General features: G+C 39.0%; 1 protein-coding gene across 1 annotated transcript; it reads left to right on the forward strand.

Annotated features, from left to right (window-relative positions):
• The first annotated feature begins 38,368 nt into the window (after positions 1 to 38,368).
• Positions 38,369 to 111,253, forward strand: mpped2a (metallophosphoesterase domain containing 2a). The gene is made up of 7 exons (XM_088333841.1): positions 38,369 to 38,776; positions 43,481 to 43,731; positions 63,125 to 63,306; positions 67,408 to 67,633; positions 104,634 to 104,749; positions 106,217 to 106,330; positions 107,975 to 111,253. The coding sequence occupies exons 2-7, from the start codon at positions 43,619 to 43,621 to the stop codon at positions 108,091 to 108,093; spliced, it is 870 nt and encodes a 289-aa protein (XP_088189967.1). The 5' UTR covers positions 38,369 to 38,776; positions 43,481 to 43,618; the 3' UTR covers positions 108,094 to 111,253.
• The last annotated feature ends 856 nt before the right edge of the window (positions 111,254 to 112,109 follow it).

Consider the following 112,109-nt stretch of genomic DNA (forward strand, 5'->3'; position numbering starts at 1 on the left):
CAGAACTGTGCCGCAGACGTGCTAACAACTCAAGCTGTTGTGCCGTGTGGTACATATCATATACTATATTGTATCACATAGACCATTGTTTTCCAACCAGTATCATGTAATAGCCCACTGTTCCCCTTAAACTCACGACAAAATATACCAATGATCAGGATGAATATCAATCTACCAACAACCAACAATGATTATGAAAAGTGGGCGTGTTTATATTTACCTACAAAGTACAATTTAATGCAGTTACGGAGGCGCCGTCTCAAACAAAGAGTGCAAGAACGCTGAATTTCTCCTCAGTGCTATTCTCCTTACTATGTATATTTACATCCAAGCAGAGTTAAAACAACAAAATACTTAAATCAAGGGGTCAGTTTATATGCACATATTTGATTGTGTGTCCAGGGTTGGGTAGGGTTACTTTAACTTGATTACTTTCCATTACTTTCGGATTGTTCCAATACCAAATATGCTAATAAAAGACAAAAGAAACTAAATATGAATACAATTACTAAATTTTGTGCAGGCTTGGGGAGTAACGGAATACATGGAACGGCAAAAATGATGTTGGCAAGCTCATCTAATCTCATTAGCTGCACCGCTTATCCTCAGTAGGGTCGCGGGGGTGCTGGAGCCAATCCCAGCAAACATCGGGCAGTGGGCAGGGGACACCCTGAACTGGTTGCCAGCCAATCGCAGGGCACACGGGGACAGACAACTTACTCGCTCATTCGCACCTAGTGACAATTTGGACCTGCCAATTCACCTGAAATGCATGTTTTTGGAATGTGGGAGGAAACCGGAGTGCCCGGAGGTAACCCACGAAAGCACGGGGAGAACATACAAACTCCGCACAGGAAGTCTGGAGCTAGATTTGAACCCACGCATGAGGTTCCCAAGACATGAACTGTGCCGCACATGCGCTAACCACTGCGCCGCCGTGCTGCCCTATGTTGGCAAGCTGTTTGGATGTATTTTTATTTTGTTTCTGTCGCATTCTATGTTAGTTTTGCCGGATATCAAAGAGATCAAAGCCAGGAGAGAAAGCTTACCACGTGTTGTGAGTCATAATTTTATTCATATTTAGTTTCTTTTGTCTTTTATCAGCATATTTGGTATTGGAGTAATCCAAAAGTAATTGAAAGTAATCAAGTTAAAGTAACCCTACCCAACCCTGTGTGTGTCACATGTAGCGAATGGTAGGCAGCAAATGGGGGGAAGGGGGTGTGGCTTATACAAAAGCAATTAAATCAATGGAGCAATGTGAGCAGAGAATGTATGGTAAACGTGCTGAATTTTGGTCGTTTTATTTGCATATTTTTGCCATACACAATTCCTGGAGGAAAAAAAGGAAACATTCTTTGACAGTACCCAGAAATGGAAAAGGAAATCTTTGAGTGGTTGGAACCCCAGGGACAAAAAATGGATATGGTTTGTCTCGGCTGAGTGTTCGTTTGCAAGTTCTCAAGATTGCACAAGCCAAGAGGTTTAAAGGGTTCACCAAAGGTTGATGTACACATTTTCTTCAATTTTGTTAATAATGGGTCTTGCTTAAAGAAGTTTTAGGGTGTTGGCTTCACTGCAAGCATATACGGGAGTTAGTGACTAGAGTAACACGCTACTTTTGGTGGTAAACGAAATTAGCTTTTTTCAACTAGTAATTGTAACTAATTTCTGTTGCTCAGTAACAGTCCCAGCACTGATCTCGGGTCTACTGTATCAGCATTTGTGTCACTCCAATATCCATAAAATTGCCCTTAATGCACAATAAAATGACGCTTAGGTCATAAAACCAGGCATATTTTTTTTCACTTGATGAACACTGGTTGCGCTTTATTGTGTGAAATTCACCTGCGGTTAGGGGGTTCAATAACTAGAATGGAGCCACTGATGTATGCATGATTCTTTAGAGTTCTTACATAATACTGTATCTTTGTCGTATTTATAACATCACGTGAGAGCGCTTCTATCGTAAAATGGAAAGCGGGGTTTGCCTGGATAAACATGCTCTAAATAGCAGTACTGACCTTGAGGCTGCACATGAGACATTACGTGTGCATGTGTTGAAATATTTTCCGTATACAGTGTTCCACATAATAAACAATATATATACAGTACTGATTTGTGTATCGGTGCATTCATTCCCACAGAAAACCAATAGAAAGTTAGACAGAGAAAAACATACTGGCATTTTTGCACACACTTGTCTGGAGTCAACTGGACCAAAGAGACCCGAACGTAATCAGGCAATTATTATTGTTTCTCTCTCTTGCCTGCCATCCAAGAGACTGTGGGAATAATTGAATTAATGCGAATCAGACCAAAGATGGGGTCCTCATTACCCGGGGGAGTCCAGCTATTGTACAAAGGCCAAATCCTACACTGATCTGCTTTGTTAAAAAGTCCCGCTGCTCATATACTATTAAATGCTTTAGTAATCATTAGAGCTCCTGGTGTGTGTGCTTGTGTGATATGAGATCCTTGGGGGATCCACTCTACTTGAAAGCGTTTGTAATTCAATATTTTCCATCAGAATTCAGTATTTGCATCAAGTTCAAAAGGTGCATTACAGGCATTTAAGATGTATTTTCTCATTAAGCCAGAGGCGGCAGTCATGAGTTAAGATGTGACAAATAGAGGGTCCATTTAAAAGTAGGGAATAAACTGATAGAAAACAGAACAACTGTGTTGTTTTCAAAAACAAAAATGAAATTCTGATTCCACAAAAAAAAGAAAAAAGTTTAATTATATATATGTATATATTAGATATATAATCTTGTGAAATGTATTATTGTTATTATATTTTTTTAATTGCTGCTGCTAAATGTTACTGCAATTATTTTCATTGCAGTCTTGTTACAATGTACTATTCTTCATTAAATGATAATTATTATTTTGACTAAAGACAGTTTTTCTAAAGTACTATGCTGTAATTATTTTGGAGGGACCTATTCACCCTGATGGTCTTTTGCTTCTTTTCTCTTCAAAGTCTTTACGTTACATGTGTAACCGCGTTGTACGTGTCCCACCAAAGATCCACATTCACGCTGGACTGGATGATGAGGTTTTTATTATTACAGTTCTGCAAATGGATGAGTCACAACATTAGCTTTTTCTGCTGGGTCTGATCTCTTTGATCTCTTTGTAGTACTCTGGTAAAACTGACAACAAAGCATATCAAAGAGCTGTCTTTTCACTTTACAGAAAATACATTTTAGAATATCACAATACATTTATAAATCTTTGCATTTTAACAAGATACTTTTAACAAGAGATCGTATAGTGGATTTTTAACGTTTACAATGAATTCAACATGTTTTTCTTTACTCTGAAGTTTAACCAACATCATCCTTTTTTTTAATGTATATGAAAAATAGGAATAAAAACAATAATGAGTATAGAAATGGGTACAATTTACCTGCAAATGGATGAGTCACAACATTAGCTTTTTCTGCTGGGTCTGATCTCTTTGATCTCTACAAGGGGAATTAAGATTTAGTAAAACAGAAACAAAACGAAAATAAACCTAAACAGCTTGACAATATCAATCACATTACTATGCATGGTGAGAGATTTGTCAGCTGGGGTTATAAAGTTTAAAATTAACTTATTTTGTGGAGCACCAAAAGATATGTCTTACCTTTGTAGTACTCTGGTAAAACTGACAAAACCCCGCCTCCTGGTCACATGTTAGAAGCCAAAACCAAACCCCACCCCATACCAGCAGATGGCACTGTTGGACTCAGCATTGCAGGACATTTACCAAAAACTATACACATATTTTAGCAGGAATTTCAATAAAATAAAAGTTATTATTACACCCGTTACACATGTTTTACCCTGGAGTACCATATCTAATCTCCTTGCATACTATGTTTCACAACGTTGATATCAATGACAATAAAGACAATTCTAATTCAAATGTAAATGTAGTGTGTTAACTTTAGGAGGTCCAGAAATCCATCCCCTAGCAAAGATCTAAATGATAGAATTGCCGCTGTCCAGCGTGATCCCGACTCTGCTGACTTGGCTGCCAGCAGCTCAGCAGCTGGCTCGTGCCACTGTACAATTTATCTCTGTGGCTTCCATTACACCATTTTTTTACCTGCGATTCGATGGTGTTACAGTCTTATGATATAGGTATCCCACGACAGGCGACGAAAAAGTCTTACAGGTAGCAGAGAACGTCCTAACGTGTACATGGTTGTATTTGGTAATGAGCTTCATATGTATTTTTTTCGGTCGTAAGGTTTAAGTAGGTGGCAAATTTTGAAGAAGCAAAAAACAATAAAAACGTACACAAACAAAATCATGAATATCAAAAGTACTTTTAAAAATATGCAATTTATTTTCTGTTGGTAAAAAGAATTATGCTTATCTAGTCGTTAGTGAACTGATAAAAACCAATGACAACGTCATGGTAAAAAAAAAAAATTGATAGTTACATGTTGCCATGATATAAAAATCAGCACTACTTGCCAGAAAAATGATCAACATGTATGTTCTTTATTATAATATAATTAATATAATGAAAAGTATTTTGATTTTCATCCTGCTGCCCCGATCAACTTTGAGATCCCTGCTATAAGCAGTCGAGGGTAGAATAAGCGTCTCCAAATGTCACAGGATAAACATTAACTAATCACTTTTTGTCTTGGCCCCGGGTCAAAGGTTGGCAGTATAGTGAAGTCCACTTAAAATAGTTTCCTCTTTACAATATATCGATGTGATGTCATCTGACCTATCGCTGGCCCTTTGACCTGCTCTGTGTTTTAGAACTCTAATGAGCCATTGACCTCATCTCCTCCCACATCGCACTCGACATCCATTTTGACCCCTCTGAGGTCAGTAGCCTGTTGAAATCCAATCATCGGATTTTTTTAGTTCGTTTATGACTTGCAAACGTCCTTGTCGGGAGAAAATAATGCCACGTTAATAAGCTGCACGATGCATTTGATAAACATCACTCAACAGTAGCTCTCATCTAAATACAAATATCCAATTGAATAAGGGTTCCCATTTTTCCCGCAACGTACGATCAAACTTATTGAACAACAGCAAGAAACTGAAAAATCTCTTGTCAATCCTGAATTGCATTAAGCAGATTAGACAATTGGTTGGAAACATTTGGAAGCAATTTTAAAAGACAAGTGGGAGGAAATGCAAGTACGGTATTGACACCTATTTAAAGAAAATCAGTGGGTTTTCTTTAAAGATCAGTGCCACAAAAATTAAGCTAATTGCAAAGCAAAGATTTGAGAGCAGCTCGCCTGTAGAAAAATGGTATATCTTACTCCAAGTTCCCTGCATTTTGACTTCTGAAATAACTTATATAATATCCTGTCAATAAACCTGATGAACCAATTCGAACACAAAAAACTCTATTTTCGAAAGCATATAAAAATACAGTACCAAGGTACCACAGTATCCTGCACATACCAACATTACCACTTTACGCGCTAGACCACTGCTTTTCTTAATTAAAAAACAATCGATTTGAAAAAAATATACACTTTTGAAAATAAAAAAAACAACAAATATCTGTATTCAAGACTATTACTTTAGTCTACGGCAGCTTAATTTTTAAGCAAGTCGAAAACTTTGTGAGCTAATAAACTGCTCCAAAGATCGCATAACATTTTCGTTAAGGTAAAAGTTTGCCACTTCCAGTTTTAAACAAGCACATGTTGTTGTTCTTTTAATATTCTGGAGACGGATTGTAAAAAGAATTGTAAGACGGAGTGCAGAATTAAAAATCAACCGCTTTTAAATTTTTATGTCATGTATGCCACCATGTTATCTGAAGTGTGTTACAAAGCCTCATCTAAAGCGCCATAGTGTACAAGCCAACAGAGAAACTCTAAAGCGTTATTTTTTTAAATTCTGGGAAAGTTCCAGGATCATCCACGTTTGGTCTGCTTAGGAAGAAAGCCACAAAATATATTTGGCACCTGAGGCAATTCATCGAACGTCTTGGTTTGTCACAGATGGGCTGACCTGGAAGCGGTGGGTCATAATGTATCACTGTTTAAGCAATAAAGGCACTAAAAGCTATGCAACACAATCACCTCCTTACCCTCTGTCACTCTTTTTTGTCTAAAATGAAGCACGTCCAGTACAGCTGTCCTAAATAAATGATGGGGGGTGGGGGTTGGTTGGTCATTATTGGTTTGCAATTCAGATGTATTTGGAGTTTGCGGTCTTGCTAAGGGTTTCTGTACTGTTTTGGTTAGCACATTCACATTACACGTGAAATTATAGAGACCGGGTGGAAACGTTTGTTGACCTGGAGACACATAGGATGTTCTTGCCCAAAGCACACCACAGGAAATGGTGTAGGGGAGCCATTACCCAAATGGTTAAGGGATCCAGCAACGCACCCAACCACGGGAAAGGCACAAGTACCTACAAATAAAAAGGGACCAATATTTTATTTGTGATGTAAAAAAGACAGATCTCCAACATTCTTTTTATCAGGAGGATTAAAAAAATGTATTACAGTAATTCCTCACTCCATCCTGGTTCACCCTTCACGGTCTCGCTACTTCACGTATTTTTATCATGCATTGTGTTCTGCATTATGATTGGCTAAAAGTCCAAAAGAAAGAGGGTATTGTTAATAAAGAATTTTGAAAATACAGGTACAGTATACAGTATTTTTTTTAAATAAATAATGCTTAAATTGGTGCAGCACGGCGGCTGAGTGGTAAGCGCATCCGCGGCACAGTTCTGAGGTCATTGGATTAAACATTTCTGTGTGGGGTTTGCATGTTCTCCCCGTGCTTGCGTAGGTTTTCTCCTCGCACATTGCACGGAGTTGCTCCCTCATATCTTTCGGATTTAATTTCCCCCTATGTTTCGGTCCAGAGCCTTCGCTCTGGAACTGCTGGTCTAGTAATTCCAAGAGCCAAGAAGAGAATCGCAGGTTCGAGAGCATTCTCCACTCGGGCCCCAGTGTTGTGGAATGCTCTTCCCCCTGAGACTCGATTTGCAACCTCAGTGGAACTGTTTTAATCTAGGCTTAAAACACATTTCTGTTCTCTAGCTTATGAATGGCCTATGTTCCATGTTGATATAATCTTATTTGTTATGGCAACATCCGTTGCAGCCTGGTCAACCTTCTCAAGGTTTCTTCATTCAAAAAAAATTAACAGGGCTGCAGTAATGGTTTTAATGCAGTTTGCTTTTTCGTCCCTCAAGGATTAGAGAAAACTTCTGCAACTGGACATTGTTAATACGGAAAAAGAAGTGTAGTTTTTTTTATAGAGAGCTTTCACTCACTGTTTTCAATAGGATGTATAAATTAAGGACTTGATTTGTGGGTAAACAAGTCTGAATATCCTGAGTAGTCTTATAAATGTGTCCAGACATTACCGCAAAGTTTTGTATCTAGAGCGCATACATTGTAAAAAAGAGCAGCTCGCTACTTTCCTCTGTGCCACCAGGAAAAAAAATTAAGAAACACCGAATTAAACTCATTCAATGCCAGACATATCTTTCAAATGGGAAGTGCGGGTGCCAGCCATTTTTAATCAATTTTGAAGCCAACATAAAATTTTGTTGTTTTGTAGCTACAGTATATAGTGCATAGGACATACCAAGAGAAAGCTTGAATGCTCAACTTTTATTTGAAAAAAAAACTATTTAGAGAAAAACATATTTTTGTGAAAGCATTTTCAGAAGAATTTTCAGTTCAGTACCCTTATTATTTTCCTTTTTTAATACCTCCAATATCTTAACAATGATTTCCATCAAAACAAGGGCACTTTTATTGCTAAATAACATTTTATTGCAAGAACACTGAACTTATGCACTAATAATTAATTAATTTTGCAAGAACTTTTCAATGCCCGATGTTTCCAGCGACTTGATCTCGTGATTTTCGTCACTTGGAGACAGCCCACACACTCAAACATGAATAGAGGAAGCAGAGCAATACAAGGAAGCAGGGACTCCTCGATGTGTGGAAAAAGATCTTAATAATGCCATTCGTGCTATCTAGCAGTGCTTCATCATACTGGAGTACTACCCAGAGGCTTGATACTTACTGATCAGCAGTGCCAGTTTTTTTTTTTAAACACTCAGGGACTATGCTTTTGAAAAAGTATTTATACATTATGGCGCTGAATGAGTTAATGCTGCAGTGTTGACAATGTAACCAAAAAGTAGCGGCTTGTAGCCTGGGATTTACGGTAGGTAAAGGTTTGGAACCATTGAGTGTGTGTTGAGCAAAGGGTTTTCCGAAGCACACTGTCAGGGTCACCTCGCCAGTGTCTGGTGAACACCCTTCACAATGCGCCACCTTAAGGAAACAATAGCTCTATTGTTGCTCCAGACAAAGCTGTCTGAAGGGCGGGGTTGGCGGGTGGTGGGGCCAAGGGCAAGTCGGGTTAAAGGAGCGAGGGGAACAACATGGCCTCTGCACCTGGAACGCTTCATGGATGTTGTTGGGGGATTGCATGGTCACAGTCCACCAATTACCAATGGCATCTAACCACAGAGGAACATAGTGAGAACCACTGACCTGAGAAAAAGGATTCGCATGTGGTTCAGGAACCAGCAGGCGATTTGGGAAGCTCACTTCCTTTATTACAAAAAAACAAATGCAACTTTCTTCAAGTTTTCTCTAAAGGAATGCAACACATCAGAAGTTAATGTTCGGTGTTTAAATCCACCTTCATTTAATTTTAATTCATAAAGAGAAAAAAAAACATTGGTCGTACTGGAGTATAAGTTGCATTTGGGGGGGAATATATTTGATACAATCTTGGGAAGGCGTGTCCATAGCATTAGGACACTCTTTTCTACTGCCAAAATTATTTTAATGGTTACGGCCATGCAGCAGAGCGAGGGTTAGCTATTCTTGTGCCATATACATATTATATATTATCAACCTTCGTTTCCATGGCCACCATGGTTTTGCTTCTCCCTTTAGCACCACTGCAAGTCTCTAGACCAGTAAATAAATACAATACAAAGAATACAGTATTGTATTAGTGAGGCGCAAAGTCTCCATGAAGATCAGGAGATTCTGAACTGAATGAAAAGAAAAGCCTTGTGGGAGATAGTGTAGCCATTTTCACGATGCCGAGACCAAAAGAAAACCAGCATTTTATATGATGTCACCCAATAACAGACAGGGATTTTAGAGACTTAACTCTACATATGCTCAAATAAAGCAACGTTTGAATTTTGTAAGTCTTAGGGCTTGCTTAATAATAGGTAATTGTTAATGTTGTATAGTGTGGAAAATGTTGTAATGACTGAAGGCTAAAAAAAACATAATATTCCACACTATGAAGAGTAAACGTTGCAAGGCAGGTTCAGGGGTCTGTTGTACTTCTAATAATTTGTGAATAATTTCATGCATAAGTCGCTCCAGAGTATAAGGCGCACCCCCAGCCAAACCATGAAAAAACGTGACAAAGTCCATAAAATATGGTAGCTTTCTAAAAAAGTACCGTGTGGCTGAACAACAAATTAAGAGACAACCAATTACTGAGTACTGTGTATCCTTTGTGTGGGAATATGTACAAGATACAGTAGAATGAACTCAAATATGTCCCCGCTTCCTTTCTGAGATAAAGAACTTTCACTCTTACACACGTGGAGTATTTCAGCATTCTCACACAAACGTGCACAATGCCTTTATTTCACAGAACACAAGCCGAGCGCCTGGTCTAAACACAAACCCAAGGCCAAATAACTAGTGCTTCTTTCCTCTGTGGAGTTCATTATCGGTTTCTGAGGTGTAAAATTCTCAGAATCCAGAATTTGGCATCTTATAATGTTTGAGGGTGGCACGGAAAGATTTATGTGAGTGTGAGGATTACGAGAGATGTCAGGATCTCACGCTCACGTTTTCGCTTTCCTTTCCTCTTGTCAGTGGTCGTGTTTTAAAAAAAGAAAAAAGGCCTTTGTTGTGCAGTGCAGTATAAATCATTTACAGGCTTTGCATAAATTTGTGTAATCTCCTTCTTGGGGGCTGGGCCGTCTATCTGATTCAGTGGACACCAGAGAGGAAGAGTTGGCTTTGTATGCCAAACGTACGTACCTTTATGTTGTGGGTGGCTGAGAAGGAAGCTTGAATGTTGTTACAGTAGCACATGCAACATTTGCATTTTGTGTGCAATGATCATGTAATACCATACGTGTGCACATTTGCATGTAGGCAAAGTCACAATGTATGAGATACTTGATGATAAAGTTGTAGTAGGTGGCATGGCAAATATTGCAATGTCAAGTAAATGTAAAATACTTGTTTTCTGGATGGGTCTTGTTTATCATTAAACATAATTTCAAATAATTAGCGTAGCAGCTATTGGTTGTGTCAATAACGTTGACATTAGATAACCCTATCCCTTAGTAGTAAAGGTCAATGGATCTGTCATTAGCCGCTACAGTATTTAGAATTAATTTCTAAAGTGATGTAACGGCTAAAGTGAAGTAAGCCACCCACCAAAAATATGGGATTAGAATAAGTTTTAGGGATGATCCAACACTTCAAAATTTGAAAAAAAAATCTTGTTGTTTTTTTTGCATTTATGTTAATGTCTAAAGCAAAGCTAACCCCCAAAGCAATGCAATTCACAATAGCAAAAATATGGGCTAAACCCAGGCCCGGGACTGTTGGAAAGCAATAGAATAATCCCTGGACACGATCTTTAAATACAATGTGAATAATAATTAGTTGACCACAAATTGTGAAAGTTCCCATACTTCAAAAGATAAGAGTGCTGTTATTGGCAACATAGGTAAACCTCAATCAGGAGAGACAGAATGTGGAAATAATACAGAAAATCACATTGAAAGACTATTTTATAAAAAAAAATAGTTCAGTTCAAAATTAGAGTTGATAATAAGTTTTTGGTCATCTACAAACAAGCAAAATTTATGGCTGTAAAAGAGGTCTTCCAACAAGGTCTAACTTCTTCTTACGAGGCTCCACGCATTACCGTTATTAATGGCACCTGTTATCACTGTCATGAACCAGGACGGAATCCCGGACCCAATTGCGTTTGTTTCAAAGGAATCTTTATTAGAAAGAGTTGTCGGAACTGGCTTTGGACGCCGGCGTCTGTCGGTCATCAGCCGCTTCGGACGGAATGGCAGTTCCGTGGCAGGTAGGTGGAATTCGTACAGCTTAGCGGGCAGGTCGACGGCCAGGGCGGGAGAGCAGGTCAAAAACGTGGAACGGAAACAGGTCAAAATCAGAAGGCAGGCAGGAATCAAGCAAGAGTAGTCTTAGGTACTTGGTAATCTGGCGAAACACACAGGAATACAGAAGTACGGTCTGACGTCCTTCTCTGGACGCTGACCGCTTAAGAGGAGAACGTCAGCCAATCAAAAAGCGCGCTCCAGCGCGCCAAACGATTCCCCCCAGGTGACTTCACTCAGGCAATCATGACAATAACTTATTATTGGTATAAAAGACAACTGTCCACAACCTCAGTCAGTCACTCCAAACTCCACTATGGCCAAGACCACTGGAGACAAAATTGTAGGCTGTGAAGACTGAATCTGCAAACAGTAAAGCGCTTGGTGTAAAGAAATTAACTATGGGAGCAATTTTTAGAAAATACAGAACCACTGATAATCTCCCTCGATCTGGGGCTCCCCGTGTCATCAAAATGATAATGAGACCAGTGAGCAAAATGCCCAGAACACCATGAGGTAACCTATTAAATGACCTACAGAGAGCTGGGACCACAGTAAGAAAGGCTACTATCAGTAACACAAAGCGCAGCCAGGGTTTCAAATCCTGCACTGCTAGAATGTACCCCTGCTGAAACCAATCTGCTCATACCGCTTCTGCGGTATGTTAGAGACCATTTGGATGATCCATAAGAGGACTGGGAGAATGTGTTATGTTAAGAGGAAACCAAAAGTCCTTCACGATCTAACATCACTATATCACCCACCTCTACTAATCCCATAAGTAATGAATACACTTGTATCAATTCAAATTTGTTTGACTGTTTTGTCATGTCAAGCTACATCAATGGTAAATGAGTTATAATACATAGTTTAAGCAAAAGGAAAAAAAACAAAAATAAGTTTATTCAACCTGTCATGATGACTTATTTGGATCACCTGTGCCCGCTCGTTTGGCGCCAGCCGCTGCAGGCTACCTGATTGGTTCCCTGTCCTTTTTTAAGCCCAGTCCTTTCACTCGCCTGTTGTCAGTCCGTCAGCAAACCTCTATTTCTACAAGGCAAGCATTTTGACTCTGACTCCTATCGGTCCCGCCTTTTGGACCTGTTTTTCCACCCGTCCGTTCCTGATCTCCCCGTTTGTCTCCGGCTACGACCTGTTTTTGACCCAGACTACGTTTTTGCTCTCATGTTCCGGCCGTCGACCTGTTTTTTCTGTCCTTTACACCTCCATCTCCCGCTCCGGAAGATCCACCTCCGTATTCGGATCACGATCCGATTGTGTGAGCGGCCTGCTTCCCGCGTCCAGCGAGCACTGGATCGCGGGCGCTGCCCTTCCTCTTTCTATCAAAAAATTTGTGGTTATTTGGGTCCTGATTCTGTTCTGGTCATGACACAAACGTATGCTATGTGTTTAGATTACATGTATGCCATTCAAAAACTCCCCAAAACCAAATACAGTCATTTGCATCATTTTCTATATGTTGGATTAGAAAACGTTAATGAGACGTATAATTTTTTCCCCCCTCAAACCAAACATAAGGATTTGTTTCCCATCATACGCCTGTTTGGCATTGAAGTATTCTTTACAAAGACACATGTCTTAAACTGCATAATTAAATACAACAAGAAAATAACTAATCATTCTGTGTATAAACGTGAGCTAATAAAAATGCGGCTATACACGGATGTTAGGCTGTGCAGTTGTTCTTGTACGCCCAAAAATCCCAGATCTACACTTGAGTGATCTTTACATGGTGATCAGGAATTTAGAAATACACGAACTTCTTCAAAAATCCAAAACAATCTAGTAAATAGCGTCATACAGAAACACATATTTACATTATTGAGTTCAAAAGGCCTACCAGTCCCCCGGTGTCGTTTGTGGTTTGAAGAAAATGTGAGATGACGCTAATGTAATCAGACGATTTGAATAATCTACATACTCTAAAATGTGTTCGTGTTGACACCACTGGCACATTTCAACAGGCTTCACCCTGATAAAAGTCCCAGTGAAGCAAAGGAATTGAAGTTGTGACCGTTGAATTTTTAATAGGAATGTTTTCCCCACCAAACTTTAACTTGGATTACTGTGTATACAGGATGACCATGAATATTTCATGGTAGAGAAACATTTAACTTTTGTGTATGGGTTTTCAGACCCTTTCTTTCGGCATCTACCATTTCTGTTACATCTCCAGCAACAATTGAGTTAATGAGAAAAAAATCACGAAACAATCTGAAACCAAGAGTAGCAATTGTACAATAAAAAAAACATGTGTCAGTTTCAGGTGTGGCAGGAGTAGCGGATCACATAAATACCGTATTTTCCGCACCATAGGGCGCACCGGGTTATAGGGCGCACCCCCCCAAAAATAGTTTTTGGTCCTATATCTTCCATGGATAAGACGCACTGGATTATAAGGCGCTACAATGGGAACGTCGACAAAACAGTCAGATGATTCAGTCCAACTGATTACCCCCTTAACATTCCCAAAGCTTGCAAAGAAGCAAATACGTGTCGTAGACACGTGCGGATGCGGTGTCCATACGATGTCACTTAAATACGTCATTTCAAATATCATTCGGAAGGTTAAAGTCTTGGAATTCAAGAAATGCCAACCATTCCTTACTTTCTATTTTCTTTTTCGCTCGCAACTTTACTGTGCATATGACAATAAACACTTGGAGTTGAGTTTAATTCACTCAACTCATCACAGCAACATCAAGATCAATCCAAAACAAGATACCGGGAAAATATAAAGCCACATAACTCACCTAAGTTTTCACGTTCAATAATGATACGCAATCATGGTCTTCTTACAACCGTGAGTGTAGTAAATCCAGGAGAGTAAAATATCTACAGATACAGACTAATGAAACATGTTTCTTTATGGCGTTGTTTAGTAAGCTTGCTATTCAGTCATCTTTTTCGGCCAATTGTAGGGTTTGTTTTGGCCCTCTAGCGTATCCGAGGCTCTGAATAACTTCAGCCAAAAGCGATTGATGTAACGGATGATTGACACATCTTTTTCGGCCAATTGCAGGGTTTGTTTTGGCCCTCTAGCGTATCCGAGGCTCCGAATAACTTCAGCCAATAGCGATCGATTTAACGGATGATTGACACATCTTTTTCGGCCACTTGCAGGGTTTGTTTTGGCCCTCTTGCCAATCCGAGGCTCCGAATAACTTTAGCCAATAGCGATCGATTCAAATAATGATTGACACATTAGTTAGCCAATGAAACGCCGGTAAAAACTCAAAAACCTCAACACGAGATAAATAAAGAAACCTTGAGAAGGGACTGCACATAAGGTAATCTCCTCTTCCAGGATGACCAGACTGCAACATATGTTGCAATAACAAATAATACACAGATATTGTCAACATGAAATAGGTTATTTATATGCTATTTAATAGAAGTGTGTTTTAAACCTAGATTTTAAAACTTCCACTGAAGTCGCAGATCAAATCTCAGGGGGCAGAGCATTCCACAACATCGGGGCTCCAATGGAGACCGCTCTCAAACCTGGGGTTACATTAAAATATAGTGGTAAAACATTCTGGATCTAAATGAACAAAAAAAAAAGACACACGCAGGATATGGTGGAATACATATTGGTTCTGACTTGACAAAACACACAAGTAAAACGATGCAGGAGAAAAATGTAGATGTGGATGGAACAATTACATAAGGTTCCAACAGCAACGAACTCTAACAGAATAAAACATGAAAGGAAGACGTCACAAGAAAATATCCTAGAGATGGCTGGAACAACAACTTAAGTTCCATAACGACAAGACAAATATTTTGCAGGCCCCTTAGCTATCTACAACCATTATTTTGTGTGAGAACAATGTTTTGGTACTCGAGCAATTCGGTGGTCGAACACTTGAGTACCAACATATCACCACATTTTCTTTCCTTTGATTTATCAAGCTCTTACGCACAAGAGAAAAAAATAATGATGGGGAAATTGGCCGATATTAAAATGACACACACTGCCACGGAAAAATGGGTCTGAAGACAGTTTGGAGGCAAAACAACAAGCACAGCGTGAGCTCGTGTCGCCTGGATTTTCAATCAGAATCACTTCCCTCCCCTCACCTGTCCAAGTGCTCCCAGCAGATACACAATATCGGCTCGCGCAACCCGATCCCGCTCCTGTTCAACGCGCACACTTGCAAATCACTTGCCGAGATCATTTTGCACGTCCTCTGTGGGAAAAGCCATCAACTTGCACAGTAGGCAACGGAATAACGAAACACATCCTAGATTGTGGTTCTACCCTGGCGAGCACATGCAATTATTTGTTCTGAGAGGTAGTGGCTGATCATCATCTAACACACAGAGGTGTGAAGTGCAGGGGGCAAAGCATTTTACACGTATATCTTGTTGTTAAGTAGTCTTATATTTTATTCAGTATGCGTATATATATTTATAGGGTCAGGCAAAACTATGTAATATTTGTAGGTTTAATAAAACACAAATAAAATAAAGAAACGTGTTTTAATTTTCGATGCCGTTTTTTCATATACAGTAATCCCTCGGTTATCCTGGTTAATGGGGACCAGATAAACCTGCAAAACATGAAAATCAGCAAAGTAGTGACGCCACATTAAACAGACCCCCTGTCATGATGCCTAATTAACCTCACCTGCGCCCGCTCGTTTGGCACCAGCCGCTGCGGGCTTCCTGATCCTTCGCTGTCCTACTTAAACTCAGTTCTTTCTCTCGCCTGTTGTCAGTCTGTCACCAAACCTTTGTTTCTACAAGGCAAGCACTTTGACTCTGACTCCCGTCGGTCCCGCTTTTTTCACCAATTTTCCATCCGTCCGTTCCTGATTTCCCCGTTTGTCTCCGGCTACGACCTGTTTTTTGACCCCGACCACATTTTGCGCTCCGTCCCGGCTTACGACTTGTTTTTGATTCTGATCACGTTTTGGCTCTCCTGTCCCGGCTAGCAACCTGTTTTTTCCGTCCACGACACCATTATCTTCCGCTCCACTTCCGTATTCGGAACACGTTCCAATTCTGTGAGCGGCTTGCTTCCCCCATCCAGCGAGCACCGGATCGCGGGCACAGCCTTTCCTCTTTATCTCAATAAACCTTTGGTTAACGTTACGCATCTGGGTCCTAATTACGTTCTGGTCGTGACACCCCCAAAGGTCAAACTTACTTCGAGATGCAACTAACAGAATAACAACTATGGGTCTACAAATAAAAATACACAACACAGAATTGCAGTTAAATGAATGGTCTTTAATGTCATGGTATAAAATCACAACAAAATTGCAGGGCTCCTCTTTTCACTGCTAGAAAGCGATTTAGAGAGTGGCTGGCTAGGTGCATGCTAGCGTCGGGTATGTTCGAGTTGAACCTGATCTCCGTGATGATTGAAATACAACCGTTCCAAATGTAAACGGACTACATTTATATAGCGCTTTAACCAGTCACGTAGGACCTCCAAAGCGCTTTACAATGTACTTCACACTTTAACCATTCACACACCAATAGCGGAGTCAGCCATGCAAGGTGCCTACCTGCTTAATGGGGGCATTAGGGGTTCACTGTCTTTTCCAAAGACACTTAACTCGGATGAGTCGGGAATCAAACCTCTTTGGTTCCAAGACAACCACTTTTTACCTACTGAGCTAAACTGCTGCCCAACAATTATTAATGGAATTAATAGCAAAATACAAAAAGAAGATGGGTGTTTACTAAATGTCATTCATAGCATCTTGTTGTGTAAGCCTCATCTCCCTCACTCTCTCTCTCTCTCTCTCTCTTTTTTTGTTCCTCTTTGTCTCTTTATTTCTCTGGTCTGTCTCTTTCTCTCTATCTAGCTAGCTGTCTTTTTTTTCTCTCTGTGTCTCTGTTTTTCTGCATCTCATTTTTTTCTCTTTGTCTCTCTGTCTCTTTTCTCTCTGTGTGTCCCTTTTTTCTGTGTGTCTCTTTCTCTCTCTGTCTCTCTGTGCCTCTTGATTTCTTTCACTCTCTTTTTATCTCTATGTGCCTCTGTGTCACACTCTCTCTCTCATCAGCGATTGAAATGATGACACAATTCGTCTTTCGACGCTTCATGTTAATGTGAATATAGTTTTAAATAAAATTGTAATCCTAAAAAGTAATCTTTATTTTAACTAAATGTACCTGCAATTTGAATATGTGTTTTTTTCTGTAACTTTAACGGAATATAATAAGGGAAAAAAAAAAAACTATCGTAATTATGTAACGCCATTATTCCCAAACTATGTAGTTACAATCAGTGTCACCAGCATTAGCTGCTAAATAATTTGGCATCAACAACCGAAGTGAAACTAGTGAATGAAATTAAGCTAGCCGCAAAACCGATGCTATTCGCGAATGTGGTTAGCAAAAATATGCACTAAATCTGGTCAGGGACATCAAAAGGACCCTGAGAAGATCTGATCATGTTTATTTTTTTTCTATTTCACAATTTTGTTTAAGTAATTCACAATCCATTATTAAGAAAAGGACTATGCTACCATTTTGCCGAGGAGAAGATGATGCCAATTTTCAACGTAGAAGAAGAAAACGTAGTTTAGGGTTTTTTAAAAAAGAAACTAGTTTTGGTCTGGTAAGAAGCCAGTCCTTTGATGGGCTTAAAAGTACAATAAAAGCAAAGTCTATTGTTTTATGTCATGTACAACTGTAACAGGTATGTTTTTTCCCGAATACGAGTCGCTAAAGAGTGTAGGTTGGACTATTACACACATATTTTATTTGGTAGAAAGACAAAATAACAAATAATATTTGTATCAAATGATAATGGAAATTAATGATGTAAAAAACCCACCATCTTTTAATGCATTAAGAAAATTACTGCAATTTTCAAGGTAGAAGACAGTGCTTATTTTTGGATCAAAAAAATAAGTTAGTTTTTAGTATAAAGAAGCCAAAGCTAGTTTTTCAGAAGCAAAGTCAAGTGTATTTTTTTACAATGTATTTTTTTCAAACAGTATTTTCCAGATGATTACTTGCTAGAGTGTAAATCGCACAAGGACAAATATGGACTTTAAAGTACCAAGAAAAAATAAGAAGCTAGTCTTCGCCATCGAAGACGCTAGTTTTTAGCCAGCTTAAAGCACAATGAAAACATGTCTTACTTTTTCATTATAAGTTGCTCCAGAGTTATAGTTCATAAAACAGTTCAATAAAATATAACACAAAACACACAAAACAAACAGACACAAAAGAGGTTTGCACATCTACCTTTGTTAAAGGAAAATCAATGTTCTTTTTTTGTTCAACTCACCTCTAATTCCCGAGACTTGCGTCTGCTCTCCACTGTGTTTCTCTCTCGCTCTGCTGTCTCTTTCCTCTCTTTGCGCTTGTCGAGTTCATTTCTTTTTATCCTGCGTCTTTGCCCTCTTTCTGTCACTCTCTTTCTCGAGTGTGTTTCAGTGATTGCAAGTTCACTCCTTGCCGCCCTGCCTGATGACCTGCTGACATGCTTTGGTGCTATTGTTTTAACTTTACTATTGCTATCGAGTCAAATTTAGAGTGAACCTAAACACACAATTTAATGCAAGTTGATGTTATCTTTTAGTAAAAAGTGTCCAAGCTTTAAAAAGTAAATATTGTTGGAAGTTGTCTTTCTTCTGTTCTGTTTATTTGATTCTGGGTATCCAGGAGATTGGGTTTCAAAATAAAGTCAGAAAAAAGGATGAGCAGTCCTTTAAAAATTTTATTTCCGAATATTCCGGGCAAAAATAAGCTACAGGACAGTTGAAATTCACTTGTGGCCAGAATGTTCTGAACTAAAACCTTTGAAAGGATTTTTAAGACACGGCACCACTTTTGTGTTTATTTATTTTATGTTTTATTCAAATCAATAAGAGTAATTGTCTTTTTTGTTGCATTGCCATTTTCAGCAGGTTTCTTGGAAGACCTAAAAGGGGGTTTGTTTGAAAAGCGAAAAATACACCGATTACGCAAAGTTAGAGTACTAGTTTTTGGTCCGTTCGTGCTGGATGCTGAACAAGAAAGAATGCAGTTCCTAAGAGTGGAAACCTGCGAAGTCATTTTAAAAAATATATATTTGGTTGAGGATAGAGGACATTGCCGGCTTGCGCTACTGCAGCAAAGCTGACATCATAAAGGACTCCTCTCATCTGGCAACCACCTCTTTGACGAGCTGCTCTTTGGCAGAAGCTAAAGATGCCTTAAAACAAAGATCAGACCATCACCACCCTAAACAAGTCCACAAAGAACAATGAAAAAAAAGACATTATATCTTGCTTATTGTTGTAAATAACCTTTTTTGTTTTTTGGTGTGTTTGTTTAATTTCAGGTAGCAAGAAGGTAGGTTATCAAAATAAAGGCAGGGATGATCAGCAGTTTCTTCAAAGGTTTTACTCACTGAATCTTCTGGAGACAAATGAGATACTGATAACGGCTGTAGAAATTCACAAGTGCGAGGATAAAAAGGGTTTACCACATTCTTATATAAGAGGGCAGTGCCGGAGCTGAGAAGAGTAGATTTCTTACTAAATAAAACCGAAAGTTCACAGTGCACGAATCCCTTAACCGCATAGGTCATCAGGGCACTAATCAGGAGGCAACAGCTTTCTCCATTTTTGACGGTTCCTGGATCTTGGCAATGTTGGCACCAGTCAGTTTCTTAATGTTGTTGGCCCATTTGTTTTCAGTCTTCCTCTCCTCCTGCCCCCTTGGACTGTGCCCTGGAGAATTATCTTGGCCAGTCCTGATGATCTCGTGACGTGACCACACCACTAAAGTTTCTGTCTGCGCACAATTGACAACAGTTCCTTGTAGGGTCAAAGGTGCCCTCTAATAGTGGTGCGCACTGTTTTTATTGTCCAATGGGCGAAGCAGCTGATGCGTAGAAGTTTCCTGTAGTCTCCATGGCCTGGATTTTCTTTCCCTGTTTTGGTTTGATAGTCTATGTCTCGCAAGCGTAGACGAAGAAGGCAGTAATCAGCGATTTCACAAGTCTAAACTTTGATTTTACCTCTACATTCTTTCCCCCCCAGATGGGTTTAGGTCTGGCAAGTGCGGCTGTTGTTTGAGCTAATTCTGACCGCTCTTCTGATATGACAGCTCCAAGATATTGAAATTTGGTGACCGGCTCTAGCTTTCTGTGGGTGAAGGTGATGTTTGTGGTGATACCTCGAGGATTGTTGGTCATTACTTTCTTGTATTTTTGGGGGGGGGGTTTCGTGTGCTAATTTCCATCCCATATTGGCTTGATGCTTTGTCCAGGCGATAGACCAGATCTTTGAGTTTCTGTTCTTCTCCTGCAATTCCAGAAATATCGTCTTTGTACAGTAAGTCTATGTCTGAACCTGTTCTAGCTAGTATCAACGGGCGCTGATGTGAAAAACAGTTGAGGCCACATCTGCCTCCAAAAAAAAAACAACTGAAAAAATGGAAAAGTTGTATAATCAGAACTAAATAAATGAAGACTGAAATAAACCGAAGTATATCGATATTCTATTTCTGTACTCTTACAACTTAGGCCAGTCCACTAGCACTACCTTAAAATTATTTGTTTATTTATCTTATCCTTATCCGTTTTTTTTGTTTTTTTTACTCTTACGTCTTTGGTTACAATGTTTTTTCGAGAGTGTTGTCTGTTCTCGTTGTGATCTTTGTTCTCTATGGCAATGAAAATAAGACAATCCTAGACAGATTGAATTGGTATTCATTTACTCTCTACAGTAGCTTAATTACCACCCTAGAACTAAGGTCGTCACCAGTATCGAGGACGAGACACCAAACGAACTCACAGCAATCCCAGCGTTGTCCTCGTGTGAACTTCCCCTAATCAATCGATGTGATTTAATACACCGTCACTCCAAATAGAAACCTGCCAGGCGCTGCGCTCTCCTAATTTATACGCTATTGATCGTTTTGCACGGTTGCACAAAGGGAAGAGGGAGCAAGGCCGACCAGATTGTTTGTAATGTTTGAGGCAAAATCTCCATCTCTTGGGTAATAAGGTGGATATATTGTTGCCTTGATGGGCTGCTCCAGTTTAAAGGGATGGAAAGCATCGAAGGGGGTGAGGGGGGATAGTCTCTTGTGGGCTTTGGTCTAGCCTTTGGCATAGAAAGTGAGTCTGCACATTACCCTGTCTATCACAACACAGCAGGAGAATAGGAGGAGAAGCAATACTCTTGGCTATCAGCAGGCTTTCGCGCTCTTCTTTTCTCAATCGCTTTTTTACCCCCTCTACAAGACTGTACACTGTATCAAGCTTCAAAGCATAGTTAGATATATTTTAGCTTGCCTATTAGATAGAGCAATGTTTTTAACCAGGAAGCCATGAGACGTTGTCCGGTGTGCCGCAGGAAATTGCCACAATTTACCTTTGCAAAAAAGCATGCCATCGTTCAGTATCTTTTGCTTTTTCCCCTTCATCAGCTTAGTAACTGTACTATTCATCCATATCAGTAGGTGGCAAAAGATTACTTTTTTTGCTTTAAATACTAATTATATCTGCTCAGAAGATAACACAAGGAAATATATTTCATGGTTGAATTTGATGAAGCTGTTTGAAGACACACTGTAATATTTGACCACTAGATGTAGCTGTATTGTATGCTTCGAAAAACGAGAGCAACAAATCACACAGAAATTACAAACTACCGAGACTTAAAGTGACCAAAATGTACCATTTTTCTTCTCATGTTTGCCCAGCCTCATGTAATCTAAAATAAATAAAAATTGTGTGTGCGTGTGATAGCTTGTATACTTTGGCTTATTATTTAAATGAAATTAAATGAAATGATCTGCATTTATATAGCGCTTTTCAAGTCAATGAAGACTTCCCAAAGCGCTTTACGATGTGCTTCACATTTACCCATTCACACGTACACTCACACACCAATAGCGGTCGTGCAGCCATGCAAGGCGCAAACCTGCTTATTGGGGGCATTAGTGGTTCAGTGTCTTTTTCAAATGAATATTGTTTTTTTAATGGAATAAGTATTTTTACCACTAGAAGTTGTTAAATAATACACCATTACACTGCAAATAACTATGAAAACATACTGCACCTAGAGGGAAAATGACATTTTATTTACCTTTGCTGTAATCTGACTTGAGCTGGTACAGTGGAGTAGAGGGTGGATGAAGAAGGAGGAGACAACAGCCTATTACTATCCATCCATCAGTTATCTGGCCCGCTTATCCTCAGTAGTCTTGCGGGGGTGCTGAAGCCCATTCCAGCCATCTACAGGGCACACAGAGACAGACAACTCACTCGCTCATTCACAACTAGGCACAATTTGGACCAGCCAATTAACCTGACATGCCTGTTTTTGGAATGCGGGAGGAAACTGGAAGCAAGCACGGGGAAAACATGTAAACTCCGCACAGGAGGATTTTGCCGATTCATATATGTTTTTGCTGATTATTCAAATATTATTTTTGGGGAATTATTTTGATCGAATTTTTTGGGGCACTAAATAATACACGATGTCCGTTTAAGATTGCACAGCAAAAATGATCAAATAAATCAAAAAAGGAAAAACTCTTGCACATAATTTGACTTGTTTAAATTATTTTCATATTTAAAAAATAAAAGTTAAAGAACAAAACCCCCCAAAAAGGTTACCTCAAAGTAAATATGTTTTGATTCACTAAAAAATATATTTGCTTATTTCAAGTATTTTTTAAGAAAAAACATGATAGTATCGTTTGAGAACAGGTTAAAAATGTAGTAAGATTCCAAATGAATAACCTGTATTATCTCTTGCGCATATTGTACTGTACTGTCAATGTAGACAACGTCACATGGAACTGCTGCATGTTTATAGGATAGTTCATGTCCTAATTCTTTACATACTATCCCTTTAAACATTTTGACCGGACAGTGTGCCTTGCCTAAAAAGAATGAATAAATTGATATACTCAGATAGACAATCAACTGTTGTCTTCTCACTTATTTCTAAACCCATGCCTGGTGCCAGCAGTAGTTTGGTCTTAAACTTTTGCAGCAAAATCCCTTGGGCAACCATTTTAGCATGTACGCCTTATAAAAAAAAAGAACAGTATCCTCAGTGCCAATCAAGCAGCCTCCCAGAAATCTGAATGACATTAACATTTAAAAACTCAAACTCCTGCATGTGTGTGCAGACAGAAAAGCCTTCCTTCTATTTGTCTCCTTGGTAGACTCTACAGACGGGCATAAATCTGTTGCTGCAATAAAATGACATGGCCGGTGGGTTAAGCGAATATTACCATCTGCCTGCCATGTTCACCCTTCTACTTCTTGCTGCCATTAATAACATTTATTTCTCCTCATTTGCATGGATATCAAACAGTTATTATAAAAGGAGTAAAAACGGACTGTCGGCCACTAATTTTTTGAACCATGTGTCCTGTACTGTACAAATATGCAATTTAATAAGATGGACGTTAGCCTTACTTAAAGTCCAAACAGTCCCGGAAATAAATTCAATAGATATTTGTATAATTTGCACTTACTAATGACAATCAAAAATAAGCACATACCTTCTATTCCAGGCAGAAACAAAGGAATATCATTTGGCAGGGAAATCGGAGCATGTCACACACAACCTTACTCACACAGGTTTTAATAACATTTATAGGTGGCAGAAAACATCTCATCTCCTCTCATTAGCTACACCGCTTATCCTCAGTAGGGTCACGGGGGTGCTGGAGCCCATCCCAGCAATCATCGGACAGTGGGCTGGGAACACCCTGAACTGGTTGCCAGCCAATCGCAGGGCACACAGGGACAGACAACTCGCTCGCTCATTCACACTTAGGGACAATTTGGACCGGCCAATTCACCTGAAATGCATGTTTTTGGAATGTGGAAGGAAACCGGAGTGCCCGGACGAAACCCACGCAAGCACGGGGAGAACATACAAACTCCGCACAGGAAGTCTGGAGCTGGATTTGAACCCACGCAGGAGGTTCCCAAGACATGAACTGTGCGCCACCGTGCTGCCCGGCAGAAGACATGCCTGTCACAAAAAGATCTCCATAAATAAATAGACCTGTTGGTGCTCTAACTAAGCCTTTTTAACAGCAACGGTTTAGTGCTCTCCTTGTGCTATATAATTAATTAATTCATTTTATGTCATTCTTTAAAATAAAATAGTTAGAAAACAAACTGAAAATAAAATGAAAGAATGGTTACTCTGACATGTTTTTTTTTAAACAATTGTGGTTTTGAAATACATAGAATTTTGCGTTTTCATTTTGTAATCAAGATAATTACAGACACTGTTTGGATAGTGTGGATGAGTTGAAAACCTTGAAATGTCGTTCAAATAAAAAATATATTTGTATAGCACTTTTCAGGAAACGAATCGCAACTCTAAGTGCTCTATAAGAATATTCTCTATATGATAAAAAAATAGGCTACTGTATCTAAAGTAGAAATGTTAAAAAATGTGAATATCTTTTGGTTACAATCGATTTGAGAATTGATGGCACCCTGGATAATATATAAACAGCTAACGTTACTGTCTTACCTTTGCTATGATGAGGTGCCTCCTCCCCATGTCAGTGAGCAACGCGTAACAGTAACCCAACCAGCTATGAAGAACTGCTAAGCATCCATACTTTTATAAGCTTTAAGTTCAGCCTCCGTGTATGGGGATACTCCATTTTCAACATAGTGGTACAGATGGCGTGGACTGAAGTCAGGCAGACGACAATTTTTTAGTCCGGTGCATATGTCAGACGGAAGAATCCATGGATCTGTAGCTAGCGCTGCTAATGCTAACCTCTGTTTCTCTAAATACCTTTCTTTGTCCTTTCCAACTTGGTGACCCACCTCATCCGACAGTTGCATATTTGTTTTACTAGTCATTGCCAATGGTGTTGAATACTATAGCTTTTGTTTGTTTTTGTCTACTGTTCACTGGCCTCACCCACAGTTTACTGAGGTTTACTGTCGTCCGTCATGTTGTCGTCACAGGCTAGGTCATGTGTCTGCCAAGAGTCAATATTGCAACAGAACCAAATTGTCTGCAGGTCTTCAAAATTGAGTAGAAAAGGGAAAAAAATTGCCTGGCACTCTCCCAATTTGGAAAAACGTAAGGCATTGAATGAGTTAAATAAGCTATTTTCTTCTGCCGATAGGGTAAGATTTCATTTTTGGGAATTAAATAATACGAGCTCCTGCGGCTTATAGTCCAATGCGGTTTATGTTTGTGCAACATGGTTTTTTCCTTTCCTGCGGCTTATGATCATATGCACCTTATAGTCAGGTGTCAAGGTTAAAACTTGAGATTGTATTAGGATTAAGAAAATACACACTCTGAGTCGGTGATTTAGGTTTTTGATAGCCCTTCAATCGGAGGTGCTCAGGGAGGAATCACGCTCCTTCTCTGGCAGGAGGCTCATTCATTGGAAAACAAAAGAATGAAACAACACATCTGATTGGTTTAAACGAGATTATTTGAACACAGGAAACAAATCTGATTGGTCTAGACAGGAATCACATGTTTAAATGCAGTGTATAATGTTGATCGCTAAATCGCGTGCGAGTATAATAAATGAGCAATGTGGATCGTGAAACTTTGCAACACAATGCGTTTCTGTAATGTAGGAAGGTAAGCTCTTGAGCAGACTTGGAATGTGGGAGGCAAGCTCTCGAGCGTGCTTCCCGGCACCAAGAACTAAGGCCATCTTGATCAATAGTTAGCAGGCCCTAAGAGGCATGAGTAGCCTGAGAAACTGTTAGTGGCCTTTCAAGTTTTAGCTTTTTAAGTGGGGACACATTTTTTGGTCCTTGAGAACTTATTCTTTTAACCTTGAACGTGCTTGCCTCTGAACACAACTCGAAATCGTAAAACCACACTTATTGAGTATACTATAAAAATATCAACGTATAAAGATAAGAGTACAAAATAAGAGTATAAGAGTATAAAAGGCACATTTAAACCATAATTTCCCTTACATCCAGTTTTTCACTTCAGCATTTTTTTTTAACATTTGGCATAACATTTACATTTTGTATTGTACGAATGTGATCCGAGTGACACAGGACTGAATAAAACATTCATGGCAAAAGCCATTTCTTACGTGACATTTGGTCACCCTATCTATCATCAGTTTTATATATGTAGGGGAGGGGGCAAGTGGAGAGTCAGTCAAATGTTTAAATGTAGCCTTGCAACATAAAATTCAAAACCCGTTTTCACATTAACACCCGCTGGCTGGTTGATGAATTTTTTTTCTTGCGCGTGTGCGCTCAGATAAGAGAAAAGTCAAATGGAAATGACTGGCGGGTCTGTTGTGGCAGTGTCGAATGTACAGACGGGAAGGGGAAATGGAAGCTTGTCAGGAAAATTGCAAAAAGGCAGCTCTGCTTGAACTGCCAGACATGTAAATGTGGCGGACCCCCGAGATGAGTCCATTACCAATTGTCCGGGGCAGCCTCTTTTCATCAAAAATCCCATCAGCGTATTACGAAAAATAGTGTAGCCTTGGCACTGACAAATTAATTCTTTCTATTTTTTTCCCTCCTTGAAGATTTGAATCTGTGTTGAACTCTGGATGGCTACCAATTCAATTAAACTCTACGCCCCGATGAAAATCTACAAAAGTACAGCGCGTGACACTTAATTATAATGTTTGTATCAACCATAACAGATATTATTTGGACTAAATGGTATTCAAAAATGCCTGTGACAAGTCGCAACCTTAAAGGCACATTGTGTAATATTTGACAAATAGACTTTATAATTCATGCGTTTGTTACCTACCGTTTTTATTACTGTAATGCACTACTCTCCGGTCTCCTGAAGTCCATAATCAAGAGCCTTCAGCTGGTACAAAATGCTGCAGCGAGGATTTTAACTAGGACAAGGAGGTTTGATCACATTAGCCCGATTTTAGCTAACCTGCATTGGCACCCTGTTAGCTAAAGATGTGATTTTAAGGTTCTGTTGGTGTTATACAAAATCAAGCATGAACTTGCTCCCTCATATCTTTCAGATTTAATTCCCACTTATGTTCCGGTCCGGAGCCTTCGCTCTGAAAACGCTGGTCTACTAGTGATCCCAAGAGCCAAGAAGAGATCCGCAGGTTTGAGAGCGTTCTCCATTCTGGCCCCGATGCTGTGGAATTCTCTTCCCCCAGAGATTTAAACTGCAACCTCAGTGGAACTGTTTAAATCTAGGCTAAAAACCCACTTTTATTCTATATCGCATGAATAACCTAGATTTTATGTTGACAATATCTTTGTATTATTTGCCCTCATGTAGGTTTTCGATCAGTCTGTGGTTTGCAATAATCTTTGGTCTGTGCAGCCCTTTGAGACTTTTTGTGATTAAGGGCTATACAAATAAACATGACTTGACTTTATTGTCTAATATGAAAGAAAATCCCCGCGACCCTACTGAGGATAAGCGGTGCAGCTAATGAGATGAGATGAGATGAAAGAAAAGCAGTGCCATATGACCAAAGCAAAAAAACCAAACATGGCGGCGACTACTAACTATGGATTCCACTATTTGTGAAAAATAAATTTCTCAACCTATGTATGTCACGAGGCGGGGTGGAGTGGAAGGGGTGACCGGACCAGAAAGGAGGCAGGAAGGGAGAACTCAATTGCGTGACGATCCATAAGTTTTATTTAACAAAATAAAAGTTGTCCAAAACTCAGGGACAAGACAAACAAAAACATTCTTACACTCAGAACAGAACGGTACAGAGTTCCTCCGGCACGAACTCAACAGGACAGGGCATAACAGACGGAAAATGTTTAAAATTAAAACAGGACAAGGCATAACAGACCGGGAAATGTGTAATGAGCCAGCGCCCGCCAAACACACAACCCAGCCTTAAGTAGCAGACCAGCAATCAGCCGATCCGCTACAGCTTAAGTTCGGGGGCGCGGCAGACTGGTCGCCACGGCAACCGTGACAATGTATATCTAAGAAAACTAACAATGGTCTGATAGTTCAAGTATTTTTGTCTAACATTCTTATGTTTTTTTTACTGAATGAAGGTTTTTTTTAACCCCTCAAAAATTCATTACTTTTTTTTTTTACAAAAAACTTAACATAATAATTGAAAAAACAATATTGATTGAAATTAACAACAACAAGTGACTTATCATGCAAATATATATATATATATATATATATATATATATATATATATATATATATTGGTACCTCGCTACTTCGCGGTTCGACGTTCGCAGCTTCAGAGCTTCGCGGTCTGTAATGGTTAAAAATTTTTTTAAAACATTTTCTTTTGAAGGGGCGTCGCTACTTTGCAGATTTTCACTTTTTGCGGGAATCCTCCTCGGCCAACGATCCTGGCACGGCGTTCTCGTTTCCCAGCGCGCGGTTTCGGTGCGGCTCCCGCTTCACCGCCCCCCCCTAACCCCAAAGGTCCCCCCAGCTACCCCTTTCCCCCGTGGCCGCCCATTCGTCGGCCAGAGCCATCGAGGGCCGTGTAGCGGGCGCGTGGGCCGCTAACAGCGGCCTCCGCGCCAAGCGCCCGACCCGCTCGGCTTGTCGCGGTGTTGTGCGTATCGCGCCCGAAAGCGGGTTAGGGGCTTGCTCGCGGTAGTGACCGAACAGCACTCGCGGTGCGGCATAAGTAAAAACCCTGTCGTGAATTTGTCTCCGATCGTCCCCGGCGGACGTAAAATCGCCCAGCTGTACGACTCTTAGCGGTGGATCACTCGGCTCGTGCGTCGATGAAGAACTCAGCTAGCTGCGAGAACTAACATGATTTGCAGCTGCGATTGGCTGGCAACCAGTTCAGGGTGTCCCCTGCCCACTGCCCGGAGATGGCTGGGATGGGCTCCAGCCCCCCCGCGACCCTAATAAGGATAAGCGGTGCAGATAATGAGATGAGATATATATGAAGTCAAGTAGTTTTGCCTATTATTCAAATCAATGTTTCTTTTTTACTGAATGTCGTCCTTTTTGTTTTTACAAAAAACGTCATTAATTAAAAAAAACAATATTGATGTAAATAATAAGCAAAAATGAATGGACTATCAGATACATTTGCATTTTCAAATACTTGAAGGTTTCAAAATTTGCATTTATTTCACATGAGCTTCATCTAAAGTGAGCTGGCATAACCGTCCACCATCTTGCTGCTACAGGTACCTGAAAAAAACCTTGGGAAAAAAAATAAAAGAAACATTCAATTGTTTGGTCTTTTTTGTGTCTCCATAGTTTATCCTTCCTTGTGGTTTTCAGTACTTGTTTTTGGTTGCATGACACAAAACAGTGAGATCTAATAGTCAACCCATATGCACTGGCCCTCTAAATCCCCATTGTGAATTATGTAGTGACCCCTTATGGTGTAAAAATACTTTTTTCATTAAATAAAACATTACTGATTCAACAATAAGTGATGATCTGCATTTATATAGCGCTTTTCAAGTCAATGACTTCCCAAAGCGCTTTACATTGTGCTTCACATTTCCCAATAGCGGCCGTGATCTGTGCAGCCATGTAAGGCGCTAACCTGCTTATTGGGGGTATTGGGGGTTCAGTGTCTTACCCAAGGACACTTCAACATGTAACACGGACAAGCCTGGATTCGAACCGGGATCCCTTAATCCTAAGACGATCGCTCTACCTCCTGAGCTACTGCCGCCCCAATAAGCAAAAAGATGTGCACTATCTCAAAAACCTGACTTTTTTTAAAGGCTTCTACGTTTAGAAACATCTAGCTATATCACTTGAGACACCCTTTGAAGAAGCTAAAATGTTTGGTCGCCACCTTACTACTACGGCACGAAAGAACATTTTGCGAAGGTAGCTTGGGTCGGTGGTTCTTATAACACTTACCTTCCACAGATGAGCCCTTTATATCCCAGGTTTCTTCAATTTTTTTTCCAAGGGCTGTACCTATAAAAATGACTTGACGTTTCCAGTTTCCTTCTCTAGCCACTCATTTGAGCTAACGGCTGCTAGCTTGCTTGCAGTTGTCCATTAAAGGCCGATGATGAAGTCCACTTCTATCGGAGAGTTTGTTGGTGACTATAGAGTCCTGTCTTGGAACCAAAGGTTATAGCTACAGCTAGCTGCTCCTGCGTTCTCATTCAGTGTCCCTGTCTTCCTATTATCCATGGCAAAAATGAACTTTAACGATCATAAGTAGAAGAGAGCCAAATTTTAAGAGAGATACTTGTTGATGAGACACAGGCTCTGATGTTGTTATTTCATATATTTCATGGATTCATAAAACTTCACGTAGTAAAATAACATGCACTAGAGAATGATCTTTTGTCTGTAGATAAGGTTAAGCAGCTAAGTTTAATTTTGTCTTAAAGATATATGGTATGCCTCTTACTGGAAACAAAAATAAAAATCTAAATATTTTACTGACCCCAGCGCAAAAGTTAGCCAATAACATCAGTTCTGACCAACGTCAGGTATTCACTCTCTTCAGCCACTCCTGGTGTATCTGGCTCATTGAGTCCTTTGTTATCCATTGCGGGCATTCACACCAGCATTAATGTTCTTTCACTCACTAGATTTAATCTTAGTTTGCGCAGGTAAATACAAAAGTAGGCTTCCTGAACTGCCAAATGATATACTCAGGTCCTCCGTAGTGTTTCTTTTCTGAAAGCACACGCTCAACTCCATTCTCAGCTTTAAAGACCTCGAGTGTTGAATTATTACACAGTTACTTTAAAAAAATGCAGCATTTGAAACACCCTAACATCAATCGGCTACAGACAGGCAAAGGCCAAGCTTCTTTTACTGTAAATCGTTCTGCAATACAACAAACAAAACGAGGTCAGGCCTTGAAGAATTTATATATAATTAAATGAGTTGATAGTTAACCCTTTACACTCCTAATCCCCCACTACCCCAGAGCAGCATCTACCCCGATACTGGTGGCAATGTTCTTCTAGTCCACAGACGGAGAGCTGGCCCATTTCACGTTGTGTGAAGGACTCCCACAGGTGCTCATTAGTATTGTTTACTTGTGAACCCAACGGAGCCATGTTCTCTTCTAATCATAGATCTGATAACACCTTCTATGCTTTGGAAGATTTTCCCACATACAGTATCTGTGATCTCATGAAGAAATCTTCCACATCCACATTTGCACAGTGGGGAGCATGCAGTCGCTCGGTGGTCAGTTGTAGGTTGACAAAAAACCTGTACAAGAAAGCGGCCATGTCTCTCGGGTCAGGGTGACACAACACACTCTTCTTTTCAACAGCAGGGCTTGACAGCTTTCACTGGTTTATCCCTGCCGCATCATACAGGTGCCCTGCCCATCCCTTAGAACACGTCCAAATATCCCACTATCCTTTCACAACACATCTCCACTCATTCCTATCACCAACATGGAATGAAAAAAAATATATAAATTCATTACATTGATATACAATAAAGCTTGGCTCCAAACAAGAATACAAGTCTAATCCAAGTTAACTGAAAAATGAAATTGTTTACAGTTGTGCTTTAATAAACTACCGGGCCAAATTTTATTTTCAAGGTAATTTCATGCAGAATGTCTACAAGCATTCAGTAAACACTAACTAATTCCATGTAAACCAAGCAAAGGAACAAATTATTCTTTCCAAGACCATAATTCACACACAACAAAGATCTAACGTTCTTAAAGAGTCAATTCTGCACAACAAAAAAGTTGGAGGGTTAGAGACATGTGTCACTCGAATCAGGACTTCTGCAAGGCTGAACAAAGCGCATTTTTAAAGAAATAGCAGGGACATCAAATAATTCTCTTTTGAAGGAACAGCATGTTTAGGAGCAGGGAAATCTCCACTGTGGGGGAAATGTTGTACTGTTGGTACTTTGTGGTGTGAATAAAATTATTTCATATGCTTACATCCGTGTGCTGCTGCGGGAAAAACAAATTCTCCCACTGTAGCTCCTGCATGCGGTAATAGGCATTTAAAAGGGGCGGAGCGAGGGTGCTGGGAACCCCCTCCTCTTTATCACTCTCCCAGAAGGAGTCAAGATCGCAAAGAAGGTGGAAGAGGGGTGACCTCAAACACCTTAAGACTTAATGTTCATTGAATGAATCTAAGTTGAGAGGGAGTGGTTAGGCGTTTGTTGTAGGCAGTGTTGAAGGAGTGTCAGGTATGAGGACTGCAAGAGCTATCAGATGTGTGACTTTTTTAGTAAGTGAGAGAGTGGAAGAGAGAGTAAAAGATGGTGTCCTTGAGATTGATACTGGGTTAAGGTAAAGTGGAGGAGGAAGATGTAGGTGTTACTGAGTGTGTATGGTCCAGGTGTTAAGAGATGGGAGGAAGAGAGGAATGGATTCTGGAGTGATTCGTCGACGTGTGTTGCACTGTTTGGAGTGAATTACCATGTTGTTGTGTTGGGAGATTTGAAAGCCAGAGTTGGGTCGATGAATGGAGGGAAAGCTGCTGGGTTTGGTGGATTCATGGTAAAGCATATCAGGAGAGGTGGTGAATCTGTGATGGTGTGGCTTGTAAGGTTGTTTAAAATGTTTCATGCTTGGAATGGTACCAGAGGACTGGCAAAGTGCATGTGTGGTGACAGAAGGATGTGTAGTAATTAGAGAGGTTTAGGTCTGTTGAGTTTTGTGGGAAAGCGTTATAGCAGGTTTTTGATTGAAGAAGGAAGCTAAAGGTGAATGCAGAAAAGAATAAAGTGTTTAAGAGTTAGTGAAGTAGATGGATTAGAGATTTTGTTGAATGGCGCAAATATGCAGGAGGTAGATGGTTTTAAGTATTTGGATTCATAAGTGGCAGCAGGTGATGGTTTGGACGAGGATGTGAAAAAGAGGGTGGGTGAATGGTGCAAGGCAATGGGTGTGCTGAACGGATTGTTCAAATGTATGGATCTGCAAACGGATGGAAAGCGAGGATTCTGTCAAGATGCAGATGTATTGGTACCAACAGTGAGGTATGGCTCAGAGGCATGGGGTTTGAGAGTAATTAGGTGTAATAAGTGAAATTTTTTTGAAATTAGATGTTTGCCTAATAGATGTGGAGTGACACGACTGGATAGGTTAAGGAATGAGAGAGTAAGGAGAATAACTGGTGTGGTGAGAAATCTTCCTGAGAGGGTTGATGAAAATGTTCTGAGATGGTTTGGACATATGAAAAGAATGGATGAAGGCTGTTTGATACGTAGAAATCGTATTTTAAGACTTGGGTGCTTAATGTTCATTGAATGAATCTAAGTTTTGAGGGAGTATGTAGTGCAGAGGTTGTGGGAAATAGAATGAGAAGAAGGTCCAAATAAAGTTGGAATGATGAGGTGAAACTTGCTCTGGATGTGAGGTTGGTCAATTTAATGGATGCAAGAGTGTATTGTAGGGATAGATGTGAATGGTGAAGGATAGTTAAGAATGACTAATATCGACGCATATGAGCGGAGGGGGTAAACCTGTGTATGCTGGCGGGCCTCTCTGCTAATTTAGGGTTGCATGGCACAGAAACTTACCCCTAGTTGTGGTGAGGGCTCAAGAGAATAAATGTTTGGTGAATAAGAGTGTTTTCTTGACTCTATCCACCTCCCACTGTGGGGATGATAGTTATGTGTTATAAAGTGATTATTGGTTTGCACTGGGGGCGGCACGGCGGGTGAGAGGTTAGCATGTCCGCGGCACAGACGTGAGGTCATAGGATCAAATCCAGCTACCAGCCTTCCTGTTCAGAGTTTGAATGTTCTCCCCGTGCTTGCTTGGGTTTCCTCCGGGCACTCCGGTTTCCTCACTTTCAAAAAACAAGCATATCATGTTAATTGACAAGTCCAAACTGTCCCTAGGTGTGAATGAGTGAGTGAGTTGTCTGTCTCTGTGTGTCCTGCGACTGGCTGGCAACCAGTGTCCCCTGCCCTAAGATGGCTGGGATGGGCTCCAGCACCTCCGCGGCCCGACTGAGGATAAACGGTGCAGATAATGGATGGATGGTTTGCACTGCCGCCTCTGGCCAAAAGCATAACTGCACCCTCTTAACCAAGCTCAAGCATGGCCAAAAACCAGGGAGTCAACTGTTTGCTCGAAATGGTCTACATTGAAAAGAAAAGAAAAGCAGTTTAAAAGTCAGAATTCTTTCGACGGATCTGGACATCAATAAAACAAGATTATGTAGAAAACAAAACCTTTGTAAGTTATCATACACCCTCAACAAGATTTCTCATCCAAGTATATTAAGGGACTTGGCAACACATGGCTGAAACTTAATTTATCTATCAATGTCTTCATTGACCGTGCTACTAAGCACAAATGTGTTTAAGCAACTAAAATAATTGAATACCGCACAAGATTAGATGCGATAAAAATCAATAGCCTGCTTAATAAGCCATGTCATAAAGTTTTACAACCTGGAGGAGGCCTATCACATTAAAACACCCCTTGTCAGGACATAATTGTCAGGGGCAAGAGCATTAGCTATTATTTTTAGTGTAATCTTTTTTTACACTAAAATATTGAAATAAATGTTTGATAAAACTTGTTGTGACTATCCAAGCAACAGACTGACCAAAGACACGCGATATTGAAAACGTTTTTTTTCCCCAGGCCAGTGTTTTCTTTCTCAGCTAATTTGCATGATCCATATTTCTATTGGCAGTTATGCAAAGTGGTAATGTGGTCTGAGAAAAAAAGTGTCCAAGGTTTTATTTCCCTGACTGGTACAGTGATATCTGTCGGGGAGAGACTGTCCCCTTTTCTTTTTGGGTATCTGCAATGTCGTGGCTAAGGTGCCCTTGAGCAAGGCTCATTTTTCCTGGTACACCGAATAGATGCTCACAGATTCATTGTGCTGGATTTGTGACAATAAATATGAAAGCCACAACTGATGCAATGCATAATTTAATCTGATACTCATTATTTTGGAACAAAACAGTTTTTCCCCAATATTAGCATTTTCACATGCCACGGCTGTCAATGCCAAGGTCCGGCTCATCTTTGAAGAGCGGGATGACGCTTTACACAGAAATAAAAAACGGTAACCAAATGATGAAAAACGTCAGCGACCAAATGAGGAAGGTGCTGTAACGGAGTATGATTGGGAAGCTTCTCCTGAAACTGGAATCCATGGAAACCTTTACTATCTATTTCATGTGGGAGGGCACACCCCTACCCATTTAAACGGCCTAAAGTGGGATAGGAACCCTACTTGCCCAAGACACACCAAAGGAAGTGTAGCTCCTACGACCCAGGTGGTTAAAGGATCCGTGAACATGAACCATGAACATAGGGGAAAAATAAGGTCATTGGTTAGTCTGAGATGTAACGTCGTCATAAGACAAGGCACAATTTTTGATAGTAATGATGGAATTGGGAGTATCACACTGCCAGGCTTCGGGAGTAACGGAATACTTGTGACGGCGTTACGTAATTAAGTTATCAAAAAAAGTAGTTGTATTGCATTACAGTTACAGAGAAAATGACATAATCAAATTACAGGTACATTTACTGAAAATAAGGATGACTTTGAAAATTACATCCATCCATCCATTATCTGGACCGCTTTATCCTCAGTAGGGTCGCGGGGGTGTTTAATCCCATCCCAGCTTTCTTCAGGCAGTGGGCAGGGGACACCCTGAACTGGTTGCCAGCCAGTCGCAGGGCACACAGGGACGGACAATTTGCTCGCTCATTCACACCTAGGGACAATTTGAACCGGCCAATTAACCTGACATGCATATTTTTGGAATGTGGGAGAAAACCGGAGTGCCCGGAGGATACCCACGCAAGCAAAGGGAGAACATGCAAATTCCACATAGGAAGGTTCGATTTCATGACCTCAGAACTGTGCCGCTCAAGCGCTAACCACTGCGCCACCGTGCTGTCCACCCAATTTAATTTAAAATCATATTTATGTCTTACACTTCACGGGACAATGATGAAATCCTGAGTGGGTTGGTTTTAACTTTTTATTCTTTTAATCGTGCACAGTAGCTTTGTTTACAGTCGCCATGCTCATTCGCTCCTCTCTCTCTTTCTCGCTCTCTCTCTTGCTCTCTCTCTCTCTCTCTGTGGTCTGATTCATTCCACACGCACACACACTGATGTGCTTAGTTATAGGAGTCAGGACCCTCGCGGCTGCCCCAGTTGCCTGAGTACAAAACATGACTATACAGGCGCTGCCCGACAAGTTAAGCACCCCGGCACCCAAGCCGGTCATGCCCTCGTCCCTCCAGATGAAACGGGACACAAGAAAGCTGCCATGTCACTTGGGTCAGGGTGACACAACACACTCTTCTGTTCAACAGCAGGGCCTGACAACTTTCACTGGTTTACCCCTGCCGCATCATACGGGTGCCCTGCCCATCCCTTAGAACGCGTCTACACATCCCACTATCCTTTTACAACACCTCTACACTCATTCCTATCACCAATAAGAGCTCTAGCTTCCACTATATTTCGACCTCTTTCCTGCAGTGCACTCATAACACCATCCATCCACGTCAATTGCGGTCTTCCTCTTGGTCTCCTTCCATTTCCTTCTGCTCTGTAGATCCTCTTGGTAAATGGTCTTCATTTATATAGCACTTTTCAAGTCAATGAACACCTCCCAAATCGTTTTACAATGTGCTTCACACTTACCCATTCACACACATTCACACACCAATAGTGGCCATGCAGCCATGCAAGGCACCTGCCTGCTTATTGGGGGCATTTGGGATTCTGTGTCTTGCCCAAGGACACTTCGACATATAACACGGAGGAGCCGGGAATCGAACCTGCGATCTCTTGATCCCAAGATGAGCGCTCTACCTCTTCAACATTCGCTCCTCATCCATCCTATACATGTGTCCAAACCAACCGAGTACAGTGGAACCTCGGTTTTCGAACGTCTGTCAGTTCGAACAAATCGACCAAAAATTTCGAGAAATTCTTGCTTCGCTGTTAGGTCAAAAAATCGGAGTTCGAACACCGGTAATTCAGATTCAGATTCAGATTTACTTTATTGTCATTCGTGTACACGTGTATACAGAACGAAATGTCGATACATCCGACCCGCACAGTTTCCTTGAGCGTCAGCCGGGATAGATAAGATTAACCATGTCTTTGTCAGAATTTTAGCGCAGCAGTTCGTCATCTCGTGGTACGATGCCACTTCCAGTTGTTAAATGGTCCGGTTTATTGTCCAGAGAGCGAACGTTGGAGAGGAAAGTGGATGGGAGAGGCTTTTTGAAGGGTTTAGCCTTTAGCCTAGCTGTTAGCCCGGCCCGACAACCTCGCTTCCTTGTCCGGTCACGACGCTGTCTTGCCACTCTGCTTCGCTGCTTTGTAGGCCACTGGATCTTGTTGACATAGCAGTCAGTGGCGAATAAACACTCCTGAGTGGTCATAGCACCGAGCGCTTGATGTATGGATGATCGCATATCCGGCAAAAAAAACTGCGATCGTATATTAATCTGCAGTTCGAGCCGACTTTGTGCGCCGTCAAAACTGAGTCGAAGACTGGGTCTTATGGCCGAAGTGTAAAAAACTGTAGCGAGCCGATGTAGCCGCAGCCGAACAGGGGCTCCGCCATATTGAATCAATTAATGCGTGAAAGCGTACGCTAGGGTGCGATGCTGAGCGGCGTACGGGTGTTTTAGCCCCTTATTATGCCTCAGAAGAAAGTCAGTGCAAGCAGCAAAGTTGCTACAGGTGAAAAAAGAAAAGTAGTGCGTACAACTACTCCACTTGCGCCTCCTGCTGACCACCACAAAGGTAAGAAATCCTATTCATAATTCTTCTCTTTATCCTTTTTTTTATTTTTTTACACGTTCATGTTAGCGTAATCTTTCGTACGGAAGATTACTATAACGCGAATGTACGATTAGCCTGGGTTAGCTTTAAGTTTACGTTAAACATTCAAGCTAAACATTCCGAGTGTTGGAACAGATTAAAACGATTTACATTATCTTTAATGGGTAGAATGATTTCTGTGATCGAACAAATCGGTTTTCGAACAGGGTTCTGGAACGGATTATGGTCGAGAATCGAGGTTCCACTGTACTCTCTTATCCACACTCTTGCTCAGCTCAACTACCACTCCAGTTCTGTCTCTCACAATTTCATTTCTCAATCTATCCAATCTTGTAACTCCCAACATACTCCTCAAACACTTCATCTCTGAAACATTTGATTTCCTTCTCAAATCTGCGTTCAAAATTTAAAACCACTAACCTACAGTATCAACTGGAAACGATAATTTTCGACTGCACGTGAAAGCAGCACGAAGAGCGGAGGAGGGCGAACGATCCCGCGCTGGTTAGCCCCCTCCCGCCCGCGCAAGGTTGCGCGCGTGCCCGCCTATGAGGGCGCGCGCACGGGAGGTGGCTGGGGGTTGTGCTCTCTTCTGCTCTTTCTGCTCTCTGACCCCAGCGGCAACTCGGATTCACTACACTCCGCGCCGTCGGCGGGAGCCTCTCCTGACTCCCTCTTCCGACTCCCTCTCCCCCCCGTCGGCGTCCCTCGTCTGCCTCCCCCCTCGCTCGCTTTTCCCTCACACAGAAGCCAGCCGAGGTCCCACCGGGTCGAAGGTTCTGCCCTTACCTGCACGATACCTTCGCCAGTCCGGACCACCACCAAGCTTTATCCCGCCTCGCTCTTCTTCTACCGCCGCATGGACTCTTGCCTCTCCGCCGAGTAGAGGGCGACCCCGACCCGACGCTCTTCCAGCGGCAACGGGATAAAATAACGAGCCACAAAGGTAGCGAATCTTTTCCTCTCGCCGTTGAAAGAAATACAACGGGAGCGATACAACGCGAGTGTGTTCCGCGCGGTGCCTGACGGAAAGGGTCAATTTTATCCGCTTTCACCCCTCCTTTTTTGTGCGTTTTTTTTCGGGTGGTTTCCGAGCGGAAAGTTGAAGACGATGCGGCTTTGGGCTTGACGCTATACGGACACACAATCGAGCGCGGAGCTCCGAGTTGACCGAATACCCACATCGAGACTGCCGGGGAAGGTTTAGCAGGCTAGGCTAGACGGCTAGTCGCTGCTACGGTAGCCGTAAAACGTGGAGATAGTTGGAGCCGCTAGGCGCGCACTTTTTCGCTTTAATATATGTATAATATATATAAATATATATATTTAATTGTCTATGCATTTCATATGCACACATTTTTGATGATCTTATATTTATAAATAGTTATTATTTTTAGAATTTGTTTTTATCAAGCATGCGTTTTAATTGAATAGCAGTGTATTTAAACGGGAGATATGATGGAATTTGACCTTAATTGCCGAAAATGTCATTCTCAATTTAATTACCATGCAAAATATGTTTATCTTCAGCATCTTTTGTTCATTTTAGCTTGTAGTTTTGAAAATACTGCTTTATATGCAAATTAAAAGTACGCAGGTCAATGGTTCTAATGACAAAAAGCCATAATTGCCAAACGGTCCTTTACTTCTTTAAATTATTCAAATACAAATACTATCAACACTAATTTCCTTAATGAGGACACTAGTTCGACTTTATGTAGTTTAAAATTATGTAAGTTTGTTATCGTGTAACTTTTTATTTTCAGCATAGTTTTCACATTTTAGTTTTGTAATTTGGAAAAAACTGTTTTATATGCAAGGGTTAAGTACCAATATGTAAATGCCTCTAATGACAAAAAGCTGTATTTGCCAGTCATTTATCTCCTTTGCATAAATAATTTAAAAAAATCAAATACTTACAGTAAATACTAGGGCTGAGGTTCAATACTATTTTCCTTGATCAATCAGGACAATCGTTTGACTTCATGTAGGTTTCAGATCAGAATACGTTGTAACGGTGGTCTGTGCAGCTCTTGGAGACTTTCTGTGATTAAGGGCTGTACAAATTAATATGACTTGACCTGGTTTTGACTATGCAAACTTGGTATTGTAATGCTCAAGAATAGGAATTACTTGAAACAGAAGGCTTGATTGAAACAGCTTTACGTAATTTGCCAAAAATATAATTTTTTTGCAGTACAGTTTGTATGCAAGGGAAAAGTATATTATTGGGTTCAAATTACAAAAAGCTTCGCTTGTGTTTGACAGATTGTCATTCAGCTTTCTTACATTATAATATCCTAAATTCTTGGGCTGGATAGGAATACTACTTCCCTGAATCGATAAGACCCTGATTTAAACTGATCTGGTTATGCAAATGTGATATTACAATGCTTATGTAAAATTAATGTTTCTTAATTTTAACATCACAAAATAATTGCATTGCAAATCAAATAGAATTGCCTTTGATTACAACATATTCAGGATTGTTCACTGAAAATTAGACACGGCAGTACAGCGTTAACGTGTAACAGAATACTTTAAAGAAAAAAATGTATTTACAAAGTAGTGCTTGTGTGCTGACATAAGTTATTATAATAATAAGTTGTAAGTGGATCGGAAAATAATGCAACACTACGTAAAAATAAGAATACAATTTAAATACACGATTTACCATGGTTTTTTTTCCTGTTATACACCAATTTCACTTTGCATTACATGTTTTCTTACACAGATGCAATACAGTATATTTTTTCAGTTCTATGTGCTTGTTTCACGTTAAATTGTGTCACTCAAGTAATTTTTATCCTTTTTTTTGTAATGAGGTGTATCAGTTGTTACACCGATATTATTTGTAAATGACTGCACTTTTGAAAGATGTTGAAATCTCTTAAAGTGGAACAAGTCAGTTTTTCTTCAATGAAATTAAGCACTCATTGAACAGTTGTTTAAATATGAGCCAAATAACGGTGCTAAAATTACATTTCATCCAAACCGTTACATATTATTGAAGTCAATTCCTGTTTTATGCATCCACGTGGGATTAGACAAAAAAAAAATCAATATATTTTTAAAATTTTTATTCCTGACCTACTTAAACCATAAAACACAAACCTTTGGTCGCTTCTGAATTAATGACATACTATTATGTTTATTATGAATTTGGAATAGGTACAAATGGCACACAGTTTGCTATAAGTTCATCAACAACATACAAGCATTAAATCGACTTTGGAGCTGTCTATATCACCTCCAAAAAGACGAGACACTATAAATCAATCGCAACCTTATTTTTATATTTTGCCCACCCCTCTAATACTGATGTGTATGCATCAGGGGCTGTGTTATAAAACGCATGTCAAAACCCGAAGCGGGCACTTTACGACCAGTCAGGGAGGTCAGACAGGAAGGAGAAGGCTCAGGGTCCAAGCAGACGACAACTGGCGCATTGGCTGAGTGAGTGCTGAAGATGCACTGACATGCTTTTAGATGCTTTCTTTTTCATAGAGGTTAATAATTAATTTTGGCTTCTTTCAAAACTGTTACAGTTATGCAAGAATATTTGAGAGCTTTCCCAAATGGCATTCAATGCAACAGGGGATTTTTTTAGAGGGACAAGAGAAGGTTTTTGAACTCAGGTGGTCTGTGTTAACATTTCTTGGTTTTTGTTTTTAACAAAAAAGGTTTTAAAATGGATTTAAAACACACTTATTTGTTTTTTGAATGGCAACAGGTTGATTTATAAATACATAGAATAGAATTGTTGCAGTAGCTCAGGAGGCAAAGAGCTCGGCTCTGAACCGTAGGTCGCACGTGTGATTCTTGGTTCCTCTGAGTTAAATGTTGAAGTGTCCTTGGGCAAGAACGTGAACCCCTATAGCCCCCGATAAGCAAGTAGACGCTTTGCGTGGCTGCCACTGCCATCAGGTTGCCTGTGTATGTCTGAATGGGTGAGTGTGAAGCACATTGTAAAGCACTTGACTTTAAAAGCGCTATATAAATGCAGACCATTTACCATTTAATTGTCTTTATTGTCATTGTTTACAATGTAGTGTACATTGTTTACAATCAGATTGAAGTGGCAGTCCTTTATAATTAAGTAATAAAGACTTAAAATAGAAAATTAAGATAAAAAATATTTACAGAGTGGTGGTTTCGGACTGGACTTAATTAATATAATTTTTGTAAAAACATTTTTGTAGAGCAACAATTTGCTGGTTTTAAAGAGTACTGACAAGTATTTTTTTTTTCCGTTTTATTTCATGTATGTATTAGAAGTCTTAAGAATTACAGTTACACACTGTACTGCATTGCAGGACAATTTAAAACATAATAGAATATTGTGACTAAGTTCCTTATTTTCTCTAATACAATTAGAAAACACAAACAGTTCATACATTCTGGAATCATTATCATTTACCTGAAATATTGCAAGTATTTTATTGTTATCGCTGATTATGACGAACTCTTAAATATCCCATCTCCAAATATTACAATGTCATAAAAAAGTATAAAAGTAAGCTGTGGCCTGTAATCAGAAATATTTAAATAATAAAAGGCTACAATATTTCAGTTGATTTGTAATGAATCCAGAATATTCTTTAATTGATTTCTGAAAAATAACTATATCACAATATTTACATTTCCCATACAAACAATATACTTGTATTGCATTGCTTTTTTACCAAAAAGAATACAGACTACTAACAAGTGTTTGGAAGTCTTGTTACCCTTCCCTTTTTGTTTTATTTAATAAAAGTGTGTTAAAAGTCTTAAATGGATTATTGTTTTATTACTGTACTGCATTTCTTACTTACTACAATATAGTAAACAAAAGTTCCTTATTTTCTGTTATCAAAGTTTAAAAAAACAAAAATGCCATAGATTCCAACTGAGTACAAATCAACTGAAATATTGTGAGTGTTTCATCGTTTTAATATTGCTGATTCAGGCAAAAACTCAAATATCCCATCTCAAAATATTAGAATATCGTGAAAAAGTATATCAGTAGGCTGTAAGCCATAATTGCCAATATTAAAATAATATAATGCTTGTAATACTTTAGTTGATTTGAAATGAATCCAAAATGTGTGACATTTTTGGTTTTTAAATGCTTTACCAAAACGGAATAACTTCATCACAATATTCTAACTAATTCAATAAATGAACGTCTTTTATTGTCGTCATACAAGTATAAATACATTTGATGACTTCTCCTTTCAGTGCAAGTAAAACAAATTAAAGTGTTAAACATGTGCGAAAGGATAAAAACATTAAACAGAATACATTTATAATACAATATGTGCATTTTCACACTGGTATTGAGACAATCCTGTATATGGAGTTTCCTTATAGTGCAATTCTTTACCTTTTATTGTAGCAAAATGCCAAGCTTCTGACAAGTGTTATACGAGTCCTTCCATTCTTTTCCTTTTGTTTTATTTCCTCAAAGTGTTTTAGACGTCTTCAAATAATTATCGTTAGATACTGTAATGCAATGCTTACTTCTAAGATGCAACTAATCACTATAGTTAAGAAATGGTAAGAAAATGATTTATTTATTTTTAGGTTTTTCCTTCACTGTGAGTCAGTTTTTTTTTCCCCTCTGATTGCAACATGTGGCTATAGTTTTTTTCTGTTCTTGTCACAGCCGTCAGTTCGGCGAGACGGGTATTTGCTGTAGGTGACTTCGTGGGCTTTCGGTGAGCCGCACCAAAGGATGTCCGCTGCACGCGTGGCTGCAGGATCTCGGTGAACAAACGTTGTCTCATGTCCACACGTCGAAAGGATGGCTCATGGCAAAGCGACCATCACGGTGGACGAGTACAGCTCCAACCCCACACAAGCCTTCACGCACTACAACATCAACCAGAGCCGCTTTCAACCGCCACACGTCCACATGTAAGTGCATGAATTACTTTTACTTCCTCTAAATGTGTTATTTTTTGGTAAACTAGTGCTTGGACAAACAAAGACTGAAAGTCACACTTGTTTTTACTGACGCAATATTTTTTTGACTTATATTTAGACAAATTGCATGTAGCCACAATGCATTACTTAAATTTACAGTATTTATTGGTGTATAACGTGCCCTCGTGAATAACGCACACTCCTAATTTTTTATTAAGAATGGGTGTAAAACTTTGTTTTACATTTTCTCAGCTCATACTTAGCTTTGTTATTGACAAATGATGAATATGCGCACCATGATTGATTTAATTTAAAATCTGGGTTATATACAAATAAATCCGGTAGACTATTTTGTTTTCAATTAAAAATGTGTTTCTAAAGCTATATTTTAATATGCTGAAAGTATATTGCAATGTTTTTAAACCAGTGTGCCGTAAGACCTTGTTGACTGTGCAGCCGGAAATTGCCTAATTTTATCATTGCAAAAACGCATGTATCTTTGCTTTCTCCCATTGATCATAAGCATAACTGTAACATTCATTCTTATCAATACGTGGCAGCGGATAACTATATTTGTGTTTCTTTTCATATGCTAATTTTCTCATGAGGTAGTACAGGGAAATATATTAAATAACGTTTTTTGTTTGAGATTGCTCTACAAACAATAATGTAAATTAACTCAAGTTCAAATCTTGCACATAATTTTGCTGATTTTAATTATTTTGTTATTTTACAAAATGAAATAATTTGGAAGCTAGTAAAACATATTTTGTTCCACTGTCAGATGATTGTTGCTCATTCTCACTGTCATTTTTGTCATTTCTCTAGAAAAAAAACGAGATTAAAATGATGTAAAACTTGGAAAAACAGACAAACATATAGTCAAATTCCCAAATAACAGCAAATGTATTTACCAAAATGAATAACTTGTATTACTTTCTGAGCCACAGTGACCACAAAACTGAATACTTTCAATTTAGGAAACATAATATTTTAAGTTTTTTAAGTTCACCTAGTGAAATTAACTTTCTAATATTTTCAATGGACATTGTGTCTTGAGATTTGTTGATGAAAAAAAGCTTGGTTGGAAAACACTGGTATATCGGTTGCAGATTATTCTGTTTTCAGTTTGCACAACAATACTTTGAATTGGGCTCAAAATAAATACAGTGCAATTTGTTGGCCTTTTGAGGGACGGGTGCCACCAGACTACTTGCTCAAGACAGACCACAGGAAATGGTGCGTCCAGGGTGGTTAAAGGATTCACACACCCACCACCCCATAGACATTTACAAAAAATGTATTTATAAGGTCAATATAACAGATTTTAGGTTTGCAAAGGGAAAAATTACTTTCATCTCTGATTGCATTGTTTTGTGATTCCTGTGAGGTGTGAAAAAGGCTGGCAGCACTGCGCCCTTTGGTGCTTCCAATGTAGAAAAGGAGCCAAGGTCACCTAGCAGTTTATGTTATGTCAGTTCATTTAAATGGTTGGCAAAGGCAGCAATAAATCAGGCCAAATACTTCCATTTGAATTAAGGCTAACCATGCCGGACAGCACAGGACACATTTTGCTGGGATGTCTGAGCTTGCGCTCATAATTTATGTCCCATGAGAGTTTAGTTCCGTACCTTTGAGATTAAACATGACAGTGTTCATTGCAGTTTCCTTATGGTGTCGCTGCGTTTTTCATATTCGCCTTTTAAAGGCATTGCCGCAGCAATTGAGCATACTTTTGAATGGATATAAAGAAAAACCGCTATGACCCAATTGATGGCAAAACTGTGGATGGCGTGGGGGGATACAAGCTTATTTGTTGTGTTTGTTGAATGGCTCTCTTAACTTTTATGCATTAGAATACAGTGGAACCTCGGTTCTCGACCATAAGCCGTTCCATTTCTTTGTACGAAAACCTATTTGTACGATCACCGAAGCCTTTTTTTCCCATTAAAAGTAATGTAAAATTGTTTTAATCCGTTCCAACACCCTGAATGTTTATCTTGAATATTTAACGTAAAGCTAACCCAGGCTAATCGTATGTTCGCGTTAGTGTAATCTTCCGTACGAAAGATTACGCTAACATGAACGTGTAAAAATAAAAAAATCAGGTCGTTTACACGTCATTTAGCACCCGGGTCTCCACAACAAGTGGTGAGCGGTTAAAGGATAGAGAAAAGAATTATGAATAGAATTTCTTACCGGTCAGCAGAAGCCATGCTGTATTCCTGAAAGAAGGGAAACTCGCACACCTTCTTCATATTTTGCTATTATTTCTTTCTTAAATGCAATAGTTGTACGCACTACTCCTCTTTTTTCACCTGTAGCAACTTTGGTGCTTGCACCAACATTCTTCCGAGGCATAATTAGGGGTTAAAACACTCCCTTCATCGCTTTTGAAACACGAAAACAGAAAAGGAGTGCGCGTTGCCGTGACAACAGTTCTTCACGAGGGGTGGGGTCAATCTACACTCGTACGCCGCTCAGCGTCGCCCCCTAGCGTACCGGCGTTCGAACTCCGATTTTTTGAACGAAAAGCAAAGCAAGAATTTCTCGAAATTTTTGGTCTAGAACTGATTTGTTCGAACTGAGAGGCGTTCGAAAACCGAGGTTCCACTGTATTTTATAAATGTGGGTTAAAAAAGCACCGTTTAAATCAGGGGTCTCAAACTCGATTTATTTGGCGGTTGCCGGACCTAGGGTCTGGAAACAAATGGGATACATCAGTTTTCCACAAGGAAAGCTCTGATATAAACACGCTTATCTTTTTTTTTTTCAAATATTTTTTCTACATAAAATAATATCTAAAAAACTATACTAAGAAAATAAATAATATCATAATTAAAATGACAAGGTAAATAAGACATAAGAATCCAAATATGTGAACAGAAAATCTCAATTATTACTGTTTTGATTCAAATATGTGTATTGACAGTCCTTCGACTTTAACATGTCTTCTCGCAAAATGATTTATTGTAAAATAATATTTAGTCAGCACCTCAGTGGCTTAAAGCAGCACAAGTCATTCAGTCAATACAGTGACGTTGTGTTTTATAACCAAGGTCAAGTAGATAAACCATGTTTGTGCTCAAAGGCACAAACTCCCCGAAAGTTACGTGCAAGGTGCATCCAACCGTCTTTCAAGCTTCAATTGAACAGTCATGACCATCTACTCCTCGGGCCTGTCTACTGCGGCACCTCGTTCTGCATTTCAATTCAAATAGAATATTTTACGATTACATTGCAAAAAAAATGAAGCAGTTCCAATCAGTTAATGTGTATCAAATTATTTCGTTATGAAAGGTATGAAATTTCAGGGCAGATGTACAATAATTTCCAAATTTTCTTCTGTCTTTTCTTTCAAGGGGAGTGGGCAGCCCAATACAGTGACTTTCAAATACTGCATATAAAGTACAATTCACACTGAACTTTTTTTTTTTTTGCCCGCACGATCTAAAGTGCTGTGACAAAGTTTTTGGCCCCTTCCTTTTTGCAAATGTATCTCTTATAAGGGTTTCAGGTCAACAAACCAATTTTAATCTCGCACATGGACAGATTAGTCAAAAATTGAACTTTTTGGGAGGTGTGCAGCTGTTATATCTGGCGTGAAAATGGCACAGCATTTGACAAAACAACATGTCAACAGTAAAGTGTAGGGGTGGCAGTGTGATGGTCTGGGGATGCTTTGCTGCCTCAGGACCAGAACAACTTGCTATGATTGGTGGAATAATGAATTCAAAATATCAGTTGTTTGAGATCCCTTTTCTAAATTTGATCTCAATGTTCATTGCAAGTTTTACAAAAGTGAAGCTTAACGCTGCCAAGGGATGCGATGAGGCAAGGGGGCCTCACTCAAGATATGTGTTTAGATAACTGTATTGGGCTGTTTCCTGGCTTCCACCGAGCCGGCAGTGTTTTAACCTGTCATCCAAAAACACATACTAAGGATCCCCAGGATCTCACACGCAGACATTCACCCCACCCTCCTGACATTTTTAATGCTTAGAAGAATACGTATGCTGCTTTGGAAATGCAAAAGGTTGTTTATATTGGAGATATAATGATCCAACTTTCTTAAGGTTTCAGTGCATCTAAAGTATTTGTAGATAAAGTTGTTGCTAAAAGAAAAAAGGCGGGTGAACAAAAACCCAAACGAGATGGTCGTTTCTCTTTTGAAATATAATCTGCTTTTATGCCCCCCACCCTCCTTTCCTAGAGGGAGTATTTACATTTTGTGATGGAGTACAGCAGCGGCTTTTGTTCAATGCCAAAGGAATCGCTCTATGAACTAGGTATGAAAATACGCATGTCACAGTGGCAAAAATGCTTTGTAATGTGACCCCGAAGTTCATGGTCATTCCCGGCATCATGGGACGTCTGTCTGCGTCTGGAAGTGAGCGACAGACTCAATCCAGGTCTGGTTTATTTTTCTGTGCAGACTGGATGTGTGCGCGTGTCTGCGAGTGTGTGTTTTTTTTTCCTGCTTCAGCCCCCCTTCGCCATCGTCTCGTGAAATGAAATGCTCAACAACTTGGAACATATGCTTCGAGTTGGGACACTAATGGCTTCCAATCCAATTTGAGTAGAATGTGGACCAGACTGCAAGACTAAAATACAAACGGTCACATTAAAAAGCAAAGTACCTGATGTGAAAAAAAAACTGAATTTGATTTTTGTTTTATTTCTTTTTGAGGTTTAACAAAGTGAAATATATTTTTTAAGAGTTTAGAAAATCATAGAAGATAAAAAGTAATGGTCAGTGAACAAAGCTTCACAGTTATGCTTTCTTATGTTTGTTAGTCACTGAAGTGGGAAGTTGAGATACAATCACGCCTAGTTTCTAGGTCTTGGGAAAAGAAAATATGCGTGAAAACTGCTAATGAATGGCACATTTTTTAACGGACACCCTTTCCAGAAATATACACAAGATTTACCATGCTTGTTTTTCCTCTTTCACACGTAATGATTGGACAGGTCCTTTAGAGACTCAACTGTTTATGAAGAGACCGTTAAAACAATTTTATTTGTACAAACTGAATATCCTTTAATGACTCTGGGGTTGTATCAAAACTGCCTTTCCAAAAAACAATATTCTTAAGTCAAGTCATTTTTATTTGGTTTGATAGTGCAACCTTATCTAATTTCTCCCAAGTATAACAATAACTGTCCATTATGTTCACGACCCAAATCAAATTATATTCATATACAGTTTATATATATATATATATATATATATACATACACACACACACACCGGAGCCATATCCCCCTAGTGGAAGGTGGCAAAAACACATTCACATTTTTGACTCTTTTCGGGAGATTGAGGGGATTCCCAGTCCCCTCGCTGAACCTAACTGATGTGTTGCAACATGGTTGGGGGTCATTAGGTGACCAAAACCCCCAATTCCAACCTCTAATGCCGAGTGCCAAGCAGGGAGGCAATGGGTACCAATGTTATAAGTCTTGGGTTTGGTCTTTGGCCAAAGCTCGAACCAGCAACCTCCCAGTCTCGGGGCGGGCGTCCTACCCCCAAGGCCAAACATAAAATTAGTATTTTGAAAAACTGAAAAAATATATATTTTGAAAAGCAAGAGTACATAAAAAACAAAAATGTATTTTGAATTACTGAAAAAAAAACTCTTTATTTTTTTTTTATTGTAAAACCAAAGAAAAACTATTTAGATAAACTGATTAAAAATAATTAAGTAAAAATCCTAAAATATTTTGACCGAAAAAAAAAGGGTTGTGACAAACGGGGAAAAAAACCATAAAAAACTTTAAAAGAAATTATTTTGAGAAGACCGTTTCTTTATTTCTCATGTAAATCCTTTCGTATACAAAATGAACTCTGTGATCATTCAACTTTTGGATCTCCTCTACTGATGCCCATCACATCCATATCCTGCAGGACTCATAATAGTGATGCACATCACATCCATATTCTGCACGACTCATCCTCACTAGGATTGCGGGGGGTGCTGCAACCCAAGCCAGCTTACTTCGAGCATTCGCCAGGGGACACCCTGAACTGGATGATTAATCATCAATGAAAAGGCACACATGGAAAAGTACTCTCTCTTTAAGTGGTTAAAAGGACAATTATTTGTCACCTTTTAGACAGTGACAGACAGCCAAAATCTTTGACAGCGGCGCATCCCATTGATTCAATCAGCCTATCCTTGCCGTATATGTATTGGAACAATACAAACAGAACTTATCTCCATTGCTGAGCTTGTTTAAATATTTGCACATCAACCGACATCCTATTACCAGCACATGTTTTTTAAATGATACGTGGTTGCTGGATTCCTTCATAATGCACTGATCGAACAAGTTTGGTTCCGGAACAGTGGTATGTTTTTTTTTTCCAAAGTATAAAGCCCAGGCACAGGGCAAAACAGCAAGCTCCGCTTTTCCACAATACATGCTCTCTAATTCAAAATACCTCAGTGACATCTGAAAACATTTCAGATGCCCTTCTTGGTGGATAAATAACATTAGTCATTTACATTTTAACTGGAGCTAAACAGTTTTGATGGCGCTTTTTCAATGTTTCCAATGCACTCACAAAATTTCAACTTCTTCACCAACAATTGTAAAGACCTCAATTTAAACATCCCAATTGAACAGTAGGGAAAGGGACACGCTCCATTTTCCTTTCGGTATCCTCAGTCATTGTCTAATCCAGGGGTGGCTAACCTGGTCCTGGAGAGCCGCATGTCCTGCATGTTTTGGAAGTTTTCTCTGCTCCAATACAGGTGATTCCAATCACATAGATTGTTATCAAGCTCTCCCAAAGCCTGCTAACATCCTGGAAATTGGCTTCATTGTGTTAGAGCAGAGAAACGCCCAAAACATGCAGGAGGTGCGGCTCTTCAGGACCGGGTTAGCCACCCCGGGTCTAATTATTGGATTTACCTTTAATTTTCAAGGGATGATGACAAGCAAATGCAATTTGGTCGTATACAATTGCAACTTTGGATGACAGCCTTCATTCATCTTTTCTTTCAACACAGTAGTAAATATGTGCTCGTCTTTATAATCGCTATCTAACTCTGTTGTACTCGCCATACCGAATGGTCACATGATCTGAAAACACGTGACTAAGACAACTTGGAAGCCAAGAGTGTTGACGCCAAAACAAACCACACAGATGGCTTTAAATCTGCGTGGGGCTTAACACTACCTACAGGTTTGCGTACTCAACCGTATCGCATTCCTTCAATTTAAAATGAATGGATTCTGTTAACTTAATTCCATGCACCTTTACAATGAATTTAAAAGGGCTGAAAAGAGATGATGTTTTGCTTCAATGGTTTCCTGAATCATTTTTCTAATGGAAATATTCTCCTACTCTGAATGGCTGCCTTTCATAAAAAATGTCATTGTTAACACCAAACACTCTGGTGCAACATTTACTGTCAACAGGTCTGAACCAATTTATTTGTATTATCCGTCCCCTAGAAAGGCGATAGCGGTAATATTTTTAAATGATTTCTACACAACAAATTCTGCTTTGTGTATGTTATTTTCACAACTGGTCATATCTTTACATCTCATTGTTCGTGTGCCCTCTGGCAAAGATAATTAGAAATGTGTCATCTTATAGTTCCTACCTGCTTTTAAAGCTTTTCCTTTATCTTCCAAATGGCATCCAATTTATATAGTTGCATCATTTAGGAGACAAGTGCACTTTATATCATTCTCTACTAAAAAGAAAAACTGATGGAAAAAGCAAGTATTATCTTTATATTTTGCATCTTTGTTATTTTGGAGATCTATATAACGTTTTATTTTTTTGCCCCTTAAGATGGAGAACAGTATTCCCTGGTTGTAGTTCAACTTTCATGTCCTCCGTGCACTGCAGATTTTTTTCGATTAATTGTTTCCACAGACAAATATGTACTTTGCTGGATTATGGCGTCACTTTACAAGCACCAGGACACTCAAGCCAATTGGAGGCCATCCCCTGTTTCCTGGGCCCTGATTGGAGCGATCCAAACAAATTTATAAGGGGATCCCGTTTAGAATTTGTGTAATTAATTGTGAAAACTGATTAAAGGATTTTTTCTCAAAACAAGGAATTTTGCAGTGTTCAGACATATTTAGCTGGCTAAACTCCAATGCAAAATCTAAGAGTGTATGTATTTTGACAAAAGAATTTGAATTCACATATTTGTCATTGCCTTCCATTATAAAAGTCTACTAGTTATCTCAGAATACTTGCTTTGTGACAACTTTTAGATTTTATTCATTGTTTTTCAATGTCTGTATGCACTGCCTACTCACAGGCTCACCATACTGTTATTATTTTAAACCTTCAATTGAGTGAAAATGGAAGGCCATAGGTTAGTTTTGGATGGCCCACTTCTCTTGCTGTTAGCTCTACATTTATTGAGCCTTGTAATTTTGTGCTTTTCTAGTGGGGTGATGATTAAGTGCTCCTCTTCATCTCTAATGAAACAGGGTGGCCTTCGGAGTGCTTGTATTAGGTTGCTGAATTACCACGAACATAATTTGTAACCCAAATTTAAAAAGGAAATGTCATGGCAAGATACAGATCATTTGAATGACCTCTAAAGGAATTATTTCATATAAAGTCAAACTGTGGGGAAGTAAAGTCAAATGGTTTTATGATAATAACGTTGATGCTTGTAGTGTGGCAAGGGTCTTCGTGACTAAAGGTCCATCCCCTTGTTCACACCCGACCTGCTTTGGTAGCATAGCACAAGGGTTGTCAAATTGGAGATGTTGGTGCTGGGTGGTGATGGTTGACATTGTTTAGGTCTGGTTGTTGAAAAGCTGTATTTGGTTTGTCTGTAAAACATTTTGATTGTATGGCAGGGGCAATTGTACTTATTGTGACAGGTATTTGAAACCTAGTGTAAATCATCTTTTTCTTCTTCTGTGTGTTTGTTTGATTGCTGGTAGCGAGAAGGTAGATATTCAAAAGGCTGGAAGGATGAGCAGATCCGTTAAAGGTTTTATTTCCACAATCTTTTAGGCATGAAGTAGTCACAGAAATAGCCTTGGACCATACGGGTCAAACTCCGGGCTTGCCGGAAACACCCGGCCCGCCGTATAATTATCTAGGCCCGTGAAATCATTTTATATACATCTACTATAATGACCCGGCAGATAAGAAACTACAGGTACCATAATGCATCGCTTCAGATGCCTTGCCGCTGTAAGACTTCTCAAAAACTTTCTCACTCCAATCGAGTTAGCTGTAGCCTGCCGAGCGCAGAACAGCAACTTTTAAAACTATTTACTGACAAACAACACATCGGCCAGTTGAAAAAAAAAACTGGGAGGTGCTTAAAAAGTGAGTCTTTAGTGTCGTAATGCGGAGACATGACATTTGTGGACGAGCTTCTCTCTATCACGATGTAACGGAAGGCTAAATGGAGAAAAGCAGGGTGACATCTTGTTGCTGTGGATTAGGCGGATGGTAAACTCCCACAATGGTCAGGAGAAAAGTTGATTATGAGCTTCAAAACCAATACATGTTTACTGACATAGCCGGTAAACCCATGTGCAAAGTCTAAAATGGCTCCCCATCATTCTAATACTAAAAAGGTGGTCCAAAATCGGAAACGAATTCCCCTGGAAATGAGCCTTTGTCTAAATCACTACTAACAAGTATTGATATTACAGTGCTCAAGGCCATATCTGGCTACAAAGTAAACAAAACTGAAGTAAAAAAAAAAAAATGTCTCAATAAATTAAGGCATAAATTGAAGAAATTATACAATCATGACTAAATATAAGCAGTGACATATTTCAATATTACAACGATATTTTTTTTTGTAACAGAGAAAATATTCTGTCAAAGTCAACAAGCAAGGACGCAGCGTGACAAAATTATAGTCACAAAAAATAAAATACCGTCGGACACTGGGCACAGGAGAGGGATTAAAACAACCTTTTTACAAGTAGTTCCTTTTACCATCATATATATTTTCATTGTACTTTTACTATTTTCGTTGGGTTGGCTTGATTAAAAAGCAGGCTGTAGTTTGCCCAGCCCTGTTTCAATGTTATATTTATCTTTGCTTGTTTGCACCCAATTTGATGCGAACATTTTTGTCACATTTCCCATTAACTTATAACTTAAGTGTAACCCAAATGTAGCAAAGAGGTGCTCTCCTGATTATCGCATCTGTAATTTGACTGAGGCAGTGTTAAAAGGGAAAGTAATAGCCTGGCTGCAGTTGCGGCCTACTGCTATGGCTAAGATAACAACCCTCGCAAGCTACGCCTGCGCAGCCTCGGTGGTCCCCAAAGCCAGATCCATTAGCCATTAAACGAATGATCTGGAGCTACAACTTGTGGGAAACGGCTACATTCAGGACTCTTGTATTTTAATTATCGCGGAGACTTGACTCAATTCGAGGACACTCTGTGCTAGCACTCAGATAGCCAGACGCTCTCTAAATTGCTTCCTTACACTGAGGAGAAGAAGCCCTCCAATTTCCTTCAAATTTCGCATGATGACAATATAACATTCAACTGCAAATATGTCTTGTGAGTTATTATTTGTAGATCTATAGTTGTTATTTTGTCACAGTCGTATACTCTCAATCGGTGATGACGTCCTCTCGAGGTAAGTCTTAGCCCTTTGGGGCCTTTTATGAAGGTGTGACGCTACTTGGCGGATTTTTACTTTTTGTGAGTGGTTCTGGTCCTTATTAACCACAAAAACCAAGGAATCTCTGTACTCCCCTTTTTGACCTTTTTTTTACCAAATTGCTTGAATTAATATGACAACATAGACATGCTAACATACTGAGTATTTTGGAATTATTGAAGCATAACTTCTTTAAATGAAAACAAGTAATGTAAACACTGCTTAAACAAAGCTACCCACCAAAGCGATGCCATTTGCTAATGTGGCTAGGGGCTGTGCTAGCAAAATCCAGACTAGGGACTGCGGGAATAGAATACCATTAGCTCCGGAGACTCTTTCAATTTTTCTCTGATCACAATCTTGTTTAAGTCCTTCACGATCAAAAATTGTTATATTGCCCACCCTTACAATGAAGAAAGAGTAGGACAGGGTAAATATTTTTACAATTTGTTGTATTATTGTAATCACCCATCACCTACCTTATTCTCTCATCTTATCGCTTCTTTTTGTTTTGCTGAATCTCGTCCCCTACCTTTACAGCATTCCATTTTCTTGGTGCCACCCCCCTATCCGTTATTCCTGTGTTCATTTTGTTCCTCTGAAGTTTATTAAATTAAGGCAGACAGCTGAAACGCAGAAGATAAGAGAGGCGCGCTCTCCGCTTCATTCTGAGAAATGGTTTTGCAGCGTGGATGAGTGAGCGGCATCTTTGGGTCTGAGTCTATCGTAGGGGGAGGGGAATTGATGCAAAGGTTATGGATGCTGGAAATAGGGGAACATTGTGATTTAATGTATGCAGCGAACAAGTGATAAAGGAAGTCTGAAGTCAATGAAAGGCTAATATACGGTCTATGCAGTGGAGCCCCGCATAGTCAATTGGTTAGTGCGGTACAAAAATGCAGTGCCAACGTATAAGTCTATTTAAATTGTTGTTATATTGGATGCAATAAAAGATGACAAACCACATAGTCATGTTGCTCCATACTGTGATGCCTTGTGAACAAATAGAAAGCTGAGTTTTGCATATAATGTTGCATCATTGTAACAAAGAAGTATTACTTTTAGGTGTGTCCATTGGTGCATGATTTGCTTCTCCTCTCACAAGAACTCGTTATGATTTGCATGTCTGAGCAGCGGATGAAGATAAAAATAATACAGTAGACCTTGGGATAAAACATTAATCTGTTCTGACTTGGGGATCGCAAAGTGAAATTGCTGTAAAGCGGGTGAAAGGAACTTATTGTTAATAGCTCTGAACCATCAGTACCCCAGATAAAAACATTAAAATAAGAACATTGTTTATAGTAAGTTTTATTTATGTGTAATTTACATCCATAATATTAAATATCATTTTAAATAAATATACTTTTGAAGTATTTTTTATTTTTATTTACGTTTGCTGTAATATGACTTGTGCTGATCAAGTGGTGTAGTGGGTGAATGCAGAAGAGCAAGAGTGATTACAATTGAAAGTGATTTAAAAACTTCCACTTGTGAGGGTTTTCATGTCCGTTAAAGATGTCCTTATCCTTCTCATTTTTAGTAATTTCAATCGTCATTTGCTTACGGCCTGCAACTTGGCGAGCGTAGCATTTGAGTACCTTCCTCGTATTACTTGACAATCGCCATCTTCGTTTTCATGGTTATCCTGTTTTTGTTTCTCCCTTTAACATCATAGAGTATAAATGCAGTGCATTTTCATTTTCAAGATACCATGAAACAAACCAATAACAGACCAGCATTTCATATGACGTAGACCAACAGCAGACGGGAACTTTTGAGCTGTAACCCATCCTACACAGGAACGCTGCAAAGTTTTTGGGCAATACAATTTTTGTAGATGATATCTTATAGTGGGGAAAAAGTAGCAAAGGGGACGAAAAACATCAGTCAGTTATAAATTGACGTTTCTCTAAAACCAATAACGTAGTCAGAACGTTTTTCTATATTGAAGTTTTCTTTCTGTGTTTCAATCACCACAAATCTGATAAGATTGCGAACAAGTTTGGATTTATCATCGCTGTTGCCGAATGAGAAGAAAACATATCTCCAAAATTCTAGTTTAGGAAGATTTAAAAAACACTAATATTTGGCAATAAATAATTTTGGGGGATTTTTTTTTCTACTTGAAAGCAACTATACATTTAATGTGAGCCCATGCTGTAATGCTGATAACTTTTCATGGTTTCGCTACTTCTCTGATTTGCATTGTGCATAGTGGCAGCACGGCGGCGCAGTGGTTAGCGCTTGTGCGGCACAGTTCATGTCATGGGAACCTGTCGTGGGTTCAAATCCAGCTCCAGACTTCCTGTGCGGAGTTTGTATGTTCTCCCCGTGCTTGCGTGGGTTTCCTCCGGGCACTCCGGTTTCCTCCCACGTTCCAAAAACATGCATTTCAGGTGAATTGGCCGGTCCAAATTGTCCCTAGGTGTGAATGAGCGAATGAGTTGTCTGTCCCCGTGTGCCCTGCGATTGGCTGGCAACCAGTTCAGGGTGTCCCCTGCCCACTGCCCGGAGATGGCTGAGATGGGCTCCAGCCCCCCCGCGACCCTAATGAGGATAAGCGGTACGGCTGATGAGATGAGATGAGATTGTGCATAGTGTTCCGTGACTGACCCCAGCACCCGCCTACCGTGTACGTATGTCATAATAGGTGCGAGATTGGTCTTCAATTTTATTGAATGTGGTCTTGAAAAGCTCTTACATTTGAATGGAAAAATCCTGGGGTAACCCAGTAGAAGGGCAATTTACTTTTTTTTTTTTTTTTTCAAATTTCGGAGATACATTCTTTTTCACAAAACTGACAATGCATAAAAGGGACAGCTTCACCTGATCAGCAGTCTATTTCACATCCCCCTTTGACCTTAGAAGTTGCTTGTCTTATTGATAAGAAATCATTAGAAGGATGACCCCATTAACATAAGAAGACTCCGTGTTTTAAAATCGGAAGTGCAATAAGCAGGTCTCCATAAAAAGTTTAGGATTGATGAAAAGATAGCATTTTATAGCCCCATTTTTACATGACCAGGAATTTATAGCTGACTAAACTCCACATAAATGCAAAATATGGAATATGTGAGCGAGACAGATCTGCACAGCCTCTGCAGACTTATCAGCAAAACTTGCGCATGGTGAAGCAATGCAATCAATCATAGTGCTTACGCGGCTTCTGTATTGAGCTCGGCGACTCCGGGAGTGACAGAGATTGCGACCTCCTTATCTGCTGCCAGTTTAATGTCACACTATAAGGAGCGAGCTGTTGCTGAACTTTGACCTTGTTTGCTTGTGAATTTTTTCTAGAGGCCACGGAGGCAAGTGTGCTCAGTCAAATTAAATATCCTACTACTAGACAGCGGCTAGCTCTCACAAACCTCCCTCACCTTGTTTTTTCTGCTGATATAGGGAACTAAAACAATGATCCCTTCTGTTCGGCTCTCTTTTTCACGTTTTTAATGTTTTCAAACAGTTTTTAATTGTACAGTCTGACCTTTTAGTACAAATCTTACACACATGTAATTATTCAACTACAACTTTATTAATGCACAGGTAGAGAAGAAACAGGGACTGTATAGCCAATCCGAATGCAACACGGTGCATGGAGCTTATCAGTGAAGTAACAATAAAGGTGAACGTTATAGCAAGGCTTAATTTTATTGGACTTCATAAAGAGCGTGATTTTCCAAAAATTGTAAGCTCGTTAGATCAAATTCTGCTCCAACAGTCCCTTGCCTTGGTTTAGGTTGATATTTTTTGCTAACGTTAGCCACATTATCAAATAGCTTCGCTTTGGTCGCTAGCGTCTCTTTAGCTACTAGACTCACTTAAGTTGTGAATGCTCAATAATAACGCAACCTGTCTTTTTCATATAACAATTATATTGTAAAGAACTCAAGAATATCGTTATTTTCAATAAATCCAAAATCTTTAGATTATCTCAGAGGCCCAATAGAGTCCCTGACCAGATTTATTGCGTATTTATTTAACCGCATTAGCGAATTGCTTTACTTTTTTCACTAGCAGCACTTAAATAGTTGATGCTAAATTATTAGCAGCTAATGCTAGTATTGTGGACAAAGTTAAGTTTCATTAAAAAAAATCTCCCTGACATTTCTGTATAGTCCAAGCATTCCTGGAGCCACAAACCTTTTTCGGGAGGTTTTGTCTCATGCACCTCTATAGGCACAGAAATGTTAACTCAGACCGTCATGCTGAGATGCGTCCGGCCTTCTGTTGCAGGGTAATGTTCTTTTTAAGAGGTTGTTGAGAGCAGCAGGACTTCACCTTATTGTCAATCAGACGTCAATGCTGAAGAGTAGCTATTTGATCCGTTTTTTTTTTTGAGACTGAACAAAACTATTATGCCACATTCAGTGTTTAACACTGCTCTGTTTATTCTTGAATGCTATCAACTTGAATTTTAGTATTTAATAAATTTCTGAAACAGTAGGAGGAACAGAACATGTCTATTTTTTCAGTTTTTTTTTTTTTTTTTAAGGATTCATCCAGCATGAGTGGGTTTCATCATCATAGGAGCTTCTGCGTTCATCTTTCATATTGAATCCTGTAAAACTGCATGGCGTTCAAGCACCACAGAGTACCGAATCTAATCAGCAGCTAACACTCCAATACGATTTGCTGTTCGGCTGGCTTGGCCTGCTTCTCAGTGTGTATTTTAGAGTGCATCCACTAATTTATTGTGCAAAGTCAAGTGAAAATAGCATAACCTTTTTATGCTTTCAATGCTCTGGTTCTATGATTTAACTATTGAACACAGAATAGAATTGTTATTGTCATTTATAAAGACGTAGTGTTCAGTGTTTACGAGATTAGACGTTGCACTCCAGGATGATTGTCTAACAAAAGGAAAAGTAAGATGAAAGGATTTAAAATATTGCGATAAATGGGCAATTGAGTTAAGTGTCTTTAGAAAAATAGTGCAATGAAATTAGCAGCAACATTGGACAAAAATAATGAATAAATAAAATATGAATGTAAACTTCTATCCATAGGCACGATCTTTTTCACGGTCTTGTGAGCCATCACCACCCTGAATGAGCAATGCACGACTTACGAGTTTTTCAATTGAGGGAGCAGAAAAAAAATATTGCTTATCTCATACTTGGGTTCACAAATTGTGATTCAGAGGTAAGTCTAAAAATCTTAAATTAAACTTTGAGGTTTTTTTTTTTTTTTTTTTTTTTTCAGATTTTACCCCTCGGTAGCTTTACAAATTGAAAATTGTAAGGAAGTCTTAGCAGGTTTTGTTGTTAGTATTTACAACTCTAGTTTTTATTGTTTTGTTTTTTTACACAAGCTTTAAATCTGTTTTTGTTGTTTTATCATAATTAGTATATCCTTTAACTTTTTTGTTTTATACTGGTAACTGTCTGCAGACAGGAATAGCTAAAAAACATTGAAAAAAAAATACACACTACGAAATTCCCTATTCACATTTAACGAAATTGATTTGACTTTCTTTAATGTGTTTAAATTGTAAATACAGTGGATCCTTGTTATTTACGTGGCGGTTAAGTTCCAAAAATAACAAGTAGTAGGCAAAATCAATGAAGTTAACCTTTTTTTCACAATTATTATAACATTAACAATATGGCTTGTGCCCCAAACTCAAACTGTCACCGATATCAGCCACAGTCTGCACATTTGCTTCACAGCCCTACAGACGGCGGCCAGTTTGTCCTCTTTTGCACCGCTATTGGCATGTCTTAGCAGATGACTGCTCACCCCAAAAAACAGAACAACAACAGATTCAAAACGATTCGTGACGCCCTTCAACACGTCGTCTTCTGCTCCACAGAAAAACACGATCTCTGATTAGACACTCAAAAATGCCGTCCCTTCTCCCCGTGCAGAAAAAAAATCTTTTGTGTCGCGGTGTTTGCTTTCCATCTCTGCTAATCACGTCTGCTCCAGCCCTTTGATTTCATCAGCCTTTTGTCGCCAATTTCCATGCCATGTTTGTGCTCGCTTCCATGTTAACTGCCTGCATGCACACACATGCGCTTGTCAGCTTAAAGACGGCGGCGTTGATTATGTGTCTGATGTTGTCTACGGAGTGACATCCCTCCTAATGAAATAATGGTCTGGTGGCAGAGTGCCGGCGCATTGCACATTGCAGACATCAATTACGCTCACTGTGATTTTCTTTCCTTTTAATAATAAAAAAAATGTTATTTTTCCTCGGTTTCGTTTAAAAGGGTCTACTTGCTTGAACAAAGGGAAAAAAAAACGTGAAATAAATCATTTTATTCCAGGCACACTTCAGTCTAAGTGTTTTTTTTTCTTGGAAAATGGACGGAAAGGACATTAATGCTCTAGCACTTTAGAAGTCCTGGCACAAAGCAACCAATGCCCTCCTTTTGTGGACCAATCAACGCGATGGTTGGTTGTCATCTAGGGCAAATGACACATTTTTCACTCTTGTATAGTCACCTTTCTATGAAATGTTTTGCTTGGCTGCATGTAATATATTACTCTGTTGTCAGTGGAGTGTGCTACAACAGTGTCTCCTAACCTTTTTTGCCAAGGCACACTTTTTTTTTGTAAAAGAATCTCTGCATATTGTCCATTAACATATGATAACTTGCACCAGTTTGATGTTTTCTTTTCAAAGCTTACATTATTATGTTGCATAATTGACAGTAAAGGTTCAAGGAGTAATACAGGTTATTCATTTTGTCTAATAATGTTAATGTGCAGTGTTTTGATTTCAACACATTTTTTAATTTTAACATTTTTTTTTTACGTTTTTAAGCTTTTTGTAGTGAATTACTAAAATGATTAAAATCAGCAAAATCATGTACTAACGATTGCTAAATACACAAGGAAGAATGCAAACTAGGGAGACTTGGTGATCGAATGACATCATTATTTTCTGGGGTTTTTTTTTTTTTTTTTTTTTTTTTTTTGCCCAGCCTATCGTGAAGTTTTTGGATACCCATAGCAGCAACTATGTCAGGCCCAGAGATGAGTTTTTTTTATCACGAATAAATATAAATGTCTCCACCTATGATTTTTAAAAAAAATGCATGTTCATATTAAAATTAACATTTTTTGATTATTTTTTTAAATGGATATTGGTGCTCTATAATACACACTGTCTCTTTTTAAACTTGTCCAATTTAATGTGTTCTTAGTGCAGTGGTTAGCACATTTGCCCATCACGCAAAAGGTCCCCGGTTTGAGACCAGGTGTAAAGATTTGTTGACCTGTAGAGGGATGGTCGCCACCAGACTGTATTTGCCCAAGACACGCCACAAGAAATGGTGCTCCTAAGACCATAGTGGTTTTGGGTTTCAGATTTTGTCCGTTTTTCTGTTCTCTTTCAAGGACATTATTTTGAAGGTGAATCTTTTTTGCTTGATTTCTAGCCACTAGACCAGGGTTCGGGAACCTTTTTGACTCAAAGAGCCATAAAAGCAAAATATATTAATTTTATTTTGGGAAAGAGCCACACCATATATTATGAGACAAATTTACTAAATTGCTAAACCCGCACCTCAGACAATAGCTTAGTCTTCAGCACATTTATTTTTGATGATTTGATCAAAATTATGAAAAGAAAATAATGCCAGAGCCCGTGTCCCAAAAATCAACAAACATACCACTTTAAACTTGTCTCTTTCTTGTAATTACTCAAGATCGGTTAAACTTATTTAGAGCCTTTTTTTTCATACTTATTGGTTTCAAAACGAGATGCAAGCAGTTATTTTGTAAAAACGTCACAACATTCTACAAACAGGGAGCTTGATGTGCTTACCTTTGGCGCAGATGGCGTTGGGCGAGAGATGGGAGGGAGTGCTTGCACTTTTTGCATAGCTCCACCCATCCCTCCCACTAACCCAATCAAATAACCGGTGTTTTGGCATATTTACAGTTTGTTCTGTGGATTCATCATTACATTTGACTGTAAATTGTAGTGAAAAACGCGCCCTAAATATTCTGCGAAGTACTGCTTTGAAATTCAGCTTTGGTTTGGCTTTGCGTGTATCCGAACAGGATTAGTGGCTCAAATTTTGAACGAGATGGAGAAAATTTGCATGCAATCAAATTTGTCTCTGACCCACTGTTACTCATAGAAAGAGCCATATATGGCTCGCGAGCCATAGGCTCCCGATCCCTGCACTAGACTACAAGTGATATGGATGACATATGAAAAGACATTCAATTTTATCTCATTATCACACTTTTTTTTTACGGTACCAGGGAGAAATGTTGAATAAAGAAAACAGAATGTTGTCCTGAAAGATGTAAATAAATGGAAAAATGCACTTTGGTGTATGTGATGGTGAATTGTACTTTGAAGGACATTATAAATAAATACATTGTAGATTTTATGTTGGTATTGTGTTCATAGTTTACTCTGTCAAAACATGACAATCATAGCGGCACTTATTCGAGAAAACAAAATTTCCTGATCAGATTTCTCTTAAAAAATAGTGGTACATTTTATTGCGTCCGTTGGTATTAAGTAAACAGCCATAAACGTTAATTTCCTTCATTTTCCTTTAAAAAAGTGTTGTTGTTTTTTTGTCAATGACCCTTCCATCTTTATTGGGTGCTCATATAGCATTCAGTCTGCGAGGTAAACAAGCTTCAGCAGTCAAAACACTTGATTAGGAGGTTGCAGGACACTGGCCCATATATATATATATATGTCGATCGATGGATGCCCTATAAACAGAGGAGTCTCACAAAATCTCCATACATCCTTTTTACCGTCATTCTCTGTGCTTGCAGGGTGGATCCAATTCCCTACGACACTCCAAAACCAGCCGGCCACACCAGATTTGTGTGCGTATCGGACACGCACTCGCGTACAGACGGCATCCAGATGCCCTACGGCGATGTGCTACTTCACATGGGTGACTTCACTGAGCTAGGCCTGCCCTCTGAGGTCAAGAAGTTCAACGACTGGCTAGGTACTAAGATGCTTAAACTTTTTGCATTGACTTGGTCCGTATTTTAGTCCTGAATGCATGCTGGCTCTTATATATTTATATATTTTTATAATTTAAAGACATATAGAAACAGTGTAGTGGCACAGACTAGAGACACATTTCACACATAACAATGGTGGAACACACAATGAAACCCCGCCCCCCGTGTGTAACCTCACAACTGCTGTGCTTAAGTGACTAGTTTAACCTTTGTGACCTAACAACCTGGATCAGTTAGCATTTGACCTTTCAGTCGGACCACATGCTGTGCAAGCCAGAATGCGCTTTAAAATGCACTCTGTGAAATGTAAATCATCTCTTAGAATTGTTTTTTAAATTAACATGCTTTTGACATTACAACATGGGGAAACAAGGTCCATTCATGTTTTTTTAGTTTTATTTTAAAACATACACAACTATTCAACTATTTCATTTTATGCTTTGAAATAAATTAAGTATACTGTAATACCTTGTTACTTCACCCTTTACACTTCATGGCTTCAGTGCATCGCAATTCATTATACCATATGGCTTATTGTTACAAACGGGGTCAGAAGAGCGCATTTTTTCCAGACCTGGCAGCTTTTTTTTGCTTTTCTGCCCAACAAAAAGTGAACTGCACTTGTGCAGCCACAATTGCTAATTGCTAATGTTGCTTCAAGTAGGGACTGGAGGAGCGCTCTCTTTCTTTTTTACTGTATTTCTACCCAAAATTAACTGCACTCATACAGCCGGGTTGACTACTGAAAGCAGGGACTGACAAAAGGCCCCTTTGTCTAAATTGTAATGCACGGTTGTGGCTACGATCAATTATTTTCTGTCGTCTATTGTTGAGAGCAGAGGCCGGAAAATTTTTCGTTTGTTAGATAAAAATGAATGTATAAATCTATGTGTATTGCTACTTATGCTTCCCAAGATGTATTATGGTAGCAAAAAAAGTGCAGGGAATTCTCAGTTGTGCAGGAGATTTCTTTGATGATAATTATGTTTCTGTATCTTTTCCCTTGCGGTCGCTGAAGAATGTTGTAAGCTTGTGTGTTTGTATATTTTTAAGAGAATGTGTGATCCACTTAGAAAATGAAGCTCAGGTGTAAGTGTAGATAGGCATTTATAATGTTAAGATGTGAGTAATGCTCGTTAAAACAGCTTCTTTAACATACTTTTAATTCTAAAACCTGATTTTTCAAGTTCACTTTTGAAGAACTCATCAAGAGCTTGACTCACTGCCAACGGGGAGCAAAGACACTTTTGCCATTAAATTATTCAATGACGTTGACTCCTGTCGATGGCAGTACATGACTTAAAGCTCTGAAGCAAATATTTTTCTCACGAAAATAAACCAAACGAGCAAATGTTATTGGTAATAACATACATTCTTACAAGAGAATAAAATTGTACACTGTACCAACCCGGCCCTAAAAACACACATAAAAAAATGGAAGCAAAGGAAAAAAAAGTGCCTAGTGAAAGAGAAATGTGGAGCAAGAGAACAAAGAGGGTGATAAAGGCCAGACCCTTAGGTTGAGCGCTCAATCGGCTAGAATAAAGTAGTAAGTTGGTTTTGCGCTGCCGAGAGGGAGCGGGGACAAATCACCCAGACAGAAAGCACAAAAAAGGTCACTGGAGACATTGAACGATGAGGGGATGAGAATTGTAATAGATGTTCATCGCCATGAAGTTCAGGTTCACGCGTTTCCAGCCGCCCAGTGTCTGCCGAGATGGATCGTGGTCTGCTGTGGTCAAGCAGAATGATCAGATGTACTCTCAACCCCTTTGACTCTGTCTTGTGTTAACAGGGACTTATCGTCTATTCACCAGGAAGTTGTACAGTAACTGAATATTGGCTGCTTCTCGAAGAATTTTTTTTCCACATGTTATAGCTTGAGTGTTTAGTACACTCATATGACTACAGAATACCCAAAACAACATTTGAAATACTCTGGTAACTCAATTTAAAGAAGGTGACCCTTAGAAATTAATGAATGTCATTAATCACTGGTTCTCAACTGGTCCAACTTAAGAATCCACCATTCCACCCTAATGACAAACTGTGACCCAAATAAATTTAAACAATTTACCGTACCATTCAGCAGCGCTTCAATGACATACACTCGTACACCATTTTCATATTGCACAATTGTTTCCTTCTTTGACTTAATCATTGTCACTGTCTTCACTATTTTGCCCTTACCACTAACTTTCTCGAAACACATTATTATAGGCAGAAAAAGGAAATAAAACCAATAAAATCACAAAAACATAAGATGTGGTCCTTGTCAAACGTGCTGATTGACTGAACAAGCAATAAGAGATTTTCGCCAGCTACTGTTAAGGAGTGTAATTGAACGCCGTTTTTTCCCTTAGCATTCTTTTCTAAGGCAAAGGCCTTATACCCACTGAAAATGGGGACTGGAGTACCAATTTAAATTATCGATTAAAAAGATTAAAGAAAATGTGTCAAATGAGACATAGTTCGCTAAATCAACTTTTGTAACTATTTTTTTGTATTCTTTGTAAATAAATGCCAATTCTTCAATAAAATCATTGTCGATTCCAGCACATTCTTTCAAAAAGCGCCTTCTCCCATCTAGTGAAAACTGCTTGGTGCATAGTTTTATACATTACAACCGTGGGCACCCTTCATTGTGAGTTTATTTGCTCAGCAATGCTTGCGGTATCGTAATACGATACAATACGTAAGTTTATAGAAGTGGAGATCAAACATCTAAGAAACAACTGAAAGAAACATTCAAACACCAGAGCTTGTTCTTTTAACGTTTGAAAGTTACGACTGCGTATCTCGTAGGTCTGCACTATTTGGGGATTGGGGCGGGGGCAACTATTGCCATTTTTAGACCAATATTGCAATTTTAAAAGACATGCCAGACTTGCAGCCTTGCTATTGATGAAGTTATGTTCAATGTACGGAGCCGCTAAAGCTACTTACTGACGTGTTTGTCTTGGTGGCCAGTTGTGCGCTTGTTCTCCCCGGTTGTTTCACTAACAGCATACACTAGCCTATCACAGTCACGACCGCCCAACACATCGCAATATCGATTTAGATTTCGGTTAATGGTGCAGCCCTAATATCCAGTCTTTGAACATACCAGCGGTCTAGGTCAGAATTACATGAGTAATTTGCTTTTGAGAAGTGCATGCAATTAAATAAAATGATAAAAGTAAACAATGAATTGCCTTTGCACCCACGGTAAGATTAATGAAATCAAATTGTATTCATGGTTTGAAAGAGAAAAAAGGATCAAGAGAAAGTGAGAGAAATAGTTATGAAGTTGGAGAGTGGGAGGGATTAGAAAGAGAGGGAGAAGGAAAGGAAGAGAATGAGAAAGAAAGAAAAAAAGGAAGTAATAGAATGAGATTAAAGAAAGGGGATGCAAAAAAGGAAAATAGGATGGAAGATGGCAAGGAAGCGAGAAAGAAAGGTAGGCAAAGGGAGGAAGAGAAAGAAAGAAAATGCGATGGAGAGAAAATGGGACAGAAAGGATAGATAGAAAGTAAATGGAGGGAAGGTTGGAAGAGAGAGGGAGAGTAAGAAAGGGATAGAGAAAGGAAGGGAGAGGCAAAGGCGGGAAGAGAGGGAAGAAGGAAGAGAGATCGGAAGAAAGTAGGGAAGAAATGGAGAGAGAAAAGCAAGGTGAGAGAGAGAAAGAAGGAATAGAGAAGAAATGGAGGAAGCAAGGAAAAGGAAGGAGTAATACAAAAAAATCACATGTAAAAACAACAGTATCTCTGTTCCAATGTACAATCAAAAAGGCGGAAGCCAAACTTTGAAAGTATTAATATTTAATTTTTATATGTTATTGTAAGAGGGCTTAAAATCCTAGAATATTTAACACGAAATTGTTTGACCAGTCTGTATGCTGCCCTGTTGACGTCTATTGCCGTTTTCTGACGTCCGGCTTATAAAGAACAGCTGCAAACCCTGATATAAATGCCATTCATATCTATTTTGTCCAACTTTTTGTAATAGGAAGTTGGAAATGTGCAATTTATCTGTCTGAGATATTGGGGGGGGACATATTTTTGTCCGTAGTTAACCAAGCTTCCTGTTTGTTTTTGTTGCAGGTGGCCTCCCTTATGAGTTTAAGGTGGTAATCGCCGGGAACCACGAATTGACCTTCGATAAGGACTTTATGGCTGAGCTAGTCAAGCAGGATTACTACCGTTTCCCCTCAGTCTCCAAACTCAAACCGGAGGACTTTGACAATGTCCAGTCGCTCCTCACAAACTGTGTGTACCTGCAAGACTCTGACGTCACTATAAAGGGATTCCGGATATACGGCACTCCATGGTAAGACTTCTAAACATTTTATTAGCGGCCCAAAGGCGTCAGCGCCGCTTTTTCCTTTCATCTTCGCTGAGTCACATTTACTTCCCGTCGTGTTCTAAATCCCTAAAGTGGAGGAGCGCCCTCCCTTCTGTCTGTGTTTGGCCGTCTTCCAGCTTCCCCTCCCTGCAGCTCACTCCTGTACGCTCTGTCAGGGGCCTCGCTTACATGCACCATGCTATTCCCAGCTCGTGCATTCCTTTATGAGCGCAGGACCTTCGCCCGCACTCGGGGCTTACATTACACCTGTGTTTTGACACGGGGTTAAGTGATACGCACGGTACCGGGACACGCTGTCAATCGGCTCTCATGTGGAAAGAACTTGCGGAGGGCGGTGAGATTGTTTGAGGAATGTCGGCGAAATGTCTGAGGCTGCGTTAAAATAAGACGTGTTTGTGAAGGGGAAGTGTTTACTATCCACAAAGATGAGATCATTGCTACGTCGACGGAGGTATGGCAGTATAACCGAAATACTCAAGGGGGCACGGACAAAATGCTGCTGTGCTTATGATGATCTGCTAATTTTACTGTATAACTGGGGCAAATGATTCCAATTCCTTTTAGGATTATCTCACTCTTATATATCCAGTAGATGGGAACAGACACTTGCTAACAAAATCAGGTCAATACCTCTAACTGACAAGTAAGACATTACAGAGGGTCACATTGGTAACATGTAGATTTTAAAATGTTCCTTCTAAGGTGAATGCTGTGTTAAACATAAAATGGCTCTGTAAATGTATATAGAGTAAATACAGTACAATACACCCCTGGGATATGACATTAATCCTTGCTGAAGTGGGGATCGCAAGGTGAAATTGTTGAATGCACGGGCTAAAACTTGTGATTAGCTAACGTGTCACAAACCCCAAGATACAGATATTGTTTATACATCATACAAACACTTATAGAAACGTACAGCACTTGACTCATTTTTGATTCATTTTAGTTCTGGAGCTATATAGACATAGGACATAACAAAAGAAAGCTTCAACCCTGATCTTTCATGAGAAAAACTGTATGTTTCCATCTTTTACCAATGTTTAGTTAACAACATTTGAACATTGTTTCTTAAAAATACTAATTTCTAAGAAAACGTCTTACATTGGTAATACCTCCGATATCTAAACAATGCTTTCCATAAACACACGGGCCATTTGCTTGCAAGATAAAATTTTATTGCCAGAACTCTGAACTTATGCATGAACTTTACAAAAACTTTTCAGCGCCCAACGCTACCGGTGATGTTAACACACAGTTTAGTTCACCATTGCGATCGTGGACGTGCACAAAACGTCATTCTTCTTTGGCCCAAGGGCGAAGAAAATACTTAATCTTTTTGATACCAAAAATATTTGTAGTGTTAACTGTCTGTGCTCAAATCTTCACTTTTCTCAACACACCACTTCACTGCGCCTACTCGCCATTTGGGCCACCTAAACGCTACAACGAGGAAGTGGGGGCTACCTCAATGTGTGGACAAAGATGTGATCAAAACCACCCCTGCCATCTAATGGTGATTTTTCATAATGAAACCCTTCCCAAAGGCTTGATACTTACTGATGAGCTAGGCAAAACCTTTTATTTTAATAAAACAAAAAATTTATTTTTTATGTTTTGGCACTCATGTACAATGCTTCTGAAAATGTATTTGTACATTATGGCACTAAATGAATTAATGAACTTATATTACTTTTAAGCCTTGTGCTATATTTTAATAACAATAAATTATTTGTTAAAGAAAATTAAAGGCCTTCAGTCCTACAAACTCCCCGCCTGGCCTCGTAGACCACTATAACTAAACCTTGCAAGCGGTCAACGCGCCTTGCTTTTATCATAATTTAGTGATGCCCTAATTTTCTATGATCAAGAAGGACAAAGCTTCATCCTCTGTGTTGAGTTCCAGGCTTTGGAACTGTCTGCTCAGTGATTCTTACAAGTCTGGTCATGGCTTAAAATAATCATGTAGGTCATCCGTTTGCAGTTATAATTAGCAAGAGGTTGAGAAGCTTTGCTTGAGAAATAATGGAGTGTTTAGTTGAGGAGTGGGTCATATCCTAGTTGTCCACTGACATCACAGCCACAGTAAGAATAGACGTACACTCATCTTGCCCGCCTTCCTTCCAGCTTTCTTTCCTTGCATTAAAAAGGAAGGATGCTGCCTTTCCTCCCTGGTGGGTGTTTAGTGTGAGGGCTGGTAAGTGTCTGTTGTGACAGCTGGGGGTCTCGTGAGAGACACTGCGGACAGCTTGGCTATCCCCATTTGCTAACCCCTCCTCCGCCTCCACACCTCCTTCACACCCATATGCCACCGTGGCCCAAGGTCTGGGCTGCTTGTCCGCTGTGAGGTCTCACTTAGCCACGTAGTGACCCTTCATTTCATCAGCGGCTCACCATATCACCGCCTGGGTGGCCGGGCTCCAATTTGCCCTCCGAGGTTCTCCGCGGCCAGCCGAGCTAATTCTACACCTCTTGGGAAATCGAGTGTGAAAAATCCACAAAAACGCACCGGGCGTGTGTTTATCACCTCAACTGATTGTGCTGCGACTTTTTTTTTTTTTTTTTTAAACATTTCTGGTAGATCACCGTATTTGTCGGGCAATACAGTGCACTGCATTTTTAGGCGCACCATCAAAGCAGGCTTTAATGAAATATTTTTCATACATAAGGCGCATGCAATTATACTACTCTAAGGGCATAAACACCGCAAATGGTGTCATATATGGTATGTGTATATATATATATATATATATATATATATATATATATATATGATTACTTTTTGTAACATCATTTCAGTGTAAATATGCATTTCTAATTGTGTTTACTGTATTGTCCGGTCTCTTAGGAACACTGGATTGGAGTGCACTCTTGGGAATTTGGAGTTTTAGGGTGCACCTTATATAGCCTGTGAAATTTGTCATTTTTATTTGTCTGTTTAGGCTTCTATTGTAATTGAAAAAATCTAATAACAAAAAACAAGTGCGGTTACAACTATCCGCAAAGCATGATTCCAGGCAATTATTTTTCCCTATTCATGTGGTCAGTTCAAAGGTCATATGATTTTTGGTAGAGATAAGGGCTGAACAATTAACCAAAATCCAATCGATATCGCGATGTGGCGTAGTGCGATAGTGAAACTGCAAAAGACTGTTTTTTTCAAGGATTCATAGTTCCAATTTGTTATTTGGGTGATGGAGTGTTTGGCCAACAGGAATAGTCATGTTTCTTGGTTTATCACTTCTGGCCAATCAGAAGCAGGTTTCAATGGCACTGGCCAATAAAGGCGAGACAAAGTTTGCAAGAAGTGTGTGCACAACATTGAGGCTGGTGTAAGCTGTCATTGAGTCATGCAGCGCTTGTACAAATTGCCACCAAATCAAACGCCACTGCTTGTAGCTTTAGTTGCTCGTTTCATTGAAAATAAATGTATTCATTAAATCGGATTTTGAGGAAAGTCAGTTAAGCGTAAACAAAATCTAATCACCAGAAGATGGATTTTTATTGCACCCGGAAATTGACTTAGGTGGCATCAGAAAGGAAAGCTATCAGCTAGTCTAACACAGGCAACAGCTGCTGATCATGGTTAGTCACCAATGCCAGATCCATGACGCATGAAACGGACTACTAGGAGCTACTACTGGTAAAAAACTGCTACATTTTTTACTCTTGTATTTTAATGATCTCAAAGACGTCGCAGAGGTCGCGGTTACCTGACGCTAGCGTGAAGCTAGCCAGCCTCTCTCAAAATTGTTTTATTACACTGAAAGAAGTAGCCCTCCAATTTCATTGTACTTTGGTATAATGAAGATAAAGACTATTTATTCAACTGCAATTCTGTTTTTATTTGTACATTTCTAGTTGATATTTTGTTACGGTCATATAATCTCAGTCTCTAAGTACATCATCTTAAGTTATGTTTATGTTCTCCCTGAAAAATAACTCGCACAGAAAATGCACCTTTCTTTTAAAATAAAAAAATCGCATCGAAATTGCAATTTAGGTTTGAAAAATTGCCATTAGGTTTTTTCCACAATCCTGCAACCCTACTAGAGATGTAGATGTAACACAAGTCATCTATGTAAATTTCATGTTGTTTTGTAGAAATAAAATAATGCACATAAAACAAGAAGCTAGGGTCTTAGGGGGTTAGTTTTAGGCGGGCCTCAATTGCACGTGTCAGCGGCCTGAACCCCAAAAAAGCGCTCTGCAAGCCCCATCTTGCAGGAAAAATCAACTAGGGATAATAGATCACAACCACAAACATTTCATTTTAAGTGGACCAAAACAGCACACCTCCTGACAAAAGTGCCTACTGTCAGTCCCCGCTTGAAGCGATACAGGATTGGGGATAACAGATCGCAGCTGCACGCGTGCAGTTTATTTTAGGCGGAAATAGATTTATGGAAAAAAAGACCCGCCATGCCGACCAAAAGTGCGCTCTGCTGTTTCCCACTCATAGAAATATGAGATCGGGGATAATGGATCACAGAACATTTTTAGCGTGAAGTAGCGAGGGGATTACAGTGCATCCTTTTCAATTGTTCTTTGTCTAGTACTGCAATCCTTGCACAGGTATGCGAGGAATCCTGCTCGTTCTGCTGACTGATTCCTTAATGCTGGCATACAAGTATGGGCCGCTTCCGTTTTCTCAGAAGATTATCTATTGTCTGATTCCGGCCTTGACCACAGTTTGACTCTAAGATCCAAGATCAAACTGCTACCGTAGCCCCTGCCTGATCCCACATCCTCGAATTTACTCATCTGCATCATCCTTGCTCCAAAAAGGGAGCCTCACATTTTCATGCTGATCCGCTGCAGAATTTCCCCCCTTTCTTTTTCATGAGATATACAGAGATTGAACATGTTTGATAAAGATAATTAATGCCACTGCAGATGTTTAGCAATGCCTAAAAAGACCCCTGCAATACAACATTAATCCATAATATAAAAACCACAAAATAACAAAATGGTGCATAGGAAGTACACTTATATGTAAACATATGTATATGATTAAATAACATTTGAAATAAATTCATATGCAAAGGAAAAGGAAATTGTATTTACTCAAATTTGAGTTAACTGGTGGATGCGGAGGAGACGACGGATTCAAAATTAAAATGATTTTTAAGCTTCCATTACTAAAATTGTCATACCCTTGCAAGATCTGCGTTAATCGATTCCGCATTGTCCGTCTCTTTTTTAATAATAGTGCCTATCGTCAATTGGTTATTGCAATGTATTTTAGCATGGGCAGCGATTCGTGTGCCTTTGTATTTCTGGATAATCACAAGCTTTTAATGCTTAGGATGTTTTTTCTTTTCCCTTGAAGCACCATTGGATGCCTTGGAACCCAACAAATACATTACTGTATCTTTTACTGTATTTGTCGCGGACACGGAAAGTCTTTACGAAGCCTACGAGATTCTGAATTGAGAGAAAGGTGTTTTAGGAGTTAGTTCAGCCAATAGCAAATACGCATTTTTAATGATGACACGAGGAAAACCAATTGCAGCCCAACATTTTAGAGAATGTCATCTTATAGCAGACAAGCATCTTAGAGACATACGTCATACGCATGAATACAGCAATGTTTGAATTAGACGTAGACGGATTATCGGCACCGATGTCTGGGAATTTTACGGATATCGGTATTGGCTTTTTTTATTCATTTGACCGGCCAAACAAATGTATTTAAAACTGGGTGAGAGGAACAGGTGAGAGCTTTGCTTTAAAGCAGTTATTTTCTCACTTGCTCCTCACCTCACCCTCCCTTTTGCCTCTCTCCCCTTGCCTCGCCTCCTCCCTCCCGTCACCCGTGCCCATTCGGGAAGCAACCGGGGCGGAACCACTGAAACAAAGCTTTCCGTACGCCACGCACTGGAGCCGCTGATAATATTGGGATTTTAAAAAGTCTGTGCCTTCGTAGGAAAGCGTGTGTGAGATTAGGAGATATCGAAAAAGTGTAGTTTACTTGTTTTAGGGAAGCATGTTCAGGTGGAGACTGATATATTAGCTCTTGTACCAACATTAGTTCCCCAATCAAGCATATATGTGTTTGTGATTGAGAATGAGCATACAATGCGCGCTAGAGTGTCAATCTGGCTCTAAAATAGAAGTGCCAACCCTTTTCAATTCGTTAGTTCCGTCGAAATGTCCATGTACTTAATGTTTTAAGTTAATTTAAGTCATGTTGGTTTGATTGACATTTAGCCGTGCTAGTGTTGAAATTCTTATTTATTTAATGTGAAATGTTTCAGAGAGCTGTTAAAAGTTTTATTTGAACTTATATCAACTGTTCTTCGTTTCTTTCTGCAAAAATGTAAGCTTTCTTAAGGCTAAAATAATACTGTATACATATTTTTATGAACATGATAAATACATTTTAACAACGAAATAACTCCGGGACACGGAATAAAAGCCAGATAACAAAAGCAAAAGAGAGCTCTTGATATGCATTTGGTTAATTGCGCAGGGAAATACTGCAGCCCACTATACAGTACTCTAAATAGATTAATGCAGCCCAGACAAATGAGAAAATATATATAAAATTGTTATTTCTATAGTCTAAAAATGGGAAATCTATAGAAATGATCGGATAGTAAAAGCACAAACGAATAATTAAAACATTATATTTTTTTTTTTACTTTTTTTTAGATTATTTGCACCCAAAATATTTACTCTCAAATGTTTCATAAGGCTATTAGATTTTTTATTTGAATTAAATGTTTTTTGTTTCATTGTTCATTATTTAAAATTGCTTGCGCCAATTTTTAAGCTTCTACAGCAAATAAATATTGTCTCCACATATCAGTCATCAGCCTCCTCTTAATATTAATAATCGGTATCTGTATCGACCCATATAGGTCGTTTCCTAGTTTGTATGTTTTACGTTTCAGGGTCCGCAAAATAATGTTTTGCTGATGTCATATAGTGGGGAAAATTCTGTAAAGAGAGGCCGAAAAAAATCTATTACACCATGAAGTGGAAATATCATTAGGCAGGTACCCATATCCCTGGGGTCTACTGAACAGACAAATAGAGAGGTTTTACTCGTGTTCACATCCTATTTCAAAGTCATAAATAGTGCAAGTTGTCTGCCATCAATGTAAGAATAGCCAATAGCATGTACAATAATATGCAAAAATACTCAATAGTGTGTAGGTCTGTGTATGTGTGTTTGCCAGCAGATTAAATTCCTTCAAATACCCATATTTGCTCTCTGAAGCGCACCTCGAGGGATTCTGCAGGGCCAAATGCAGATTTGTCATTTGCGGATTTTAGTGTTATTCATGTATTCATTTTTGCTGGAAAGGTCAGCTGTCTCCATGCGTGTGTGTGTGTGTAAGTGCAGGACTGTGTGTTCGTATAAGAGTAATGTATAACAAAAAGAATGAGAAATGGGCAATTTTAGTGCAGAGTTGAGCCATTATGTTTTCACAGTATTTATCTATTTAATGCTGTTTTAAGCATATTTCCTAATTTTATTGAGATACATTTGAATGCCATAATATATTGTAGAATTAATCGGATCGAGATTAAACAGATTATGGTTTATGAATCTCAATATGGATCAAATTCCTGGGTACGACTCACACCCTTGTTATTAATCACTCCAAAACCGTGCTGATTATTCAAACGTTTTCTTTTTCAAACTATGTTATTTTACCCAAGTGTCGGAATACTGGATTGGGTGGTTTACGTGACGTTTTTTTCAATCGCTATTAACACTTTAACTGCTAGGCACACTATAATTATTTGGCACAAGCTTTGTGCTCGCAAGATTTACTCAAAATGTGATTACAAATAATTAGTCTTAACTAGTGTTAGTAAATTAATTACTAATTAATTATAGAATAAATTTTTAATCAATTTAAGTAATTGCTTTTTTTTTTTTTTTGATTAGTTCTTTTTTTTAATTGCTGAAAACTCTTCTACTGGGTTCTTGTGGATCCTTGAATAGTCTTAAAAGGCATTGAAGTCATTGTTCTAAAATTTGCATTAAAATGTCTTAAACCCATTTTTCAAAAGTCTTAAAGATGTAAACACAGATTTAATATTATGTATCAGTTGTCCATATCCAGGAAGTACAATTTTTTTTTCCAAGGCATGTGTTTTTATGATGCGGCACTTAAAATTGATCATGAAAAAAAGTAGTGTTGTGTTTTTCAAAATTCAATTTTTAATGCCTTATGATAAAAATCCTTCATGAATCCCGCATAAGGGTTCCTTGGAATTAGTGGTTATCCACCAGTTTCGTCTGTGGATCGATGGACTACTGTAAAAACATGACCTTTTTGTTTTTTGTTTTCCATGTCTAAAACTTTTCAGATTGCTGTTTCTCAGATGGAAAGTTCTGACCTGGACCAAAAAGTGACTAGATAAAATAAACATTTGTTTAAAATTGTCTTTAATTCATAGGGTGATTTCTGGTTTGTTTCAATTGTTTTCTTTTCTTATTTCAAAATGCATTTAAAAGTATCTTAAAAGTTTACCTTAAGCTGTAGGAACCCCCTTCCACAATGACTTACACTTGATTACAATGAAGAAAACATTAATTTCTATGTATTTTTTAAAAGGGTGCCTTTTTTATCCAACTTAAATAGTTGCTTGTTTGGGCTTGGTCCTTTTTTTCTTAATTGCTGAAAATCATAATCAGCCACACTGATTTAAAAGTGATTACAAAGTAATTACTGATAATTACTGTTCATGTTAATTACTGTGTTTTTATGAGATGTATTTTTTAATCAAACTTTTAATAAATTGCCTGTGGGGTTTGTACTTATTTTTTGTTTGCTAAACATTATGATTTTCCTCAATGACCTAAATGCAATTAGGAATTCAGTACTGCTAATTCCTGTGCATTCTTTATTATCATTCTTTATTATTCTTCAACTGTTATTTCCAATTAAAAGAATATATTTTGGACTCAAAGTTGAGTAAATAATTGCTTGTTGTGTTTCTTTTTTTTAAATGCTGAAAACCATAATCTGTCATCGTGGCTTTAATTTAATTAAAATTAATTGCTGTTAGTTCATGCGTATTTTTATAGGATGTATATTTTAAACCAACCTTTAAATAATTGCTTGTTGTATTTTTTTACTTTTTTTAATTGCTGATAATTCTAATATTCAACACGACTACTGTTAATTATTTTTTTAGTTACCGTATTTTCCGCACTATTAGGCGCACCTAAAAGCCACCATGCGCCTTATAATACAGTGTGCCTTATATATGGATCAATATTAAGTCGCAAAGTCTTGCAACTAAAGCAAGCAGGCGCCGACTAGATTTTCCCCCGAAGGCGAAGTCGTCCGCGGTGTATGCTGGGATTTATATACCGGCGTTTCATTTCCTAACCAATGTGTCAATCATCATTTGAATCAGTCACTATCGGCTAAAGTTATTCGGAGGTAAAGGGGGCAGATCCTTTTCATCATTTACAGGCTCGCATAGGCTAAAGGGGCGAAACAAAGCCTGCAATTGGCCGAAAAAGATGAATGTGAATCACATGTTTGGTTGCACTACGGCATAGAGAAACTATATGTACTATTCTGTATTTGTAAATATTTTACTCTCCTGGATTTACTACACTCACGGTTGTAAGAAGACCATGGTTACGTATCATTAATGAACGTGAAGGCTGCAAGGCAACTTAGGTGAGCTATGCGGATTTATATTTTCCCGGTATCTTGTTTTAGAACGATCTTGATGTTTCTGTGATGAGTCTATTTTTAAACTGAATTCAAAGTAAAGAACCCCGTTTCCCTGCACAATAAAATTCTTACTTTGCTGTCCACACAGTTGCCAGCAAAAAATAAAATGGAATCTAACAAATGTTTGTTTGGTGACATCGCACGAACACCGCATCCGCACGTGTCTACGACACGTATTTGCTTCTTTGCAAGCTTTCGGAATGTTAAGGGGGTAATAAGTTTGACTGAACTATCTGACTGTTTTGTCGACGTTCCCATTGTAGCGCCTTATAATCCGGTGCGCCTTATGTATGGAAAATGTAGGACCAAAAACTATTTTTTTGGGGGGTGCGGCCTATAACTCGGTGAGCCTTATAGTCCGGAAAATACGGTACCTTGCATTTTCATAGGATGTATTCTTGACTCAAAATTTATTAGAATAATTGCGTGTATAGGTTTTTCTTTTTCCTTTTTTTAAATTTTTATTTTGTTTTAATTGCTGAACATCTTAATTTTCCTCAACTGAGATGATATGCTAGGGCCAACTCCACAGCCCTTTAACTTAAAGTGGGTTTTTGTTTGCATCCCAAAAAGGTAAGACCGAATAGACAAACTGTTAACGTTTAATATATTTAAGAGTATCTCTCAATGAGAGATGTACCACTCGCTTGCAGCAGCCAAGCAAGAAACTGCCACTGCAGTTTCCCTGAAACTTTTCTGAAATTAATTTCGCTTCGACAGCAGTGCCATGTTAATTTGAGTTGTATTTCAGATTTAATGAGATAATGATTTATTGACGTTGGGTACGAATTTATATTTAATGGAGCATAAAATCACGAAACAACTGTTGACAAGGATGGATTGCGGTGGAAGTTGCCGCTGTGCTGCGTCTTTTACAGGAAGGGTGCAAACACAGTGGAGCCAGTTGTGTTCAGTGTATGTGCGTGCATTTAGAATACAATAGAATTGTCTATATTGTCATTGATAACAACATAAAGTGCATTGTGTAAAACAAGATTCAACGTGGCACTCCTGGAATTAAAATTGTAAAAAAATAAATAAAAGAAAAGAAAAACAAGAATGAAAAAATAATTACATATAATAGTGTTATCCCTCATTTTTCACAGTTAATGTGGACTAGAACCCCCAATGATATGCAAAAATCTGCAAAGTAGCCCCAAACTGTTAACAAGCGCTTTGCTGGCCCTCGCTTGCAGCCGGCAATGTCCTCCAGACTGGGCAGAGAGAAGCTGATGATTTTCTGGGCTGTGTAAGCTTGTGTCCAAAGTCTTTCGCCCATGTGTCAGCTGTGAGAACGAGCAGGGCTAAGTGACGGATATTTGATGGCGCCCTCTCTTTTTGCAGGGTGACGTCAATGAGTGACTCACCCCTCACCCTAGACCTCACATACACGAGCCAACCCGGTCGCCTCTCGCCTGTTACGCCCCGTACGACCTGTTTCACATCTCACTGAGTGCTCACTGAATGCCCCCCCACACCAAGGTAAGCCCCAAATACGTCAAAGGGAGAGTGATGAGTCCTCGGCAGCGCCTAATAAAGCTCTCCTCTGTGGCCTTGTGCACATCAGTCACCGAGCGGTCCCCTTCATGACACGGGCGACAGCACCGTCACATATTCGAAGGCGGAAAAGGGCTGACGCAGCCAAACTCTTGTGGTTGTAGGGCGGAGAATGTATTGTATATAAGGAACAGGCATTCAAATTGAAAGCACAATTAATTGATTTTTGTTTGAGTGATTCTGCTGGCAGAGTTGGTTGACCCTCACGAGTCTGAATATTAATCAACTTCTGTCAAGCTGACACTAACTCGAAGTTTCGGTGAATTCTTAAATTTGTATTCAGTCATGCACAAGGAAATGAAAAAGACAGGAGGATTTATACTTTGTTGCATCGCTGAGTGCCTGAGATGATTTGAGGTGAGATTGGTATTTGTGTGTCGCAGTGTCATGAAATATTTGTTTGAAAGGTCATCGTTCCTGTAATGTGTGTTTTTGTTATTTAATTGTCACCGCTTTGGCACCGTCTTTACCCACGATACTTAACCTGAATATCGAGGGCATGTAAGTATAACTGGCTAGCATGCTCCATTCATTAATTGCTTGGCCACTTGTAAAAGGATATCAAGAGAAAGATTGTTTTAATCATAAACACTAACATGTTGTTGACAAAACTCAGAATCTGCCCCAAATAAGTATTTTTATTTTATACTTGCCACAAACATCCAACATCCATCCTTAAAAATACATCTATAAATGCAAAATATCTGCATACCTATTAACACTGAGTGACTAAAATGCGCAAGAGTTAAAAATAAAAGCCTATTTTTACCATAAAATTGCCTTTCTTTTGAGAGGGGATTATCTAAGTTTGAAGATAAAGGTATAACCTTTTAAATAGTTCAAATGTATGAATTTCAAGTCTGCAAAAACACTGCACACTACACACAGTATGTATACAAAAATGTATACTTTTGTCTCGCGAGTCTGTGATCATTTATGTTCATATTTGTACTGAGATGTAGCAAAAAAGCAATCTATCAGTGCCCCCTACTAGGTCTAATAATATCTGCAAGGACCCTTTTACACTGAATGTCCACAAGGGCACGCTAAATAAAAAAAAATCCAAAGTCAGGCAATAAACTCAACAAAGGGAGGAATTAAGATTTCAAGAAAATAATTCACGATCCAGCATACTTACAGAGTCAAGTAAGCACAACAAGAGTTGAAACAGTGTGAGACATTCCATGTCACTCCGGGCGAAACATCCGAACATTGAACAATGTGCATGTCTAAGAAAACAGCAAGAAGTTGTCTCTTAAAGGCACAGCATGTTGAAAAGCAGGGAGATATGTTCAGGAGCCCAAAAAACATTTCAAAATAGTATTTGACAGTTAAATGTCTGCACTTACTGTTCCAGCACGGTTGATTTTATCTTAGCCTAAAAAGCTGTAAAGTATTTCAAATAATTATTTTTTTAAAAAGCCACCCAAACTTGTTTGCTACAAGCTGCATTCAAAAGAAAACTGCTCTTGAAATGTGCAGTTTTCCTTAAACAGAATAGCAATCTTCCACGTAGCCATCTGTCCAGGAATTGGATGAAAAATATCCCAGGTGCTCATGTGCCATGTAAATGAAAAGAATGTTTCAGACTTGGAACCGCTGCAACAATTATTTTAATTAAAACAGGAAATAATAGTTGCCAAGCAAATGTATTGAGACATCTGAGAGGGAGACTGAATGGTGGTGAAAAGAAAGGCAGCAGGAAGAATACAGTTGGGGATTGAAGATTGTGAAGCGAGTGTTATACTCCTGGACAGCTTGCTGCTGTAATGAACATTAGGGCTGCGGCATAAATTTAATGACCTGTGAAACAAACAGCGTGGCTTAGACCAACGCCTCTGAATGCTAAGTGGCTCTATCATTAATGCTAGTTCCGAGATGCCACTGTGTAAACACACCGTAAGTCTCCTTTGCCCGTGAGTCCGTAAAACATAAGGTGGGTGTTGTGATGATGCACCACCTCCGAAGCTCTTTGTAAAAGGGTCACGCCTCTTTGTGTACTTGCACAATTAATGGTTTGCCGCCCATTAACTGAAAACCTCTAACTAAAAAGATATGGTTAGCTTTACTGCTAATGAACATGCAGGCGGTTCACGATAATCATGAATAGTTTTGGAGTTTTGGGGAATTCACTCTAAAAAGTGAACTTAATCACACAAACAATTAAAGTAGTCTGTGTTGACTAATTCTAAAACTTCGAAAATCAGTACACTGAGTGTTACCAGTGGGATTTGTAAAATTAGTGCAACAATTAAATTTGATTCAATCGTTTTTGGTTGGAAAATGGGCTCAATCACCGCTGCAACCAATAAAGATAAGTGGTTGAAAATAAATGAATGAGAGATGTAGCCTTAATCCCCTTAATTTTAGCAAAGCACGTTCGAGACGAGTGTCAGAATGTCAAAATCCTTTATAATGCCTAAAGGTGGAAGAGAGTGAGAGTCACAAGCCCCGCCTCATAATGTCTGCTCAAGATCGCCCTAGTAGCTAACCTGCCGGAAGTAATCGGGGCCAAAAAAAAACAATTTTATGTGTTAATATCAAGCCATGTTATGGAATGCGAACTCCGACAGAGGGCGCTGTGAGACAAGGAAAAAGATGTGGTTTCGGCAAAGACAAGGAAGAATAACAAGAGTGAAGCGCAGTATTCGTGTGGCCGCATACTTCTTTTGCAGGTAACAAACAACAGTTTGTTGTTGTTACCCGTTCTAATTTTACTATTTTGCAGTGAGTTAATCAAAAGAAAAAAAACTTAATGAAAAATTGTTGCATATTTTACATGACAGCAAACAAACCCGAAGTACGTTTCTAATTCTTAGAGGAATCGTTCCTACCAAATAAGTTGAAGCGAGAGGTGAACAATAACCAAGAATAAGTGGGTAGGGGAAAGAATGAGTAACAGAATTGGAACTAAGCAATGGGAATATGCACTATTTTTAATGTTTGGTGTCTTTACAAGAGCTACGAACCTAGAGAAAGGGTAAAATATTATAAAAACCCACTCACTGTAAATTTCAGATCTAGAAGTCTAACTCTGCTGTCATCAAAAAGTATTTTTAAAGGTTGTTAGTCAAAAGCTGAGGTGGATTTTCTTTTCAACAACATCACACTTATTGGAGAGTACAACAACTTATTTATTAATCAACAACGAATCAACTATTTTAACAATCGATTTATCATCTAGACCAGGGGTCTCCAACGTAATGCCCGTGGGCACCAGGATGCCCCCTTAGGACAGCTGAGGTGCCCACGGACCGGTTATTAAAAAAGCTCAACAGTGCTGGGTCATTGTGAATTTTTTTTAGTAAAACATTTTTCATTAGTTGACGGAATCTACTTAACCTTACTTCCAATAATGACATTGTAATAACAATATAGTAATAATTTGATATGTTAATTTGGAAAATCCATATCAAACTGAGTGCCCTTTGTGGTAATTAGAAACAAAAAGTAATTATCAGCTTAAAAAAAGGTTGAAGGCCTCTGATCCAGACACCTTTTTCATTATAAATTCTTCTATTCCTCAAAATTTCAGCTTCTCAACAATACATTTTGACCCATTTTTTAATCTGTATAAACATAAGACTGATTATATTTGTGTTAAATCGACTCAAAAAACGTTGCTGGTTGCAGGAAAACCATTTTTAATATAGGTTGCAAATTATTGACTCCAGGGATTTGCTTTTACTTTGGTTCTACTAATTTTAGTGAGTTTGTTGAGGTTATAAATCTGGTTAATTAATGTTTCAATTTCTTACTCTTTTTTTCCCCCTAATCTATACTATATTCGATTTTAATTCTCTCCGCATTCTGTATATGGTCTGCAGTTATTTTCCGTTTGCGAGACGAGCAGTGGTTGTGATGAAAGGAAATGGAGGCTCAATCTAAAGATTGAGCACTGGGGGGATCTAGGAAGAACCGAAACGACGGTAGCCCAGAGCTAGCCAGATGTCTCCAACATGATGACGGATCCATGGCATGGGCATGTTGCCTCGGGTGATAAAAAGCAATCACAGTCCCCTGGAAGCCAGCCCGAGACGGTTCAGTTACAGCAATGAGTCCTACTTTTCTTTCCTAGAATCAGTGACGTATCTCATAGAGAAGATGCTAAGAACCCTTGCTAACAGCAATGGGTTTATTGTATATGTTAATGACATCTGAATCTGTCCATCTGTTGGGTTGCGATGAAGGCTGGCAAATCGTGGGTTCAATAGGCGGCCATCTTGTTTTGTGTCCCATGCTGCCTCTCCAGCTTTGAGTGGATAAATATTTGAACAGCAGTGGAAGCCTTGTGTCCCTGATGGTTGTGGGTGGTGACTTTGCATAAACCTTAATTGCTGTGACTTTTATGGTGCTAAAACATGGGTTTGATGTTGAGTGGCATCTGACTGTACACAGGCTTTTGTTGTCTTAAATTTACCAACCGATTGCTGACTACAGGTGGGGATCACGATACGCTTACTATTATAATTCAGGGTGTACAATCCCGGTTATTTTAGTTATTATGGAAAAATGTACTCTATATTTCCCGTCAATAAGATTATTAGTTTTTAATAGCTGCAAAGCAAAACAAGAACTTAATTAACATCCACTAAAGATTGTGCAAACTGTAACCTCACAAAATAACCCACAAACATTAGCAATAGTTGACAGAAATTTAGGATTTGGAATCATGAATTGTGGCCGCACAATTGCAGTTCATTTTAAGAGGAAATAATTATGAAAAAGGAGGCACCATGTCCAACAAAAATGCACCCCGACGGCCCTGGCTCGCAGCAATATGTGTGGGGGAATAATGGATTGCAGAATATTTTTCAACCCGCAATGCACCGGGGCAGCAAAGTACGAAGCACGAAGGTGCAAGTGATAACAGCAGTTTAAATTTAAACCTTTCTGAATTTTTTCAAGTTCATTAAGGTAATAGTCGCGATCCATCCATCCAAGAACTGGAAATTTCCCTCACCTTAAGTGTTGATGATATTGTTTTCCTCTGATACATTATGAATTAGATCAATGACAAGGATGAACACAAGCATAAAATTCCAAACACTGTCATAATAATAGGGTCGTTTTAGGTTTTTATTAGAGAGAGTAGTTTGATATTGTTATGAGAACCCATGCTTTAGACTCGAATTACTCCCTTAAGTTTATTTCATGTTGTGTGGTCAAAAAAGGTGTGGTTTCTGTGGAGTGACCAATCAATCACCTCAGCAAAAGCAGCTTCATAAACAAGAGGTGGTCTACCTAAAGCCTTCTGCTGACTCGTGATAGCGTTTGACATCATCCTGCTACACTTCCCTTCCTTCCTGCTGACCTTTCCACCGCTCTCCGTGGTAAGAGCAGGACATTGCTTATCTCGATTTGCTTGAGTCGGACCCCCAAGGTGGATTCCGGTCACATCCGAGATTTGGGGAAAAATTTGATTCCATTTCTTTTTTTAATTAATTATTCTCCAGCCAGAAATTAGCCGTATTGATTTTCGAGGAAGGTTATTTGAACAAACTGTATGAATAAAGTGTGGTTGCTTTTCATGCTCATTCTGTAAAATATTATATTTGAAACAGTAGGATAAGCACAGAGCTCAACCACAAATATTTGATTTGGTACGAAAAATGTGCGTCCCAATAAAACCTTTTCACTTGTGATACGATACCAATATTGCAACTTACGCTATTATTTGATCTGATATTAGCAGAAATTATTCATGCTGTTGTTTACTTCCATCCATCCATCAATTATCTGCACCGCTTATCCCCAGTAGGGTCGCGAGGGTACTGGAGCCCATCCCAGCTATCTTCGGGCAGTGGGAAGGGGACACCCTGAACTGGGTGCCAGCCATTCGCAGGGCACACAGAGACAGATAACTCACTCGCTCATTTATTCACATCTAGGGACAATTTGGTTCGGCCAATTAACTTGAAATGCACGGTTTAGAATGTGGGAGGAAGCCTGAGTGCCCAGAGGAAACCCACGCAAGCACGGGAAGAACATGCAAACTCCACACAGGAAGGTTCGATCTCATGACCTCAGAACTGTGCTGCGGACGTGCTAACCACTCATCCTCCGTGCTGCGACTACTGTTTACAGTCTTATTTAATCCAAATTGGGGCACTAATAGGGGTGTGCGATATGAGAATAATATATCATTAAGGACTTAAAAAAAGATCGTAAACTCTGAAAATTGTAAGATCGTCTTCTGTTCTGGTAGACCCTGACCTGGAATTAGCTCGTATTTTCATGAATGTCGCTGCTAGCCAAGTTAGCAAAAAGCAACACTTTGGTGGTGAGCTTTTCTATAGTTGGAAGCATCTCTGGAAAAAAAGCTCTTCCCCCTGCAGTTTACTCACAAATAAAATCGGAAAATTTGGGTTTGCTTCGTGTCTGGTCCCTCAAATCAATTTAATTTGTCAGGCTCGGGTTTGGCCGGGCTTTAAAACCTGCGGCCCGGCTGGGGCTGTTTTTTTTTGGGACTAATCTCACCTCTAATTTTAATCTTCGTTATCTCATTAGCCGCACCGCTTATCTTCAGTAGGGTCGCGGGGGTGCTGGAGCCCATCCCAGCATTCATCGGGCAGTGGGCAGGGGACACCCTGAACTGGTTGCCAGCCAATAGCAGGGCAAATTTTAATCTTGTTCCCTTTAAATTTGGTTATCATCAGTAAAGCAAAAAATCGAATTTCTAAAAACTTTTCTTTATTGTGTAGTTTTTGCATTCTATAATCGTTGAAAGATAGCGAAGAAGCAGAAAACTGGAATTGACTAAATTGGGTACTTTCCGTGGTTATTGATATCAGATCAGTAATCAATATTAATATCTAATTGCTAAACTTGGTTAGATAAGCTCATGCTGCCATAGTTACAGACTGGAACGACATTGTGACTTAAAAAAAAAAATTGCAGTCAAAGTCGTGTTATCCTAATTCTTCTGAATTGTTGTCACAGAATTGACTGGTGTCACTGATGTGTTCAGTCCTAGTTTGGCCAAACTATTGAGCCAAAAGTACTGTGGATAACATGGGTGCCGCATTCTTCTTTTCCAATCTCGCCGCAATCACAAATCCAATTTAGCTGCTGTCTGATTTGTGATTGGATGAGCGAGCTACTGTAAGCGAGTGAGCAGATGAATGGCTAAGCCTTCCAGAAAATAGTCTACTGGTGATTGTTGTGCCACAAATATGGGGTGGTCAGCAATCTTTTTAAGTTCCATTTATTGGTCATATCATGCAGGAATGAAATGCAGCTGACCCTCTGAATATAACGTCACTCTGCTCTGAGGTGGGGATCAAAAAGTGAAGTTGCTGCTGTATAGTGGGGGATAGAAACCTATGCTAATTTGGTTGATGTTGTGATTAAGGGCTACACAAATAAACTTGATTTACTTTTGGTGTAACATGACTCAAGCTGGTCGTGCAGAGTAGTTGGTGGATGCAGAAGGGAATAAAGATGCAAATTGAATTAAAACTAATTTTAAAACTTCCACTAGCGAGGATTGTCATGCCTTTGGAAGATTTTGTTGCTGCATTCGCCCCTTTATTCTTAACTTTCCTGATCATCAATTGGTTACAGCCATGCAACTTAGTTTGGAGTGATTTGTATGCCTTTTTCTTATGTCTTGTTAATCCCAAGATACATTTCCATGGTCATGTTTTTGCTCCTCGCTTTAGGCATCACTGCAAGCCTTGGGACTCATCCATCCATCCATGTTCTGCACCACTTATACTCACTAGGTTAACAGGGGGCTTTGGGACACATTGCTATTAATTGCAGTACAAATATTACCATGAAGTATTTTCAACTCAAAGTTGTTTTCAAGCACACGGGATTCTGAACTGAATGGAGAAAAATGCATAGTGGGAAGGATTTCAGCCAATAGCATATCTGTATTTTTATGATGCCATGACGGAAAACAATAGCTAACCATTATGATGGGGAATAATAGTAGATATCCAACTGAAAGACTTAACTAATCATACCTATTAGCCCTGCAAAATTTGAATGTTGTATGTTTTTGGCCAGGCAAAATGATATTTTGTTGATGTTGTATATTGGGGAAAATGCTGTATAAAAGGGCCAAAAGAATATCTTATTCCACACTCTTAGGTGATTATGTAAAGCAGGAACGCCATTTCCCGGTGGTCTACTGTATTTGATAACGGTTTTAATGTCAACCACCATTAGTGCCAGGTTTATTACCTCATCCTCATTCAATTAGCGGCTGAGAAAACAAACTTGTCCCATGTCTTGGTAGAATCAACAAGTACCCCTATTTATTTTTGTATAATGCACGCTTCTGTATAACCCGCACCACTAATTTTAGATTACAAATCGATCTAAAACTTTGTTTAACTTTTTCTATGCTCAAACTAAATCTAACCTGGGTCGCAACTGTGACAGCTCTGAATCCAAACTACTGGAACACATGGGATGTAGATGCGAACGAAAAGGAATTCGATTTTATCTTATCATCACTCTATTCACAGTACTATAGGAATGTGTCAGTTTCGTTTTACATTTCACCTGTAACAATTACAATAAATTCTATTCTTCTATTTTTGCGTTTTCTTATATCTTTCAGGACGATTTTCTCCATTCTCTCTTGGTGTCTGGTACCGTGACTAAAATAGTGTGAGAATGAGATAATACCTGATGTCTTTTCATATGTCATCATCTCACTGGTGATCTAGTGGTTAGGATTCAGCGCTCTCACCGCAGTGGCCCTGGTTCCATTTCCCGTTGCATCGGATGCGATTATATTCTGCCATATTTTTCGACCCATGAATCATTGCACACATATGGTTAAACCTCGTGTATAGGTTTAGAAAATGTGTCTTATACACAAATAATTACGGTAATATTAATAAGGGACTAAGAAATCATAACTTCTCGTACCCGCAGTACACGCTTAATCAGTGTTCCCAGCAGGTTGTACAGAAAGCCTGTAGACCAACAATACCAGTTTGTGTGCTTTTCCTGCGCCTATTGTTGTGGCCACGTCTCTGTGCCCTCGCTAACATCCACTCGTTGTGAGGTCAAGACAATAGCAGCAGACAGAGTGGCATGTATCTGCGCTACTTTGACCCACCGGGCTTTCCTGTTGCCTTTAATAACACACACTCTCGATCTTTGACCCCTACGGCAAAGACTGTCAGCCTGTTATGCTGGTAAAAGGCAGGGCGTGCTCTCAGCACTTTGACAGGTCCGCCGTAAAGCCGGCTGTTTTTGTTTCCATCTTTCTCTCCAAAGCTCACAATAATGGTGAAACATGTATGAAAAATTGCATAGGAGCTTCATTTGTCCTTGGCTGAGGAGTAAAGGCTTTTAGAACCAACGCTATGGAGGTCATGCGTTGAAAATAGGTTATGTTCAACATAAAGTTACACAAGGTGGTTTTTCTTTAATTGGCTGTGTTTGTAGACTTGATCCTATTCAAAGTTCAAACAATAAAGCCCGGATCTTACTTTTATTAACAGTTGTAAACTGGCTGCAAAGGAAATAGAAAGGCAAAAATACAGGACAAAGGAGGTGGTACTGATGTGAATTGATTTGGTAATTATAGTTATAAGCATAGTTGTTTTTATTTCATCCTCAATCTTTTGAATGTCTTTGATCACACAAATCTATTATGGAATTAAAGACAAAAAGTTGGAACAACGCTTTGAAATCTATCAGTGAAGCAGACACTTGGAGGCTCAGTTCAGTGTCAGCACATAACTTTTAATTGCGTGACCAAAATTTAGAAGGGTCAAGCAATTAAATCATAAATTATGCCCAAAAATCTTTTTTTTTCCCCTTTGGAGATTTTATTAAAATTGCGAAAAAATCCTTACTGCAGAACAGCATTGAGGGTGTTGAAATTTCTTTCACTCTATTCATCGAAGGGTTACTGTTAATCATTGTTTTAGTTTCATTTTTTATGTCAAATATTCTTACCAGGACGGCAAGGCACTTGTCAAACTTCTTTCATTTGACTATATTTTCTTAAATCATTGTCCAAATCCCTTTATTCCTCCGGTTTTGCAAGTTGCAGATGTACAAGTTGTCTTTCTCTCTCACTCATAATTATAAACCAAAATGTCCTTAATTGAGCACCCGTAAGCTCAGAATCGAACAATTGTTTAAGATTTTGTAAACATTGGCCAAAGAAAATGCTGTTTTAAGAAATAAATCATTTTCACTTAGTGCAGGTAAAAAAACTGTATGTTTGTTAAAGCTAAATATTATATAAACTCTCTGTTGGCAGAATTACTCAAATAAAAGCACCTATTTTGGTTTTAATCTACTTCGTGGAAGCTGCAGCCCTGCTAACGTAGCCATCCTAACCCCGGCTGCCTCCCCGGCGGACTAAAACTCCCACTCCGTAGGCGTGGTTTATTATTCGTCACAGGAAAAGGAACACACACACGAGCGAAAAACGTATAGAGATGAAAAATGAAATTAGACTGATGTTTTAAACGTGACTGTGTGTGTGTGTGTGTGTGTGAGAGAGTGATTGTTTTTATATTTAGGAATATGAAAACAGGTTAATTCCATTGCATTGAATTCTGAGAAAAGCACATATCTCAAAACAGCCAACTTTACAATATTAAATAAAAATATTTACATTTTGGAATACCAATGTACTAAAATATTTGAGAAAAAATGTAGATATAATACAATAAAATCATATAGAATAGACTGGAATTGTTTTCATTGCCCCTGATTACAACAGTGTATATATCGTTTGCAACAAGATTAGATGTAGCACTCCTAAATGACATTAGCATCCACAAAATGTGCAAAAATAACCAAACAAACATGTTTATATAAGGTTTCCTATATATAGGCAATTTTTTTTTTCCATTTTTAGTTTTCGTGTTGTATTTTAGAGTGGTGATGGCTCTGGGTAAAATAATTCCAGAGCCTTTAAGTCCTTGTTTTGAGGGACCTGCCAGAGGGCTGCAAGTCAATGAGGAGGTGGCCAGGGTTAAAGGACTCCTTAATTTGAGCGTTCTCTATTTGGTCGCCGGTGCTGTGGAATGCCCTTCCCTCTGAGACCTGATCTGAAACCTCAGTGGCTTAAAACACTTCTATTCTATAGATTATGAATGACCTATATTTCATGTTGACAATATTTGTGTATTGTTTGTTATTGCAACATCCGTAGCAGCCTGGTCGTCTTGGAAGGGGGACTACCTCGTGTGCGGTCCTTTCTCAAGGTTCCTTCATTTTCCTCATGTTGAGGTTTTTGGGTTTTTCCTTGCCCTCATGTAGGTTTTAGATCAGGAAATGGTGTAATAATAGTCTGTAGTTTGCTATAACCTGTGGTCTGTGCAGCCCTTCGAGACTCCTTGTGATTAAGGGCTATACAAATGAACATATACAAATAAGGGCTATACAAACAAAGTCCCCTAGACTGAACAGAGTGTAGCCGGTGATTTTCTTGGCTTTGTAGATGAGTCACTCTAAGGTTCTCCTGTCTGCAGCCTGTCATCATGTAGCCTCGCTTCAAGGTCATTTAAATTCAAATTATTTCAATCATTCCATCATAGGTATATATGCACGATTGAGCGCAGTTTTAAATCCCAAGCATGCCATCATTTCCCCAACAATTTAAATTGCTTTTAGAAAAGGCTTCAACGTGGTCCTTAGTGGCAAGCTGGGAACCAAACGTGGCCTGTCAGTTTTTGTCAGCAAATTTCCCTGCTCGCTCATTTCCCAGATATATTATCCTGGCTGCCTCCCTTCTCTCCACTTGCCCCCACTGCCCTCCCCTGTTCCGCATTGTCCTCCTGCATCAAGTTCACGGAGGTCGAGGCTGGAGAAGGGTAATGGGACCCATGGCCCAATGTCTCGGGGCAGGTTGAATAGGTCCCTGCCCCCACCTACCCTCCATGAATAGGACCCAGATTCCTTCTTTTTTTTTATTAGTTTGGTTTCTGGTTTCCACCGACCTGCCCAGCCTTCTCGGTTTCCACGTTCATTTCCGTTCCTTCAACACCTCACTGCTCTTCCTAAACTCCACCTGCCTCGTTCACGGTAGGGGCTAGCGTACTCTTTTAACAGTCGACTAGTCACTGACTATTGAAAGGATTGGTCAAATAGTTAAACATTTTTTCCCCTAAATTTAGCATGAAGTTCATTTAAGTATGTTGCAAATTATAGTTAACAAAATGGGTGCAATAAAAATACATTTTTAAGTGTGATTTGTACAAAAATTAAATACAAATCTAAAACTGTTTAGGCACAGAGCCCGGTCAGTAGAGACATGAGTTCACATAATAAAATTCACGGTCCAGTACATAGGGAAAAGCAAACAAAAAATGTGTGTTTTTTTTTTTATCCCTGTAAACAAAGAAGATGCACATAAGTAGCAATAAATACATTAATCAAATTTGTCCATTTTGTGAAAGTACATTCAGTGGTCAACCACAAAGTCTGGAAGTACTTAACAGTTCTCAACAGTTAGAAATCAAACGGTTTTAACAACTGTCGTTTGCTTTTCGGACTGTATGGATTCAACTTCAAATACGATTGTCAGGCACAGTCTGGCATAACGCTTAAACTCTTAGCGAATTAGACACATATAAAATGTACATGCATGTCATCACATTCATATCGGCTTGAATGTTATTTGAGTAAGGCGACGTTCCTTTCAACTGTCCGAAGTACATTTTAGATGTTCATGCGCCACCAAGCTGCTGCCATGATACGCAGAGGGTTATTAATAGTGCTGGAATTCTCATGTCAGGTTTTAAGGGTATGAAGAGTGCTTGAGTTTCAGGCAAAGTTCTTGTAAATGATGGAAATTGTTGTCACGGTTCCATAGAGTCAAACTCAATGGACCACACATTAAATGAAGAAAAACTAAAACAAGTCTGCTTAAAAATAAGGTATACACTGCTCTCTTGTGGCTTTTAGTTGTTTGCGCCTCGCCAAGCTACTTTCATGAAATACAATGTTTGCTCTGAGATGTAGTTTTTTTTTGGCTGTATCCGGGTGGAAATACTCTCGAACTTTTGAAGTTTTGGTACGTGTAGTTGATGTTGATGTGCCATTTCTGTATGTTTATGTGGCTCTTGGCTATTGTGCATATGATACTCTCTGCAGAGATCACGTTCATGTAGAGACACCTCTGTCTTATGAAGAAAAAAAACGTGTCCGGCAACAAAAGCAGACAATGAAATTCTTTATCATCTAATCTCTATTATCGATTTTTTTCGACTCATTGTTGCAGTCTTAGTTTGGTGTCTAGTTTTCCGCTGACCTGCCCACCCTCCTCAATTTCCATGTTGATATCCGTTCCCTCAACACCTCACCGCTCTTCCTGAGCTCCACCTGCCACATTCACGGGCTGACACACATTACGAGCATTGCAGCTTCCACACGCACGATTTTTATTAAATCACATTTGGTTCACGAGCCTCCTGACACAAATATTTCACATAAATAGTTTCCTGCCATGAGCGCGTCTCCTGCTGAACATGGCGTTTGTTGATTGTAGCCCAATTCACCATGGCGTCCGTCTCGCTTGCTTTCGGTCACGTATTTTTATGTTGTTGTTGTCAATCAACGCGGTGAGGGGGGAATTGTGTTTTAATGGCCTCCTATTAAGTTTATCAGCTCACTGTTATATTGCCTGACAAAATCACCACAAATCAGACTTTATAAGAGATTTATGGCTGTCATCGTCACAATTGTGAGTTGTAAGCAAATGTTTTAAATTAGCCAGATGGCGTTGTTGCAGCATTTACAAGACGTGGGTGATAATTTTCAATTTGTAATTTGATATCCTTTAACGTCAGTTGCTTGTAAGCAAATAAGATAAGGTTAAAACACTTTTGTGACGTTTGATCACACAAATTTTACCAAACGCCATTTTGTCACATATTTTATTCATCTCTTTTATGAAAACCACAAACAGTTGTTAAAAAGGAATAACTAAGTTGGAGTTAGTAGTCTATATCATGTTTAAGGATGGTTTTCATTGACTTAGATGGATTCCATTATAAAATATTTTTAAAATACTGCATGCACAAAATTGATTTGAACTCATGATGGAATTAAGACCTTTAGTAAAACTAAATTCAAGATTGTCTCAGAAATTTGCAATATTGGTATAAACTTCTTTATTTTCTGCAATGCAATTTAAAACAATTCATACATTTTGAAATGTCTTAAAAATCAACTTATATGAATAGAATAGAATTTACTTTTATTGTCATTCTTTGTAACAATGCACACAGAACGAAATGTCGATACACCTGACCCTTACAGTTAAACTGTAGCGAGCCGATGCAGCCGCAGCCAAACAGGGCGCAGCCATTTTAGTCATTGGGTGACCAAACCCCCCAATTCCAACCCTTAATGCTGAGCACCAAGCAGGGAGGCAATGAGTACCAATGTTGTAAGCCTTAGGTATGACTCGGCCGAGGCTTGAACCAGCGACCTCCCAGTCTCAGAGCGGGTGCCCTACCATCTAGGCTACCGAGCTGGTTTTTATTCATTTATTTGTTTTTAAAATAAGTTGTTGACAACTTTTTGAAACGTGGGTTTTTGATTTTTGGCAGATAAAACTTTTGCTACACACGAAATGTAATGTATTGCTTTTTTTTTCGTTTTTGTCTTGTGTAATAAGTCTAAATGTAATATGATCTTTGGTAAAGGTGGTAGGAAAAGAGTATCTTACTCATTAGCAAATGTATAGCATACATGGGGAGGTATTTTTCTTCATTCTTAAGTTATTGGACAAACACTTGGAATTAGTTTTATATTACAAATTCTGTTGTTTTGTGCACAACTTTCAATATTTGAATAATAAAAGGAAAATAAAAATGTGTTTTTGAAAAACTCGATTTCGTGGATTAATCAAAAGAATAATCGATCAATACATCGATGATAAAGATGATCATTACTTGCTCCCCTAATGTAAAATATTGGACAATGCTTGCTCTTATCCATTGAATGATTTGTATTTTCTATTTAATTTATTTGGTCCTTTCAGAACAAACTTCTTTCCTTAATGAGGGAACAGATAACTAGGAGTTGAACCTATGTATACAGTATAGTACCCTTGTCAAAGATTTCTTAATGAAAAAAAACACCTTATTTACCTTTGCGACGTGAAAATAATGTACGTTAGAGATGCTGTAACCCGGGGTCTAGTATAATATGTGCATTACTCATTTTGCAGTTTGTATTTTGTGGCTTCTTACAAACACAGAACACCAGACTTGTGTGTTGTGAAGGCAGGTCAGCATGAGCAGCTGCGCTTGCCGCGGAGCATCTGCTGACTCAGACGGCGCTTTGTTACGTCGCTGGTGTGCAGGTCAAACTGCTGCTGGCCCGCAGCTCAGCATGAAAACAAAACCGGGGAGGATGTTTGTTTATCAGTCAACATGCGGCAACGTGTCCCCGAGGCCGTCGCCTTTCCCTAAGCAGGCCTAAGTCCGGCGGCCAACCCTCGGCGTCTCGGATTTGGCAGCATGACCGGCGCGAGATTAATCCATTCCACACTCCATCAGTCACTAGGCACGGGTTATTAGTGCAAGCGCACACACAAACCCTTCACCTCTTTGACTTCACTTTCCACCTTGTCCCCAAAGTTTGCAAAGGTGGCCTTGATGGTGAGAGGCCATTTGTCAAATGACGCCACTTGCCTCCTTTTAATAAGCCTAGCTTAGTTGTGGGTTTACACACACAAACTTACACACTTGAACACACTGCTTTGCACATTCCCATACAAGTGTCAGGTCGTGCAGCCCACGAGGATCATAAATGTCCCATTTACATGGAATGTCTTATTGGGGCTGACACGTTGATCAATTACACCCCTGCCTTTTCTGACCTCAGGGTCTCGTAGTCAGGATCTCTCTGGTTTTGAAATTTGCCGGATCATAGTTAGGGATACACCGGATTTTCAGCACCGAAAATGTATCTGACGAAAATAAATCGAATTGCATTTTTAGTTTTGAATGAAAGAAAACATTAAACCCCCAAAAATTGTTTCAGAGAGAATGCTGTAATGACTTCATGTCTCGTGTGAGGCGAGCCCCACGAAGCTGGCTTTTACACAGGGCAGAGTTGATGCACGACGTGGTTGGGGTTTTTTTTTCGTTTTTTTTTCCCCCTCAAGAAAAGTAATGAAATTGAGGATGCTGTCAAAACAGGAGCTCTGGCGAGCTTTTACCAACTAGACATTTTCCCAAAGGGTTTTGTGTCCCTCTACTTCCACGTTTTTGTTAACAACTAGCAGGACTTGAGGGTATTCTTTACGCGCCAACACGACATGGATAACTACTGTATCTACCGTTCAGCAGTTTCAGTTTAAAAACACTAAGTGTGTGACATTCAGTCTTGAGGCCAGAGTTTTATCTACTACTATTTTTACTTGGGCAAATATGCAAGTGTGACTTGTTTGTTGCATTATCATCAAGAACACCCACTTTTTTTTGTTACTATTTATTCTCTTGTCCATTAAAAGCTATAATTTCCCAAAATATAGGCTCAAAAGGGGGGGAACAAACTTGTGCAGTGAAGCGGCTACAAGAAATTGATTTTAATTATAACCAGCAACTGTACTCAAAGTACATTCAACCTGCTTGATAACATTTTACATCTCTCAACAGTGTTACTTCCCATTATCACATATTTGAGATGATTTAAAGCACTTAAATGCCTTTTTTGGTTCCATCCATCCATTATCTGTACCGCTTATCCTAGGGTAGTAGGGTCGCGGGGGTGCTGGAGCCCATCCCAGCCATCCTTGGGCAGTGGGGAGTGGACACCCTGAACTGGTTGCCAGCCAGTCGCAGGGCAAATAGGACAGACAATTAGCTAGCTCATTCACACCTAGGGACCGGCCAATTAACCTGACATGCATGTTTTTGGAATGTGTGAGGAAACCGGAGTGCCTGGAGGAAACCCATGTAAGCACAAGGAGAACATGCAAACTCCACACAGGAGGTTTGATCTCATGACCTCAGAACTGTTCCACACACGCGCTAACCAATGCGCCGCTGTGCTGCCCATCTTTTTTGGTTGTTATTAGATACTTTGTACTGAGAATTAGCATCCAGTGATATGCCTGTGCATTATTTATCATTTTGTAATGTACTTTTTCTTTTTTAGCAAGTCAGCGCAAAATAAGTATTTAATAATTCATTTGTTGTGGGTGTTTTATTTTCTGTTTTCGGCCAAGAAAATTTGATTTTGGTGCGTTCCCTAATCAAGTAATTTGCTTTGAACGTATCTGTTTTTTTCTATAAAGTTTTGTCTGTGGCTGTGGTCTTGAAACGCAATAAGAATCTTTTTTTTTATTTTAACTTTTTCTATGAAGCTTAATCTGGCCATTGGTGGACTATGCATGACTCATAAAAAATCTTTAGTGTTCACAGTTTTAAAGCCCGTAATGGGCCTATGTACTGTGCTATATATTTTACTATCCTGACTGTAATATTACTATTTTAATGACACACAGAGCTCAGAGGATTATGATTTTTTTATTTCTCAATGGCAGAGAATTTTTTCTTTTTTTTTTTTTCTTATTTTATACATACAGATTTTAAAACAAATGAAAAAGTATGATAATTGGAACAATTTTACTCATTTTAAGTATGTTTTCTATCTTACACAAAAAAATCTTAATTTTTTTGTTTTTCTGATGGTTTTCAATTCTTCATAGGCTCGTAGCCTCATTCTGACAAAACAGTATGGTCCTCTGGTGCCAAGCGTATTGCCGCCTGCCTGGGGACCCAGAAAGAGGTTAACCGCAGTGCCGTGCCCTGAGAGAGCGCCGACGCCCTAATGATGTCCAACAGCTTAATTGAATATCGGCGTTGCGTGCACGAAGGCTAAATTGCTTCTGTCTGCATCACCTCCGCTGCGGGCTGATTTTTAACCCATTTCCGCCATTTGATTTCTTGGGGGGGGATCATTAAATGTGTCCGTTGCCACAGTTACCAGCCTTTGTGCTCCGGATTCTTTTTGTGTGTCGGAGGCAAATACTGTGATTTGAGTTTGAGAAGATCTTTTTTATGCATCTTTTAGTCTGACTTTTTTTCCCGGGCAAGGGGGGTAATGTATTTCACATCATACTGTGCTTGGTTTCCATAGCAACAAGCTCGACATGGCACGTGTCAAGTAAGGCATGATCACGCTCTAAATATACTCATGGAGATTAATAATTTCACTGTTTTATGTACAGTAAAATGCAACTATCGTGCTTATTTGTGTCTAACCTCACTTGGTATCAAGCACAAACATTGCTGTTGGATACACAGGAATCAAACCCGGGTCGCAGGAATGAAAGCGCCAGATCCTAACCGCTAGCCCACCAGTGATATCAATGCCAAACAATAAGACATTCAATTTTATCTCATTATTCACGGTGACAGAGAAGAATGTTCATTTTGTCACCTCTATACTAGGGCGGCAACTACTGATTATTTTATGATTCTGTTGATTTTTTTTTCAATTAATCAACCAGATTTTATTTTCCAAACATATTTTTAATTTCCTCCTCTTTATTCAAATATTGCAGTTTTTGACAGATCAAAAAAAATTGCCACAACAACAAAATATTCTGTAATCTAAAACAATGAAAAAATCAAATAGCTCTGCTATAAACACAAATACATACAAATGGATGTGATCCACCTGCAAAAAAATGTGTGCTACCTTTTTATACAAACAGCTTACAACATGTCCCCTCAACTATGCTCTTATTTGCATTGAATTAACATGTTGAGTGTCAATTTTACGACACAACTAATCGATGAGGAAATCAGTTTCCAACGCTTTCAATAATCAATTTCAATCCATTTTATCGATTTGTTGTTGCAGCCCTACCCAATACAAATGATCAATCATTGCACAAATTTGGTAAAACCTTGTGTATAACGCGCACCCAAACTTTGAGTTCTTTTTCAGGTTAAAGTAATGTGCGTTATAAACATATAAATCCTTACTACATTATCTAAAAACCCACTCGCACAGCTGTGCAAATATGATAAAGTCCGGATGCACGCTGCAAAGGAAAGCGTCTCCCCTTTTATTCGACTGCGCGGCCATTAATCTTGGCGGAGCTGAGCAAATGCACTTGCACGGAAGGTATATTTCACATGCCGGCCCCTGACAATGGGGGCATTGTAGCGGCAGCCGCAGCGCCCTGCTCTGCATTCAGTCAGGACCTTTGCCTTGCCTCCGGATCTCTAGTTCAAGTTGCTCCGTGGGGGGTAATGTTTCATCTTCTGGATGAATGTTCCTTGAAAACACAATATTAAAATTAAAGCATTTTCAAGGATTTCATAGCCCGTACAAACCCTGGACATAAATTCTGTTCAGATCTCCTTTGGTGTTTTGTACACAATTTTAGCAGAAGCTTAACTCTTCTTAAAAAGGTGAGAGTCAAGAATTTGCATCCAAGCACCATTTGTATTCCACAACAAAATGAAAAGACAATGGGTCGAGGCACATCAACAGAAGCAGCTGGCTGGAGAGGAAAATGCCACGTGACGATAAGGAATTTTTACATTGCTTCCAATGTGATGTCACTTCCAGCCCGAGAGTGTCTTTTAGAGCGATAGATAGATGGATACTTTATTCATCCCCGTAGGGAAATTCACACTTCCAGCAGTATCCTTTTGTTGTTTATTAACAGATTAACAGGATGGCCTCGAGGTGCTGTGTTGTAGTTTAGCAGCAGCGGTTTGGATGACGTCACACGCTAGTCCAAAAGTCCGACATCCCTGCAGCAGATGGAACTCTTTGTGCCCAGGGTTACACCACCTCGTGTTCACGTAGATATCGAGTCCACCTTCTCTCCGCTTCCCGCAGGCTTTTGTGTCTCTGTCTAACAGCGGGTAGCTCCGGGTAGCTCCACGTTAGCGTCCGGGATGCTAGACGTGAGCCACGTTTCTGTAAAACACAGCAAACTGCACTACCTGTACGCCTTGATGTTTTTCACCAGCACAACCAGTTTGTTGGTCTTATTTACCATTATTACAAACAGTACCGAAGACTTATACCCCAGATAAAAATATTAAAATGACAAAATAGTATATAGTCAGAACTCCTTCTATGTAATGCATATGAAAAGATAACATTACAAATAAATAAATATATAAAGGAAAAATGATATAGGTGTGACATGACTTGAGCTGGTACAATGAAATTAGTGGGTTGATGCAGAGGGGGCGGATTAAATTAACATGTTTGAATTTTGGGTGAAGTGCTTGTGAATGCTTCGAATTGTGGCCATGATTTACAAGGAGTCTGCTTAAAACGCCCACACTGCTCTCTGGTGGCTTCGCTTTCCTATTGCATTTTTTCCCCTCATAATTGTCGGCAGCTGGAATTAGTTTGTATTGCATTGTTCTATTAACAGGGATCAGAATTGAGATTTTCATTTTCAGCTGAAATAGCCAGCGTCCAGGAATAAACCACGGCTCTTCCCCTACACCTAAACAGGGCACTATGAAATGTGTATCAGTGAAAATATTATGTATTGATTATGGACATTTGTTATGGTCATGCAAACAATTATGGTTGTGTTTCCTTGTGGTAAATTATATTGGGAAGAACTTCCTACAATTAAAAATGTAAGCTATATGTTGCTGACATACTGTATATACCTTATACCTAGATGGGGATACATTTGTCTCAAAAATATTTCTACACTTATTCTACGGATCCACATTTTACTCAAGATCTTAAAATCATCTGTCTCGATAAAGGAAATTGCTTTTATAAATCACGGATATATTTGTGGATCTGCAAAATACATGATTCACACCAGATTCATTCTTTAAATGGTACTGGAGATATTGAACAAATGGCTTTGTAAATCCTGAAAAAGTGCTTGATTTTGGCCATAAAAACGGTGTAAGAGCCCTGAAAATCATATAACGGGAGTCTATAATATATACTTAGTGCCGATTCTCTGAATGAGAGGGGAAATAAATGTAGCTTGCTATTTTTTTCTTTTACAAGTTTGGCCTCATTTTTATCCGTCAGACAAATATTGTGCCAGAGTCTAGCCAAGCAAGCGTGCCAGCAAGAATTTCGAAGATTTTACCAGCAGCCGCCCTATTTTCCTCTCGCAGAAGCGCTTAGTCCTCCCAGTAATCCATTAGACTTCCATTAGCTCTGATTTGTGTGATTAGTTCTAATTAATCAGTGAAGTCTGTAGCCTTCGCTCCTCCTGCTCCTCGCGTTTAATTTTTAACCTTGTTTCTCAGCTCTCCGCTGGGCGAGTAAATGGGAGCGCCGGCTTTCGAGCTGTCTTTGTTTCTCTGTGCACGCTTCTTGCAACTCTGGGCTGGGACACTCCTTTTCCAACCACCTCCATGTCTGAATAATTTAGTGCGCTCTTTTTAAATTTAGGACCTGCATAGATTGATGTTACGTTTTACAAGCAAGAGTTAGTCTGCTCGGTCCTACTGAGTGCTGCAGTAAGTATTGATCAGCCAGGTGACCCATCCTTCATTGAAAATGGCCCTATTGATGTTTTCGGGGACCTCATTTCCACGTTGGTTTAGCGTAGTGCCATCTTTAAGTTGCTATCTCAGGCTAGTCTGTTGTTTTTTTTTTTGTTTTTTTTTTGTTTTTTTTTTTGCTAACACAAAAGAAAGGTTAGATTTAACTACCAGTTTGCATTACCAAGAGAGTAAGTTTGTATTCTTGACCTAAAAATGTATTATTATTATTATTATGGCTAAAAACATACACAAGTCGTCCTCGTATATGTCTCACTTTTGACAGCTTATGTAATAACTAGAGGTCGACCAATTATTGGGTGGGCCGATTAACAAACAGGACTGTTATCTGCACCAATATTTCCTCAACAAAGCTCAGGCTAGCTTTTTTTTTTTTTTTTTTTTTAATCGCAAGTAAGAGGTTTGGTCACTGCAGTGTTGCCTTCAGTCCAAATGCCAGTTTCAGTTCTGAGCTTGCGAGCAATTCCAGCTGCAGTGTGGAAACGATTTCCCATTGACATCCTCCGCAGTGATTAATCCTCTTTTTCATCTGTGTCCTGTGGACATTCAGCCTTCTTGGGCGAATTGAATGAGTTTGTAGTTTTGTAGATTCAATATTCTAGAAATCACAGATTTGGAACGATCAATTTGTCTTGCTCTGGCTGATGGGGCCATCCCTTTCATTTTCATCTGGACAACCAGCTGCAGGAAGCTTTCAGTCAGTGAAACTGGCAGTTAGAATGCCAGTTAAATAGGAGTTGACAGATAATCAAGGACACTAGCACCATATGCTAGATTAGCACCATTAAGTGAGAGGCCCCTGAAAGTGTTCTCTAATTCCCTTTTCGCAAAATGCAGGTTTTTTTGTTGAACTGTCTTAGTCAATATGTGAATAAGTGTTGTAATAGCATGGTATAGACAACAAAATGTCCTCAAACTGTAGTGAAGATGGCATTCGTGAATTTCCCTGCGGGGATGAATAAAGTATCTATCTATTTCTTTTTTTATAGTTATTTAATTGTTTGTAATATGTTCTCTAATTTTGATTGCCAGTTTACATCAAATGGTGGTTTCTGATTTTTTGAGCAGAGACAATATTGGTAAAAATGTGTAATTACAGTTAATTAGTGAAGGTTTGTGAGTATAGATAACAATTTGGGGTCAACACTTGGCTTTTAAATAGCCTTTAAATTTATTGGTATTCATGACTTTTGGGACGGTTTATAACAGGAAAAAAACATTTGCAATTCAGATTGTTCTTGAAAACAATCTTTCATTGTTTGTCATGTAGATTATATTTGTGTTTTGTATTGGTATTCTTCTGAAAAAGTGGTATGACTCAACGTACATATTACCCAAGTATGACCTAAATCTTGTTAATTTTTCCAAATAAATAAAACATTCTCTTTACTCGTTAGCATAATAATACTCATCAATCCATCATTTACACCGTTTATCCTCTGTAGGGTCGCAAGTGTGCTGGGCAGTGGGCAGTGGATACCTTGAGCTGGTTGGCAGACAGTCACAGGGCACACATTGACAGACAACTCACTCATTCACACATAGGGACCGGCCAATTAACAGGACATGGATGTTTTTTAGGGGGGAATATGGGAGGAAACCGGAGTGCCCAGAGGAAACCCATGCAAGCACTGGGAGAACATGCAAACCCCACACTGGTAGCTGAATTTGAACCCATGACCTCAGAACTGTGCCGCGGACGCACTCACCACTCTGCTGCCGTGCCGCCCAAACCAGCTCAGTAGCCTAGATGAGACTGGGAGGTCGCTGGTTCGCGCCTCGGCCGAGTCATACCTAAGACTTATAACATTGGTAAAATGGCGGCGCCCTCTGTTGGCTGCGGCTGCATCGACTCGCTACAACGGGTCAGGTGTATCGACATTTCGTTCTATGTACATTGTTGCAAAGAATGACAATACAAAGGAAATTATTATTATTATTATTAATGACTGTATATAGCAATATTTTAAAATGATGGAATCCAAGCTTTAATATGTTTTTTTCTCTGTGTAGTATTGCACCAGGATAATCTATCTTCCTTAGCCTTGGTGTCAGCCCTCTGCTGCCATTACCACTATTGTGATAAATGAAGGCTCAATCTATCAAACGCCATTTTCTCCATTTCTTGCTGTTTGCCGAATCTATGCACACTATTCCTGCGTCAATCACTTTCCGTCCATCAGTCCGTCCATCCAAGGCTGCGGGGAGAAGCACAGCTTGTCACCCTGAAGCATGCTACTCAGATCCAAGCCGCCGGAGGTGGCCTAGCTGCCGTCAATCACTTGCCAAGGGGCCAAAACACGAGGAAAGCCCCCTCCTCTTTTTAGGGGAACGCAGATGCATGTCCTTGAATCAAACGGAAGCGATCTCGTATTCCTTTATAGATGGAGTGCTTGCCCAACCAGAATTGTCACTTTTTATGTTTTAACGGTGTTGGCCAATCAGAGACAAGCTTCAACGGCACTAGCCAATAAAGGCGAGGTTTGCAAGCAGCACGCTATGCCACACACCCACCGCAACCCTAACAAAGCTCCCCAGAAGCTGTTTGTTTTCTTAAGGTTAAAGTTTGTCGCTGTGATTAAGTACTCACAAAATACAAAACTTGCACAGAAAATGAACTTTTCTTATAAAATCAAAATCACATTGAAATTGCAATACTGGTCTAAAAAAAATCGCAATTAGTTTTTTTTTCAAAATTGCGCAGCCCTAGCTCACGTTTCATGTCATGTTTATTTGTATAGCTCTTGATCACAAAGAGTCTCAAAGGGCTCCACAGACCACAGATTATTGCAAACCACAAACTATTATGACACCATCCCCTGATTTAAAACCTACATGAGGGCAAAGAAAAACTCAAAAAACACTAGGTTTAAAGCACACTTATATTCTTATAGCCTATGAATGACCTAAATTTCATGTGGACAATATTTGTGTATTATTTGTTATTGCAACATCCATTGCAGCCTGGTCATCCTGGAAGGGGGGTTACCTATATTTGGCAATCATTTCCTTCTTCAACTTGTTATTTACTCTTCCTTTTTCTCCTCGTCATTAACTTCCTTGGGACCTGTTATTATCCAAAATAAGAGCCATAAAAAGCACCAAATCACAATAAATTCTCAACATGTATTTTACGACTGAGTAGCAAAGATAGCAGATCATCTCATTCAGCTACAGTACAGTACAGTAATGCTAATTGTAATTCACCCCGGTCAATCCTGGAAGGGGGATTACCACATGTGGGGTCCTTTCTCAAGGTTTCTCTTTTTTCCTCACACTGAGGTTTTTGAGTTGTTCGTTGCCCGCATGCTGGTTTAAGATCAGGTAATTGTGTAATTTTGTAATTGTAATCCTGTGCAGTCCTTTGAGACATTTTTGTGATTAAGGGCTATATAAATAAATGTGACTTGACTTGACTACACTTTTGGCTGTGTTAAAATTTGTCAATCGAATTCTGTAGAAAAGTCTGTAAAGGGTTTTTTTTTTGTTGGTTTCAGTGTATAATAGAGTATTTAATTGTATAATAATTGAAAAATAAGGTTTGTACACATTTTTCCTATCATGGGTTCTTTTTGGAACATAACCCTAGAAAAAAACGTTTACTGTACGGAGTTGTTCGAGTACCGAAGTATTACGATGAGGCACACCTAAAAACCCCAAAGTGTCCAGAATTTTTAAAGTGTGCCATAAAATCTGGTGTGCATTACATATCGGAAAATACTGTGGATAAAATTGGAAATGCACGGTTACAACTGAATGATACTGCATACGTTCTGCCTTTGAGAAACATATAGAGTGGTCTTTGAGTTCCCTCCTAGGTTAAAATGTAAATTGTTTGTTGCTTAAAGTTGTTATACCAGATTTCATAATATTAATTTGTGTTCTATGAAATAAATTGCTTGATTTTTAATGAAATTATTTTTATAAAACCTTAGGTTTTACTGTAGTTTTAATTCAATGTGCATTATATATGGAAAAATATACCTCCAAACACTAGTTTTGGGGGTGCTGAAAATACGGTTTAGTGCCTTTTTATCCTAGCCTAATAATCTTTGTTTTGATCCTGTTTTTTACTGTCTTTTATTGCATGTTTAACCTAGAGTCCTCGTGTCTGATTGTGATCCAGGTTCACTGTGTTGTACTCAATGATCTAGTTCTAATTGTGTTTTGTCTGTCTCACAGCGAATCTTAACACAAAGTCTTTTTGCGGTCCGGCAGGTCTCCGTGGTTCAACGGTTGGGGTTTTAATCTGCCCCGGGGTCAGAGCCTGCTGGATAAATGGAACCAGGTCCCGGAAGGCATTGACATCCTGATGACCCACAGCCCTCCGCTGGGTGAGTCCAGTTAACCAATCACAGCGCACGACAGCATCCCTAATTGCTTTGTATCTCACGCTTTCTCATTTGCATGCTGGCCAAACAGTAGCAGAGCGAACTGAACACACTTTCCCCGTTCAATATTTGACTTTATGAAAGGCGCAAACATTTATTGTTGATTTTATCGCCACAGACTGATTGTTTTTTTTTCCTCTCAGGGTGTTTTGGCTCCTTTTCTCCCAACCCTCCGCTTTTTTTTTCTTTTGTGTTCTCCATCTGGTTTTATTGAGTGATTTCCTTTTCCGTCTCGCCTTCGGAGAGGCGGCGGGTACCGCCGCTTCTGGCTTTGATTGCATGGGAAGTCCATTTTGTTCTGCGGCGACAAATGCCTCAAACGAGAGCAGGGATACAATTTTAGTTTGGGGCTGTCGGCTAAACAAATAGAAAACGTCCGCACTGGCATCTGTATGATGTATGAGTTGTTAAAATGAGTTTTGCTGCGAGGTTGAACATTGTTCTTGATGTATGAGGTTAAGTTCATAATCAATTCATTGGTTAATGTGTATATTTAATGCTTCTAAATGTCCTAAATATCTAATATTTAGAATAATAGATCTACTGCCTGCCCAGTTCCAGGAAAACTAACTTTGAAATAGCCATCAAAGCAGTGAATGCTTTGATAAGAAATGTTATAAAATACAAAAAGGTTAATTAAAATATACCACTGTAAGAGTGGAAATTGATGTCAACAAATGACACACACACACACAAGAAAATGTTGGGCTCTAATTTACCCAAAAATGTTGTCTTCGTCATGTGAAAATATACAATTGTTTGATCATTATCTAAGTCGTCCCTCAGTGTGGTAGAATAGAAGTAGGCTGATTCTTACCATTTTCATGCTACACTAACAAAAAGAAACAAAAGAAACCTGCAGGTACAAGCATGACGTCACTCTCCAGCACACACACTTCCCCTATCCCTCCTACCTATTGTGTTCTCTCCAAACATCTTTGCTAAAAGCAAGATCAAAGCCAGTCTAGTTATAATAATAATCCATCGTAACAGTATTGCAATAACATTTAGCAGCAACAATAAGTCGCAAGATACATATTTTTCACCGTTTTGCACGCTTGTTTAGGGTGGTGATGGCTCGGGGGGAAAACCTGTCCCTGGCCTGTTTGTCCTTGTTTTAAGGGACCTGTAGCATCTACAACAGGTCAAAGAGGTAGTGGTCTCAGTGAAGAGTCCTTTATAACGTTGATGGCTCCGCTGCAATATATCAAGTCAGCAATCTCCTCTAGACTAGTCAGAGATCAGCCAATGATCTTGTGGACTGTGTTGATTACTCTCTGTATGTTTTTTCTGTTCGGCGCTATGCTATCAGCGTACTACAGAGTCAAGCTGTATGCTAGAATGCTCTCCAGACTACCGTTTGGTAATCGGTACCAAAAAAAGAGTGAGTTGGTGTGTTTTTATTTGCAGGTTTCCGAGACTGGGTCCCCAAGGAGCTGCAGAGGGTAGGCTGCGTGGAGCTTCTCAACACGGTTCAGAAGAGGGTGCGACCCAAACTGCATGCCTTCGGGGGCATACACGAAGGTTGGCTAACGTTTAGGTGTCCCGCTTTTGATCATGTCTTGATTAGGGCTGCAACTAACAACTACATTAATAGTCTACTAGTTACCAACTATTGAAACAATTGGTGTGATAATTGGATAATTGTTACTTTTTTTCTTATGTTTAGCATGAAGTTGATTTAATTTTGTGGCAAATGATAATAAACCCAAGATCTTTTTTATAACATACTGCAGATTCATACAAAAATAAATAAAAATGCCCTATATAAAACCAATTAGGCACAGTGCTCGGTCAGTAGAAATAAACCACTGTCCGGTTTTTAGGGACATGCAAATAAATAATACATTATAATCAAGTTAACATTTTTTATATCTTTAAACCAAAAACAGGCTCACAAGCAGCAGTATTGTGTGCATTTTCTGAGGTACTTTCAGTGGTCAACTGCAAGTCAAGTCGAGTTTATTTTTACAGCCCTTAATCAAAAGTAGTCTCAAAGTGTCTCAAAGGAGTCCCAAACTTTAACAAAAAAAGTAACGATTCTTTACAACTTGACATAAAAGGGTTTTAACAGCTGACGTTTTTTCTTCAGACTGCATGCATTTCATTTCAGATATGTTTGCCAGGCACTGTCTGGCATAATGCTCAAGTTATCTTTTTTTAGTGAAATATACTTGTTTAAAATGTGCAAGGCATTTCATCAAAACTGTATTGGATTAAATGTTACTTAAATCTTACCGAGGCGAGTCAGACTCAGATGTAATCAACTGACATGCGCTTTAAATGTGTGTGTGTCACCAAACTACTGCCGTGATACGCAAGGTTGCAAGTTGTCTTTTTATTCACCGTATCCATATTAAAATCCTCCCAACTGTAAGAGGTTTTGGTACGCGTACTTGATCTAGACGCCGGCATTTCTGTATGTTACCGTTAGAGACAGAGACGGGCGACTCTTAGCAGAGATTATATTCATGTAGGATGCCTCATTCTCCTTAAAATACATGGAATTTGCTGTCAACTATTTGTTAGTGAGTTTTGTTGACAACGACTCATTGTTGCAGCCCTAGTCATTTGTGAAAACAAGATAACTGGTGCAACAAAAGAGAAAGGAGCATTTGCTATATCTGCCTCCTGTGATGCCTAAGGAAAATTTAAAAATGTGTTTTTTGTGTTTTAGGACATCTGCAAATCACTTCTCAAATCAATTTGATGCAAATGGGTTTTCAACAGTTTGAAATCAAATGGTTTTAACTGACATTTGTTCTATGAACTGCTTACATTTCATTTCAAATACCTTTGCCTGGCACATTCTGGTACGCTCAAGCTCTCTTTTATAGCAAAATAGAAACGTATAAAATGTACAACATGTCATCAACGTGGAATTTACTTAAACGTTACTTGAATCTTACCAAGGGGAGTCGGACTCTGTTTCGTACAACTCTCCTGAAATGTTCATGCATCACCGAGGTACTGCCATGATACGTAGGTTCTGCTTTGCAAGTAGCTTTATTTATTCGCCAGACTAACATGCTCCAAAACTTCCTCACTCTATTGGAAAAACATGTCTGGCAAACATAGTCGACAATAGAATTCATTGTCTCCAATTTATTTTATCGACAATTTTGACAAATCAACTGTGGTCCTGACTTTTCTGTTTGTGCTTGGCAGGCTACGGCATCATGACTGATGGTTTCACCACCTTCATCAACGCCTCCACTTGCACCGTCAGCTTTCAACCCACCAACCCTCCCATTGTCTTTGACCTGCCCAACCCTTCAAGTTCCTGAGACCAGGGCGGCAAGGACCAGGCTTTGGGATATAGGATCCTGAAGGTTTTTTGTTTTTTTCTACAAATGTGTCAATTTAAAAAAAAAAACAAGCAAGGAAGAGTGCTTGAGGAAAAATAAAGAATGTGACTTTACAAACTGTTTGCTTGGAGATGTGCTGGCATAAACTTAAAGGAGAATATTGACTGAACCATCTCAAAAAATAAATACTGAGGATTTTGTGAATGGGAATCTCTTTTTCCCGAGAAAGGGGAGGGGAAGATTTTTTTTGTGATTAAACAATCTTGCTCTTGATAAATATCGGTCGGATCTGTAAGATAAGCGATGCTTTGTGAATTTGTACAATTTTTTTTTTTTTACGTTGACAAACTACAAATGTCATCTACTTGTTCTATTATGTATTTTGGATTTAGGTTTTCTTTTTTTTCTCATCTGTGGTATGGAAGCCCTAGAGTGCCCAAAGACGATACATAAAAACAATATTTTGAAATTAAAACCGTTTTGTGAAATAAAAGGAAATTATGTAATGTGGCTGTTCAATTTGAATTCCATTTGAATTAATACAATTTTAAATTATTCTTTAAAATCTATTAAAAGTTTATTGTATCATAATAATTTCGTAATTTTTAGATTCATGTATATTGTAACTTTTATGATAAACTTATTCATGGCCTAATAAAGCAAAACATTTAGGAAAAACAAGTTTTTAACAAGTTCCGATTTCATTATGAATTGCCTTTTATTTCAGGATTTTGTTTTTAGGGGAGAGTGACTCCTGTCTATCAAACTATAGGAAGTAGAGCTACTGGACGAATGTCCAGGAAAACTAATAGATCTCAGGATCAGGCTCAGGCAGGCCCAACCCACCATTTTTGTTGTACAAACTTTTTTCTTAGAACCATGAAAACCAAATGTATATATTGTTATAAAAAGTCTGATTTTCTTAAAATTTTACGAAAAGTTACGAAAAAATTCAGAATCCCCTTAAACGACCGAACGACTCCTGCTACGATTCGAATTGTAGGAGGCGGAGCTACAGCTCGTACTCACTCAAAGGACATCCGAAAATCTTAAGGCGCACACTCAGGCCCAGCCACCATCTTAAACAGGGTTTGGTAGGGTTACCTTAACTTGATTACTTTCAATTACTTTTGGATTACTCCAATACCAAATATGCTAATAAAAGACAAAAGAAACTAAATATGAATAAAATTATGACTCACAACACGTGGTATGACTTTTGTAAAAAAAATAATAATAATCAAACCATGGAGTATAAGTTAAGATACTGATATTAAAAAGACAATTTTCATACATTTAAAAATGGTTGAATAGTAATTTAGGAATGGCGTTTTACTGAGGATTAACTCCTGCTGTCAATCAATCCATAGAAACTCGGACCAATGTCCAGGAAAAGTAATGGATCTCACACACAGGCCCAACCCACCAACTTTGACTGACTTTGTTCAAATAAATAAATACAACCATCAAAAGTATTGCAAGAAAAGGTATGCATTTCTTACATTTGCAAAAAATATATAGATATACACCTACACTTTGTGTGAGAATTACTCTAGCTGTCAATCAGACCACAGGAGGCGGGGCTACTGCACAGATCTGACCAATGGATCATTAGGATCAAGCACAGGCAGGCTCCTCTCATGTAAGACTTTATATGAACATTATTAAAATATTGTTTTTTTTAAGCCATGGAAATAAAACTGATACAGGATTGTTTTTAAGAAGTAAAATTAAAGTGAAATTATATACTATTTATGATACAATTTTTAATGATAGATCTTTAATACCCCATTTTAAATATGAAGAGCCATATTACAGTGCCTGCTATTTGGCACCATTTTTTTAATTCCAAAAGATTTTTAGTTATTGCATTTTGGCACTCATAAGGTTTCGAACAGTTGCGCTCTGTTTTCTTTTCTTTTTTATTATTGGCCGACAGGGACGCTGCCTTAAACTAGCTTTAATGTTCTCAGCTAGAGCTCCGCTCTTTCTCTCTGGCAGATCGGAGAGAAGAAAAAAACACAAAAGTCCTTATTTATTTCCCAACTTTTCTACTCAACAACACGGAAGTCGAACGAGCGGTTCAATTGCAGCCCGAGGGTTTACTTTCGATTCCGGCCTATTCAATGACTTGTTCTAATTTGGAAAGTGTGTTGTACAAATATATATCCATGTTGTAAAATTTCTGTACTAAAAGTTCTGTGAAGGAGCGCGGGGGATTGATTTAGCATTTTCTGTAAATGGGCAGTGTGTATTATATGAGCACAAGATGGCGTTGTGGTGTCCAATTGAAAACAAGCGCTAAAAACCCAATGTAGACTACAAAGACAAGGTGACCAAACCAAAACGTTTTTTCTTAGTTTTCTCCCAGCTTTTTTGAGGCTTTTGGGTACCCATAGGTGCAAGATGGCTGACAATTGTCAGCTCACTCTAGGTGAGGCTAATGTCATGTAAAATACATGCAAATTTCTTGACCTACAAGTCTACTATTTTTCCTCATATTTTAATCAATAATTTATGAACTACAGACGCTGCCCAACTTACAAATGAGATTCCGGAAGATCGTTCGTTAGTTGAATTTGTTCGTTAGTTGCTTCAGTGCTATATTTTGTATGTTTAAGGTTTACATAAGTATGTTTAAAGCTTGTATAAGTAACCTGTGTTGTTTTGTACTAAAAGATAAACCTTTTATAAAATAATATGCTTTATAAAGATAAATAAAGTCAAGTTTAACTTACTTTTGGAAGATAAGCCTTAAGAGGTCCTCCTCCGTGTTAGAGAGTGGCAAAAAAAAGCAATCTCAACCGCATCAATCTTTCTTATTCCACTTTCGTTTCAAAGGAAACAGCTCGCCTCTTCTTTACATTTTACACCAACCATATTGAATGGATACACGAGATATTAAACAAGAAAAATGTCAAAGTTTTTAGCGAGCTGGAGATACAGTGTAGATTCTTTACACACGAACTAGGAATAGGAAGCTGGATTTCTTCTTCGGGGTGGATGCTGGGTGGTCACATCGCCACGCTCCGGTAGCGGCAGAAAGAAGCACTACGGTCATGTCCTGTGCTCGGAAAAAGGTGCACAGAATACAAAATAGAACTTGAAGCAATGTCCGGGTGTTTTTGACATCCCGAAAAAACTGTTTTTCGTAAGTCGAATGGTTGTAACTAGAGGAGCGTCTGTAATGTTTTGTTTTTTTTTTTTTTGCTGAATAACACACACTGCTCCTTTATCAAAGTTTCTTTGACAGGGTTTTGTTGTGTTTATATTTTATTTTCATCTTGTTTCTGATGAGAGGAAAACTACAAATTCCCGACCCACAATCCATCAGGTGCTGTAGTCTCTCGACCAGGCACCTGCCTAAACATGCATAAGTGTCAATCGGATAGGTTTTTGTGTTGTTTTTTTCGCCTTGTTTCCTTTCTAATTTTGCACTGTGTGTAAACGCAATCTTGCTAGCACAAAAAAAAAACGTTGCCAATAGTAGTTTCGACTTTGCTGCTGTAAATGCTCTTTTCGTGCTCTCTCTCTTTCTCTGATTGTATGGAAATGTTAGTCTTCTCTTTTCAGTTGGTTGTGATATATTTAGCTGCCTTTATATGCAAATAAAATTGCAGATTTTTACTTAAGGACACGCTTGGGCTTTTAAGCATGCACGGTCTTTCTTCGACTGGCGTTTTATAAATGCCATCCTCTTTGTGTTGTGCAGTCCTGATGCACTTGGAAAAAAACATTACGGGAAAAATAAGTTCTTTGAAATGCCAATATTCTGACATTTTTGTAACATACTTTGTTTTTAATAGTGTATATTATATATAATTATAGTTTTGTTCGTTCCAGCTTTTTTTGTCATTGTTTAGCAAGTCCCTGAGTCTGTGTTGGATTTTATTTCATAAAAAACTCGAGTGGATGCGATGAAAAACTCAATTCTCGGCCATATTTGCCTGCAATCGTGTTCAAGTTTCAGAAGGCGAATGATGTGGAAAATCCCA

Source organism: Urocampus carinirostris, chromosome 4 (genome assembly GCF_059441175.1).
Source record: "Urocampus carinirostris isolate Australia breed hairy pipefish chromosome 4, RoL_Ucar_1.0, whole genome shotgun sequence".
Taxonomy (NCBI): domain Eukaryota; kingdom Metazoa; phylum Chordata; class Actinopteri; order Syngnathiformes; family Syngnathidae; genus Urocampus; species Urocampus carinirostris.

Coding starts and splice junctions, on each gene's coding strand:
- mpped2a (XM_088333841.1), top strand. CDS start 43,619: ATGGCTCATGGCAAAGCGACCATCACGGTGGACGAGTACAGCTCCAAC. Junction 63,307..67,407: donor GAAGTTCAACGACTGGCTAG/GTACTAAGATGC, acceptor TTTTTGTTGCAG/GTGGCCTCCCTTATGAGTTT. Junction 106,331..107,974: donor CTTCGGGGGCATACACGAAG/GTTGGCTAACGT, acceptor TGTGCTTGGCAG/GCTACGGCATCATGACTGAT.